Source organism: Pseudophryne corroboree, chromosome 3 (assembly GCF_028390025.1).
Source record: "Pseudophryne corroboree isolate aPseCor3 chromosome 3, aPseCor3.hap2, whole genome shotgun sequence".
NCBI lineage: Eukaryota > Metazoa > Chordata > Amphibia > Anura > Myobatrachidae > Pseudophryne > Pseudophryne corroboree.
In genome coordinates this window covers 270,934,341-271,078,519 of record NC_086446.1, presented here as the reverse complement: position 1 = coordinate 271,078,519, position 144,179 = coordinate 270,934,341, and the positions used below count along the sequence as shown (strand labels likewise).

Here is a 144,179-nt window from a genome sequence, read left to right as displayed (position 1 = left end):
TATGTGGACGTACAACCCCTAAGCTGATATATTGTTAATCAGGGACTGTAGGTTCATCTACAATGTTCCATTTATTTTTACATATATGCATATTAATATATCATGAACTACTCCCCACTGAGTATCAAATCTGAGTATATTAAATGCTGTTCGTTTGAAAGCATTATCATATTAGATCTTGAAATATATACATCGTTACATTGGTTAGATTATTAGACATCCAGAGTACCGGGTCTCCTGTATATACATAGAACTAGACGGAGGCATGATGATGACATGCACCTGTATGTCCACGCTGAGGAGTCGAGTAATAATCACAATAAGACGGAGCCGCTGGAACATGCAGCAACGGACTGAGGATTTGAAAATCTCCAGCCCGTATGATTGATTGGCTATGAAGATTGAAACTGGTTCTCATTGGTCCCCTCTCCTTATAATAGTTGAAGATGAGGCGGGCGCCGGACACTAGAGCCCTGACGAAGCTCTAACATAGAGTGAAATGCGCATAGGGATTAGCCGTGCGCCGCTAGACAGAATCAATGTAATTAGTTAAAATTGTATTCCATTGTATCACCTATCAACCTTATTGTTTAGCTTGTGCATGGTACACTTAGGTGTGTGGAGATATCAGCCAGTACAGTACAGTGCGGTGCCATGTGGTAGCATGCAACACAGATAGCCTTGGTTCTATATATATGCCTGCGGCATCTGACAACAGATATTAGGATTTTATCTACTGTGTACATAGCTATAGGACACTGCAGGCAAATACTAATAGTACAAAGGAGCAGATAACTGTCCACATACTCAGGTGTGTAGGGATATCAGCCAGTACCGTACAGTGCGGTGCCATGTGGTAGCATGTAACACAGATAGCCTTGGTTCTATATATATGCCTGCGGCATCTGACAAAAGAGATTAGGATTTTACCTACTGTGTACACAGCTATAGGACACTACATGCAAATACTGATAGTACAAAGGAGCAGATAACTGTCCACATACTCAGGTGTGTAGGGATATCAGCCAGTACAGCACAGTGCGGTGCCATGTGGTAGCATGTAACACAGATAGCCTTGGTTCTATATATATGCCTGCGGCATCTGACAAAAGATATTAGGATTTTATCTACTGTGTACATAGCTATAGGACACTGCAGGCAAATACTGATAGTACAAAGGAGCAGATAACTGTCCACATACTCAGGTGTGTAGGGATATCAGCCAGTACAGCACAGTGCGGTGCCATGTGGTAGCATGTAACACAGATAGCCTTGGTTCTATATATATGCCTGCGGCATCTGACAAAAGATATTAGGATTTTATCTACTGTGTACATAGCTATAGGACACTGCAGGCAAATACTGATAGTACAAAGGAGCAGATAACTGTCCACATACTTAGGTGTGTAGGGATATCAGCCAGTACAGCACAGTGCAGTGCCATGTGGTAGCATGTAACACAGATAGCTTTGGTTTTATATATATATGCCTGCGGCATCTGACAAAAGAGATTAGGATTTTACCTACTGTGTACACAGCTATAGGACACTACATGCAAATACTGATAGTACAAAGGAGCAGATAACTGTCCACATACTCAGGTGTGTAGGGATATCAGCCAGTACAGCACAGTGCGGTGCCATGTGGTAGCATGTAACACAGATAGCCTTGGTTCTATATATATGCCTGCGGCATCTGACAAAAGATATTAGGATTTTACCTACTGTGTACATAGCTATAGGACACTGCAGGCAAATACTGATAGTACAAAGGAGCAGATAACTGTCCACATACTCAGGTGTGTGGAGATATCAGCCAGTACAGTACAGTGCAGTGCCATGTGGTAGCATGTAACACAGATAGCCTTGGTTCTATATATATGCCTGCGGCATCTGACAAAAGAGATTAGGATTTTACCTACTGTGTACACAGCTATAGGACACTGCAGGCAAATACTGATAGTACAAAGGAGCAGATAACTGTCCACATACTTAGGTGTGTAGGGATATCAGCCAGTACAGTACAGTGCGGTGCCATGTGGTAGCATGTAACACAGATAGCTTTGGTTTTATATATATGCCTGCGGCATCTGACAAAAGAGATTAGGATTTTACCTACTGTGTACACAGCTATAGGACACTACATGCAAATACTGATAGTACAAAGGAGCAGATAACTGTCCACATACTCAGGTGTGTAGGGATATCAGCCAGTACAGCACAGTGCGGTGCCATGTGGTAGCATGTAACACAGATAGCCTTGGTTCTATATATATGCCTGCGGCATCTGACAAAAGATATTAGGATTTTATCTACTGTGTACATAGCTATAGGACACTGCAGGCAAATACTGATAGTACAAAGGAGCAGATAACTGTCCACATACTCAGGTGTGTAGGGATATCAGCCAGTACAGTACAGTGCGGTGCCATGTGGTAGCATGCAACACAGATAGCCTTGGTTCTATATATATGCCTGCGGCATCTGACAAAAGATATTAGGATTTTACCTACTGTGTACACAGCTATAGGACACTACATGCAAATACTGATAGTACAAAGGAGCAGATAACTGTCCACATACTTAGGTGTGTAGGGATATCAGCCAGTACAGCACAGTGCGGTGCCATGTGGTAGCATGTAACACAGATAGCCTTGGTTCTATATATATATGCCTGCGGCATCTGACAAAAGAGATTAGGATTTTACCTACTGTGTACACAGCTATAGGACACTGCAGGCAAATACTGATAGTACAAAGGAGCAGATAACTGTCCACATACTCAGGTGTGTGGAGATATCAGCCAGTACAGCACAGTGCGGTGCCATGTGGTAGCATGTAACACAGATAGCCTTGGTTCTATATATATATGCCTGCGGTATCTGACAAAAGATATTAGGATTTTATCTACTGTGTACATAGCTATAGGACACTGCAGGCAAATACTGATAGTACAAAGGAGCAGATAACTGTCCACATACTTAGGTGTGTAGGGATATCAGCCAGTACAGTACAGTGCCGTGTGGTAGCATGTAACACAGATAGCCTTGGTTCTATATATATGCCTGCGGCATCTGACAAAAGAGATTAGGATTTTACCTACTGTGTACACAGCTATAGGACACTACATGCAAATACTGATAGTACAAAGGAGCAGATAACTGTCCCATATCGTTATTATACTCACGTAACAGCTCTCTAATTACCCCACAGTGTATGTGTATTGTGATTAGATCTAAGCTCTGTTTCTCTGACACAGGTCTGTGACATCTGGTAATAAAAACCAGAATCTCACTGAGTGTGAATTCAGCTACAGGACATTTAATACGAGTACTGTCAGTATAAAGGGGTATAAAACTGCCCTGTGTTATTACTACACTTATGTTATAAGCTTTAAAACTGCCCCATAACCTATATATATGAGGGATGTGGAATGCGACATGGGCATGAGCATAAAATAGATATAATCTGATATCAATTGAATATGAACGCACTATCTCCTGTGAAGGGCATACAATACACGAATACATATATAAATCAAGCAGGGAATAAGAGTAACTGATAATTGTGTATTGTACTACAGGATATCAAGTACGATTACTATCAGTACATAGTTGGACATTAGCTAAATACAGACGTACCACCTTCTATTGGGGTTACATAGCACATAAACACACAACAATTCAAGTAGGGGAATATGAATTGATCCCTCTCCAAATGGTGTGTGTATGATCAACGTGTAGTGCTATTAGCTCAAAAGGCTGTACAGTATAATCAATAAACTTCACATGCAGGCACTGTACATATATATGAATGTTTGGATGTAAGCAAGATCTCTTATGTGTCTCCTGCTCATAATAAGAAATCATTCATAACTATACTCCATTTGGAAAGAGATATTGCAGACCTCCATGGATAAGATAGTATAGTTACAACACAGCAAGATATCTTGCTCAAATTTAGCAACATTTGTATCGAGATTACACTCTGGTACTAGGTGCAACATTTAAAAGTAACCATGATTTCTGGCAGGATGGAAGTACAGAATTAACATCTGCACTGGGAATTTTTGTCCCTATCAAACAATAGAAGGCTCATATACAATCAGGAGCAAATATTGTTTATAATAACACAATAAGGTTGTTACAGATTTATGAAGAATTTTATTATCAATCAGAGATTATTATACTAATAACAAAGAATACATATACAGAGATATATATACATCCCAATTTGTAATTCTTCTTAGGAATACAACAGTGGAATACTATGTGTACATAAAACATTAATAAATGACAGGCGGCACACGGCTTTGATTTTAATCTTCTTTATTATTTGACACTAGGACAAATAAATTCTCTTTTTTTCTTTATTTGTCCATTTTTCTGATCCACGTCAATTATTCTTTATTGTTTTTATATTTCACTTTCACGGCCCAATTTAGGGTCTTAATACTTCATATGGGACATTAATAAAGTTGACATATTCCATATGGGTATTGGTAGGTACTATGAATTAAGTGTTAATATATACATATATATAAAAAAAAAGTATAGAGACACAGATCTAATATCAAGAATCTTTGTTGGTCTTGGGAGAAGAGTGCACCCAGAGAAACTGATCCCCTTTTCCTTACCCTGTCTGTACATGTTTTAGGATCAGTGGGTAGCACCAGTCTATAACTATGTATCTGTATTATATACAGTTACTGAGAGACTATATCCCTGTAACTACTGCCTATTATTAGATTAAGCTGGTGCGGGACTTCTTTGTTTCTTTCGAGTCCTTTCATGTGGCAAGGTTCAGAGGCAGGGGCCGAGGGGTCTCCACCACTTCCAGAGAAGCGTGTGGTAAGTCCCGTAAACCCACACTTGCTGTCTCCCTGGACCAGACCACCGGATCCCCTGCCACTAAGCCTTCCACGTGACGGTTGGCCCCAGCCGCAAGGTGACTTTCAGGTAGGTGCTCGCCTTCAACACTTCGCCCACATGTGGACGGAGTCTTGACGGGATCCTTGGATGAGGGACCTCGTTTCCCATGGATACCAGCTGGAATTTCAAACACTCCCTCCTCTCAGGTTTTTGAAGGCGGGCTTACCAGCAGCAAAAGTTACCTTACAAAAGACTATTCAAAAACTTATGTAGACAAGGGTGGAAGTTCCTGTACTTCCTCTGTTAAGCAACAAGGGTTTTTACTCCAGTCTTTTTGTCGTTCCCAAGCAAGACGGTTCGGTGTGCCCCATCTTGAATCTGAAGTCTCCCAACCCGTATCTGCGGGTGTTCAAATTCAAGATGGAGTCTCTGAGGGCAGTGGTATCTGCTCTGGAGGAGGTGTCTCTGGATGTCAAGGATGCTTACCTACAGATTCCCATGTGGTCCCCTCATCAGGCTTACCTCAGGTTCGCCATCTTGGATGACCATTTCCAGTTTCAGGCCTTACTCTTTGGATTATCCACAGCTCTGAGGGTCTTCACCAAGGTCATGGCGGAGATGATGCTGCAGCTGTGCATGATGGGTGTGAACATAGTCCCCTATTTGGACAATCTCCTAATAAAGGCTGTGTCCAGGGAGCATTTACTGCACTGCATCGATCTGACTACTCGCTTACTCACGGATCATGGGTGGATCCTAAATTTTCAGAAATATCACCTGGAACCGACCCAACGTCTTCAGTTCCTGGGAATGATACTGGATATGGTATCTCAAAAGGTGTTTCTCCCGATGGACAAGGCCTTAACTATCCAGGTTATGGTCTGCTCGGTACTCAGTCCTCGCAAGGTGCATAGGCGTGCGCAGCACATTTTATTAGGGGGTGCACCATCGGAGGGGTGTGTCTAGCACCGCCTTATGGGCGTGTCTAGCACCATCAATTGACGGTCAACGCAATATAAAATATCCACCCTTGTACCAATCCTAATAAAGCAGATACATTGTCAGATGTTGTGGTGAGCACCAAACAAACACCCCTGATGGCACTCACTGCAATTACACTGCTCCTCCTCAGCCTGGTCTGGCTTCCCCTCTCTTTTCCCTGCAAGCTGCAGCAGCTTACTTACTAGTCAGTCACTCACTGACACTGACAGTCGCAGACTAGTACTGCTGCTGCTGGTAAAAACGAGTGACGTGTCAATGCTGCTGCTGACCGCCTGCCAGTATTGAATTTGTCTTCCTAAGAGGAACGCTGGCTGCATGCTGATCCTCATCAGTGGCTGGCATTGGCATAGCATAGAAGGAGAGAGGTGGGCATGTGGCAGGAGGGCGTGCGTGCATGTTTTTGTACATGGAGTTTGAAAGCCGGTGGCAGTGGCACCCTTGATTAACCCAGGCGTCTGGTCAGTAATGCAATCCTGATAGGGTACAGAGCAGAGGGGACAGTAATCAGCCTGCTCGGCAATCGCTGCATCAGGCATGTGAGATCGGGGTGCCAGACATTAGGGGGTGCCTGTGCGCACCAGGAACCCCCCCTGCGCACACCTATGGCAAGGTGTCTATACATCTTTGCATCAAATTACTGAACAAGATGGTGGCTGCTTACGAGACAATCCAAAATGGCAGGTTTCATGCGCGCCCGTTTCAGCTGGATCTGCTGGACAAATGGTCGGGTTCTCACCTGCATATGCATCAGGAAGTGACCCTATCTCTGAAAGCCCGGATTTCTCTTTTATGGTGGCTTAAAATTCCTCACCTACAGAAGTAGAGGGCAGAAGTTTCAATATCCACTCGTAGATTCTACTGACAATGGATGCCAGCCTCTGGGGGTTGGGGAGCGGTGACCCAAGAGGCCCAATTCCAAGGGTTATGGTCAGTTCAGGAATCGGCTTTGCCGACAAACATCCTGGAACTCAGGGCAGTTTACAGTGCTCTTCTACAAGCCTCCCATCTCCTGAAGGGTCAGGCGATCCAGGTTCAATCGGACAACGCCACGGCGGTGGCGTACATAAACCGAAAAGGGGGAACAAGAAGCAGAGCAGTGATGCCGGAGGTGTCAAAAATCCTCCTCTGGGCGGAGGCCAATGCAAGGGCCATCTCAGCCATATTCATTCCAGGAGTGGACAACTGGGAAGCGGACTTCCTCAGCAGGCACGACCTCCATCTGGGGGAATGGAGCCTACATCCCCAGGTGTTTCAACAGTTAATTCACCGGTGGGGCTGTCTGCAGGTAGATCTGATGGCTTCTCATCTCAACAAGAAGCTATGCCGTTACTGTTCCAGAATGAGTGATCCGCAGGCTGTAGCAGTGGACGTGCTGACGACCCCGTGCACGTACCAGTTTGTGTACCTGTTCCCTCCTCTACCGCTGATCCCAAGGGTGCTAAAAAGGCTAAGAAGGGAAAGCATTCTGACAAATCTAATAGCCCCGGATTGGCCTCAATGGGTGTGGTACTCGGATCTCCTAGCCATGGCTCTGGAGGATCCCTGGCTTCTGCCACTCCAAGACGACCTTCTTCAGCAAGGTTTGTTCATCTATCCAGATTTACAGCGGTTACGTTTGATGGCTTAAAAGTTGAGAGGGAGATTCTAGCAAGGGTCTTCCTTCTTGGGTTATTTCCACCATGGTCCAGGCCAGGATTATGGTTACGTCGAAACATTATTATTGTATCTGGAAAAAGTATGTATCCTAGTGTGAAAGTAGGAAGGTTTCTCCCTTGGAATTTAGAAATGGTCGTTTTTTACTTTTCCTGCAAGCAGGAGTGGATATGGGCCTACGATTAGGCTCCATCAAAGTCCAGATTTCGGAGCTCTCTATTTTCTTCCAGAAACAACTTGCCATGTTGCATGAAGTACAGACTTTCATGAAGGGTGTTCTGCATATGCAACCGCCCTTTGTACCTCCCACGGCTCCGTGGGACCTCAATGTGGTTTCTCCAATTGGATTGGTTTGAATCCTTACATAGGGTGGAGTTAAAATTTCTCACCTGGAAGACGGTGATGTTATTGGCTTTGGCATCTGCCAGACGTGTCTCTGAATTAGGGGCCTTATCCTGTAAGAGCCCTTTTTGATTTTTCATGCAGACAGGGCGGAACTTAGGACTTTGCCGAAAGTGGTGTCAGCTTTTCATGTGAATCAACCTATTGTGGTTCCAGTGTTGTCTGACGCTTCCGTTGGTCCTGAATCCTTGGATGTGGTCAGGGCTCTGAAGATTTATGTCAAAAGGACGGCCCGTCATCGGAAATCTGACTCGTTGTTTGTCTTTTATGATGCCTCCAAGATTGGTCGTCCAGCTTCTAAGCAATCTATTGCTCGTTGGCTCCGGTTGACCATTCAACAGGCCTATGGTTTGGTGGCTCTGCCTTTGCCAATGTCTATTTAGGCTCACTCAACTAGGTTGGTGGGCTCTTCAGGGGCAGCTGCCTGGGGTATGTCGGCTGAGCTGTGACTTGGTCTGGTTCGAACACGTTTGTTAAGTTCTATCGGTTCGATACCTTGGCCAAGGATGACCTTCAGTTTGGTCAGGCAGTTTTACAGGGGTCTCAGCACTCTCCCACCCATTTGGGAGCTTTGGGACTTCCCCATGGTACTAAAGTACAAGACCCCAGTATCCGATAGGACGTAAGAGAAAATAGGAATTTGATACCTACCGGTAATTCCTTTTCTCCTACTCCGTAGTGGATACTGGGTGCCCGCCTCGGTGCTTCGTTCCTGCTTACCTGTGTAAGTATTTGGTTGGACCGGCGTTGTGGTCCCGTTATGTTGTTGGGATAGTCGTGCTATCCGGGTTAGGTTGGGGTTGCTACCCTCTGTTCTGGTTAGCGACCTCCTTATGTTCATGGTTGTGTGTTGGCTTTTTGCCTCACCACAGTTGTATTGTTCTTCTCTAATGGTATGTCCGTCTCCTCGGGCACAGTTTTCCTAGACTGAGTCTGGTACGAGGGGCATAGAGGGGAGGAGCCAGCAAACACATACACACACTGAAAGTTTTAAAGTGCCAGGCTCCAGTGGTCCTGATCTATACCCCATGGTACTAAAGTACAAGACCCCAGTATCAACTATGGACTAGGAGAAAAGGAATTACCGGTAGGTATCAAATTCCTATTTTTTCCTTTTAGCCATTTTATCTGCAAGAAGAGTGTCAGAGTTAGGAGGCTTGTCATGCAAGGTTCTATACCTTATCTTTCATAAAGACAGAGTGGTCCTTTGTACTACGCCTTCTTTTCAGATAAAGTTAATTCCAGATTCCATTTAAATCAGGGAATTGTCCTAACAGCATTTTGACTCTCTCCGCTCTTAGATGTGGTGAGAGCATTATGGATTTATGTGGACAGGACTTCTTCTTTTCGCAAGATGGAAGCCCTTTTGGTTCCATTCCATACAAATAAGAGAGGTTGGCCTGCCTCAAAACCATCAGTCGCACAATGGATTATAGCTACCATTTGCCAGGCTTGTTACGGAAGGTGTCCCGGTCTCTGATCAGATTATGTCTCATTCTACCAGGCCAGTCAGTGCCTCCTTGGCGCCACTGCATGGTGCATCAGTGTGCAGAGGTTCACATATTCCCAGCAATTTACAAATGTTATATTTGTGGGTCTAAGAATTCTTTCTTTGGACGAAAACATTTGTGTACAGACTCTGCTGAGCATATACCCTCCCCTAGGTACAGCTCAATAATATCCCCAAGGTACAGCAGTGTCCCCCAATATATATTTAAGAGAAAAGAGGATTTTATTGTACTCATCATGAAATTTGTTTCTCTTGATCCTTTAGTGGGACACTGTGGTTCCTGCTCAATTCTTACTTTTCTTCTCTTATCATGTTAATAATGTGGTTTGTTCTTTCCTGTTTGGTTATACTTTTACGTATCCAAGCCTGGAGAGAAATAAAGTACCAGCCAATCAGCTCCTGTAATTTTAAAGGCTGTATTAGTCTTTGTGAGGGTCGAAACTAAAATACATACAGACAAGATGAGGGGTATATAGGTGAGGAGTTTAGAACTACGGGTTATTGGTTATTCATAGTTGTATGCTACTGATGCCATTTTTGTAGCTGTGGATATGCTAAAATATGTTCGTGAGACCAGTAGCGGATCTTGCCACGGGCAAGCAGGACTTTTGCCCGGGGCGCCCCCTTCCGGAGGGCGCTGCACCAGGGCAAGATCCGCTGCTGCTGTGTGCCCCCCGCTGCCCGCCTGCTGCCGCTGGGAAGGGAAACTAGATGCGTACGCGTCTAGTTTCCCTTCGTGGAGAGGTCCTTTACTGTGCGGTGCGCGATGACGTCATCACGCACCTCACATCATTTCAGTCTGTACAGGGAGCGTAAATGACCACACCCCCTGTACGAAGCCACGCCCCCTAATGCCGCCCGGGGCGCCAGAAGCCCCGGAACCGGCCCTGCGTGAGACATAAAGCAGAGCCATTGCAGCTGTCCACAACTACATACACATACACAGCATTGGCTGCAGATCAAGCAAACATCGACTTCCAGGTTCCATGTAAGCAGCAGTGATAGCGTCTTTAACAACATCTGAATGAGGGCCCATGTCCTGGTGCCAGGGTGGAAAAAAACACATTGCAACACATGGCAGAAGCAAAACCATTGGATCTCTACCATCGATGGCAAAACCATTATCAGGATCTCTACCATTGATGGCAAAAGTGAAACCATCGTCAATCGGTGGATAACCATCAATAGTTGTTATCTATTGATGGACGGTGGCCATACCTAGTCCAGTTGGTTCTACAACTGTTTTAAGGATAACCTTCAGTACTTTAATGATTGTTTTTGAATGTTATAGTGTGCACTGTAGACTGTGGGTGTATTACAGTGCACCCGAAAAGTATTCACAGCGCTTCACTTTTTCCACATTTTGTTATGTTACAGCCTTATTCCAGAATGGAATAAATTCATTGTTTCCTCAAAATTCTACACACAATACCCCATAATGACAATGTGAAAAAAAGTTTTTTTTTTTTATATTTTTGCAAAATTTATTAAAAATAAACAACTAAGAAATCACGTGTACATAAGTATTCACAGCCTTTGCCATGAAGCTCAAAATTGAGCTCAGGTGCATCCTGTTTCCACTGATCATCCTTCAGATGTTCCTACAGCTTCATTGGAGTCCACCTGTGGTACTGTAAATTCAGTTGATTGGACATGATTTGGAAAGGCACACACCTGTCTATATAACATCCCACACTTGACAGTGCATGTCTGAGCACAAACCAAGCATTAAGTCAAAGGAATTGTCTGTAGACCTCCAAGACAGGACTGTCTCGAGGCACAAATCTAGGGAAGGGTACAGAAAAATATCTGCTGCTTTGAAGGTCCCGATGAGCACAGTGGCCTCCATCATCCGTAAATGGAAGAAGTTCGGAACCACCAGTACTCTTCCTAGAGCTGGCTGGCCGTCTAAACTGAGCGATCGGGGAAGAAGGGCCCTAGTCAGGGAGGTGACCAAGAACCCAAAGGTCACTCTGTCAGAGCTACAGCATTCCTTTGTGGAGAGAGGAGAACCTTTCAGAAGGACAACCATCTCTGCTTAAATCCACCAATCAGGCCTGTATGGTAGAATGGGCAGACGGAAACCACTACTTAGTAAAAAGCACAGGGCAGCCCACCTGAAGTTTGCCAAAATGCACCTGAAGGACTCTCAGAGCATGAGAAACAAAATTCTCTGGTCTGATGAGACAAAGATTGAACTCTTTGGTGTGAATGCCAGGCGTCATGTTTGGAGGAAACCAGGCACCGCTCATCACCAGGCCAATACCATCCCTACAGTGAAGCATGGTGGTGGCAGCATCATGCTGTGGGGATATTTTTAAGTGGCAGGAACTGGGAGACTAGTCAGAATAGAGGGAAAGATGAAAGCAGCAATGTACAGATACATAACAGGATGAAGAGAAGAGAAACAGAATTGGATTTTAATGGGTGCACATTTTTTCAATTATTTAGATAAAAAATAACTTTTATTGACCTTTTATCATTAAAATTTATCAGCAATTCACATACTCTTAGCCTCTCTGGCTGGTATACAGTTATTTTTTCTCTAAATAATTTAAAAAATTTGCACCCATTAAAATCCAATTCTTTTTCTCTTCTCTTCATCCTGTTTAGTCTAATGCATACTGGAGGGTTGCACTTGATCTATGGTTTGATGTACTAATAACGGGATATATATGTTTGATTACCCAGAGTCCATCGAATAGATCAGTGGTTCTCAAACTCGGTCCTCAGGACCCCACACAGTGCATGTTTTGCAGGTCACCCAGCAGGTGCACAGGTGTATTAATTACTCACTGACACATTTTAAAAGGTCTGCAGGTGGAGTTAATTATTTCACTTGTGATTCTGTGAGGAGACCTGCAAAACATGCACTGTGTGGGGTCCTGAGGACCGAGTTTCAGAACCTGTGGAATAGATCAATATATATTTTTTCTAACCTATACAATATCTGGTGCGGAAATTCCTCTCCCCCTTTTCCCTCTTTCAAGAATGTACAGAGACATCCTGGATGAAAACCTGCCCCAGAGCGCTCTTGACCTCAGCCTGGGGCGACGGGTTCATCTTTCAGCAGGACAATGACCCTAAGCACACAGCCATGATATCAAATATGTGGCTTCAGGACAACTCTGTGAATGTCCTTGAGTGGCTCAGCCAGAGCCCATGCTTAAATCCGATTTAACATCTCTGGAGAGATCTGAAAATGGCTGTGCACCGACGCTTCCCATCCCTGCTGATGGTGCTTGAGAGGTGCTGCAAAGCGGAATAGGCGAAACTGCCCAAAGATAGGTGTGCCAAGCTTGTGGCATCATATTCAAAAAGATTTGAGGCTGTAATTGCTGCCAAAGGAGCATCAACAAAGTATTGAGCAAAGGCTGCGAATACTTATTGTCAAAGTCGAAAAATATTGTAATGCATATGCCTTGTACTAACCCCATGCACATGCCCGCTGCTCATGCACTCAGTCCGCCGTGCGTGCACATATCCGCAATTTGCGTAGGATCGCTCCGGCGATCATGCGCGTGATATGGGTATTTACGGCGGAGTTTGTGGGCGCCAGTGGCGGAACTAGCAAGCGGTGGGCCCAGGTGCGACAAAATGCTTTGCCCCCCCCCCCCCCCATCCCATCCAAGTCCACCCCCTTACCCCTTGAGAGGATCTGGTGAGGGGGACCTGCTCAGGGCCAGAGAAATGGATACCTAGCAACAGTACCGTAACTAGACATTTTAGCACTGTGTGCAAGAAACGGCATCGGAGCCCCACCCCTACATGCAAAACAGGGGCAGTGCGCGCCGTAGGCGCGCGCAAAAATACATAGTGGCGTGGCTTCGTGGGGAAGGGGTGTGGCCACAAAATAATACCAATTCCTAAAACGGTGCACAGTAGTCTCCATTCTTCAAATTACGCCGCACAGTAGCACCACTACACCAGGTAGAGACCCTTTTACACCTTACAGCGAACAGATTCCTCTTTTTACACATTACGGCAGACAGCGTCCCCTTTTTACCCATTACGGCAGACAGCGTCCCCCTTTTTATACATTACGGCAGACAGCGTTCCCTTTTTACACATAACGGCAGACAGCGTGCCCTTGTTACACATAGCGGCAGACAGCGTGCACTTTTTACACATTACGGCATACAGCGTACACTTTTTACACATAACGGCAGACAGCGTGCCCTTGTTAAACATAGCGGCAGACAGCGTACACTTTTTACACATAACGGCAGACAGCGTCCCCCTTTTTACACATTATGGCAGACAGCGTACACTTTTCACACATTACGGCAGACAGCGTACACTTTTTACACATAACGGCAGACAACGTACACTTTTTACACATAGCGGCAGACAGCGTGCCCTTGTTACACATTACGGCAGACAGCGTGCCCTTGTTACACATTACGGCAGACAGCGTGCCCTTGTTACACATTACGGCAGACAGCGTGCCCTTGTTACACATTACGGCAGACAGCGTGCCCTTGTTACACATTACGGCAGACAGCGTGCCCTTGTTACACATTACGGCAGACAGCGTGCCCTTGTTACACATTACGGCAGACAGCGTGCCCTTGTTACACATTACGGCAGGCAGATTCACCCTTTTTACACGTTGCGGCAGGCAGTCCCCCGTTTTTACACATTGCGGCAGGCAGATTCTCCCTTTTTACACATTACGGCAGGCAGATTCTCCCTTTTTACACATAGCGGCAGGCAGATTCCCCATTTTTACACATTGCGGCAGGCAGTCCCCCATTTTTACACATAGCGGCAGGCAGTCCCAACAAATAAAGAAAGAAAGAGACAGAAAGAAATAAAGAAAGAGAAAGAAAGAAAGAAAGAAAGAAAGAAAGAAAGAAAGAAAGAAAGAAAGAAAGAGAAAGAAAGAAAGTAGAATCATACTTACCCTCTCCGCTGGCTCAGACTCCTCGTGCAGCTTGACGATTCCCGGGCAGTAGACGAGGTGGAGGAGGGAGCCGCAGCAGCGCTGTGTTATTGGTGGAGGCGCTGCTGCTGCTGCCCCCCTGTTTCACTATAGGCTGTTCTCGGAAGACAGCCTATAGTGAAGCAGAGGGGCAGCAGCAGCAGCGCCTCCACCATTAACAAAAGCGCTGCTGCGGCTCCCTCCTTCACCTCCGTCCTCCTCCTTCCCCCGTCCGTGCCGCTGCTCTTCTTCTCTGTGGGCGGCTGTGCGCTGCGGGCAGCTGTTGCCCGCAGCGCACAGCGGCATGTAATGAGTCAGTTTGACTCATTACATGCTTGGGCCCCTGGACAGAGGCGGGCCCCAGTGCAACGCACTGCTTGCCCTGCCTGTAGTTCCGCCTCTGGTGGGCGCGTAGAGGGTAATTAGAACATTACATATTTAACCCAAATAGTGCATTTTGTTCCCATAGTTGCCCTACACCACATCAGCGAGTATTAATAGTTTAAACAGTTCCAGGACTAAGAGATTCGCCTTTGCATGATAGGAAGGGTCAGATAAAGGTTGGAAGGTGATGTCTAGTATCCAGCTGTAGGGTATTTTGAGGGTAACATTCCGGTGTTGGTTAGAGAAAGATCGCATGTTCCAGCGTATAGTTATGTGCAGAAGTAGAATATAGATATTAACTGTATTTACTGTATATTATGTATGCGGCGGGAATCCAGAGGATACCACCCACAAGAGCAGTTGGGGAAAGACATCGCCCACCTTTTCAAATCAACCTATGACCTCTTCTGTTATGAAGAGACACATCTCTGTGTCCAATGGACAATGAGATTACAGTGACCATTGTATTGTGTATGTAAGTTGTGTATAAAAAGACCGTTGTTGCCTGGCCGGTCAGAAGACTCTGAACGCTTTCTATCTGACTAACGGAGGACCGGCCGGGTTGCGCTTGCGAACATTCTCACGTATGTACATTCTCTGTAGCCATTATTCTGTTTAGATTTATCTTGTTAGCCTGTAGTGTATGATTTGTACTGTTTACCTTTTTTGGAATTAATCCACTGTGGCCTTAGAACCCTGTGGTTTCAACTACAAATCTGTGTTGTGTCTTCACTTTCCTGCATGGGTTTTAAAGTGTATTTATCTGTATAAGGTGTATAGGTATTGATAAGGTGTACGCACTGCAGGTACTTTGCACCGTCAGCGCTACTTAAGGTTTAAGATATAACATTGTTGCAGTACTTTGCTGCTAAAGGTTTTAAAGTGTAATCATATCATCGCATTGTATCATTAAAGGTTTAAAGGTTATCAATTGTGTGTGCGTACGCTGTGTGTACTCTGTACACTCAGCGCGGCGTGTGTACGCCAAGTACGTACCACGTGCAGGACTCTGTATGCAAATAGCGTACAAAGTGCGTAGCACGTGTATTCAGTCTAGCGGCCATAGCGGCTCCACGGTAATAGTGTATCTAGAGGTATAGCTTTTCAGTCTAAGATAATATCGACATTATCAATTGGGGGCATCGTCCGGTTCTTCCTCATACCCGCCGCCTAGCAGGTTTTCGCAGACTTTATCTATCAGCAAAGGGCGGAAAGGTATCCCCTGTAAGCCTTCTCTTGGTCGATGGATACACTAGTGCTGATTAGATAAGCGTCTGCCCTGCATGGTTTGAAGGGATGCTGGAGGGACCCGTAAGGTAAGAACGCAAAAGCTATTTTTAAAATCTGCAAATTTCTGTTTTGGCGCCAAATGCGCACGTAACACACGCATACACCTGTATTTTGTACTTTGCATATCTGCTCGCATTATTGCCGTAAGCATTGATTACTAGATTCATTTTGACCTGTACTGAGAAAATTTGTTGCTATTTAGTTAAAATATAGAGTTAATAGTTAAGGAAGTAAGTGTAAGACGCACACGCAGCCTGGCCTAGTTGTAAAGGTTTATACAGTAGAAACTGTGTGTGTGTTAAGTAAGTGATTATAGTTAAATATTGCTTACATTTATAGAAGTGTGGGTTTTGTAGTACTGTGGACGTACGGCCTTTGTACACGTGTCTCGGGCAGCGTGCGGGACTGCATACGCAACGTAAAGGCATACACACGTGGCGTGTTCACGCAACGTGCGTAAAAGTACGACCGCTAAATACAAAATCACACAATAGCATTGTTTTAGTTTAGGCACGAGACGGTAGCACGCGATAATAGCACAAATTGATCAGTTCCCAATATTTAGTTTAAATACCTTCTTTACTGTATCACCTCTGGAACTAAGGCTGTTTTATCTGAATGAAAGTTAATTTTCTGTACAGAAAAAACCAAAGTGTATATGAGTGAACGAGCGTGAGTGTGCAAACAATAAAGGTTTTGTGGACCCAGGGAATTCAGGATCCCGTAGGAGACCACACCAGGTGAGTGGACACTTGGTGGCGTGAGAGTGGCTTGCTCACGTTAACATTGATTAAGGTACAAAGGAGCAAATTAGTATAACAGCAGACCAAGAGGTCAGCGAAGTCAGAAAACCGCTGACAAAGTCAAGCGAAGCTCTGAATACCGCGGCCTAAAAGGTCAGCGAGGTTTTGTGCAGAGAGCGCAGCACAGGGGGTTGGCGTAGTACCCATATAGGCCCGTTCAGATACACTCCGGCTGAGGTTTTGCAGCCTGAAAAACGATTCCATTGGTCGCACGGCGGATAAGTAACAGTTACCTATACGCTGGGCGATTGGACCGCATGTTCGTGGGTGCAATACTTAGCCCACCGCGATACCCTTTTACGAATTTTGCGTAAAATCGCGGGATCATTGACGCTAGGTGTAGTACACGCAACGTGATTTGTGTAACAATTTTTTTGTTTTAAGGGAGTTTTCGCTGGTCACTCAGGAAATCTCCAACGACCAATATTTACTGGTTAGGGTAAGTCACTCCCACACATTTCCAGTAAATAGAGGTTACACAGGGGCCCTAGGTTGGGTACGTACCGGCGCTGACGACAGTGTTTAGGTGTATTGGCCAACGTGGGCGTGAGTGGGTGAGAGCACTCGGAGGACTTTCACCGTTGCCTTATAATTGAGTATTTTGTTTTTTTGTAGGAATTAGCTGAGAAGGCAATACCTGCAAAAGATGGGGGCCAGTTGCTCAAGTAAGGGACGATCAACCAGGGTTCAGGTTGATATTCCGCGGCCCAAGGGGTCGGCGAGGTACATAATGTGTGAGAAATATGGATCACACACAGAGGTTTAATGCAATGAATGAGAAAGTATGACTGCGGAAGATAGGGAACCATTCCCTAAGGTAGGCAGTTTTAATACAGAGGTGTTGCAGAATTTAAGGATTAGGATATGTCTGTTAAAATCCCGAAAAGAAAGGATCAGACACGCAAACTGTTTACATTTATGGCAACGAGAGAGTGATATGCAAAAGGAACTAGCTCATGCAGCCGGTTCCAACCCTAGCAGGAAACTGATTGCAACTGCACCACCACCACCGTATATTACAGGGGAGAAAGTGGCTACAGACAATGGCATACTAATATATGATAAGAGTGAACTTGATAAATGTATTAATGCTAACCCGTGCAAGTTGTATCCCATCTTAAACTTCCCTCAGGACTGCGATCAAGAAGATGAGCCCAGCACGATATCGGCACTCTCTCTAGCAGCCACCATACAAGACACACAAGTGGGCACGGCCCAACCAGTAAGAACAGTAGCAAAGGCCCCTAGCGGAGGGACAGGTGAGGTCGTGTCCACAGGTAAGTATGGTACAGTACATTATGCAGAGACAATTGCACCTCACATTGTAGAAGCAACCCAGAATGATGTAATTGAACTAAATCCTGTCAGGGTGATCGCAGTCCCCAATGGGAAGACTGACGCTCAGGGAATCACTCCCGTCAGGAACATTGCTATGCATTGTCCTTGGTCCCGGACAGAATTGAGGACAATTATGTCTGAATTTCCCGATCCCAGAAAGGATCTAGCCGCATGTCAGAGGTTTATTAGAGAACTAGGTAATGCCACTGAACCCACAAACAAAGATTGGCGGACAGTGCTACGGGCATGTTTGCCCTCCAATACTGACCCTGTGAAATTTATTGCTGATTGTAAATTAGACGCAGAAGTACCTCTCACTGATGAATACACTCAGGAGAATGTACGACAGATCAATCTGCAGTTAGGAGTATATTTCCCTACTGTTGTCAAGTGGAATAAAATCTTTTCCATAAGACAAAAAGAAGGTGAAACTGCTTCTGAATATTTCCATCGAGCACTGCAGGAAATGGCCAGATACACTGGGGTTGAGGACATTAAGGAAAATGTACATCATAGAGAGGTAGCTGTGTCCGTATTAATGGACGGCTTAAAAGAAACGTTGAGAACAAGGGTACAAACCACTCAACCTAACTGGAGAGGTATCTCGGTGGCTGCATTAAGAGAGTCCGCTATCGAGCACGATCGGAACATCATTAAGCACAGGGAGTCACAGGGGGATAAGTTGATGACCGTAAGTATCAAAGCCCTGACAACGAAGCCACATCAGCCAAAACCCCAGACCCCTGATGGTAAGTCGTATGTACCAAAATGTTATAATTGTCAGAGGGAAGGACATTACGCACACAATTGTAATTATAAAAGCAACGTATATCGACCCCCTAGACCAGAACATGACTCACAGCATAACACACGTAATTGGGATCAGTGATCGCACAGGAGGAATTATGAGCCACACGCAGGGGAAACAAGGAGGTACCCACATAGGAGGGAATGGCAGGCCTCTGGAAATTCTCAGCTACCCCCCTCACATATTGTAGCTGCCAGTGCACTGCGGGAGGGTCACAACATACAATAGGGGTTAGGCCACACCTGTAGTTTGCAGCCAGTGAAGTTCATTACTAACCTTGGAAATGAACCCGAGGTTACAGTTGATGTAGCTGGTAGATCACTACCTTTCCTTGTAGATAAAGGGGCGGCCAGGTCAGTGTTAAATTCAACGGTAGGTATGAAAACAACAGGTAAAACAATTTCAGCAATGGGGGTAACAGGAGTAGTGCAACATTACCCTTTAAGTAGACCAGCGGAGATTACGATAGGGCCTTTGCAAACCAAGCACTACTTTTTGCTAGCTGCATCGGCTCCGACTAATCTACTTGGGAGAGATTTATTGTGTAAGATGAGGTGTGTCATATATTGTACTCCTGAGGGTGTCTTCTTAGATATACTCGAGAATCACGTTCAGGAAGTGCAGGATATGTTAGACACCCCACAAAGGTTAATGTCACACTCTGCTGTTATAGACAGGTGTCCATCCAAGGTAGAGGAAATGATCTCCCAGATACCGGAATCCCTCTGGACCAAAGATGGACAAGACACTGGATTGATGGCAAATGTAGCTCCTGTAGTAGTGCAAGTAAAAGATGGTAGGATAGCTCCAAAAATCCCACAGTATCCTCTGAAGCCAGAGGTGGAATTAGGAGTGTACCCAGTCATAGAGCGCTTGCTACAACAGGGCATCCTAGTTAGGACGTCCAGCACTGCCAATAGTCCCATCTTCCCTGTGAAAAAGAGTGGGGGGGGGGGTTACAGGCTAGTGCAGGATCTAAGGGGGATAAACAAGATAGTTGTGAGCCAATTCCCCGTAGTGCCAAATCCAGCTGTCATCCTCATGCAAATTCCCCCTACTGCGAAATTTTTCACTGTCATTGACCTCTGTTCTTTCTTTTCGGTCCCTCTGCACCCTGACAGCCAATATTTGTTTGCATTTACATACAGGGGAGTACAGTACACCTGGACTCCACTACCCCAAGGTTTCATTGACAGCCCAAGTATTTTCTCCCAAGCTTTGCATGACTGTTTACAATCCTTTCAACCTGAGAGCGGATCAGTATTAATACAGTATGTAGATGACTTACTGCTGTGTTCAGATTCACTCGAGTCGTCCTTGAAAGACACGAAACAGCTTCTGTTCACCTTTCCAATACGGGACACACGGTTTCAAAGGATAAGTTACAGTTGTGCCAGACCAAGGTAAAATATTTGGGACATTGCTTGACACAAGGACTGAGACACCTCACCGCTGATAGAATACAGGCGATTCGCAACATGACTCTGCCACAAACCCAGCAACAGATCCGCACTTTCCTTGGAATGTGTGGGTACTGCCGAAACTGGATCCCAGGGTTCTCCATACTGGCTTTACCTTTGCAGGAAATGGTCTCCTCGAACAAACCAGATCGGATCTCTCACACAGATGAGTCCGAACTGGCATTTGAGAGACTTAAACAATGCCTATCACAGGCACCTGCATTAGGCATGCCAGATTATGGGAAACCTTTTGAGTTGTACGGTACGGAAAGTGCTAGGTGTGCGGCAGGTGTCCTAACCCAGAGACATGGTGATGCCAGCAGGCCGGTAGCTTACCACAGTGCACAGTTGGACACCATAGCACGGTCTCTCCCCACATGCTTGCGAAGTGTTGCAGCGATAGCCTTGCTAGTGAGTAAAAGTGAAGATGTAGTGTTGGGACACAACCTGACCATCCATACACCTCATGCAGTATCAGCCTTACTGAACTCTGCCCAAACCAGACATGTCTCATCAGCACGGTTTACAAGGTGGGAATTAGCACTAATGGCCCCTGTAAACATCACCATAAGCAGATGCAGCGCACTAAATCCTGCAACATATCTCCCAGGTGTGCCTGGACAGCCACAAAGGGTGGAGGATGCGAGTGATGGTGAAGGAGGATTTAGTACAGACACTGACACACATGATTGTATGGAATATCTGAACCAAACTTTCACTGCAAGACCCGACATTAGTGACAACCCACTGGAAGGCGTAGATTTTACTTTTTACACTGACGGTAGTTGCCACAGACAGACAGACACGGGAGACTTGTGTACTGGATACGCAGTCGTAGATGACAGGTATCATAGAAGCTGAACCCCTGGGCCCACCGCACTCAGCACAAGTTGCTGAGCTGGTCGCCCTAACCAGAGCGTGTGAATTGGCTAAGGGTAAGTCAGCCAATATATATACAGATTCTAGGTATGCCTTTGGAGTAGTGCATGATTTCGGGGCCCTATGGCGCCTCAGAAATTTCATGACGGCAGCTGGCACACCTGTAGCGCATGCATCCCATATAAAAAGGCTTCTAACAGCGATACAGGAACCTGACAGAGTGGCTGTTATCAAGTGCAAAGCCCACACTTACAGTCAAGACCCAGTGTCACATGGTAACAGCCGGGCAGACGAAGCTGCTAAATCAGCAGCCAGCACCCCCATACAGACAGATATCACACAATTGATGGTATTCAATACCGTCAACACACAAAAATTAAGTGAAATGCAAAATTTGTGTTCTCCACAGGAAAAGGTAGTCTGGAGGTCGAAAGGATATGGCCAGGAGTCCTCAGGACTCTGGACAGATGGACAAGGTAAGCCAGTAGCCCCCAGAGCATATCTTCCAAGCTTAGCTGAGGCGGCACACGGTCTGACTCATCTGGGCAAAGAGGGTATGTGTAAGCTGGTAAGAGCCTACTGGTGTGCGCCAGGATTCTCTTCTCATGCGGGTAAGAGAGCAATGACATGTCTTATCTGCTTAAGGAAGAATATTGGAAAGTCAATACCAACAGAACCATCCGATATCCCGCCAACAGATGGCCCTTTTCAGGTAATACAAATTGATTTCATACAGTTACCACCCTGCAGAAATTTAAAGTATGTGTTAGTTTGTATTGACGTGTTTTCAAATTGGGTAGAAGCGTTCCCCGCTGCCAAAAATACTGCTACGTTCGCTGCAAAGAAAATCGTGCAGGAATTTGTGTGCAGATATGGTATCCCTAGGATAATTGAAAGCGATAGGGGTACCCATTTTACAGGTGAAGTCTTTCAGGTTATGTGCAAATTAATGGGAATTAATAGTAAGCTGCATACTCCGTACCGCCCACAGGCGAGTGTGAAAGTGGAAAGAGTAAACAGCACTATTAAGAACAAGCTGAGCAAAGCGATGGCTGAAACTGGATTGTTATGGCCAGAAGCTTTGCCACTTGTATTGTACAGCATCAGAACCACTCGCAGGTCCCCCCTTAACCTATCACCCTTTGAGATTCTTTTTGGTCGACAACCCCATGTAATGATTGACCCACAGGATGATTTGAAATGCAATAATGAGGTGACTGTAAAATATATGGTTAAAATGAGCCAGCAGTTGAGGAATCAAAACAGCAATCTAAAGCTGGTGATTCCTGACCTACCAAACAGTAATTGTCATGACATTGAACCTGGGGATTATGTAATGATTCAAAATTTTCTACGCTCAGGTTGCCTTATTGACAGATGGGAAGGACCGTACCAAGTCTTACTGACCAGCACGACAGCATTAAAGGTTGCCGAAAGAGAGACTTGGGTCCACTCGTCCCACTGTAAGAAGGTCGCTGACCCAGAGAAAGCCCGTGACAAAGAGCAGAGTGTAGAGGAAATCGTATCACTGGAGTGCCTGTTCCGGGAAGGTTGAGAGGCAGGACTGTTGTCACGGCACCTGAGCACAGAGAACTACAAGACTAGAGGCGGTTGTCGCACCAAAATTTATTTTTCCTTTTATTATTTTCTCCATCTCCCATTACCCTCCTTTCCCTTTCCTTGCTCCTTTTTCTCTCCCCTTAACAAGATGGACTTACCCCAAGAGACTGCATTCCGGGTTTTCCTGTTGACCCTGTTGTTGATCAGAGCAGTCTGTTTCGGTGAGAGTACCAGAGAGGTCGAGAAAGGATCTGGAATGGGTTCTGATGACAAGGACGGATTGATAGAATTCCAAGAGCAACACATCCACCGAGCAAAGGCGAGTATCAGAAAACGATCTGGTAGTCAAGAAACTAGGAGGCACTGTGAAGGGTTATTGGCTGAGGAAAATTGTATTTGTAGAAACTGTGAAAACATAGTTGAGGACGGGTGCATCCAGAGATGTCAGTCCAGCCTTAATATTAACATGGACCGTCATCCATTGAGTGATTATCACTCATTAGTGGGTAAGGTTTTAAACCAAACAGAATGCTGGGTGTGCTCACAAGTACCTCAAGGTCAGAGCAAGTCAGGATTAGTACCGTATCCATTAACAATAGATGAGGTACTTGAATTACGGGGTGGGAGACCGGTGTACAAGAAATTTAATATTTCTAGGCCCCCTAGTTTGAAGCTCCACCAATATCATGTGGATAGATCCTTAGTATGTTTCAACATTTCCAATTCCCGAAAGCCGGGAAATCGGGAAGTGACATGGAATAACCAAACTATGACATTTTCACACAGAGCCGACAGAATGCCCGTAGACTCAGAACTTATACGCCAAATAGCCGATGGTGGAAGGTATTTTCGGTACAGGTATACTCTAGGAAGTAGGACCATGCGGGTTGGAGAAGTATCACCAGGATACTGTGCGCATATCATACAGCCTGATACGTGTACTGAACAGATGAGAGAGTTAGGGATAGGGTTTTTCACTTAGAAGGTTTGCAATATGGTAATGTCATATTCTGTCCCATATGTTCTCCCCGATGATGCATATTTCATATGCGGGAGGAAGGCGTATAAGTGGCTTGCCCCAAACTCAGAGGGATTGTGTTACATTGGAAGAGTGTTGCCAGAAGTTATGACCATAACCCATAATAAGATGAAAGACGTTCACCGCAATGCTCAAGCTCCTTACACTCACACTCACTATGAACACATCGTTAAGAGACACCTTATAGATAGGACAGAGCACGCAGCCTCTGATTTGATCCACGAATCCACCGGGATTCAATTCCTTCTCGCGTTAGACATCACCCGTACCGCCAGAGGAATTATAAATTATAGGCATATCCACGCGCTAGCGAACCTGATAGACAATATCACTGAGATGTATGATGACACCTTCAGGTATACAGGGAGGGAGTTGCAAGCTTACAAAATGGAACTGATCCAGCACAGGATGGTCCTCAATTATATCACAGCAGTGACAGGTGGGTACTGTGTCACCTTAGCAACTCAGTATGGTGTGAAGTGCTGCACGTATATTACAAACAGCACTGATGACCCAACCGAGGTCATAGATCAAAAGATGGACGATATCTTGCAGTTGAAGTGGGAGTTCCGGAGGAGACACAACCTTACCCTTACTGCTGTGAGTAATGAACTGACCGGCTGGGTCTCATGGTTGAACCCACGCAATTGGTTCTCAGGTTTAGGAGAATGGGCTCAAAATGTTATCCTGAGTGTAGGAAAGTTTCTCCTTTGTATCCTGGGAGTTGTCATAATGATTGGTTTGATATTTAGGTGTGTTCGAATTTTAACGCGGCGCAAGCGCGGTACCAAAGTGATGAGTTTGAGGAGCGGGGGCATTGGTACACAAACTGATTTAATTTACGACCCATCAATAGAGACAATGTTGTGATAAAACGTGATTCCACAGTCCGTTTCTTTCACCCGTTTTTCCTCTGTTTTCCCTTAGCAAAAATACACCCATCCAGAAAAGACTTTGATGAACACTCTCAGCAAAAATACACCCATCCAGAAAAGACTTTGATGAACACTCTCAGCAAAAATACACCCATCCGGACAAGACTTTGATCAACACCCAAGAACGATTGTACAAATGTTATGTGATTGTATTGTACATATGTGTCTTATCTTCATCTCTACAACCTTCAGGTAGTGACACACATAGTCGACAGGTGATATCCACATATTAGCATTCACATGTGTTCCCCCTCCATGTATTTTCAACTAAATGTGCACCCCATTTGTTGGAACAAGAAGCCGAAAAGAGCTCGGTAGTGTTTGTTGGCCCACTTACAGACCCTTAATACGGGATGAGAAGGATTTAATGTATACTTCGCAATACCTCGAAGCTTATCTAGAACATATACGGCACGATGATACATGCCCCTCAGACATGGATTTCATACATACATGCTTTTACTATCCCACTAGGTCATACATTTCCCACCTACACCTCTCCTCCTACCATCCAATTATTTTATGGATAATGTATTGTATATTTTTATCCAACCATATGTAGATATTGTATTGTATATTTTTCTGTTTAATGTTTAGATAGTGGCAGTTATTGTTGACTGCCAAAGGGAGGACTGTCAAAGTCGAAAAATATTGTAATGCATATGCCTTGTACTAACCCCATGCACATGCCCGCTGCTCGTGCACTCAGTCCGCCGTGCGTGCACATATCCGCAATTTGCGTAGGATCGCTCCGGCGATCATGCGCGTGATATGGGTATTTATGGCGGAGTTTGTGGGCGCGTAGAGGGTAATTAGAACATTACATATTTAACCCAAATAGTGCATTTTGTTCCCATAGTTCCCCTACACCACATCAGCGGGTATTAATAGTTTAAACAGTTCCAGGACTAAGAGATTCGCCTTTGCATGATAGGAAGGGTCAGATAAAGGTTGGAAGGTGATGTCTAGTATCCAGCTGTAGGGTATTTTGAGGGTAACATTCCGGTGTTGGTTAGAGAAAGATTGCATGTTCCAGCGTATAGTTATGTGCAGAAGTAGAATATAGATATTAACTGTATTTACTGTATATTATGTATGCGGCGGGAATCCAGAGGATACCACCCACAAGAGCAGTTGAGGAAAGACATCGCCCACCTTTTCAAATCAACCTATGACCTCTTCTGTTATGAAGAGACACATCTCTGTGTCCAATGGACAATGAGATTACAGTGACCATTGTATTGTGTATGTAAGTTGTGTATAAAAAGACCGTTGTTGCCTGGCCGGTCAGAAGACTCTGAACGCTTTCTATCTGACTAGTGGAGGACCGGCCGGGTTGCGCTTGCGAACATTCTCACGTATGTACATTCTCTGTAGCCATTATTCTGTTTAGATTTATCTTGTTAGCTTGTAGTGTATGATTTGTACTGTTTACCTTTTTTGGAATTAATCCACTGTGGCCTTAGAACCCTGTGGTTTCAACTACAAATCTGTGTTGTGTCTTCACTTTCCTGCATGGGTTTTAAAGTGTATTTATCTGTATAAGGTGTATAGGTATTGATAAGGTGTACGCACTGCGGGTACTTTGCACCGTCAGCGCTACTTAAGGTTTAAGGTATAACATTGTTGCAGTACTTTGCTGCTAAAGGTTTTAAAGTGTAATCATATCATCGCAATGTATCATTAAAGGTTTAAAGGTTATCAATTGTGTGTGCGTACCACGTGCAGGACTCTGTACGCAAATAGCGTACAAAGTGCGTAGCACGTGTATTCAGTCTAGTGGCCATAGCGGCTCCACGGTAATAGTGTATCTAGAGGTATAGCTTTTCATTCTAAGATAATATCGACATTATCATTATGTACATGTGATTTCTTTGTTTTTTATTTTTAATAAATTTACAAAAATCTCAACAACAAAAAATTCATGTTGTCATTATGGTGTATTGTGTGTAGAGTTTTAAGTGAAAAATTGGATTTATTCCATTTTGGAATAAGGCTGTAACATAACAAAAAGTGGAAATGTGAAGCGCTGTGAATACGTTCCAGATGCACAGTATATTGACCTTTTTGTCAGTTTAGTGGGACCAACTTATACTCACTTTCTCCCGAAAACAGGACACATCCAGTCACAAATGAAGTAAAACATAGGTATTTTTGTCCAGGCAATAACACACTGCCTTTTTAAGCCAACTTCTTGTGTTTATCCACAACAAGTAACAGCAGCTCTCTGTGACACCAATAGAGTTTATCTGCATTTTTGCAAGCAGAATTTAAAAGAGTAATACTATTAAGTGCAAAATCAGGAATACAACAGGAGAAGTGGCTTCACCGAGAGTAGCACAAGTCCTAATTCAGACATGTCCGCAGACCTGATGGTTACATACAACTCCCATGTTAGGTAATCTGTATCTGCAATGACGTTCCCAGTGTCTCCTAAGCCGCAGCATGATTGACATGCTCTGGCTGTTTGGGGGGCAATGATGGGCAGTATTTAAAAAAAAAATGGGGACATATCAGCCCTGTTTTGTAGGTGTGCCAAGGCCAGTGGCTGCTTACCTGGATGCAGCTTGATTGGTTCTGGCAGTGTGAAAACACCAGCCATCCAGAGTAGCCTGAAAACTACTCAGATGGATGATGTTTTTGCACATGATCCGATGCTGTAACTTTGGCCACAGCAGCGGATCACAGAAGCCGCCAGGAGGTGTCTATTTACACAAGACGCCATCTGCAGCATTAGCATATTATTGCACAGCTGCTGCATAAAAAATCGCAGTGGCTGCGCAATAGCGTCCATCTTGAATCAGTCCCACAGTACACAAATGATTCACATTAGAGTAAATGGACAGAGCGTATAAATAATACGTTTGCAAATCACTTGGAACCTTTTAAATGGAAATTAAACAATGCAAATATAACATTTTGTAAAGCCCACTCTAATATATTAGCAGCCTTTCGGTTCCCAAACAGAATAGGAAGCTTGCTTTCATTTTAAATGCCAGTGTTCTGTACAGTGTAATACTGCTATTAGATCGCAATAGCCACAGCAGTTTTATTATATTTGCATAATTATTTCAATAATTGTGTATTTAAGGCGGGTACACACTAGTTGAATCAGGAATTCCGGCTATGAGCGACTATATCGTTGAACAATATAGTGTTCAACGATATAGCGCATACACACTGGGGGTCATTCCGAGTTGTTCGCTCGTTATTTTTTTCTCGCAACGGAGCGATTAGTCGCTAATGCGCATGCGCAATGCCCGCAGTGCGACTGCGCCAAGTAAATTTGCTATGCAGTTAGGTATTTTACTCACGGCATTACGAGGTTTTTTCTTCGTTCTGGTGATCGTAATGTGATTGACAGGAAGTGGGTGTTTCTGGGCGGAAACAGGCCGTTTTATGGGGGTGTGCGAAAAAACGCTACCGTTTCTGGGAAAAACGCGGGAGTGGCTGGAGAAACGGAGGAGTGTCTGGGCGAACGCTGGGTGTATTTGTGACGTCAAACCAGGAACGAAACTGACTGAACTGATCGCAGTTGCCGAGTAAGTCTGGAGCTACTCAGAAACTACTAAGAAGTGTCTATTCGCAATTCTGCTAATCTTTCGTTCGCAATTTTGATAAGCTAAGATTCACTCCCAGTAGGCGGCGGCTTAGCGTGTGCAAAGCTGCTAAAAGCAGCTTGCGAGCGAACAACTCGGAATGACCCCCACTGAACGTTATCGTTCAACGATAATGTTCAGTGACGTCACCGCCGGCAATCCCGGACATGCAGCTCAGCCCGGCATTAGCAGGTTGAGCTGCATGTCAGCTCAGTATTGGTGATCACTGAACGACGTGCTGGAGCGCGCATCGTTCATCGGTCACCAATTTTCACAGTTGTCCTGAAGTCACTTCTTTGATATCTTGGCTGTGTGCTTAGAGTTGTTGCCCTGCTGAAAGATGAACCGTTGCACCAGGGTTGGAGTTCTTGCAAGTCAGTTCCCTCCAGACAGAGCCATTTGTGTCTTTTTGGCACATTTTGTGTTGACACTCCCATATTGTACATTGCTGCATCTACATACCCTCTCCAACCCTGATCCTTTTCCTCCTTGACGCAAAAAGACACACACACACACACACACACACACACACACGCACGCACGCACGCACGCACGCACACACACACACACACACACACCAAACAAAGAGCAACTTGTGCTTGTATCCAACTCTCGGGCTGATTCTGAGTTGGATGCGTGTCTGCGTCTTTTGGCGATCGCCCGCCTGCAACTTTATGTAAATGCCAATATAAAGTCCTTCCCTGGTGTACATCCATGTGTCTAATTGTGTAAGGACTGAGACTCTCATTGTTAGCGTCTGTAAAGCCTGAAATACCAATTGCTGCATCTTTAGATGCACCATCGGTCTCACAATGGAAACTTGCAGCAGCCCTGTGGCAGATGCAGGTTCTCTGAGTATGGCCTCCTATGTAAGCGGTTCATGTATGCAAGCAATATCTTCGACGCGCCCGTTGCTTGGACTATCTTCGTGCATGCGGCGAGACGCATGTGCAGGAGAAAAAAATCCCTCCACTGCGTCCAACATTGGCAGTTCCTGCAACTGAGAATCAGTCCTGAATAAGGTCTATAATGTGTACATGTTGTTAGTTATATAATGTACTAGCTATATTTATACGTTATATGTTTCCTGCTGATAATCTTTTTCTTTGGTTCCTCTTTTCCTCTTGCTTGTGTGCAGCGAGAGAGCTAATGTCGTCGTGCTGTCTGCCAGCCGTAAGGTATGTCTTTCTGCTCGCATCTCCTCCACATCTTGCTAGTAACATTTCTCTGGCCAGAGTTTATCGTACAGAGCTACTGATAAGATTGTTCATGTTGCTTGTGTTTTTATTCTTTAGGACTTAACCTGTTCATACTAGTGTCACTGTTACTGTGAGTCTGTCTCTGTCACGATTTCTCTCTCAGCATCCAGGTTACAGTTTTATTGGTCATATTTTGTATGTCCAAACAAAGGCAAGGATGTAGGCCCTCATTCCGAGTTGATCGCTCGCTAGCTGTTTTTAGCACCCGTGCAAACGCAGAGTCGCCGCCCATGGGGGAGTGTATTTTCACTTTGCAAGAGTGCAAACGCCTGTGCAGCCGAGCTCTGCAAAAACATTTTGTGCAGTTTTAGAGTAGGTCTGAACTCTGAACTCACTCAGCCCTTGTGATCACTTCAGTCTTTTTGGTGCCGGAATTGACGTCACACGCCTGCGTTTTCCTTACCACTGCCACAAAACGGTCAGTTGACACCCATAAACGCCCTCTTCCTGTCAATCACCTTGCGATCGGCTGTGCGTATGGATTCTTCGTTAAATCCACAGCTCAGCAACAATCCGCATTGTACCCGTACGACGCATGTGCGCATTGCGGTGCATACGCATGCACAGTAGAGACCTGATCGCAGCGCAGCGAAAATCGGCAGCGTGCTATTAACTCAGAATGACCCCCGTAATGTGGTGCGAGTTTGTAGTCACATTCCAGCTTACACCTTCTCGCACTTTGAGAAGGCGTGAGTTGTTGCCGAAATTCGCAAATGTAATGCAGTGTAAGTTTTTAGTTAAAAACTCTACCTGCATGTGAGGTCTGGCGAAAATACAGATCTGAAACCTACTGGTTAAATTTGCACCTTGTAATGTGAGTTGCATTACAAGGTGCAAATTTTGACAGAAGTATGCACAGATCAGTGATATCCATGCATGCTTCTAGCTGTAAAAGTAAAGAAAGAGTAAAAAAAAAAAAAGCATAACTAGCCAGGGAGGTGATGCCGCAGCCGGAGGGCACTTTTATGTAGGTCTCTGCGGCTGCAGCATCCCCCCCCCCACCAACTAGTCACCACTGTCTGGGGTTTCCTGGGGGAGTGGGGACCCCTATAATAAAGCCCCCCCCCCATCCAGGCACCCAATGGCCAGGGTGAAGTCTGAGGCTGTCCCAGGCACCTATGTGCGGTGGGTGCCAGTCTGATAGCCGTAAATACTGTAAAAATAAGAAAGAAATATTGTTTTTTGCTGTGGAACTACAGGTCTCAGCAGTCCTCCCCCGCATGTTGGTACTTGGAGAATCACAAGTACTAGCATGCGGGGCATTAAAGGGACCGCTGGAACCTGAAGTTCTGCAACAAAATAAATATAAACACACAGAAACCATGAAAGTAAAATTTTATCAACACACACTTATATACACTTAAAAATACCATGCAGCCAATCACGTCCCCTTGTCCAGTAGAATCCACGGGGTACCTGTAAAAAAAATTTTTTACTCACCTAATATCTGGCATAGAACCCCTACACATTTTAGCAACCAGGACCGTCTCAAAGAGCCCGGGGCTGGTTATGCATATACTCCTTTTACATCTGTAGCACGGGTCGCAGCTGTGTCGCCTGACATGGCTGCGACCCGTGCTACAGCCCCCTTTCCCACAGTGCTCACCAACTCGGCATATTGCCAGGTTGGTGACACTGCTAGTGATGCGGCAGGGGCGGTGCGGGGAGATCACATGATCTCCCAGCGCCGCCCTCCCATACACTGTGAACGGGAGCCGTGTCGCCTCAACGCGGCTCCCGTACACACTACACAGCTTATCGGGTTGAACACGGGTTCAACATCGGCAATCTACCCGGGTAGGATTGCATGTCTTTTTTTTCAAACTCTTTCTTTACCCTTACAGGCAGAAGCATGCACGGATCTCACTGATCTGTGCATGCTTCTGTCAAACTCGCCTACCTGAACCTGTCCTATTTTTAGACTCGTTTTTGGTAATGTTTTGTGTGCGAGTTACAAACTTGTATTGCATTACATTGCCCGAGATCTATCTGTTGTATTAGAAAACATCTGGTTGCAAGTTGTCATGTGCCAGTTTTTAGTAAGGTTAGAAATGTGCACGTTTACTCACATTCACACCCCATTACATTGGTCGAGTTTGCAAAACGTGTGAGTTTAGAGCTAAACTCGCACATTTGTTTGTGCAAACTTGCACTCCATTAGATTTGGCCCAAAAGGTTTATCTTTACAGTAGGCCCAGCTCAGTGTGTCCATCACAGTCAGTCTTCTCCTATAAATTACAGGAAGTCTGTCCTTAGTCTGCTCCATGAACAGTCACTTTCAATATGTCCCTCTATAACAGCTTGTCTCTCATAGTCACACTCAGGCTGACCCTCTCTCTGTCTTAGGTGTTTATTCATGAAGCAGTGAAAAGTGTGGAGTAGTGAGCCAGTGGAGAAGTTGCCCATGGCAACCAATCATCATAGTCAGCTTGGCCTTCTAGGTCACACTGAGGCTGTCCCTTTCAATCACACTCAGGATGTCCCTCTTTGTCATACTCAGACTGTCGCTCTCTGCACCGCAGGCAGTTTGTCCCTTAAGGGGGGTACACACGGAGAGATCCGTGCTTAAAATCTAAGCAATCTTGCTAGATTGCTTAGATTTTAAGCACGGATCTGCCGTGTGTATGCCCTCCAGCGATAGCGATGCGCGGCCCCGCACATCGCTATCGCCGATGCTAGATTGAGCTGCATGCAGGCTCAATCTAGCGGGTCGCTCACTTCACCGTTGTGTGAAGTGAGCGGCCCCCCGTCGGCTTTCCCCCTCGCTCAGCACATCGCGCTGTGCTGAGCGGGGTGAGAGATGTGTGCTGAGCGGTCTGTGTTAAGATCGTTCAGCACACATCTCTCCCGTGAGTACCCCCCTTTACATTCATACTCAGATTGTTCTTCTCTAGTACCATCAGCTTGTCTCTGTCACACTCAAGCTGTCCTTCTCTCCATCACATACAGTTCTTCAAATTCAGACTCAGGTTCTCCTCTCTTTATATCACATCAACTTATCTCTGACTCTTTAGTGATACTCAGGCTGTCCCTCTCCCCATCACAGACAATCTGTCCCTCTAAATAACACTCAGAATGTCCATCTCTCTGTCACAGTTAGCCCTCCTCTCAGTCACAGGGAGCTTGTTTCGCTTTGTCATTTACCCTCCAAGTTCTGCATTTTTTTTGCGGAACTATTTTTGTGAACCTATTACATGTAAATACAGCTCATAAAAAGAGAAGTTCTCACCCAGCCTATTCCCACAAGTGTGTCACTCATGTTCTGCATTTCTCTAATTGCCAACATAGTGCAAGGTTCGGTAGCAGCATTGGAGAGTGACCTTTGAATGGTCTGTATAACAGCAACATCACCTATCATCACAGAGAAGGCAATACTTCTCTGGCACCTGGGATCTACACGCTTATTTCTCCCTTCTCTCTCTCTCTCTCTCTCTCTCTCTCTCCCTCCCTCTCTCTCTCTGTGTCCCATCCTATGTGGTCACTCTTATCCAGATGGGCTGTATAAAGTCGAAACCATCTTCTAATGTGTCAGTCAAGACTGTGGATCCCCCTTTTCAAGCAGAGATTGGTCACTATGTCAAAGACCCCACTTCTACAATTGGAACAGTGAGTACAGTCATTGGTGGAGGGCTTCATTGTTGGGGAACAGTGGTTAACTACACCAAGTCCCTTCTGTATACATGATTGGAGTAGTTATATACAGAGGAATTGTTGATTAATAGACGTGACAGATGTTAAAGGAAGGTGTTATACTTGGCTTCATTCGATAAACAGTGCCATAAAAGGGTCTGTATTGGGTGAAAGGAGACAACAAATGGATATTTACCAAAAGTCCCTTACCTTTAAAATGATGGGGGTTTTTTTTTGTCTCTGTAATAAGAGCACTGCCATGTCTGAGAGGAGTGTACAGAGCACAAATAGACTGTGCAATGTAAACTGACATTTCCAATGGGTTTCTGACTGTGTATGCCATGAGCTACATATTGAATAACTTTTTATCTTTTATCTATTGATCTACACAGTCTACACCATGACGCAATGGTGTGTATATAAGTACAGTATATGTGATGGGTGGGGGGGTGAAGACAGAGCCGGCCTTAGACATAGGCAAACTAGGCAATTACCTAGGGCATTTGATATGCCTAGGGGCATCAGCAGCTTCTGCTGATTAAAATGACATGCGGCATGCCTATATTCTGTGTGCAGCATTTCGTATGCAGATACAGCCACAGTCGCACATAGTATATAGGCATGCTGCATATCATTTTAATCAGCAGAAGCTGCTTGTGCATCCTAGCCACATAGCAATGCAAGTAAGATGCATTTTCATACAAAATAGGCACCCGACGTTAGCAGAGCTGCCAATTGACTCATGCCAGGAACTACATGTGTCATTATGTGTATAAGGGCATTAATAATGTGAAACATATGTGTAAGGGGCACTATGTGTGTCATTATGTGTATAAGGGCACTAATAATGTGCAGCATATGTGTAAGGGACATTATGTGTGTCATTATGTGTATAAGGGCATTAACAATGTGTGGCATATGTTTAAGGGAAATTATGTGTATAAGGGCATTAATAAGGGTTGGCATAATGTGTAAGGCACACTATGTTTATAAGGACATTAATAATGTGTGTCATATGTTTCAGGGGCATTACTGTGTGGTATTATGTGTATAAATGCATTACCAATGTGTGGCATTATGTGCATAAGGTGCTCTACTGTGTGGAGTAATGTATAGAAAGGGCACTACTGTGTGGTCTAATGTGAATAAAGAGCAATATGGTGTGGTGTAATGTGAATAAGAAGCAATACGGTGTGGTGTAATGAGAATAAAGAGCAATATGGTGTGGTGTAATGTGAATAAGGAGCAATTTAGTATGATGTTATGTGAATAAGGGGCACTACTGTGATAAGTAACGTATATAAGGTAAATTGGTACTACTGTGTGATGTAATGTGAATAAGGGACACTATCATATGATAAATTGAATAAAGTTGCACTACTGTGAGGCATAATTTGAATTGGGGGCACTATTGTGTGGCCATGCCCCTTGCCAGCAAAAACACATACCTTTTTGGGCTGTGCACCGAATGTGCGAACTGTTCTTATTTGAATTACAGGGGGTAGGAAAACAATAAAGGACTGCTATGGGTGGGAGGTGATGGTGCTGGGAAAGGGGTGCAGGGTCAGAGGCGGAACTAGCGGTGGTGCTAGGGGGCACCAGCCAAAATCTTGCCTAGGGCATCATATTGGTTAGGGCCGGCTCTGGGTGAAGAGGAGAGAGAAAGAAAGAGTGATAGAGAGAGAAGGAGGGATTGAGAGAAGGGGAGGAGAGAGAGAGAGAGAGAGAGAGAGAGAGAAAGGTAGAGTGTGTGTGTGTGTGTGTGTGTGTGTGTGTGTGTGTGTGTGTGTGTGAGCGAGAGAGAGAGAGAAGGGTACAGTAAATACCCAGATACTAACCTGAGGATGCTGCTCTTCCATGTGTCCACTCCCTTATATACATGCCTAAACCAATGCCTGCCAGGAAGCAGAAAATTCCACGCTGTGTTACTTATGGACTGTGTTACTTATGGCCTGATTAAGGTCCCAACACAATGACACATTTGATGCAAAGTACTGATGTTTAGTACTGTGCGATTGCGCTGGACCCATACTGCGCATGTGCAGTACAGGTTAGTATGGCTGCAGACGCCAAGTGGTTGACAGTCTGCAGCTATTTGAGCGTGGGGAGGTTGTGGCAACGGCCACTGCTTCACAAAATGGAAGCATGTCGATTCCATTTTGTGGGAGTGCTAAGGCCAGGGTCTAAGTCTTCTGAAGAGATTTCCTGGCCTGAGGTGCTGGGTACAGGGATCTGTGTTTAATGTGTGAGGTGCTGTTGAGGGACTGGGTGCAGGGGGCTGTGTGTCAGTGTGTGAGGTGCTGGGTACAGGCAGTGGCATATTTCCCATCAGGCACGAGAGGCACGTGCCTAGGGGTGGCAGTTGGATGCTTATGCTGGTATTGTCAACCCAAAAAGTAACAGTAACTGCAAAATAGTTCAACTGTACTGTACAATATGCCATCTTGAATGGAGTGTAAATGGGTAGCACATGTACATACTGCCCCTGTAAGCTTAGTAAATATGTACTATACATAATTAAAAGTAAAAAAAAGTCACAGTCAATTTAAATAGGATTTTAATGACCTACCCGAAAATCCTTTTCTTGTAGGCCGTAGGGGATACTGGGAATCCATTTTATACCATGGGGTATAGACGGGTCCACTAGGAGCCTTGGGCACTTTAAGAATTTGATAGTGTGCATTGGCTCCTCCCTTTATGCCCCTCCTACCAGACTCAGTCTAGGAAACTGTGCCCGAGGAGACGGACATACTTTGAGAGAAGGATAGATAAGAAAAGTGGTGAGATTACGAACCAGAACACACACAAAACAATAGGAAAGCCATGCAAACCAAACTTGAAACCAGAAACAGCAACAGCTGAACCAACCAGAATACTTAACCAAGTAACAGTGCAGGAAGAACGAAGCACTGGGCGGGCGCCCAGTATCCCCTACGGACTACGAGAAAAGGATTTACCAGTAGGTAATTAAAATCCTGTTTTCTCTTATGTCCTTGGGGATACTTGGAATCCATTTAGTACCATGGAGAAGTACCAAAGCTCCCAAACCGGGTGGGAGAGTGCTGAGGTTCCTGCAGAACTGATTAACCAAATTTAAGGTCCTCAGAGGCCAAAGTATTGAACTTCTAAAACTTTGCAAACATATTCGGACCTGCCCAAGTAGCTGCTCGGCAGAGCTGTAAAGTCGAGACACCCGGGGCAGCCACCCAAGAAGAACCCACCAACCTAGTAGAGTGGGCCTGAACAGATTTTGGAACCGGCAATCCTGCCGTGGAGTAAGCATGCTTTATAGTGAGCCTGATCCAGCGTGCAATCAACTGCTTTGAAGCAGGACACCTTATTTTATTGGGATCATGGAGAACGAACAGCGAGTCGGATTTCCTGTAACTAGCTGTTCTCTTCAATGCCCTCACAACATCCAAAGACTTTGAAGTAGCAGAGGTGTCCGTAACAGCCGGAACCACAATCGGTTGGTTGATGTGAAACCAACTTAGGAAGAAATTGCTGACGAGTTCTGAGTTCAGCTCTGTCCTCATGGAAAATTAAGAAGGGAGTCTTGTGAGACAACACCCCTAGCTCCGACACACGTCTTGCTGAAGCCAAGGCCAACAGTGTGACGGTCTTCCACGTAAGGTACTTTACGTCAACCTCCTGTAACTGTACAAACCAGTCCGATTGGAGGAACTGCAGCACTAAATTGAGATCCCAAGGTGGCGTGGGAGACACAAAGGGAGGCTGGATATGCAGAACACCTTTCAAGAACGTCTGGGCCTCAGGGAGAGAAGCCAATTGTTTCTGAAAGTAAATAGACAAGGCCGAAATCTGGAGTTTAGTGGAGCCTATACGCAGGGCCGGTGCAAGGTAATCTGACACCCTAGGCAAAACTACACACAATAGGTGAAAAAATGTGGAGATGATAGATCTGTGTCTGGATTCAGCACCACCTCACCATGCTGGCACTGTGAGGTGACCTGTGATTGGCCGGCTGGTGGGTTTGTTCCTGTGTACAGTGCAGGTTCTCCCGCAGCTGCTGCCGCTGTGATTGGTTAGTGGATGTGGAAGCATGTAGGAGAGGCAGTAAGTGACAGGGAGAGGCAGTGGGAGATAGAAGCAGAGGGTGATGGGGAGAGGTGCTAATCCCAACATCACATGGAACGAACAGATGGGCATAGTTTAAAAAAAAATAGGGGGTCACTTAGTCCACCCATGTCAATATATATCCTTTCCAGGAAAAATGTTAATACTGCAATTAGCACATGTGGTGCGAAATAGCTTGCTAAAGATAACAATACCAATAAGCACATATAAACTAAACTAGACACATATGCAAAAAATAAAATATTGCAGAGCCCAAAATAGCCAATATTTTACCCAGTAAGTACATAGAAACTAGACACATATGTAAAACCTACTTAAAAAAATAAGAAATCACGATATATGTATGGTAGAGGAGCAAATATGCTGACATGCTACCTCAAATAAGAAAAACCACACCAACATGCACATATAAACTGAACACGTGCCAAAAAAGAATTTGCCAGGCCTCTCTAGCTGTGATGGTACTGCACATCAAGTTGGCTTAGATGTGCCGGGACTAGTAGCCTCATCACAGCTGGACAAGCAGGACCCCAGTAATTATTTACGATTAATGCTAAATCCTAGTGGGCTAAAGGACCTCTGGTCAGTGGGATAGCACTGTTACTATCCATGTCACCATCTATTGCCTTTAGTAACCAGGTGGAGAGCGAAGCAAGCACCGTGCCTGAAGCGTGGTAAGCATACATTTGGGCACCCATGTTCGGACATTGCTACTCCCCCTGTTGCTGCATGTCACATGTGTGTGACATCATGGGTCCTTTAGCCTAGTAGGGTTTAGATAGACCTAACCAATTATTTATCTCTCTCCATGTAGAGTTCTAGGACCATGCTGACAACATAGGTTTACCATGTGAGGCCGCCAGGCTGCTCTGTCAATGAGTGCAGATGCTGCAGGGATCACTTGTGCAGTTGTGACAACCTCCCTTTCTGCGGCCAGGCAGTTGCTTTTCACATGTAGGATTGTCCTGACTCCCGGCAGGCTGGCAGACCACTCGGGACTGCTGGGAAGGGGAGCAGAGGAGGAAGATGAGGTTCCTTGCTCTCTCCCCCCAGCTAAATCTGCCTGATGTGACTGCGGAGTCTGCTCTGTCCTGCGTCTCCCACGGCCTCAGCATAGACGAGGGTGATCACGGACACACTTATCACCGGCAGGGGCAAATGCAGGATTTGTATGCGGGAGGGGGTTTCCGTATAAGTGGGACATATATACCAGTCAAAAGTTTGGACACACTTTCTCATTCAATTGAATGAGAAAGTGTGTCCAAACTTTTGACTGGTATTGTATATATATAGGCAACGGTGATAGGTGGCACTCCAAGACTTAGCTTATGTGAAAAAAAAGGTATTTTATTGGATCTACATTTTGGGGCACGTGACCCCATCATCAGGATCACGTACCCCAAAACATAGATCCAATAAAATGCCTTTCCTTCACATAAGCTAAGTCTTGGAGTGCCACCTATCACCATTGCCTATTGTACTGGAGAAATACCAGAGAAGGGCACGCAAGCCAGTAAATGCACGTGCAATTGCAGATATAGCAGGAGGAATGTCGGTGTTCACACATTGGATGTATATATATATATATATATATATATATATATATTACATACATACATAAACGAGGAACATGAAGAATATAAATGTGGAGATACAGCGGCACTCAGACGTCTTTATCAAAGAAGATTTGAGACAAATTTGTCAGCTCAACGTCCTATGGACTTTTAGCAAGAACATATATTCCAAAACATACCTTATATATCGCCCGCTGTCAGGTTTGTGTTGTGACATCCTCGCCATGCACCTTCGCATGCCACGGCACTTTGCACTGGCTACTTTACGGGGTAACGTCACTTGTTATATATGTTTTTTATAAAGGTCCAAATGAGTGAAACTTTGTGCAGACCGATTGGCCTCTGAAGCACCATCAAATAGGAGCTAGTGAAGGGTGGCGGCCACAAACGGGTTTAGGAGCTGCAGCTCCCAGTCTGACGCTGCTGGATTTTGGGAAGAAACTTCAAAGGAGCAGCGCTGCAGTTGATCAGCACATGCCCGATTACCCCAGACAGTGACTGGCCGACAGACATGAGCCGGTCACTGTTCTCCTGAATGCCGGGAACAGAAAGCATTAGCTCTAAGGTGCTGCATGCTCTTTGTGGCAGCTCTGTTCACAGATGGCTGTGGCGGCCATGCTCTGTAACTGTAGAGAGTGCTTTATCTTCGTCTCAAAAAACCCTGATCCATCAGGGGGGTTTCTGGGTAGTCAGAAACCCCCCTGCGTGCGCCACTAGAGCTGTGTAGCACATTTATAGGTGCATTAGGGGTCATTCTGAGTTGATAGCTCGCTGCAGAGTTTTGCAATGCAGCGATCAGGATACAAAATGGCAAAACTGTGCACGCGCCACAATGCGCACATGCGTCGCACGGGTACAAAGAGCATCGTTACTGTGCAATGGATCTAGTGAAGAATCCATTCGCACAGCCGATCGCAAGGAGATTGACAGGAAGAGGGCGTTTATGGGTGTCAACTGACTTTTTTCTGGGAGTGGTAGGGAAAACGCAGGCGTGTCCGGGCGTTTGCAGGGAGGGTGTCTGACGTCAATTCCGGCACCAAAAAGACTGAAGTGACCGCAGCGGCTGAGTAAGTCCAGAGCTACTCAGAAACTGCACAAAATGTTTTTGCAGAGCTCGGCTGCACAGGCGTTCGCACACTTGCAAAGCAAAAATACTCTCCCCCGTGGCTGGCGACTATGCGTTTGCACGGCTGCTAAAAGTGGCTAGCGAGCGATCAACTCGGAATGACCCCCATTGTACGGAGCACCAAGAGCAGCACATACTTTATACTGTGCAGTGAGAGCCAGCAGCAGCCTGAGTGCACTAAATACAGTAAATAAATAAAAAATCTTCCCCCTCCCCTGAATATGCCTATGAATGTACTATACGTTCTTACTGAGAAAGGGGCGCTTCGCTTGATAGGTGCTCACTGTGCTCTGGTGGCGGAGAGCAGGTTGTCCAGCTCCTTACCCTCCTACGTGCTCTTTCCTCCGCTCCCCTTACCACTCATGCAAGCCCCTGCAGCACCTTCTCTTTACCGAGGGTGGAAAAGGATCTCTCCCCTCCTGGAGGCACCAGCACAGTACCTCAGTGTCCGGAACATGAAGGCTGCTGCGTTAATCCACCGCCTGGCTGCCGGGCTAGCGCTACATTGAAAATGCCAACGCTACTTCTCTTGCAGGTCCGCAGCTGCACCGATTGACAGGAAGACAAATCCTCACCCCTGCGTGAAGGCAGGCGGCTGCTCTATCATTACGCTGGGTATGCACTGAATCGAGCGCCACAATGAGGAGTTCACCGTTGTAGAGATTGATTCAGCACGATGCCGTGATCTATGGAAGCTCCGGCCCTGCCTATCCGTAGGCCCACATCCACTCCCGACTGCAGAAAAAGCAGGAGAAATCCCAGATGAAATTCCAGAATATTGTCTGCTATCACTCCAAGAGACATATTCTTCCATATATGGTGGAAATGTTCAGATGTTACCCCCTTCCTGGCTTGCATCATTGTCGGGATGACCTTGTCAGGAATCACTCTCCTGGCTAGAATCAGCCATTCAACTTCCATGCCGTTAAATGTAGACGCGATAAATCTTGATAGACGAACGGGCCCTGTTGCAGAAGATCCTCGCAAAGAGGTAGAGGCCACAGATCTTCGATCAGCATCTCGAGAAGATCCGCAGACCAGACCCTCCGAGGCCAGTCCGGAGCAATGAGGATTGCTTGAACCTTTTCCCATTTTATTATCTTTAGAATTCTTGGGATCAGAGGAAGTGGAGGAAACACATACACCAGCTGGTAGACCCACAGAGTTGTCAGAACGTCTACCGCCACTGCTTGTGGGTCCCTTGACCTGGAACAGTACCGCTTGTGCTTCTTGTTGAGTCGAGAGGCCATCATGTCGATCTGTGGATATCCCCACCAACATGTCAACCACCGGAACACCTCCTGATGGAGGCCCCACTCCCCTGGGTGCAGGTCGTGTCTGCTGAGGAAGTCTGCTTCCCAATTGTCTACTCCCGGAATGAAGGCCGCCGACAACGTCACAGCGTGTTTTTCCGCCCAGAGGATAATTCTTGACACCTCTGACATTGCTGCTCTGCTTTTTGTACCGCCCTGTCAGTTTATGTACATTACTGCCGTTACATTGTCCAACTGGACCTGAGTGGCCTGATTCTGAAGTAGAGATGAGGCCTGCAGAAGGGCGTTGTAAATTGCCCTGAGTTCTAGGATGTTTATTGGAAGGACGACTTCCTGACTTGACCATCTTCCTTGAAATTGCACCCCTTGGGTGACTGCTCCCCAACCTCTGAGGCTTGCGTCTGTGGTTAGCAGAATCCAATTCTGAATCCCGAACCTCCGACCCTCGACAAGGTGAGACGTCTGTAGCCACCACAGAAGGGAGATACTGGCCCTTGGCAACAGACAGATTCTCTGATGCATGTGAAGATGCGATCTGGGCCATTTGTCCAACAGATCCAGCTGGAAGGGACTTGCATGAAACCTTCCGTACTGAAGCGCCTTGTAAGAGGCCACCATTTTCCCCAGAAGGCGAATGCACAGATGCACAGAGATCCGGGTTGGCTTCAAGACAGCCCGAACCATCGACTGGATTACCATAGCCTTCTCCAAGGGAAGGGACACTCTCTGAGACTCTGTGTCCAGTATCATTCCCAGGAAAGGAAGCCTCTGCGTCGGTTCCAGGTGACATTTTGGTAAGTTCAGAGTCCACCCGTGATCCAGGAGTAGTCTGGTTGAGAGGCCAATGCTGTCCAACAACCGCTCCCTGGACAGTGCCTTTATCAGAAGATCGTCCAGGTACGGAATTATGTTCACTCCCTGTTTGCAGAATAGAAACATCATCTCTGCCATCATATTGGTGAACACTCTCTGTGCCGTGGAGAGACCATATGGCAGGGCCTGGAACTAGTAGTGGCAGTCCTGCAGTGCAAACCGTAGATAAGCCTGATGAGGCAGCCAGAACGGAATGTGAAGGTACGCATCCTTCATATCCAGAGACACAAGGAATTCCCCCTCCTCCAGACCTGAGATCACCACTCTCAGAGACTCCATCTTGAATTTGAACACTCGTAAGTATGGGTTCAGTGACTTGAGGTTCAAAATCGGTCTTACCGAACCATCCGGTTTTCGGTATTACAAACAAGTTGGAATAATGGTGGTCATTCCGACCCGTTCGCATGCAGCGGTTCTTCACTGCGGGGCGAACGGGTCTGGAATGCACATGTGCGGCTTACGCATTGCGCACGCGCGTCGTTGCCCAGCGACAAAGGTCGCCGGGTAACGACGCTAACAGAGAAGATAGCGGTCGTAGCGGCGACCGCAAGAAGATGGACAGCAAGAGGGCGTTCCTGGGCATCAACTTACCGTTTGCTGCCGTTTTCGGGGAGTGGTAAGTAAAACGCAGGTGTGTCCAGGCGAACGGAGGGCGGATGTCTGACGTCAAAGCCAGCCCCATCATCGCTGGATCCGTCGCACAGGGTAAGTATGTCCAGGGCTGGTCTTGTTTTGAGTGAAACTTTTTTAGCATAGTAGGGCTGCACAAGCGAACGCAGCCCTGCTATGCTAAAATACACTCCCCCATAGGCGGAGATTAGTTGATCGCACCGGCAGCAAAATGAGGGCCAAAAACCCCTTGTTTTGCAGATGAGGTGGAACTGGAACAATGACCTGAGTCTGTACCAGTTTTTGAATGGCGTCCTGTAAGGTTATACTTGGCTTTTGTGAAACCGGTAAGCCTGATTTGAAGAATCTGGGAGGTGGGAGCTCCTGAAACTCCAGTCTGTAGCCCTGGGAAATAAGATCTATGACCCAGGGATCCTGGCACGAACCTGTCCAGATGTGACTGAAAATTTTTAGTCGGGCTCCCACCTGCCAGTCCTCCAGGTATCGCGGTCCACCATCATGCTGAGGGCTTTGAGGAAGCAGAGCTTGAGCTCTGTTCCTGTGAACCGGCAGTTGCAGGTTTGCATGGTTTACCTCTAGCGCCTCTGGTGGCTGTAGAAGAACACCTGGCTGGGGGAGCTGCAGAAGGAAGATATGTGGTGATCCATTTATCTAGTTCATCTTCAAACAAGGCCTCTCCTGTGAATGGCAGGCCTTCCATGCCTTTCCTGGAGTCTGCGTCAGCAGTCCACTGGCGTAGCCATAAGCCTCAGCGTGCTGACACTGCCATAGCAGTGGTGCGTGCATTAAGCAAGCCTATTTCTTTTATGGCTTCCACCACAAAATTCGTAGAGTCCTGTATATGTTGCAGGAGTAAAATAATCTTCCCCTGAGGCAAGGTATCTAACCCCTCAAGTAGGTTACCCGACCATTTGGTTAATCCACCCACATGCTATAGTGGGTCTCTGGGCCACCCCAGCAGCTGTATACAAAGATTTGAGTGTAGTCTCAATTCTACAATCAGCCGTGTCTTTTAGGGAGGCTGCTCCCGGGACAGGCAATACAATTTTCCGTGACAGCCTGGATACTCATGCATCCACTATCGGTGGGTTTTCCCATTTTTTTCCTATCCTCAGGAGGAAAAGGAAAAGATTATTTCAACCTTTTAGGGATTTGAAATTCCCTATCAGGATTAGCCCACGGTTCTTCAAACAGGGCAGTTAGTTCCTTTGACACAGGAAAAGTTGCTGAGGATTTATTTTTTATATTAAAATAAGATTCCTCAGTCTCCTCTATCACCTTATCAGGGTCATCTTCTCTGATAGCTTCTATGGGAGCCTCTATTCCCTGTGACAGAGTAGCCTCCTCCACCTCTGAGTCCACCTCCCCCTCCTCCATGTCTGACCCTTCATCATCAGAGTCAGACTGCAGGGTATGGGCCAAAGGACGTTTTTGCGGACAAATGGCCGGGGACTGAGACACTGGTTTGGGTACTGAGTCTCTTTATATAAATGCAGTCATCGATTGTCTGAAGTATTGCGTCTCTTTCTCATTGCGGGACAATTTAGTAGAAATATTGGAAATCATTCCCCTAATGGAGTCCAGCCAAGCTGGCTCTGCCCCGCTAGCCTGGGAAGGTACACTGCACTGAGTACACTGTAGTGAACCCCCTGGAGAAGAGGAACACTGTGCCTTACATGAAACACACTCTTTGTCTGACATACTGTGACAGTGGCAGCACACACACACACACACACACACACACGTTAAATGCACAATTAACCCACAAAGAGCCCTTACAGGGAGACACAGAGATAGTATGGAGCCAGCACACAGCGCCCTTACTGCTGATGCCAAGCTTAGTCGGGTAGCAGACTTCGTACACTAGTAAGCGCTCCCCCCTGCTATGAGCCCCTGCTACCGTTGAGGTAATCTGGAGTCTCTCTGGAGGAGCTGCGTGTCCCTGTCAGTCAGCGTCTGTGTCCACTGCAGAGGGAAAATGGCGCTGGAGAGCTGCAGGATCCGCTCATAGTGAAGTCCCGCCCCTTAAATGGTGCGTGGTCTTCCCGCACTATTTTATACTGGCTGAGGTAATTTTGTGCCTACAATGGAGCCAGCCCCCTTTTAAGTCTGTAATGCCAGTCTAGGTACTGTGTAGGTACTGTAGGTACTGTGTAAACATAACATTCTGAGTTGTTCGCTCGCTAGCTGCTTTTAGCAGCATTGCACACGCTAAGCCGCCGCCCTCTGGGAGTGTATCTTAGCATAGCAGAATTGCGAACGAAAGATTAGCAGAATTGCGAATAGAAATTTCTTAGCAGTTTCTGAGTAGCTCCAGACTTACTCCTACACTGCGATCAGCTCAGCCCGTTTCGTTCCAGGTTTGACGTCATAAACACACCCAGTGTTCGGCCAGCCACTCCCCCGTTTCTCCAGCCACTCCCGCGTTTTTCCCTGAAACGCCTGCGTTTTTCTGCACACTCCCAGAAAACGACCAGTTTCCGCCCAGAAACACCCACTTCCTGTCAATCACACTCCGATCACCAGAACGATGAAAAAACGTAGTTACGCCGTGAGTAAAATACCAAACTTTTGAGCTAATTTACTTGGCGCAGGCGCACTGCGTACATTGCGCATGCGCAGTTTGCGACTAATCGCTCCATAGCGGAAAAAAAAACGAGCGAACAACTCGGAATGACCCCCATAGTGTACTGAGACTTAGTTCGCTCCCTCAGAAGCCGTGCATCTGCACTGTGTACTGAGTCTGGAGACCCAGCCGCTCCATGTGTAAGCTGTGCGTCTCTGTACCCTCATGCCGCCATAATGGGCGGTAACCCGCTAATCGGGACGCCAGCTTAGTATTCACCACTCTTCTATCTTCTGGCTCTGTTAGGGGTGTCGGCGTTCTTGCGGGAATGTACGCTCGCCGTGGTGGGGCTTGCAAATAGTTCCCTCAGGAACTGGTGTCCTGTCAGTGGGGAACGGGACCATTAACCCTTCAACAGGTTGGGCCGCTCCCCCCCCTATGTCCCACAAAGCAGGCAGGCTGGTGCCATCCAGTCCTGCCTGAAAATAACAAACAGATAAAATAAATGCAGAAAACTCTTCAGGAGCTTCCAGCGACGTGACCGGCTCCTCCGTGCACATTTTCTAACCTGAGTCTGGTAGGAGGAGCATAGAGGGAGGATCCAGCGCACACTATCAAATTCTTAAAGTTCCAAGGCTCTTAGTGGATCCGTCCATACCCCATGGTACTAAATGTATTCCCAGTATCCCCAAGGACGTAAAACAGAAGCGTCACTCACCTCTTTTGTACCCGGTGCGGCAGGGTCATGGCTTCATGGAGGGAGCATGGCTTCGCGGAGGGGGGCGTGTCTAAGCGCCCGACTTGCATTTTCGTCACTCCTGGGGTCCAGGAGTTGCGACCTGCCTCCGGACACTGGCATATCTACAGTGCCAGCTCCTACATGGTGACAGGAGCCGGGTTGCTGCACATAATGTTACAGTGCAGCACCCGGCTCCTGTCACTGAGCAGGAGCCGGCACTTTGGTGTCGCCTCCCGGCGGATGAGAACCCGGGTGCAGGCCGCACCCCCCGCACAGACCTTGTGAAGCCACTGACGTAAGAGAAATATAATACAAAAAAACTATCATCAAATGAAGGCTTATAACCAATCAATAAAAATAGTAAAATTGGGCAGGCAGAGGGCAGTCGTTACTGTTGTGCCTAGGGGTACCCTCACCCCTAAATTCACCCCTGGGTACAGGGTGCAGTGTGTGAGGTGTTGGTGCGGGGCTGGGTGCAGAGGGCTGTGTGTAGTGCTGTAACTAGACATTTAGCGCTATGTGCAAAAAACGGTATTACCCCCCCCCGCCCTTATGCAATACAAGGGCAGTGCGCAAAAAAATATACAGAAGAGTGGCTGGAAGGAGTGTGGCCACAAAATAATACCAATTTATAGTACGGTGCACAGTAGTCTCCATTATTCAAATTACACCACACAGTAGCGCCACTACACCATGTAGAGCCCCTTTTACACATTACGGTGGACAGATTCCCCTCTTTACACATTACGGTAGACAGTGTCCCCCTTTTACACATTACAGCAGATAGCGTCCCCCTTTTTACTCATTACGGCTCTCGCTGCGTGTCAGTGTGTGTGGTGCTGGGTACAGTGAGCTGCGTGTCAGTGTGTGAGGTGCTGGGTACAGGGGGCCCCCATTGGCGTTCACAAGCGGTCCACCCACCAAATCAGCTTCCCACGGTCATAACAGTAAAAACACAGTCACCACTGCATAGCCAGCCTCCCTCCCTCCCATCAGATTGCGGCACCGTGGGAAGCTCGGCCCCCTCAGCAAGACCAGTCTAACACGGCCGTGACTAACACGCGTCACGCCGGCACCTAATCACCCGCAGCGGACACAGGCAGGCAGCTACCGCATAGCCAGCCCCCCTCCCGCCAGAGACTCCAGGCCGGCGTCAGTGATTGAGCAGGTAAAGCTGGGCTTAGTGAGAGGAACTTCCCACGGTGCCGTCTGAGGCTGTGGCCGTGCTGCCGCGCTTGGTTTGAGGAACCCTCAAAGCAAGCGCGGCAATGCACCCACCGCCTCAGACGGCACCGCGGGAAGCCCAGCTTTACCTGCTCAATCACGGACTCCGATCCCTGCATTGTGCCACATCGACAGCACTTCCCAGATGCTGTGGCAATCCCCCTGTTGAGCAACTTAGACCCGCTCCCCGATTCACTCACCCGCCGCGAGCAGCGCCATGCACAGGACAGGAGAGGAGAGGCGCTAAAGAGGAGGGGAAAGGATCCACCTCCTCTTTAGATCATTCATCCGGGGCCAGCATCAATCAATCAGATTGGCTAATGAGGAGCGCATCCCCGGGGACCCACCCACTTTGGAAACTTGAGTCCCAGGTCTTCAAAATCGGGTAAAAAACGCGCCATGGCGCGTTTTTGCGATCACTCCGGGTTTAGTTAGTGAATTGGCCAATGCACAGAAGCCTGCAAACCAATAGCCAAGGTATGCCACTTTCATGGAGGTCCTACACTATCACAGAGTTTTAAAACCTGGCTACTGTTTCACACATCATCTGCTGTTGGGTGGAAGCCTCCCGTCGGCTGTGGCGCGGTGCAGTGACGTCATTGCGTATAGCGCAACGCACATACAGTGTCATGTTTCCATGGTGATACGACTCTGCATATGCTGTGGACAATAGGACTGGTTACATATGTATCAATGCACTCAATATACATATTACATTGTGCATTTCCTAATTCTACATGTAACAATTGATAGAAACTGGTACTATCCATATACATACAAGCACTAATGGTAATCAGGTATATTTAAGGTAATACAAATACTTCATATAAATATACAGATGAATTACTAAATTTTGCCAGAGAAATCTGGATTAATATTATAATATTAGGAATCTGACTGAAGAATTTTACAGTTAGAGTTTAAAAACAGATGACAATTAGCTGTGAGGTCATCTACATTACTAATATAAGTCGTGATAATATTAAGAGAAGCAAGATAACGGTACCATATCAATGAGGCCCTTGGGAGTTATAGTGTCTAATTTGTGGATCCATTTGGATTCACATCTAAGCAAAGCACCCCTTCGGTCTCCTCCACGTAGTGTGGAGGTATGTGATCTATCATTCTGTATCTGATAGTGGCCAGAGCATGTTTGGCTGACACGAAATGTCATGCCACCGGCTGATCACTGCTGCCTTTTTGCAAGGCTAGTCTAATGGAGGACCTGTGGGCTGTCATACGTTCTTTGAATTTTCGTGTGGTTTTACCCACATAGGTAAGGCTGCAAGGGCAGAGTATCTGATACACTATATGTGTGATTTCACATGTTAGGTGGTATTTGATATGAAATTTAGTGCCTAGATGCGGGTGGCAGAATGTATTTCCCGTGATCATGTAATTACATGTTACACAGGTGCATTTAAAGCAACCTGTTTTTTGAAAGGATAGGAAACTACTACTGGGAGATTTAGTAAAGCCAGAGATATCTGACTTTACCAAAAGGTCCAACAGGGCATAATATCAGTTTGCTTGAATGGAAAATGTTGGTCAGATTTAATTAAATGCCAGTGTTTTTTTTTGCCACTTGCGTGATCCTGTCTGATGAAGTATTGTACGTTTTGACCCAAGGTAGTTTAACATTGGTAGTCACTTTTTCTTTAGGGAGTAGGAGATTCCCTATCCATTTGGAGAACTTTCTGCTTAGTGGTCAACATATTTTTGAGGCTGTAGCCTCTTTGTACAAAGCGTTTAATTAACTCATCCATTTGTAGTGATGCCTTCAGACTGTCACTGTTGATCCTAAATATTCTCAGCATCTGTGAGTATGGGAGTCCAGCTTTAAGCTTTCTCTGGTGACAGCTGTTCCAATGTAGATAGGAATTTCGATCCGTTTCTTTGGTGTACACTTATATTAGTAATGTAGATGACCTCACAGCTAATTATCATCTGTTTTTAAACTCTATCTGAAAACTTCAAAAATTCTTCAGTCAGATTCCTTATATTATAATATTAATCCAGATTTCTCTGGCAATATTTAGTAATTAATCTGTATTTTTATATGAAGTATTTGTATTACCTTAAATATACCTGATTACCATTAGTGCTTGTATGTATATGGATAGTACCAGTTTCTATCAATTGTTACATGTAGAATTAGGAAATGCACAATGTAATATGTATATTGAGTGCATTGATACATATGTAACCAGTCCTATTGTCCTCAGCATATGCAGAGTCGTATCACCATGGAAACATGACACTGTACGTGCGTCGCGCTATACGCGGTGACGTCACTGCACCGCGCCACAGCCGACGGGAGGCTTCCGCCCAACGGCTCCAACCGGGAGGCGGTCCCCTGCTCCGGCCCGCGCACTGAGCACATTGGTGGGGGTTATAAGGTGAATGATTTTTACTTATGTGTGTATGTCCTGAGGAAAATTTAATAAATTGAAACGTTGATGACAACAGCAAGAAGGGGCTATCGTTTATCACATTTAAAGCGTCCAGAGTGCCGTACATCTACATGCTATATATATATATATACACTGCTCAAAAAAATAAAGGGAACACTTAAACAACACATCCTAGATCTGAATGAATGAAATATTCTTATTAAATACTTTGTTCTTTACATAGTTGAATGTGCTGACAACAAAATCACACAAAAATTATCAATGGAAATCAAATTTATTAACCCATGGAGGTCTGGATTTGGAGTCACACTCAAAATTAAAGTGGAAAAACACACTACAGGCTGATCCAACTGTGATGTAATGTCCTTAAAACAAGTAAAAATGAGGCTCAGTAGTGTGTGTGGCTTCCACGTGCCTGTATGACCTCCCTACAATGCCTGGGCATGCTCCTGATGAGGTGGCGGATGGTTTCCAGCGGGATCTCCTCCCAGACCTAGACTAAAGCATCCGCCAACTACTGGACAGTCTGTGGTGGATGGAGCGAGACATGTTGTCCCAGATGTGCTCAATTGGATTCAGGTCTGGAGAACGGGTGGGCCAGTCCATAGCATCAATGCCTTCGTCTTGCAGGAACTGCTGACACACTCCAGCCACATGAGGTCTAGCATTGTCTTGCATTAGGAGGAACCTAGGGCCAACCGCACCAGCATATGGTCTCACGAGGGGTCTGAGGATCTCATCTCGGTACCTAATGGCAGTCAGGCTACCTCTGGCGAGCACATGGAGGGCTGTGTGGCCCCCCAAATAAATGCCACCCCACACCATTACTGACCCACTGACAAACCGGTCATGCTGGAGGATGTTGCAGGCAACAGAACGTTCTCTTTGGCGTCTCCAGACTCTGTCACGTCTGTCACATGTGCTCAGTGAGAACCTGCTTTCATCTGTGAAGAGCACAGGGCGCCAGTGGCGAATTTGACAATCTTGATGTTCTCTGGCAAATGCCAAACATCCTGCACGGTGTTGGTCTGTAAGCACAACCCCCACCTGTGGACGTCGGGCCCTCATACCACCCTCATGGAGTCTGTTTCTGATCGTTTGAGTAGACACATTTACATTTGTGGCTTGCTGGAGGTCATTTTGCAGGGCTCTGGCAGTGCTCCTCCTGTTCCTCCTTGCACAAAGGCAGAGGTAGCGGTCCTGCTGCTGGGTTGTTGCCCTCCTACGGCTTCCTCCACGTCTCCTGATGTACTGGCCTGTCTCCTGGTAGCGCCTCCATGCTCTGGACACTACGCTGACAGACACAGCAAGCCTTCTCGCTACAGCTCGCATTGATGTGCCATCCTGGATGAGCTGCACTACCTGAGCCACTTGTGTGGGTTGTAGACTCCGTCTCATGCTACCACTAGAGTGAAAGCACCGCCAGCTTTCAAAAGTGACCAAAACATCAGCCAGAAAGCATAGGAGCTGAGAAGTGGTCTGTGGTCACCACCTGCAGAACAACTCCTTTATTGGGGGGGGTGTTGCTAATTGCCTATAATTTCCACCTGTTGTCTATTCCATTTGCACAACAGCATGTGAAATTGATTGTCAATCAGTGTTGCTTCCTAAGTGGACAGTTTGATTTCACGGAAGTGTGATTGACTTGGAGTTACATTGTGTTGTTTAAGTGTTCCCTTTATTTTTTTGAGCAGTATATATATATATATATATATATATATATATATGAGAGAGAGAGAGAGAGAGAGAGAGAGAGAGAGAGAGAAAGAGAGAGAGAAAGAGAGAGAGAGAGAGAAGTATTTGGCCACTGTTAATTATTGAGTTCAGGTGTTTCAGTCAGACCCGTTGCCACAATTGGTGGATTGCTGCAGAGATGGTTGTCCTTCCCGAAGGTTCTCCTCTCTCCACAGAGGAATGGTTTGAAGGTCCCAATGAGCACAGTGGCCTCCATCATCCATAAATGGAAGAAGTTCAGAGCCACCAGGACTCTTCCTAGAGCTGGCTGGCCATCTAAACTGAGCGATCGGTGGAGAAGGGCACTAGTCAGGGAGGTGACCAAGAACCCGATGGTTACTCTGTCAGAGCTACAGCATTCCTCTGTGGAGAGAGGAGAGCCTTCCAGAAGGACAACCATCTCTGCAGCAATCCACCAATCAGGCCCGTATGGTAGGGTGGCCAGACGGAAGCCACTCCTTAGTACAAAGCACATGGCAGCCCGCCTGAAGTTTGCCAAAATACACCTGAAGGACTCTCGGAGCATGAGAAACAAAATTCTCTGGTCTGATGAGACAAAGATTGAACTCTTTGGTGTGAATGCCAGGCGTCATGTTTGGAGGAAACCAGGCACCAGTCATCACCAGGCCTATATCATCCCTACAGTGAAGCATGATGGTGGCAGCATCATGCTTTGAGGATGTTTTTCAGCGGCAGGAACTGAAAGACTAGTCAGGATAGAGGGAAAGATGAATGCAGCAATGTACAGAGACATCCTGGATGAAAACCTGCTCCAGAGCGCTCTTGACCTCAGACTGGTGCGGCGGTTCATCTTTCAGCAGGACAATGTCCCTAAGCACACAACCAAGATATCAAAGGAGTGGGTTTAGGACAACTCTGTGAATGTCCTTGAGTGGCCTAGCCATAGCCCAGACTTGAAACTGATTGAACATCTCTGGAGAGATCTGAAAATGGCTGTGCACCGACGCTTCCCATCCAACCTGATGGAACTTGAATGGGCGAAACTGCCCAAAGATAGGTGTGCCAAGCTTGTGGCATAATATTCAAAAAGACTTGAGGCTGTAATTGCTGCCAAAGGTGCATCAACAAAGTATTGAGCAAAGGCTGTGAATACTTACAGTATGTACATGTGATTTTTTATTTTTTTATTTTTAATACATTTGCAAAAATCTCAAAAAAAGCGTTTTTCACATTGTCATTATGGGGTATTGTGTGGGGGTATTGTGTGTAGAATTTTGAGGGAAAAAATTAATTTATTCCATTTTGGAATAAGGCTGTAACATAACAAATTGTGTGAAGCGCTGTGAATACTTTCTGGGTGCACTGTAATGGAATGGGTTTCTTATGGCTGAGCAGCTGCATGCAAGCCTCACATCAGGGCAATTCTCCGTGATGCATGGGACAGCTACACAAATTTCATATTTCTCCAAAATACCAAGATTTTAGTGGGTCTTAAGTTACAGGGTAAGGCATCGATACTAAGCGATTAAGTTTTCATATAACAACAATTTCTTAACAGACCAGTTTAAAAGGAAAAAAAAATTAAATGCGTGTGATACACTGGACTTTATGTTCACTTTCTGGAGAGTCACCCATCACCAAGTCTAATGCCAAGCGTAGGATGGAGCGGTGTTAAACACACCGACACTGAACTGTGGCACAGTGTAACTGTTCTGTGGGGTGACGAATCACACTTCTATGTTTGGCAATCACATGGGTGGGTCTGGGTTTGGCGGATGCCGGGAGAATGTTACCTGCCTGACTGCATTATGCAAACTGTGAAGTTTGGTGGAGGAGGGATAATGGTATGGGGCTGTTTTTCAGAGTTTGAGCAAGGCCCTTTATCTTCAGTGAATGCAATCTTAATGCTTCAGTATACCAAGACATTTTGGACAATGCTATGCTTCCAACTTTGTGGCAACAGTTAGGGGAAGGCCCTTTTCTATTCCAACATGACTGTGCCCCAGTGCACAAAGCAAAGATTATAAAGACATGGGGGGTAATTCAGACCTGATCGCTCGCTAGAGTTTTTTTGCAGTCCTGCGTTCGCGTAGTCGCTGCCCACAGGGGAGTGTATTTTAGCTGTGCAAGTGTGCGATTGCATGTGCAGCCGAGCTGTACAAACTGATTTTGTGTAGTCTCTGAGAAACCCAGGACTTACTCAACCACTGCGATCACTTCAGCCTATCCAGGACTGGAACTGACGTGAGACACCCCCCCGTAAATGCTTGGGAATGCCTGCGTTTTTCCAGACACTCACTGAAAACGGTCAGTTGACACCCACAAACGCCTTCTACCTGTCAGTCTCCTTGCAATCGCCTGTGCGAATGGATCTGTCGGACAAACACATCGCTGAGCGGCGGTCCAATTTGTACCCGTGCGACGCACCTGCGCATTGCACAGTTTGTACCTGAACGTCCGCTGTGCAAAAGTGCACAGCAGCGATCAGGCCTAAATTACCCTCATGGGGGGTCATTCCGAGTTGTTCGCTCGTTGCCAATTTTCGCAACGGAGCGATTAAGGCAAAAATGCGCATGCGCATGGTTCGCAGTGCGCATGCGGTAAGTATTTTAGCACAAAACTTAGTAGATTTACTCACGTCCGATCGAAGATTTTTCATCGTTGAAGTGATCGTAGTGTGATTGACAGGAAGTGGGTGTTTCTGGGCGGAAACTGGCCGTTTTCTGGGAGTGTGCGGAAAAACGCAGACGTGTCAGGGAAAAACGCGGGAGTGTCTGGAGAAACGGGGGAGTGGCTGGGCAAACGCTGGGCGTGTGTGACGTCAAACCAGGAACGAAACTGACTGAACTGATCGCTATTTGTGAGTAAGTCTCGAGCTACTCAGAAACTGCAAAAAAATTTATATTCGCAATTCTGCTAATTTTTCGTTCGCAATTCTGCTAAGCTAAGATACACTCCCAGAGGGCGGCGGCTAAGCGTGTGCAATGCTGCTAAAAGCAGCTAGCGAGCGAACAACTCGGAATCACCCCCATGGTTCGATGAGTTCAGTGGGGAATACTTGACTGGCCCGCACAGATCCCTGACCTCATCTCCATCGAACGACTTTGGAATAAACTGGAACGGAGATTGCGAGCCAGGCCTTCTTGTCCAACATCAGTGCCTGGCCTCATAAATGTTCTACAGAATGTATGGGCACAAATTCCCACAGAAACACTCCAAAATCTTGTGGAAAGCCTTCCAAGAAGAGTGGAAGCTGTTATAGCTACAAAAGGGGGACCAACACCATAATAAAGTGCATGTATTTCAGTACAATGTAATTGCAGTCCCTGTTGGTGTAATGGTCAAGCGTTTCAGCTCATACTGTGTGAGGTAATGTGAATTTGGCTCACACTGTGTGGGGTAATGTGAATGTGGCTCATACTATGTGGTGTAATGTGAATTTGGCTCACACTGTGTGGGGTAATGTGAATGTGGCTCATACTATGTGGTGTAATGTGAATTTCTGCTCATACTGTATGGCGTAATGTGAATTAGGCTTATACTATGTGTGGTAATGTGAATTAGGCTCATACTATGTGTGGTAATGTGAATTAGGCTCATACTATGTGAGGTAATGTGAATTTTGGCTCATACTGTGTGAGGTAATGTGAATTTCGGCTCATACTGTGTGAGGTAATGTGAATTTCGGCTCATACTGTGTGAGGTAATGTGAATTTCAGCTCATACTGTGTGAGGTAATGTGAATTTTGGCTCATACTGTGTGAGGTAATGTGAATTTCGGCTCATACTGTGTGAGGTAATGTGAATTTCAGCTCATACTGTGTGAGGTAATGTGAATTTTGGCTCATACTGTATGGGGTAATGTGAATTTCGGCTCATACTGTGTGGTGTAATGTAAATTTGGCTCATACTGTGTGGGGTAATGAGAATTTCTGTTCATATTGTGTGGGGTAATGTGAATTTGGCTCATACTGTGTGGGCAGTGCCAGATTAAGGTCCACAAGGGCCTGGAGCTGAAATTGTTGAAGGGCCTATTGTGTGCCACCACAGCGGTGTGACCAGTGCTGTGGTCATGGGAATAGTGATGTGAGGGTGTGTCCTGTGCTGTTGGGGTGTAAAGTCATTCCAGTGGCAAGTGGCCTACAGTATGAATATATGTGCTCCTCTGTCTTTATGTGCCTATGTCTGTATGTGCTCCTCTATGTCCACATGTGCCTATGTCTGTATGTGCTCCTCTATGTCCACATGTGCTTATGTCTGTATGCGTTCCTCTATGTTTGTATGTGCTCCGCTATGTCTGTTTGTGCTCCGCTATGTCTGTATGTGCTCCGCTATGTCCGTATGTGCCTATATCTGTATGTGCCATGTCTATATGTGCCCTCTATCAGTTGGGTACAGGATCCCAAAAGTAAGGATGTTGGCGGTCAGAATACTGACACTTTTGGTAAGTAAAGTAACCCTACCCCTTACCCTTTCCCTAACCCTCCCACAGCCTAACCCTCCCCTCATGCAGCTCAACCCTCCCCTCCAACAGCCTAATTCTAACCTCCCCTCGCACAGCCTGACACTAACCTTCACCCTAGTGCCCAGGGCCGGAGCTTCCACTAGGCAGCTTTAGGCAGCTGCCTAGGGGCGCCGGGACCTGAGGGGGCGGCCTGCTGCAGCTGCCTAAAAAAGGTAGCATAGTCCTACCTTTCACAGCAACTGCAATCCCCCAGAATGCGTATCTTACAGTAGCCGTTACTGCTAAGCTCCCGTATTGCAGCCTCCAGCTCCACCTCCACCCGGCACAGGCAGTAACTTTGACAGCTCCTGGAGTCCTGGCTGGGGGTGACATGGAGCACTGCTCTTCATTCCAGGCTCTTTCACAGACTACTCAGTTCCAACTCTGCATTGCAGCCTGCAGGTAAGGTGGCTGCACAGTGCATTCTCTGCATTGATAAGGAAAGAGAGCGAGAGCAGCGGTGTGGTGAGGGGGTGGTGGTGGGGGGGGGGGGAGATAAGGAGCAGGCATGCACACAGTCTGGGGGGGTGAGCAGCAGCATGCACACAGATTTTGGGGGGATAGAACAGCAGACATTTAACAGAGTAGGGGGGAGGGGTGAGAGCAGCATGCCTTTCATCTGAAGGGTGGGTTGGGGGAAGGGGCAGAAGGGAGAAGTTTTGCCTAGGGTGCCGAGAAACCTTGCACCGGCCCTGCTAGTGCCTAACCCTAACCTCCCCTCCCGCAGCCTAACCCTAACTGCATACTTATATTAGGGAAGAGAGAGAGAGATATGGGGGAGACGGGGCGAGGTCAGAGAGGAGAGAGAAAGGGGAGGGGAGAGAGAGACAGAAAGAGGAGGGAGAGACAGAGAGAATGGGGGGAGAGGTCAGAGAGGAGAGAGGGAGGGTAGAGAGAGACAGAAAGAGGAGGAAGAGACAGAGAGAGAGTGAGAAGTTGTAGACAGAGAGATAGAGCGGGGGAGAAGTGGGAGAAAGAGAGAAAGGGGGGAGAGAATGGAAAGAGAGAAAGTTGGAGAAACAGAGAGAGAGAAGGGGGAATATACAGAGAGAGAGTGGTGGGAGAAAGGTGAGAGGGAGAGGGAGGATATAGAAAAGGGAGAGGAGGGGGAGACAAAGAAAGAAGAGAGGGGGGAGAAAGAGAGAGAGAAGGGGGACACAGAGAGAGAGACAAAGAGAAAGAAGAGGGCAGAGAGAGAACGGAGGAGACAGTGAGAGAGAGGGGAGGGAGAGGAGGGGGGAGATATAGAGAGAGACAGATAGAGGAGTCAGAGATAGAGAGATAGTGAAGGGGGAGAGAGAGCAAGAAGGGGGAGACAGAGAGAGAGGGAGAAGAGGGGGAAAGAGAGAGAGGAGAGAGAGCTAGAGAGAGAGAAAGGGGAGAGACAAGGAGGAAGACACAGAGAGAGAAGGGGGAGAGATCGAGAGGGAGAGGAGAGAGAGAGAGAGAGAGAGTGAGAGAGGAGGAAAAAAGTGGAGGAGAGAGACAAAGGGAGACAGAAAGGGACAGAGAGAGAGAGAAGGGGAGAGAGAGAGAAAGAAGGATGGGGAACACACAGAGGGAAAGAGAGAAGGCGGGAGATAAAAGGGAAGCACAGCGAGAGAAAATGGATAAAGAGTGTGATACTTTGCTCTCTATGTAACAGTGGATATCCTTTGTGGGATGTGCTGCTGGGAGAGTGGCTGCACTACTACAGTCCACTATGGATAGAACATACAAATAAAAAAGGGTGGTTGCTCCCTGCGCACTTCCCTACAGGAAATAATAATACAAATAACATCCAGTGATAGTAAAAAATGGGGGGTATTAATTAATTTACAAAATTGCAGTGTAGATTGCAGATGTTACTATTCACCATAGCGATAGTTAGTATAAGTAATTATAAAAAGGTTAACGACAAAATCTAAACAAAGGGGAAGGGGTGGCCGAAATTCCTAATACCGGTATACACAGGACAAAAACATACATGTACATACAAATACACAACAAGTATCTATTGCACCAAAACGCACTCAATGCGTCTTACTCTTGTGTGCTTACTTCCTGAGGTAAGATATATCCGTTTATCTGGATTGTAAATACAATGAATTCCTCCTGGGTTTCCAGTATGCAGAGGTCCTGTGTACCAATACGCTCGTCTTATACAGACAAAGTTCCGTACTGCGCCCTGTAATGGTGGCAGGCGGATTTGCTGTCCGTGTGCATATACCCCTGTGAGTGGTGTTTGAGTAAGGTGGAAATGAAATCCTTACCTCCTCCGGGGTTTGCTTCAAAAGGGCTGGTTAAGTCACCTGTGTACAGTGGTGGATGTCCGCTCCTGGGGATGGATGCGGTATCTGCCGGCAGACTTCCCTCATAGACCGCCATGTGCGCCTCGCGTTACTGTCAGGGGATCAGTTCGATCGGTAATAAGGAAGTAAGCACAGAAGAGTAAGACGCAATTAGCGCATTTTGGTGCAACAGATACTTGTGTATTTGTACAGTATGTATGTGTATGTTTTTGTCCTGTGTATACCGGTATTAGGAATTTTGGCCACCCCTTTCCCTTTGTTCCGTTTTTATTGTTATCCTTTTTATAATTACTTATACTATCGCTACGTGAATAGTAACATCTGCAATATACATTGCAATACTGTAAATTAATAAATACCCCCCATTTTTTACTATCACTGGATGTTATTTTTAGTATTATTTCCCGTAAGGAAGTGCACAGGGAGCAACCACCATTTTTTACAGCGAGAGAAAATGGTGGAGGACACAGAGAGAGAAGGGGGTGACAGAAAGAGAAGGGTGGGAGACAGAGAGAGAGTGAGAAGGGGGACAGAGAGAGAAGGGTGGGAGACAGAGAGCGAGAAAGGGGAGACACAAAGAGAGCAAGAAGTGGGGAAACACAGAGAGAGAAAGTGGAAGACACAGAGACAGAGAGAGAGAGAAGGTGAAAGACACTGAGGGGTCAATTCAATACTGCGGGGATTGAATAGAGGCAGGAAATAGCTCACGGGGCTATTCAGTTCAGTGTGATGCTAAGTTGGGGAAGGCCGGTTTTCACTGACTAAACATGGTGTTTTGTCGCGAGAACCGGCATTCTCCAACATAAATGCCCGACACAATGCTGCTTCTGCTGCGCTAAGGACAGAAATCAGCATTGCACCTGCACTTTTGTCGGATTTCTTCTCACTCCAGAGGGGTGTAGGAAGAAATCCTGTCGTCGGCTGTCACTGCACGTGGAATTGAATAGGTCCGGGAGCTAAATCCCGATGCTATTCAATCCGCACAGAACTGAATTGACCTCAGAGAAAGAGCTGGTGGGGGGGGGACAGAGAGAGAAGGGAGGGAGAGAGAGAGTGGGCAGAGAGAGAAGGGAGGGAGAGAGAGAGGGGGCAGAGAGAGAAGGGGGAGAGAGAGGAGGGAGACAGAGAGAGAGGGGGCAGAGAGAGAGAGCGAGAAGGGGGGGGGGACAGAGAGAGAGAGAGAAGGGGGGAGACAGAGTGCGAGAAGGGGGAGACAGAGAACGAGAGGAAAGAGAGAGAAGGGGGGAGGCAGAGAGAGATAGAGGTGGGGGGAGACCGAACGAGAGAAGGGGGGAGACAGTGAAAGGGCTGAGACAGCCATCCCCTAAATCCACCCCCAAGAGACCCTCCCCCCCACACGCACACACCTACAGGCGGCACTTCGTACCTTTCTTAGCAGCGGGTCCCTGTCATTAGCAGCAGCAGCAGCGGGTCCCCGTCATTAGCAGCAACAGCAGCAGCGGGTCCCGTCTTTAGCTCCGGCTGGCGCGGGTCCCCATCATTTGGATGTGACGCCAGTAAACCCCTGCAACAGCAGTGTACCGAGGGGAGAGAGTGAGAGGAAGGGAAGGAACTGTAAGTGGAGGGGAGGAGCTGGACCACTTTGGCCAGCGCCGCGGCCGGCCTCCCTCTTGACACTGGATCCGCACAGAGGCTCAGGGAGTGCGCACCACTGCGCTGCACTAGCAAGGAGGTCACGGTGTATGAGTGAACGGTGGGTTGGAGGGGTGAGGGAAGTGAGTGGGCGGGGCTTCCGGCTGCCACTGATGGTAACAAAATTAAAAAAAATAAAACTTCTTGTTACCAAAGTTTTCTAGCACCGTCTGGGCCTATTTTCATGGGGGGCCTGGAGCTGCAGCTCCACCCGCCCCATTGTTAATCCGGCCCTGTGTGTGGGGTAATGTGAATGTGAAAATACAGGACTGTGCAGTGGCACTGTTAGCCTTTCTCTCTATCTATCTATCTATCTATCTATGCAATAGGCGTTAATCCACAACACTCAAACATCTGCAGTGCATGTGGTTTGTGACCACAACATTTAAATACTTAATCATACAAACTCAGCACTCACCTAATTACACTCCAAACTGTAATTCATGTGAATTCAGGGAATGTTATTGCAATAGATGAGAATAGCGCACTCTGGTGTAGTATGTCACGATTTTAGAAGAATGTCACCACGAATGTAAGCACCCTGCGTAATGTAAGTATACCCTTTAAAGTGGTACAAAACCACCTGCAGAATCACATGTATTGCTTAATCCTTATAACAATCCCCAGAGCATAACATCACTCTTCAAAAGTATTCTCCAGTGAATAGGTCATCAGACATGAGAATCTGTTTGTTGATTTCAGTATGTTTTTGTTTTTTAACAATAATATTTATTAATTTTTGGTATCATATAACATAGAGAATACAATCAAACATACATTAATGAGGGGATAATTTAAAGGAGAAAGAGGAGGAAGAAAGGAAAAGAAGAACAGTAGATAACATGAGAGAAGAGAGGGGAATTGCCAGACCTAGCTAATGACAATAAGAAAAAAGGCGGATAGAACCAGCTCTTATTCACTTAGTCAGAGAATACGAAAATGAGTTATCATAGATCTATTCAATAACATTAGCACTGTCTCAAGGATCCTCTACAGGGGAATTCAAAACATTAAAATCAATAGGCGCACTGTAAATAGTGGCAGTGTCGGACTGGGGCATGTAGGGCCCACCGTGAGAATGCAGTGGCAAGGGGCCCATGTTTAGGGGTGTGGCCTGCCACCTCATTGGTTTGACTAACCATTAGAGAGTGCAACGTCTGGTGCCCTTCATAAATATATACAGTAAATTCATCTGCTGCATGCATGATAATGTGCCAGATAATTAAGAGATTAATAACAGCATTGCAGTGTAGAAAATACACCATAGTCCAGTATAAGGTAACATATGTATAATGTATAATTCAAGAGCACAGTCTAGAACCTGATCTTTAGAGCAGGAAGTGGGCCCCCAGGCAGTGGGGCCCACCGGTGGTTTCCCCTGTACCCCTGTGGGCCAGTCCAAGCCTAAATAGTGGAATGCTCCATGCGCTCCCTGAACTCTCCCCACTTAAACCACATCATATGACTAGAAGAGGCAGAGGATGAATAGGCAGTCTCTGCCGTTTCAAATAAATAGTGCCTGTGGACTTTACCCAAAATAACAGTGGTCTTAGGCATTAAAGGAGATTTCCACAGTTGGGCAATGGAAGCCTTGGTGGCTATTAAAATATATCCCATAAGGTACCTGTCTCCCTGGGAGAGTGGCGCTGGAAAAAAGTGAAACAGAGCTGTTAAGGGGTCTGCTGGGACATCGGAACCTAATACTTCACTAAGTATATGAAATATTTCCCTCCAAAGAGGTTGTACAACAGGGCAAGCCCAGAAAACATGGAAAATATCTCCAATCGAGGTGCAATTCCTCCAGCAAACTGGGAAATTGTAGGCCAGATTTTATGTTGCCGCTCCGGAGTGAAATAGGCTCTATGGAGTCGTTTAAAGAACATCTCCGAGTGGTGAACACATTTGGAAACCTTAAAACAAGTTCGAAAAATGACATCCCAGTCCTCATCGGTTAAAACTGGAGAGAAATCCTTCTCCCATTTGACTAGAGGATTTCAGTGTGTTTCTCCTTGCAGCCTGTCACAGCTGGGGGCATGTGATTGCTAAAATAATAATAATAATAATAATAATAATAATAATAATAAAATAATAATAAAATATATATATATATATACACACACGTTAATTATTTAGATGTTTAGTGTTATATAAAAGTACATACAAATACAGTACATGTATGCTAGTTGATTTACAGAAATTAAGTGTAGTATATGTATCACTCTATGAGACGACTGTCTAAAAAAAACTCATCTTAACTACATGGCACCAATATTACTGCTAAGATTTAGGAAGCTATTGCTTACTTCATTTCCGTATAGATAAGCTTCTTGCTTAATTACAAGAACATTTTGCATGTAAACCGGAAGTTCTTCCACTTCTCCATTCTAATCATATTTCCTAATGAACAAGCATATACAGTATGTTGACCTGCATGGCAGATGCAGTCACAAAACTGTCTGAGGTCAAAACATACAGTACAAGTAATTTGGCATTAAACATAGCCTACATGTTTTGGTGCTGTGGCCAAGCAACCAAATCGCGTAAGTAGAGTCATTGTGTGATACTGCCTGTGTAGTATTCCTGCATTTGTGGCCAGGCTTCACCTCAAACTGCTCTGACTTCCTTTGATAGTATAACAGACATAAAAATACTATTCATAATAAAATAAAAGTTTTCCTGAAGACCAAGCATTATGTTTAGTTGTAACAAATTCTCATTGTACCACCAACTATTAGGTCCCACATAGGGGCAATTACAAAAAAAGATGGGGGTAAATTTACTTAACATCAGAATGGCATACCTCCTAACTGTCCCGATTTTCGCGTGACAGTCCCGTTTTTTGGGGACTGTCCCGCGGTCCCACCCACGGGCCGCAGTGTTCCGCGGTGGGGGGGGGGACAGTTGGGAGTCTCTGACTCTCGCTGCCCTGCTTAGCAGAGCAGCGGTGAATAGACACTGTGCGCATGCGCACAGCGTCTATTCACTTGAGTCAGAGGGAGAGGGGACATGCCAGCGGCTCACAGAGCATGCCCCCTCAGTGACGAAAATGGGGCGTGGCTCGCAATCGCGGGTCCTCCCATGAGGCCACGCCCCATTTTCTTAGGCCACACCCCTTTTCGGGAGCGCGCGCGACTTCGCCGCGCGTGTGTCCCTCTGTCAGCGAAGAAAAAGTTGGGAGGTATGGAATGGCATCAAAATGGCATTAAAAGGAGAGGTATTAATCATGGCAGACTTTAATATTCCTAATGTAAACTGGGAGGTGTCTGTTGCTAGTTCCACTAGAACAGCGGTGGCCAACCTGTGGCTCTTGAGCCTCATGCGGCTCTTTCTTTATTCAAATGTGGCTCCCGACACTCGAAGTCACGTGACCATAACAGATCCGGAAACTGCTGCACTCCAGCTAGACAGTCAGCAGCACTACGGGGACTGAGAACTGAGAGAGCCAGGTACTAGAGGTGAGACACCCACTGGCAAACAGAGGACATATAAGGGGCTGCTGCAATGTGGCACAAAGTGTGTTTTTTTTTTGGGGGGGGGGGGGGGGAGCTGTAGTGACACATGAGGGTCCTGGCAGGAGTGACACAGGAGAGTGCTAGCAGGAGTGACACATGAGGTAGCTGGCTGGAGTGACACAGCAGGGTGCTGGCTGGAGTGACACATAGGGGAGCTGAAGTGTATTATGTTTCTCTGGCTTTTTCAATATATTTTATGTGGATCTTTCTTAATTATTTTATGTGGAAGTGGCTTATTAAATGTATTTTATGTTGGATCTGGCTTTAAAAATTTAATTTATGTTGGATCTGAGTTTAAAAATCTATTTTATGTGGATTAGTTTTTTTAAATGTATTTTATACCAGAGGCATGGCCTAGCAGGCACAAGGCCACACCCCATTTTTGCATGTGCGCCTGCAGCTCAATGTCGGCTCTTTGACGTGCCTGACAAAATTTTTGGCTCTTTGTTTCTGACTTGTTGCACCTCTGCACTAGAAGTAGGGACATTTTGAATTCCTTGCAAGGAGCATCACTAAACCAATTGACGAGGGAGCCCACTCGGAAAGACGCAATATTAGACTTAATACTTACAAATTGAGACAAAATAGCTGACGTAAAAGTGTGTAAAACCTGGGATCCAGTGATCTTCAAGCAGTATAGTTCATTATAAAGACAGAGACTGACTCATCCCATACAAAACCAAAGATGTTAGATTTTAGGAAGGCTGACTTTGTAGGGATGGGAAAATGTGTAAGCGATTCTTTGGCAGAGTGGAGGAACTTGGAAGCAGTGCCAGATTAAACTCCAAATGGGCCTGGAGCTGACATTTATGAAGGGCCTATTGTGTGCATTGTGTGCAGTGAGGGTGGACTAAATAGGGTGTGCGGTCTGTGCCATGGGTGTGGCTATCTCCATAGAGGTCATAGCTAGTGCCTACCTTCAACCACTTAATAGTGGAGCAGAGCAACAGTGACCACCATATGATACAGAGAGCATCGCAGTGACTGCCATATGACACAGAGAGTTGTATCAACATGCAAAGTAGGTGGGAAGGGGAGCAATGATGGGAAAAAACAGAACAGATGTGGAAAGATTAGAAAAGATGGGGGGAAATACAGAGCAAATGGGGAAAGGGGAGCAGAGATGGGGCAAAACAGAGCATACAGGGAACTGAGGGCTCCTGGGACATACTTACTGACACAGATACTTACTGGTGTAGACACCACTTACTAACACAGACACCTCTCACCGACACAAACACACTGACACAGACCCTATTATGGACACACACACTCTTACTGACACAAACATTTGACACATACACCACTTACTGACAGATACCCCTTACTGACACAGATAACACTTATTGGCACATACATACCTAATGACAGATACCACTTACTGACACAGAAACATCTTACTGACAGATACCCCTTACTGATAAAGAGTCCACTTACTGATACAAACACACTTATAGACACACCTTACTGACACAGACACACCTTACTGATACAAACACATTTACTGATGGATACCCATTACTGACAGATACCACTTAATAAAGCAGACACTGTTTACGGTCATAGATTACACTTACTGACACACACACAATTTATTAGCACACACATACTTACTGACAGACAGCCATTACTGACACAAACACATACAAATTTACTGACACAGACACCACTAACTTTCAGAAGCCACCTACTGACTCACAAATACATACAACACATATAAACTTACTGACACAGGCACCATTCCAATGGGATGAGGAGACCCTGGGGCCTTGCCCCCCCCCCCCCCCCAAAAAAAAAAAAAAAACAGCCCCCCCTCCCCTCTTAGTCTGTATATGTATTAGTGTGACTCCTCCCCTCCTAGTCTGTACTGTGTGTGCATTATTGTACACCCCCTCCTCCTAGTCTTTATGTACATATTGTGTGCTGACTCCCCCTTCCCTATAATTTGTAGTCTGCATCCCTGCCATTGGTGTTTATCTGCTTTCCTCATGGCAGCTCAGCTCCTCCTCTGGTCTCACCATCTGGCATCCAGGAATGTAGGACAAATGGATACTGAGGTGCACTCTTCACTCTTCATGCAGCCAAGTATAGCTAAAAAATGGTGTAATGTGCTACGCTCTATTGTATAATGCAGCTCAATAAACAGAAGGCAATAAAAAGTGAAAGGATTGAGTGATAAATGTGTGAGGTAATGCTGGGGCTTGTAGTGAGGGAAAGGGTGGGAGGAAGCACTATCAAGCGCCTGGACAGCTGACATCACCTGGCAGCTACCGCAGAGGTCCTGGAGCTCTCCCGTACAGACACCACCAATGGGAAGATAGGGTATGACAGGGACAGCGAACTTGAACTGTATTAGCCCAGGTGGGCATGCAATTAACTTTTGCTCCGTTTTAACATCGACCTCCCACTGCTAAAATATTTCTAAAAAAGAAGATGTATACATTTGTTTACTCGTTTTATTTATTTTGTTTTCATTTTTATTTTATTTATTACCATTTGCTTTTAACCTCTTCTCAGCTTTACCTAACCCCTCTTGTTTCCAATGCCCTTTCCCGCACTACAAGCCCCAGCATTACCTCACACATTTAGCATTCAATCCACTCAGCCAAGAATAGCTGCTGTCCCGGGGCTTCATTGTGCGGCCATTGTGGTTGCCCATGCGGCATACCTCCCAACTTTACAGCTCCCTAAAGAGGGACATAAGCGTGCGCTCCCGAAAAAGGGTGTGGCCTAAGAAAAGGGGCGTTGCTACGTGGAGGACCCGCGAACGCAAGCCACGCCCCGTTTTCGGCACTGAGGGGGCATGCCCAGCACTCTGTGAGCCGCTGGCATGCCCCCTCTCCCTCTGACTCCAGTGAATAGACGCTGTGCGCATGTGCTCAGCGTCTATTCACCGCTGCTCTGCTAAGCTGGGCAGCGAGACACAGAGACTCCCAACTGCCCCCCCCCCACCGCGGGACACTGCGGCCCGCGGGTGGGACAGCGGGACAGTCCCCAAAAAACGGGACTGTCCCGCGAAAATCGGGTCAGTTGGGAGGTATGATGCGGTGCTTGAGCCACAGCAGGAAAGGGGAGGAGCTGAAAGAGATGCCCCTCCTCCCCCTCCGGCCGGCCTGTCCTCATCACTTAGCAGCACTCTCTGGAGGAAAGGAGCTGGAAGCAGATGGGAGTGCTGCTCCTCCCCCTTCCCTTGTGTCACTCAGCACAGCAGCACGACAAATAGGCTGGGGGAGGAGGCGCTCAGCAGGAGAGATGCAATCAGCTCCTCCTCCAACTCCGGCCAGGACAGCGGGAGTCGGACTTCAATGGGTGAGTGACTGGGGCACTCTCTGGCAGTGGCAGCGCGGCAGGTGCAGCGCTGGCTGCGGCATACAATGAGTCAGTGTGACTCATTGTAATGCTAGCAGCTATGGGTTCCTTCACTGTGGCTCATACTTTCCTACTTTTGAAAAAGCATTTCAGTGAGATTGTGAAAGTAACAACTAAAAGCGCGGTCACTTACTGCTATACCAGAGCAGAGCCGGCCCTAATCAATATGATGCCCTAGGCAAGATTTTGGCTGGTGCCCCCTAGCACCACCGCTGGTTCCGCCTCTGACCTTGCACCTCTTTCCCAGCACCATCACCCTTCACCCATAGCAGTCCTTATTTTGGTGTTTGTACCCCCTATAGTTTAAATAGGAACAGTTCGCACATTTGGCGCACAGCCCAAAAAGGGGTGTTTTTGCTGGCAAGGGGCATGACCATACAATAGTAACCCCAATTACGCCACACAGTACTGCAACTTCATTCACATTTGATCATGCAATAGTGTCCATAATTCATATTACATCCCACAGTAGTATCACTTTACCTTATAAACGTTACTCCTCACAGTAGAGCCCCTTATTCACATTACATCACACTGAATTGCTCCTTATTCACATTACACCACACCCTATTGCTCTTTATTCACATTAGACGACACAGTAGTGCCCTTTCTACACGAAATGCCACATAGTAGAGCACCTTATACACATAATGCCACACATTAGTAATGAATTTATACACAATTCCACACAGTAATGCCCCTTACACATGAGACACATTAATGTCCTTATAAACATAATGCGCCTTACACATTATGACAACCTTTATTAATGCCCTTTTACACATAATGTCCCTTACACATAAGCCGCACATTATTAATACCCTTATACACATAATGACACACAAAGTGCCCCCCTACACATTTGCTGCACATTATTAGTGCCCCTATACACATAATGACACACATACAGTAGTACCCTGTTACACATATGCCACACATTATTAATGCCCTTATACACATGACACGCATAGTGCCCCTTACACATGTTGCACATTATTAATGCATTTTACATGACACACATAATGCTCCTTACACATATTCCAAACACTACTGCACAACCAACCCACTCACATGCACACAGCACTCACACTGCCACTAACACTGTGACCTCTGCCTCTGCTTGGATACAGATGTGTCCTCACAAATCTTGCATCAATGCTAACGTCGGGCACCTTTTTTTAAATGAAAATGCATCTTATTTGCATTGCTATGTGGCTAGGATGCACAAGCAGCTTCTGCTGATTAAACTGATATGCAGCATGCCTATATACTGTGTGAGACTGTGGCTGTATCTGCATATGAAATGCTACATACAGAATATAGGCATGCCGCATATCATTTTAATCAGCAGAAGCTGCTGATGCCCCTAGGCATATCAAATGCCCTAGGCAATTGCCTAGTTTGCCTATGCCTATGGCCGGCTCTGTACCAGAGAGGCGGTCATGAAAATGACTTACATCCAAATGTAAATGAGCCATAACGTTAGTAAGATCTACTTGTTGAAGAAAAGACACTGATATTTTGCAGGATTTGTTCGTGTATTGTGTTTTACAAGAGGTTTTATATACTGTAAGTGGCCACGAGAAACCTTATTTAAAATTAATGTAGCCAACTAGCCATAGGAATCATTGTGCCTTATAACCAATGCAGGGAAATGGCGCTGATTATCCCATTTGAATATATATAACTCTGATTTCTCCCACGCCCCCAAGAATGTAACAGCTACATAATGGGGGTAAGGTGTAATCAGGGAGAGTGCTGGTCTATTCAGGGAGTCAGGGAGATTGCTGCTATTTCAGGGAGTCTCCTGCAGAATGAGGGAGGGTAGGCAACAATGCTGTGGCTGTGGGTCTATTTTCAATGGGGGGCCTGGAGCTGCAGCTCCATCTGCCCCATTGTTAATCCGACCATGCTTGGACGAAGTGCAGGAGAGGTGGGAAACATTAAAAAGTGCCATATTAAAGGCAACAGAGCTTTGTATCAAAAGTGTTAAGAAAAAAAACACAAGGAAAAGGAAGCCAGTGTGGTCTGCAACAGAAGTAGCAAGTATTGTGAAAGAAAGAAAGATGGTGTTTAGGAAATATAAGCAGACACAAAATAATGAAGAGAAAGAGATATATCTTGTTAGACAGAAGGAGACTAAGAAGGTAATCAGATGTGCAAAGGCACAAGCTGAGTAGAAAATGGCCCAGTCAGTGGGTAAAGGAGACAAAAGTTTTTTTAGTTATATAAGCGAAAGGAGAAAAACAAAAAGCGAATAATAAGACAAAAAACAGAGACTGGGAATTTTGTTGAGAAAGACAATGTAATAGCAGGTCATCTTAATAATAATTTTTGCTCAGTATTCACTACCAAAAGAGAGGGGAAGGGGCCACAGTTAAGTTGCAGGGATATTCAGAAAAATAAAACAAGTACATTTACAGAGGAGAAGGTCCTAACATCCTAACAGAACTCTCAAAGCTGAAAGTGGATAAATAAATGAGGCCAGATGGGATACATCCAAGGATACTAAAAGAGCTTAATTAGGTGCTGGTTGCACCATTAACTGAATTATTCAACCAGTCACTAGTTACTGGAGTAATTCCAGAGAACTGGAAAGGAGCTAATGTAGTCCCACTGCACAAAAGTGGAATCAAGGAAGAGGTAAGCAACTACAGACCAGTAAGCCTTACATCAGTAGTAGGGAAATTGATGGAAACGCTCTTAAAATAAAGAGTTGTAGATTATCTCAAATCCAGTAATTTACAGGATTCCAAAGAGCATGGATTCACTGTGGCAAGATCATGTCAAACAAACCTTATTGACCTTTTTGACTGACTAAAGTAATAGATTAAGGTGGGGCCATAGATATAGCTTATCTAGACTTTAGTAAGGCTTTTGACACTGTCCCACATCACAGACTACTAAATAAACTCGAAAGCATGGGATTGGAGACTAAAGGCCCATATACACTGGGCGATTTTGAGCTGAAAGCAGCTCACTTATGGTGTGTTGAGCTGCTTTCAGCTCAAAGCCGCCCAGCGGTGCGAACAAGCGATGAGTGCTGAGCGCTGATGCGCGCTCCCGCTTCATCGCTGGCAGCCGCCATTCATCTACTAGTATTACCAGTAGATGAACAGCGGGGTGAGCGGCTTTCCATAGCGTCCTGCTATGGAAAGCCGCTCACCCCCGCTGACATCACTGGGCAGCGGGGAAAAGCGCTCAGTGTGTATGCACTGAGCGCTTTTCAGCCCAGCGATATCACGATCATCGCTGTTCATACACGCTGGGCATAAACGCCCAGTGTGTATGGACCTTAAGATGGTTGAATGGATAAAATCTGGGTTGCAGGATAGAAAACAGAGAGTTGTAGTAAATGGAGTGCATTCACAGAAGGGAAATGTTACCAGCGGAGTACCCCAGGGATCTGTACCTGGGCCAGTGCTTTTTAATATCTTTATTGGTGACATTGCAAATGGCATTAAAGGGAAAGTATTTTTTTTTGCAGATGACACAAAGATATGCAACAGGGTAGACACACCAGAGGGATAAAATAAATGATTGATGATCTAGGTAGGCTAGAGGAATAGTCAAGAGCGTGGTCAAGAGCAATTACAGTTTCATGCAAAAAGAATGCAAAAATATGCACTTCAGTCTCAAAAATCCAAAAGGTAAATATAGTATTAATGGCACTTTTCTAGAACTACTTAGGAGGAAAGGGAGGAAGGCTAGTCAGATGTTTGGTTGCATAGGGGGGTAGTCAATTAGTGCCGTTTTTATACGCAATTTCCGCCCATTTGTAGGTCAAATTTACATTCGACCTATTCAAAGACTGTTCTGCTTTTTTGACTTATGGAAAAATCCGCCAGGGTGAAAACCACGTGGATCTACAAATTCACCAATGATCCACGTGTTTTGTCGAATTCGCGGGCGTTTCGAACAGGTTTTTGTTCCGTTTTCACCCATGCCAATTTAAAAAAAAAAGCATGGCGAAAACTGAGCAAAAACCTGTTGAAGATGCCCACTATTGAATACCCAACAGTCGAATTAGTGCCAGTTTTGTGACTGTCGGAAAGCTCTGCACTAACTGAATATCCCCCATAGGGAGAGGAATCAGCAGTAGAAAGAAAGAAGTAATAATGCCACTGTATAGGTCATTGATACGGCCTCATCTAGAATACTACGTTTAATTCTGGAGGCCATATCTTCAACAGGATATTAATACATTAGAGACTGTACAAACAAGGGCAACTAAAATGGTGCATGGACTACATCACAAAACATACCCAGAAAGACTAAGAAATCTCAATATGTATAGTTTGGAACAGAGAAGGGAAAGGGGGGACATGATAGAAACTTTCAAATATATCAAGGGTTTTAACAAAGCCCAGGAGGGAAATATTCTTAAAATGAAGAGAAATATTAGAACACGAGGACATGCAGTGAAACTGGAGGACAGTAGGTTCAGGGGAAACTTGAGGAAAATGACTTCACAGAAATGGTAGTGGACAAGTGGAATAGCCTCCAAGCAGAGGTGGTAGAGGCTAAGGGGGATATCCAATTACCGGTGAATTAACATCTTTCGGACTTTTTTACGATGTTGTGCCAATTTTTGTTTACAGGCTATCCAATATGGATCGCCGTACAAAAAAAAAAGCTGACCTTCTGAAAACACACAGGTTCAGTGAAACCTTTGTGTTTTCGGTAGAAACAGCCTTGTTTTCACATTAAAACGGGGCTGTTTCTGGGGATTTGGGTAAGCCTGCCCAAGAGCTGGAAACTGGGACAGCCCCACAACCCGAATCCCCCATCTTTCCCTGCCCCCGGTCACATGGGGAAGCGGTCATGTGACCGGAGGGATCCGGAACTGCAGCGCTGAATCAGGAGCTCTCAGGAGCCAGCACCCGGTGCAGCATCAGGTAGCCCCCGATAACTCCTCGCTTGTGCCGGCTTATCGGGGCTAATAGGATAGCCCCCCGGCGGGACATTTAGCCTTGGTAAATTACCACAGCAACTTGGATATCCCCCTATGACAGTAGAGCAATTTATACATTCATGGGATAGACATAAGGATATCCTTACAAAGAAATAAGGATAAAGTAAGGTTTGAGGTAAAAATATGGTAAAAAAATGGGCAGACTAGATGGGCCAAGTGGTTCTTATCTGCCGTCACATTTTATGTTTCTATGTTTATCAGATTTAGGAGTTCTGGCTGATTCATGGAGGGTTTGTTATCCGCTGATTTAAGGCAAAGGCAAACTTCAGATCACAACAGAACATCGGTTCAGAATCAGTGTTTTTTTAGCTAGATGAATAGAAACCCCAGATTTACTCTGTAAGGGGTTTAGAGCTGGCGGCAAACCCGCCCAATAATACACCTACCTCTTGCAGGTGATTTGCTTTGAGGCACTACACTGTGATCCATGCAGGCTCAGGGGTGTATCTTCCTATTGGCCAGGATGGCACTCGCCAGGGGCGCCAGCCGAGGAGGGGCGCCGTCCAGAGTTGCCACCCGCGGGCAGTAAGTAGATTCACTTTTAGAGGCAGCAGCTATCCCTCCAACTCCGTGTAGTTCCTCACCAGCGGGGATGCCCAGTAATGATCACGGTATGCAGCATCATCGGCTGCTGGGGGGTGTAGTTTATGTAGAGTTTCTTGTCTGTATTGTGGCACGGTGCTGGACACCGGCGCCATTTACAGTGGCTGCTGCTGCTGCATTCTTTGATCATTGATGGGCATCCCTGCTGTTGAGGAACTACACCGGGGTGGGGGGATAGCTGTTGACTCTAAAAGTGAATCTACCTAAAAGTACTGCCTTTAATAGTAAAATCAACATGGGGGCATACGTGTGTCTGGCACTGTGGGGCATGTGTATCTGGCATTGTGGGGGCCTATTTGTATCTTGCACAAAATTGTGAGGCCACGCCCACTTTCCCAGGAGCGTGCACGATTTCCCATATATATATATATATATATATATATATATATGCGCACTACTGTGTAGCATAATGTATATAAGGGGTACTACTGTGTTGCATAAAGTGAATAATGTACATTACTGTGCTGTGTAATGTGAGTAAGGTACACTACTGTGGTGTAATTTGAATTGGGGTACTATTGAGTGGCCACGCACCTTGTTGGGCACACGTGCCTTCCCTATTTTGAATATGGGGGGGAGGGCACCAGTCCTTTACTTTGCCAGGGGTGCTCGGCAGTCTTTGTTTGTAAAAGTTTTAAAAGTATAAATATTAAAAAGAGTGGTGTGGTGTCCTGCCCCAGATCATTAACCAGCACCGGGCCCCTGAGCCTAGGCTGAATTGAATAGCTAGTTGTTTAATAACCAGTAGTAGGCTGAGCCAGCCAGGACAGCTGAGAATATAGCAAGGAGACACACAGTATGGGACCATCTGCCATAGCGGCAACCAGCCCCAACCTGATCTGCCCATTGCTGAAATACCTAGGAAACCCTAAAAGTAAGCATACAATGTGTTTATATCATTTTTCTTACTGCGCTAGCGTATTTATAATGGGTGTAGTGTGCGCGGTGCACACGGGCCCCTGATGCTAGGAGACACACACTGCACGCTGCACCCACTGAGTGACTTAAAGCCACTGCTGAAGAAGACACCAGAAAATGCCATTTATGTGCATGCACAATAGAGAAATCACCTGGAAAATGGAGTCAGCATCATTTCCTTAGAGATATGCACATGCTCAGTAGGCTCTGGCACAGTGTCAGAGCCCTCGCGTGGATGCTGGGGAGGCCCGCATGGAAATTGTGCATGAGCCCACTGTTCGGATAAAACACATCTGCTTACCCACATTTTTTGACAGTATCTGTCAAACTGACCACAGAGACCTGCCCTCTTTTGAAGTGTAGTTTGTAATTATATTTGAAAGCTTACAGTAATACATGTACTGGTTGCTGAAAAACAAGATTATCTAAGAATCATTTACAAACCGCAGAATATGCAGATTCTCTGTGCATTTTATTTTGTGCTAGGGTTCCTGTCTGTCTTAAATAAATAGACACTAACATTACCCCATTATTAAACTAAATAGCCCTGTTATCAAATAAACTGCCCTCCATGACCCAGGGCTGGAACTAGGGCGGGGTGCGTGGTGCCACTGCCCTTCAGCCTAGTAGAGAACCGCCCAGAGCATCCTTAGTTCCATGTGCTTAGTTGCTTCCTGGTCCCAGAAGCCAGCATATGATGGAGTTTTGCTCTGCTACTGCCCTGCATGACCCCATCAATAATGTATTGTGCAGTTAAATGATTAGCCCTCACCTTTAAAGTAATATCCTACATCCCCGAGCCACACTACCCTCCACCCACACTTAGGGTCAGACTGGCCCACAGGGTACAGGGGAAACACCCAGAGGGCTCCACTGCCTGGGGGCCCATCCTCTTCCTATAGGCGTCAGGTCCCAGACTGTGTACTTGAATTTTACATTATACATACAACACCCAGAGGGCTCCACTGCCTGGGGGCCCATCCTCTTCCTCTAGGGATCAGGTTCCAGACTGTGTACTTGAATTTTACATCATACATACAGTACGTTACCTTATACGGGTGGTCTTCTGTATGCCGAATGTCGGGATCCCGGCGCACAGTATACCGGCGCCGGAATCCCGACACTCGGCATACCGACAACTATTCTCCCTCGTGGGGGTCCACGACCCCCCTGGAGGGAGAATAAAATAGTGTGGCGCGCGTAGCGCGCCACCGTGCACGCAGCGTGGCGAGCGCAGCATGGCGAGCGCAGCGTGGCTCCTTTGCGTTCGCCACGCTGTCGGTATGCCGGCGGTCGGGCTCCCGGCGCCGGTATGCTGGTCGCCGGGAGCCCGAGCGCCGGCATACCGTACGACACCCACCTTATACAGCACAGGACTATGCTGTATTTCCCACAGTGCATTGCTGTTAGTAATCCGTTACAGTATCATGCATGCACTAGCAGTATTTACTATATATATATATATATATTTATATATCCTGATGAAAATGCTGTTGGATTGATGTATGCATTGAGCCACTGCACTTCATATTGCTATTCTGACTGATGTTCTTTATGCATGGAGTGCCGCTTCCTGTGGGTGATGTATTACTATTTTAAGCAGGCAACCAGTTAAGTATTATTTTTATGGGATGTGCCAGACCGTTGGGAAATATATATATATATATATATATATATATATATATATATACAGAAAAAGTCAAACTGTCGGCACTCCAGGCGGATAAAGAAAAAGGCTGACACGTAGTGTACTAGTCAACGTTTCAGAGGCTGTGACCTCTTTTATCAAGACATGTCTTGATAAAAGAGGTCACAGCCTCTGAAACGTTGACTAGTACACTACGTGTCAGCCTTTTTCTTTATCCGCCTGGAGTGCCGACAGTTTGACTTTTTCTGCATATTACACCTACCAGTGTTTGTATGGCACCCGGCAAAGCTGCAGCAATTTGATGAGAGAGTGCCAGTCGTTTGTTCTGGATTATATATATATATATATATATATATATATATACAAATAGAAAATTCAGCACTCACCATAGCAAGCTCACTTGTCCTCACAACATCAATAAATAAATGATGGGGGTTTAGTTAGTGAATTGGCCAATGCACGGAAGCCTGCAAACCGCTCGCCAAGGTACCCCACTTTCATGCAGGTCCTACACTATCACAAAGCCTTAAAAATTAAAACCTGGCACCTGTATCACACATAATATAACTGCAAGGTGGGGTACCTTGATGAGCGGTTTGCAGGCTTCTGTGCATTGGCCAATTCACTAACTAAACCCCCATCATTTATTTATTGATGTTGTGAGGACAAGTGAGCTTGCTATGGTGAGTGCTGAATTTTCTATTTGTATGTATTAGGGTAGGTGGCCATGGGCTGCATGCAACCCACCCTATGAGTGGTGAGTGCAGACACTGCACCCCGCCTCTGGGGTGGCGAGTGCTGTGGTTTTCTATATTTGTTTGTATATATATATATATATATATATATATATATATATATATACGGGGTGATTCAAAAGTCGCAGTATACACTCTTGTTTCAAAAACTGTGAAGGAAATGGGAAATCTGACTTAGCCACCGCGGGGGTGCCGCGGGTGGGGGAGGGACAGGTGCGATGGGTGGTGGAGGGGCGGGTGGAGGGGTGCTGCGGGTGAGGGAGGGGGTCCAGAGCCACCATGGGTGGTGGAGGGGGTGTGTGCGGGTGCTGCGGATGGGTCCCGGAGGTATTGCGAGTGGGGGAGTGGCGGGTAATGCTTCTTCTGCTTCTTCTCCTAGAAGCAGCTAAGCTGCTGTCCTCCCTTTGGCAATGACTCTCTTAGAGACTCGCACAGCATCCAATCACTATTGTTAGCTATGGTGTCCCAAGGTGCAGCATTAAAGGAAAGAAGAAGAACTCAATAAACTACAGCTTCCAGCAGGCCTTAGCGCCGGAATGCTTCGGCGCTAAGGGCTGCTTGGGGCTTTCGTTTATTTAGTGCGTCTACTTCCCTGTAATGCGGTGCGTTGGGACACCGGTGCTAACAATAGTGACTGGCTGGCAGAGCTGACTGAATCGCTGATTCAATGTAAAAGGTGAGAGTGCTGTGCAGTGTCAGTGTCACTGCACACCCACTGCACTGCACAGTCACCTTTTACATTGATTCAGCGTCCAGACATTACCCTCTGCGATATCATCCACTCTATCCGTTACATTAGCCATCTCGGGGCTTCCAGGCCGGCAGCCCAAGTGTTGTGTTGCGGAGTCAGGGCCTCTGGGGATCTGGGCGTGGCTGTGGTGGGGAGGCACTTCTGTGACATCACGCGCAGAGGAGGCTCCGGGGCTCAGAGAGTATACGGTGCAGGGAGGGCTATGAAAGCCATCCAGCTGAGCCGCTTTCATACACGTCTATGCCGGTGGCCGCAGCAGCTTTTGTTCCACCTGCGCCGCGGTTAGGGAGTGGGGATTGTTGATGCCGGAGGGGCAGGCGGACTGGCAGCAGGACATAGAGTGTCATTCCGACCTGATCATAGCTGTGCTAAATTTAGCACAGCTACGATCACTTACACTGACATGCAGGGGGACGCCCAGAACAGGAATAGTCTGCCCCGCATGTCAGTCCGGCTCCCCCCCACACACACACACACACAAGTACAAAAGCATCGCACAGCGGCGATGCATTTGTACTTGAAGAGTAACTCCCACCAAGCGCAGCTCCTGCGGCTGGCCGGGAGTTACTCGTCAGTGTCTTGGTCACAACGGCTGCGTTGGCCGGACCGTGCCCACAAAACGGCGGCCAAGCGCTGCTGTGCCCCCCCACCCGCCCAGCGACCACCTCTGCCTGTCAATCAGGCAGAGGCGATCGCTAGGCAACGACAGCCGTCAGCTGTCAGCCATGCACTGGCGTACTGCAGTGCTGGCGCATGCGCAGTTCTAACCCGACCGCTGCGCTGCAATGAACTGAAGCGAGTGATCAGGTGATAGGACGCTGCAGTAAAGGTTAATTTCTCTAACGTCCTAGTGGATGCTGGGGACTCCGTAAGGACCATGGGGAATAGACGGGCTCCGCAGGAGACTGGTCACTCTAAGAAAGATTTAGTACTACTGGTGTGCACTGGCTCCTCCCTCTATGCCCCTCCTCCAGACCTCAGTTAGAATCTGTGCCCGGACAGAGCTGGGTGCATTTTAGTGAGCTCTCCTGAGCTTGCTAATAAGAAAGTATTTTAGTTAGGTTTTTTATTTTCAGAGAGCTTCTGCTGGCAACAGACTCTCTGCTACGTGGGACTGAGGGGAGAGAAGCAAACCTACTAACTGCGGCTAGGTTGCGCTTCTTAGGCTACTGGACACCATTAGCTCCAGAGGGATCGAACACAGGAACTTAACCTTGGTCGTCCGTTCCCGGCGCCGCGCCGCCGTCCCCCTCGCAGAGCCAGAAGACAGAAGCCGGCGGGTTGAAGCAAGAAGACGTCAAAATCGGCGGCAGAAGACTCCTGTCTTCATATGAGGTAGCGCACAGCACTGCAGCTGTGCGCCATTGCGCCCACACTAACCCACACACTCCGGTCACTGTAGGGTGCAGGGCGCAGGGGGGGGCGCCCTGGGCAGCAATTAAGTACCTCCTGGCAAAAAGCAGCATATATACAGCTGGGCACTGTAATATGCATGAGCCCCCGCCATTATTTTTACACAAAATCGCGGGACAGAAGCCCGCGCTGAGGGGGCGGGGCTTCTTCCTCAGCACTCACCAGTGCCATTTTCTCTCCACAGCTCCGCTGAGAGGAAGCTCCCCAGGCTCTCCCCTGCAGACTCACGGTAGAAAGAGGGTAAAAAGAGAGGGGGGGCACATAAATTTAGCGCATTAATCATATATACAGCAGCTACCGGGTAAACACTAAGTTACTGTGTGATTCCTGGGTCATATAGCGCTGGGGTGTGTGCTGGCATACTCTCTCTCTGTCTCTCCAAAAGGCCTTGTGGGGAGCATCCCCTGTGTGTGTGGTGTGTCGGTACGCTTGTGTCGACATGTTTGACGAGGAGGGCTATGTGGAGGCAGAGCAGGTGCAGATGAATGACGTGTCTCCGCCGACGGCGCCGACACCTGATTGGATGGATATGTGGAAGGTGTTAAATGATAATGTAAACTCCTTGCATAAAAGGTTGGATAAAGTTGAAACCTTGGGACAGTCGGGGTCTCAGCCCATGCCTGATCCTACAGCGCAGAGGCCGTCAGGGTCTCAGAAGCGCCCACTATCCCAAATTGTTGACACAGATATCGACACGGATTCTGACTCCAGTGTCGATGGCGATGATGCAAAATTGCAGCCTAAAATGGCTAAAGCCATCCGCTACATGATTATAGCAATGAAGGATGTATTGCACATATCAGAGGTAAACCCTGTCCCTGACAAGAGGGTTTACATGTTTGGGGAGAAAAAGCAAGAGGTGACTTTTCCACCTTCACATGAGTTAAATGAGTTATGTGAAAAAGCGTGGGATTCCCCCGATAGGAAAGTGCTGATTTCCAAAAGGTTACTTATGGCGTACCCTTTCCCGCCAACGGACAGGATGCGCTGAGAATCCTCCCCTAGGGTAGACAAAGCTCTGACACGCTTATCTAAGAAGGTGGCCCTGCCGTCACAGGATACGGCCTCCCTAAAGGATCCTGCGGATAGGAAGCAGGAAAGTATCCTGAAGTCTGTTTATACACATTCAGGTACTCTACTGAGGCCGGCAATTGAGTCGGCCTGGATGTGTAGTGCTGTAGCAGCATGGACAGATATCTGTCTGAGGAACTGGATACCTTGGACAAGGATACTATTTTACTGACCCTGGGGCATATAAAAGACGCTGTCCTATATATAGGGATGCCCAGAGGGACATTTGCCTACTGGGCTCTAGAATTAATGCAATGTCAATTTCTGCCAGAAGGGTCCTGTGGACTCGGCAATGGACAGGTGATGCCGACTCCAAAAAGCACATGGAGGTTTTACCTTACAAGGGGTGAGGAATTGTTTGGGGACGGTCTCTCAGACCTAGTTTCCACAGCTACGGCTGGGAAGTCAAATTTTTGCCATATATTCCCTCACAGCCTAAGAAAGCACCGTATTACCAAATGCAGTCCTTTCGGTCACAAAAAAGCAAGAAAGTCAGAGGTGTATCCTTTCTTGCCAGAGGCAGGGGTAGAGCAAAGAAGCTGCACCATACAGCTAGTTCCCAGGAACAGAAGTCCTCCCAGGCTTCCACTAAATCCACCGCATGACGCTGGGGCTCCACAGGTGGAGCCAGGAGCGGTGGGGGCGCGTCTCCGAAATTTCAGCCACCAGTGGGTTCGCTCACAGGTGGATCCCTGGGCTATACAGATTGTGTCTCAGGGATACAAGCTGGAATTCGAAGTGATGCCCCCTCACCGTTACCTCAAATCGGCCCTGCCAGCTTCCCCCATGGAAAGGGAGGTAGTGTTAGCGGCAGTTCACAAGTTATATCTCCAGCAGGTGGTGGTAAAGGTTCCCCTCCTTCAACAGGGAAGGGGATACTATTCCACAATGTTTGTGGTACCGAAACCGGACGGTTCGGTCAGACCCATATTGAATTTAAAGTCCCTGAACATTTATCTGAAAAGATTCAAGTTCAAAATGGAATCGCTCAGAGCGGTCATTGCAAGCCTGGAAGAGGGGGATTTTATGGTGTCTCTGGACATCAAGGATGCTTACTTGCATGTCCCCATTTATCCACCTCATCAGGAGTACCTCAGATTTGTGGTACAGGACTGTCATTACCAATTCCAGACGTTGCCGTTTGGGCTCTCCATGGCACCGAGAATATTTACCAAGGTAATGGCGGAAATGATGGTGCTCCTGAGAAAGCAAGGAGTCACATTTATCCCATACTTGGACGATCTCCTCATAAAGGCGAGGTCCAGAGAGCAGTTGCTGATCAGCGTAGCACACTCTCAGGAAGTGTTGCATCAGCACGGCTGGATTCTGAATATCCCAAAGTCGCAGCTGATTCCTACGACGCATCTGCCCTTTCTGGGCATGATTCTGGACACAGACCAGAAGAAGGTGTTTCTCCCGGCGGAGAAGGCTCAGGAGCTCGTGACTCTAGTCAGAGACCTCTTAAAACCGAAACAGGTGTCGGTGCATCACTGCACGCGAGTCCTGGGAAAGATGGTGGCATCATACGAAGCCATTCCCTTCGGCAGGTTCCATGCGAGGATCTTTCAGTGGGATCTGTTGGACAAGTGGTCCGGTTCGCATCTTCAGATGCATCGGCTGATCACCCTGTCCCCCAGGGCCAGGGTGTCTCTTCTGTGGTGGCTGCAGAGTGCTCACCTTCTCGAGGGCCGCAGGTTCGGCATACAGGACTGGGTCCTGGTGGTGACCACGGATGCGAGCCTCCGAGGATGGGGGGCAGTCACTCAGGGAAGACACTTCCAAGGGCTGTGGTCAAGTCAGGAGGCTTGTCTGCACATCAATATCCTGGAACTAAGGGCCATATACAACGCCCTGAGTCAAGCGGAGCCTCTGCTTCGCAACCAACCGGTGCTGATTCAGTCAGACAACATCACCGCAGTGGCTCATGTAAACCGCCAGGGCGGCACAAGAAGCAGGGTGGCGATGGCGGAAGCCACCAGGATTCTTCGTTGGGTGGAGAATCACGTGTAAGCACTGTCAGCAGTGTTCATTCCGGGAGTGGACAACTGGGAAGCAGACTTCCTCAGCAGGCACGACCTCCACCTGGGAGAGTCTGGACTTCATCAAGAAGTCTTCACGCAGATTGCAAATCGATGGGAACTGCCACAGGTGGACATGATGGCGTCCCGCCTCAAAAAAAAGCTAAAAAGGTATTGCGCCAGGTCAAGGGACCCTCAGGCGATCGCTGTGGACGCACTAGTGACACAGTGGGTGTTCCAGTCGGTCTATGTATTTCCTCCTCTTCCTCTCATACCCAAGGTGCTGAGAATCGTAAGGAAAAGAGGAGTGAGAACAATACTCATTGTTCCGGATTGGCCAAGAAGGACTTGGTACCCGGAACTGCAAGAAATGCTCACAGAGGACCCATGGCCTCTGCCTCTCAGACAGGACCTGTTGCAACAGGGGCTCTGTCTGTTCCAAGACTTACCGCGGCTGCGTTTGACGGCATGGCGGTTGAACGCCAGATCCTAGCGGAAAAAGGCATTCCTGATGAAGTTATTCCTACGCTAATAAAGGCTAGGAAGGACGTGACAGCAAAACACTATCACCGTATATGGCGAAAATATGTTGCCTGGTGTGAGGCCAGGAAGGCCCCTACAGAGGAATTCCAGCTGGGCCGGTTCCTGCACTTCCTACAGTCTGGAGTGACTATGGGCTTGAAGTTGGGGTCCATAAAGGTCCAGATTTCAGTCCTATCCATTTTCTTTCAAAAAGAACTGGCTTCTCTTCCTGAGGTTCAGACGTTTGTTAAGGGAGTGCTGCATATTTAGCCCCCTTTTGTGCCACCAGTGGCACCTTGGGATCTCAACGTGGTGTTGGGTTTCCTGAAATCCCACTGGTTTGAGCCACTTAAGACCGTGGAGCTAAAGTATCTCACGTGGAAGGTGGTCATGCTATTGGCCTTAGCTTCGGCTAGGCGTGTGTCAGAATTGGCGGCTTTGTCATGTAAAAGCCCCTATCTGGTTTTCCATGTGGACAGGGCAGAATTGCGGACTTGTCCACAATTTCTGCCGAAGGTGGTGTCATCTTTTCATTTGAACCAACCTATTGTGGTGCCTACGGCTACTCGTGACTTGGAGGATTCCAAGTTGCTGGATGTAGTCAGGGCTTTGAAGATTTATGTGGCCAAAACGGCTGGAGTCAGGAAAACTGACTCGCTGTTTATCCTGTATGCATCCAACAAGCTGGGTGCTCCTGCTTCAAAGCAAACTATTGCTCGCTGGATCTGTAACACGATTCAGCAGGCTCATTCTGCGGCTGGATTGCCGCATCCAAAATCGATAAAAGCCCATTCCACAAGGAAATTTGGCTCTTCTTGGGCGGCTGCCCGAGGGGTCTCGGCATTACAGCTTTGCCGAGCAGCTACTTGGTCGGGTTCAAACACCTTTGCAAAATTCTACAAGTTTGATACCCTGGCTGAGGAGGACCTTGTGTTTGCCCATTCGGTGCTGCAGAGTCATCCGCACTCTCCCGCCCGTTTGGGAGCTTTGGTATAATCCCCATGGTCCTTACAGAGTCCCCAGCATCCACTAGGACGTTAGAGAAAATAAGATTTTACTCACCGGTAAATCTATTTCTCGTAGTCCGTAGTGGATGCTGGGCGCCCGTCCCAAGTGCAGACTTTCTGCAATACGTGTATATAGTTGTTGCTTAATAAAGGGTTATGTTATGTTATGTTGGCATCCGTGGTTGATGCTTTGTTGTTGTTCATACTGTTAACTGGGTATGTTATCACAAGTTATACGGTGTGATTGGTGTGGCTGGTATGAGTCTTACCCTGGATTCCAAAATCCTTTCCTTGTAATGTCAGCTCTTCCAGGCACAGTTTCCTTAACTGAGGTCTGGAGGAGGGGCATAGAGGGAGGAGCCAGTGCACACCAGTAGTACTAAATCTTTCTTAGAGTGCCCAGTCTCCTGCGGAGCCCGTCTATTCCCCATGGTCCTTACGGAGTCCCCAGCATCCACTACGGACTACGAGAAATAGATTTACCGGTGAGTAAAATCTTATTTTTTTTTCCCTATCTACAGCACAGAGAGTTGCTGCAGATGCAGTGGCATACCCTCCAGCTGTACCTTTTTGGCAGATACAGTACCTTTTAGTATGGTCTGTACTGATTTTTGGCTCTCCAAACTTCCATTGAAAGTATAGTAAAAGGGGAGTGGCCACGCCACTATACCCGTGGCCACGCCCCCTTTTAGGATTTCTCACGATTTTTATGTGTAAATTGTCGGAGGGTATGTTGCTGCAGATGCAGTGGGCCTATTTTGGGGTGTGGAGCTGGAGCTGCAGCTCCATCAGTCCCATTGTTAATCCTGCTCTGGGAACACACAGCAGGCAAAGGGCAGAGCCTCCCATTGGATGTAACCTGTGTGGGAGGGCATTTCTCGCCCAATCAGCTGTGGACTGGGTGTGATAGACCTGCTGCTAACCTAATGAGAGCTCCTAGCCACTCCCAGCATTATCCACACAGTCACAGAGTGACAGATCTGGGCAATTATATGTGTGATATATATATATTTATATATATGGACCAAGCCCATGCACTCTCTAATGGTTAGGCAAACCAATGTGGTGGTTGGCCACACCTCTAAACATGGGGCCCAGTCTCTGCATTCCCCCCGGTGGGCCCTTCATACACCAGTCCAACACTGCCCACACTATCTCCCCCCCCCCACACACACACACACACTACTCCCCCCCCCCCCACACACACACACACACACACACACATACACACACACATACACACACACACCCCCACCAAATTATTCTCTTGGTCTACCTTTGTTTCTTCTCTCCCAGTCCCCCAGCCGTTCATCCACTCACCTACAACAGCAACAAAGTGTGTGAAATTTGTATACGGGAAGTACAGAAAATGCAGCATGTGGCATCACATAGCAGTATAATATGACACAAAGGGCTATATTTAAGAAGCAGCAGCTTTTGTAAGTTCCCACTTCTCAGCAGGTAGGAGTTGAAACTGTAAATCGGCACTCAGTCAGTGTAACTGTAAACCCGGCGTGCTTTACACTGAATGTGAGTGCTGCTTTAAATGTTCAACCTGCAGAGAAGCTGCAGTGTAATTGTTGAAAACATACCTTCAATCACATTAGACAGAGCCTGGCCAAATCACTCATCGGGGAAGGTAGCTTGGGTAGTCGTCAGTGACGTCACAACAGGGGTACGGGAGGTGCGGCCCGCATCTGGGTGTAACCCGCCAAGGGGTGTCACCAAAGTGTCGGCTCCTGCTCAGTGCCAGGAGCCAGGTGCTGCACTGTAACATGTGCAGTGCCCAGCTTCTGTCACCACAAAGAAGCCGGCACTGCAGTCTCCGGGGTCAGCCAGCACCTCCCGTACCCCCGTAGTGATGGAAATGTGGTTCGGAAAGCATAGTCATGCTCCAGTGCAATAAAGCCACGCCCCTTATGATGACACTCTACGAAGCCATGTCCCCTTTTGATGGCGACCCGTGAAGTCATGCCCCCTTTTTATACAAGCTGCACCAGGCGTTACACATGTAAGTGACGCGTATGGTGGTGGACCCTCACTTTTAGGAGAGTATCGCAGTACCAATGTCCAGTACTTTGTTGTTTCACCCTTGCTAATATTAAGACGCTGTCCACTCTCATTATGTGGGCAGACTGCAGCAGTGGCAGATTAAATTACTCTTGGTCCTTTCTGAAAGCTAAGAATGGGCAATGAGTGACTCCTCACCTAGTTCACACTTCTTAATATGAGAATCAGAATCTATATAATGAAATTACTAAGTGCAATAAAATTACCAGGTAGCTTGAATCTATCCACAGGACTCCAGATGTTTTCAATGAGTTTCTATTCAAGGATCACAACTTACAATGTGAACACCTTTTCCCAGTGCTCTCCACTCAATATCCCCACCCGTCCATTCATTCCAAGCTCACTGTATTATCCCCAGCACTCCATGGGGGATATTCAATTGTTTGAAAAGTCAGTTGGGTGTCTGTTTTTTTCTGTCTATTAGATAGGATAAACAGACAGCCAACTGACTTTTCAAACATTTGAATTCCCCCCATGACTTCCAGCCCACCTTAATATTCACCACCAATCTCAGCCCACTGCACCACTCTATCGCTGCCCCCCCCCATCCTACTATAAAGTTTCCGCCGCTCATTTCCCAGCTGAATGCTATGTTCCCACAGTAATTTCCTCACCCATCCATACCTTTCCTGTCCACTGTAATATACACAACCCTCGCTCCACTGCTCCCATCCCTCTTTAAACTTGCCACTTTTGCCATTACAAATATATCAGCACCCCTCCCAGCCCACTAATTTCCAAATTCATTAACATTCACTGTAAAAAAACAAAAACACACGACTGCAATCCTACTGTTATAGTTTAACCTAATCTCCATCCCTCACATCACAATGTAATGTCACCAACCCTTCCAGCCCAGTATAATGTCCACACCTTACAGCAGTATCACATCATCAGTTCACAATTTGCATCAAGGGTTGAGAACCCGCAAGTTGTCCAAATCCAAACAGGCGCATACACATATATTCGGTGGCTATCCTGGGATTCAGTTTCTATCAACATGCACTTACTTTTTTTTGCCCATGTTTGCACCCCCCCTCCTTGGAGTCGTAAGTCGTAAATGCTGCCGAGCCCCCAGGGCAAAAAGTGTCACATTGAGAATTGGCATGCATGCACATGTAAAAATAAAAAAGTTGTGGGGCAAAAAAGACAAACTTGTGTGTACGTCCAGGTCTGCATAGTGCTCAGCATAGTACATAGTGCTGTACTTTGAAGAGATTGTGATCCTGACAAGTACTATATAATGACATGAAACAGTAGGTAAGGATGACCCTGCCCAAACAATCATACATTCTAAGAGGTGGGCGAAACACTTTATATATAAGGTGGAAGAAAACAATTGGTGATGTTGGTATCTATGCATGCTCATGGATATAGACACTGGACTAATTCTAGGCACCTGGTAGTTGATAATAACAGGCAGAGCGCCATATCCCAGCAGTTGCCAATTAGAGACACAGTGCTAATTACTGCTTCTGCATAGTTGGTGAATGCGGACACTGGGCCTAATTCACATGCGGTCGAAAAGCGGCTATTGTACACAAATCAGTCAATGTTTTCTTACTGTGCATGCATCTGAGCCACAGTGTGCACGCATAGTGATTGAATTGTGATGGCAGTCGCAATTAGGGATTAGTCGCAAAGTGAGTGACAGGTAGACAGCGTTTGGAGGTGGGAATGTACAGTGGTCAGATAAAAGCAGGCGTGTCAAGGCCGTTCAGAAGACGTTTTCTGGGAATAGATAAATTAGCAGTTATGATCTTACTCGCTACTGGAGGTCCCTCTGCGTCCCAGGAGAGCAGCGCCTGCGCATCTTCAGAGGCACTCAGAATCTGTGTGACGACCCAACTTGCCATGATGGTACCTATGTTTCTGCATTTGTATGCCGTTGGATGGATATGATGCGACAGCAGTAGGCGTCCCTGTGCTCAGGTTAGCTTCTGACCATATTAGCATATAGTCGCAATTGTGAAAGCCAAAAGATAGCAACAGCAATCGCAAGAACAACCACATCTGAATTAGGCCCACTGTGCTAACTTCTGGCAGCACCAATAATATTGTGTAATGTAGAAAGGACAGTTGAGAAATCTTCATAGCAGCATCACTGAAACCTACAAGCTGTATGAGATTTTTAATTGCATCATAAATATTGCTATGTGTGACAAGGTATTATTCTGCAACAAGAAAAATCCACAAATTGCAGTATCAAACATACCTCCCATGGAAGTAGAGTCGGCCATAGGCATAGGCAAACTAGGCAATTGCCTATGGCATTTGATATGCCAAGGGGCATCATCAGCTTCTGCTGATTAAAATGATATGCGGCATGCCTATATTCTGTGTGTAGCATTTCATATGCAGATACAGCCACAGTCTCACACAGTATATAGGCATGCTGCATATCATTTTAATCAGCAGAAGCTGCTTGTGCATCCTAGCCACATAGCAATGCAAATAAGATGCATTTTCATTAAAAAAGGTGCCAGATGTTAGCATTGATGCAAGATTTGTGAGGACACATCTGTATCCAAGCAGAGGCAGAGGTCACAGTGTTAGTGGAAGTGTGAGTGCTGTGTGCATGTGAGTGGGTTGGTTGTACAGTAGTGTTCGGAATATGTGTAAGGAGCATTATGTGTGTCATGTAAAAATGCTTTAATAATGTGCAACATATGTGTAAGGGGCACTATGTGTGTCATTATGTGTATAAGGGCATTAATAATGTGCGGCATATGTGTAACAGGGTACTACTGTCTGTGTGTCATTATGTGTATAGGGGCACTAATAATGTGCAGCAAATGTGTAGGGGGCACTATGTGTGTCATTATGTGTATAAGGGCATTAATAATGTGCTGCATATGTGTAAGGGACATTATGTGTAAAAGGGCATTAATAAAGGTTGTCATAATGTGTAAGGTGCATTATGTTTATAAGGACATTAATGTGTCTCATATGTGTAAGGGGCATTACTGTGTGGAATTGTGTATAAATGCATTACTAATGTGTGGCATTATGTGTATAAGGTGCTCTACTATGTGGCGTTGCATATAGAAAGGGCACTACTGTGTTGTCTAATGTGAATAAAGAGCAATAGGGTGTGGTGTAATGTGAATAAGGAGCAATTCAGTGTGATGTAATGTGAATAAGGGGCTCTACTGTGAGGCGTAACGTTTATAAGGTAAAGTGATACTACTGTGGGATGTAATATGAATTATGGACACTATCGCAAGATAAAATGTGATTAAAGTTGCAGCACTGTGTGGCGTAAGTGGAATTGGGGTTACTATTGTGTGGCCATGCCCCTTCCCAGCAAGAAGATGCCCCTTTTTGGGCTGTGTGTCAAATGTGCGAACTGTTCCTATTTAAAATATAGGGGGTACAAGGACTGCTATGGGTGAGGGTGATGGTGCTGGGAAAGAGGTGCAAGGTCAGAGGCAGAACCAGCGGTGGTGCTAGGGGGCACCAGCCAAAATCTTGCCTAGGGCATCATATTGGTTAGGGCCGGCTCTGCATGGAAGAGTCTCCATTTACAGTATTGCAGCACCAGGCGATGGTCCAACCAATGTATTAATGACTCCAGCTATGTATTTAAAGAGTCTAAACTCTTCTACTGTCTTAAGTAAGGTACACACTGTACAATACTCAGGTCTGATTAAAGCACAGTGTGTACACAGCACTTTGGGCTGACAATTGTTTTATAAGCAGTTGGATCTACTCCCGATATCTGAACTTCATGAGCCGATAAAATGCTACACATGCATAATCATCTGACATAGGACTTTATTCAGCTTCACTTGCAGTTTTGCTAATTTAACAAAACTGCAACTGCTTGCAATCGCATGCTGGGGGCCACCCAGCACAGGGCAAGGTCATCCAACATGCTAAAGGCCACATCGCAGACCCCACAAAACAAGGGAAGCTCTCTGCCTGCAGAGCCTGGCTGCGAAGGCAGGCTCAGTGTGGCCATCTTTCCCGTCACACGCGCCTGCCCTGAAAACGGGCCGGACTTGCCCCTGTTTTTGCCATCCCGCCCCCACAATGCCGCGTCACCACTCCCGATTCGCCCCGTAGATGCCTGTGCCTGTCAGTCAGGCAGAGGTGTTCGTATCACTGAGATGCGATCACATCTCCTGGGCAGTGCAATACTCTAATTGCTCTAATACTTTACTAATTTTCAACACATTTTTAACCAGAAAATATACAATGTTAATACAATAGCCAAGGATTCCTGACAAATGTTTAAATGAAAGAGAAGCTAGGAAAATGAATAGTTACAATCAATCATCTAAAATGTTCTTAAGTAATAAATCATTTAAATTAATGAATGAATTAATTAATTAATACAATGTTAATAGCTAAGGATTTCAGACAAGGGTTGCAATGAAAGAGAAGCAAAAACAACAAACTCCAAATAAGCATATCCCTAGCTTTAATTTTCAGAATAAAAAATAATTTTAATTAACTAATCAATCAATCAATCAATCAATCAATCATCTTCAATTTTCTTAATCAATCATTTAAATTAATCAATCCCAAGGCCAGGGTCCTATGTTTGTGGAATGTTCTCCTTTTGACTGTTCCCCTGTGTCACAGTACAAAATCATACTGGTTGGTTAATTGGCTACAGACAAAATTAACCCACAAGTTGTGTGTGTGGTAGGGAATTTAGACTATAAGCTCTACTCGGACAGGGAATGATTACAAATTCTACATTAAAATGATTACAAATGGACAGCATAATATTAATGGCACTATATAAATAAATAAATAAATAAATAAATAACAGTCTATATATTAATGTGATATGACATGTCCCATCTCTGTCATGCACAGTGGGAACAGCTGCCACTTTAGAGATGGGACAGACTAGGGTAAAAAAATACCCTACTGCACCACCAATGAGGGATAAGTATAGAATCACAGGAAATATATATATATATATATATATATACACAGCAGAAGGGAGAGCACTCCCGGTGAAATAAATGATAGTCCCGGTGCCCGCGGTAGGAGTTTTCGGCTGAAAATCCAATATACATACACAGGTAGTCCGCAGCACACGGTCAATAACCAGGGCAAATACAGCAGTATATCTGCTGTATTTGCCCTGGTTATTGACCGTGTGCTGCGGACTACCTGTGTATGTATATATATATATATATATATATATTTATTTATATTGCTAAACTCTAAATATGTAAGTTTTCATTAATCACCAAAAATTCGCCCTATAAGCCCACATGGCAGACTTTTTATCTTAGGTATTAACATAATAACTTGTCCATGTACTTAGTGTTCTTTCTTAATGCCATTACATATAATCCTCAGTGAGCTCTAAAAGGTTCAAGTGGTGCCAATTTGTGCGATTTAGTTCTACTTTAAGTTTTATCACAGTCTTTCTGGACATTTAGATTGTGAGTTGCGATGTTCAATTATTGTTTACTATAATTACGCATCTACATTGTGTATCTGCAGTTAAATATTTTCTGCCTCTTAAACATGATATGCCCCTGTAACAGATTATCTAACATTGGCTAACATTCAATTAATTTTGTCCTACAATTAATTTAAATTCAGTAATGTATTTTATGGTTTATGTGTAGCTATGGTAACCAGGGCCGTCTTAACAGCAGTGTGGGCCCCTGGGCACAGCAATGCACTGGGGCCCTTACCCATCCTCCAGCGGTAGGGGTGGTGGGTGCTATAACCCTGCTATTAGCGGCAACTTTGATGTTACGTGGGCGATAGGGGGTGTTCTATCTTCCACTCAGCATGTAGGACCTGGAGCAGTAATTTCTGCTAATTACTCCTTTACTGCACAGATGGTGGGAAATGGGGTGGGAAGGAGAACACTAAACTGTAGAAGGGGGCATTGGGCTGAATGAAGGGGCCTCAGTACATGACTTCCAGGGTGGTATGGGGTGTTTAATATAGGTAGGGAAGGGGTCGGTAGTGGAGTGGGCTTAATAGTCTTCATTTTCTGGTGAGAGGGCAGGTTGATTGACTGCAGATACAGTATCTCAAATTCCTGGAAAAAGATTTCTTAGCTTTGAATGGGATAAAAAAATTAAAGAGTCTCACCTTTCAGGAGGTACTGGGGACTTGGGGATCAGAGTTCAGGAGCCAGAGCAATCTACCAATGAATATATAAAACTGCATACCAGGTGTGTGGAGCTGGAGCAGGGACCAGCTGCTGGAAGGCTGATATCTCTGGTTCTGGGCATAGTAGAGACAAGCTGCCAATGTCCACCGAAAGTGGAGACTCCCATCTTTTGGCGTATCCCCTCAGAAAAACTGTAAGTCAGACAGAGCCAGAGAGATCTGGCTGGGAAGAGCAATTAATAGGCTCAGATGGGGACCACTGCTTTGAAGTCAGATATCACCGGTTCCCTAGGGCCGATTTTCAAAAATCTGGTACCCCTGGAAAGAGGGGACCCTCAGCTATCAGCCTAGGGCCCTTATACTCCTGGGGCCCTTGGGCAAGTGCCCATTGAGCCCATATGAAAAGACGGCCCTGATGGTAACTATAGTGGCAGTCTATTTGGGATATCTATTCCTGTGGATTTGAGGAACACAGGCTTCTTGATGATATTTGAAAGGTGGATCATTCTCTTAAAAAGATGATTATTAATATACACGTTAAAACTATTTTATTTATTAAACTATTTTATTAAAAATAAACTAAACCCAATTTTTGTTTTCATCATTGGAATTAAAATTTAATAAATTAGTTGTATAATTCAATTTTAATTCCAATGAAAAAAAAGTTTAGTTTATTTTTAATAAAATAGTTTTAATGTGAAGGATTCACCTTACAAACATAATATAATCAATTGACCTGTTTTATATATTAATTTGTAATACGCGTATGGTGCTAATTTATTTACCAATAAACCATTTGAGAGAATATAATAAACTCCACTGATGTGAATGACTAAATATTTACTTAATATTGACTTGAGGGTGCTATAAAATAGTATTATTCCAATGGGAATCATATTGAATTCATACTTCATACTTTATTTATCAAAGGGTTTAGTTATGGTTTTAAACCTAATGTTTTCTATGAAACATAATATTAATTTTATTTATTTATTTGTTTTTATTTGATATAAATTCATATTTTATGTGCATCTATTTTTATACACCATTTTAAAATTATTTTATTTGTAGTTTTTTCATTGACACATTTTGATGGTATCATTAAGAAATTATGGTGTAAGCAGATTCACATAGGGGCTTCTATCTATTCTCATCTGCCTTTTTGACTCTGGTTTAATGAGGGTATCACACAATTTCCTGTTTGGTTCATCCACATTTTGAGGGTAATATATAACATTTGCTATGCTACTCTATATTATTTTTGTAATATGTTTCTGTTTCTTTTGCATATGCTATGAGATATAAAGGGTGTGCAGTAAGTTTCCGTATGCACAAAAAGTTTTACAAACGAAGTGAACATTACATTTTTTTCAAAGTATTTGCCAGTGTAGTCTATGCAAAGTTTCATGAACTCAACAAAGTTGGTGAAGCAGCTGGACCAGTTCAGAGCAGGTATATTTTCTACATGCTGGATGAAGGTCTTCACTACAGTTTCCAGTGACTCAAAATCCCACACATCTTGCGCTTGATTTGAAGTGGCAGGGGACCTGGTCTGGACTGTATGGTGGATGACCAAGCTTCTGGATACATTCATGGGCCAGAACATCTACCACTTTCCTGGATTTGTGGGCAGGTGCATTTTCATGATGGAGAAAGGCACAATGAACGTTAGTTCTTGGACAGCGCCTGAAAATGACTTCCAGCACTAGCGGCAGGCATTGGTTGGCATACCAGTCCCTAGTGACAGTGCACTGCTGCACGAGTGGTACGGTATCTACATGACCAGTCTTGACCACAAAAACAGCCAGCATCTGCTTGGCCATGCAGGGCTCATGTCGAAACTTCTGTGGCGGCGCACCGCTGACTGAGGTTCACTGGGCCAACTGTTGTTTGGTCTCTGATACGAAACTGTAGATCCAGGATTCATCACCACCTATAATCTACCAGAGTTTGAGTGACCGCACTCAAACCTAGCCAGCATGTTGTGGCACCAAGTCGCTTAGCCTCCTTCTGCTCTCGAGTCAGCTGATGGGAAATTCAGCGTGCAGAAACCTTGTCGGGCCAAGCTTTTTGTGGAGTATCAAGCAGATGGATCTCAATGAGATGCCTATGTCCTTTGCTAACTGGGTCACGGTCACCCTGGTTCCCACCTAAACTATGGCATGCACAGCAGCAGCGCTGTTCTTGAAGATGACGAACACCAGTGACATGCGGTGAGGTAAAATGACTGGGGAGTGAGGCAAAATGACTAGTATCAGAGCCGGATTTACACACACATATATGAACCCTATGGTTCATTTGGGCATCATACAAAGGTGCAGCAGTATATATTGTTGTAAATTTGGTGAGTTTTGATCAGATCTGTGACGACTAGGTAGGCAGGTAAGGCACTGCCTCACCTGTCATAGACCAGTACACTCTTGAGTTTTGACTATAAAAATCATTATAATAATACAAAGAAGATATAATCTCTTCTTTGTATTTTTCGGATTATTTTTTGTAGTCAAAACTCTGGAGTATACTGGAGTGTGAGGGGAGAGGCTCTGCCTCATCTGACCGCACGTCACTGGTGGACACAGGTCAGCTGCAGTGCTCCTCATCTTCCAGGGTCCATCTCCTTTGCCAAAATTCTGCAAACCACTCAAACACAGCAGGTCAGAATGATGCTTCCTCCAAACTCTCCTGCTGTCACAAACCACTCTTGCAGTCATAGAAGATCATGGTTCTCCTGTGGCCTCTGATCTCCAACAAGGAAGTGAACATGCTGACTTCTGCGGTGTGCAGTGCAGCTTATATATACGGTTCTTTGCCATGACATTTCACAAGAACTTTAGTCAGAGATTACAGTTCACAACCAGACAGTCAGATTGTGTCTAGTCTACCTACGCACAGCACATCCAGAAAATTATTGCACACCATTCATATTACATACACCCATTAATTACACCATGAAAAATGTTGAACCGTTCTGATGCTGGGACTTTATGTGACCGCTATATCTTGTTTATTTTTGTGTAATTCTGGTTTATGGTTAGAGTCTTGAAGTGTCTCTAACCTACACAATTGGCAGCTATAGATATTACCTTAGGAATACTATTTATTTTGCTTTTGTTTCTACTTTCACAGTTATTGGTTTTGGTCACAAAAAATGACTCTACATTGTGTGAAACATGCACCTTATGAATTGTACATGTTTTTTATACCCTCAATATATTTCTATGTCAGCATTATTATTGGACAGTCTGTTTTGATGTGCTTTTTAAGTTTTTGTTGCTTTGTCTATAACTTAGAAAATTAATATTATGAACGTTTTGTTTTTTAGAATAAACCAAGAGAGAATCCAGGTGGGGGTGGTAAGTATCTGTGACTTTGTGTTTATCAGTTTCCATAAATCCCAGGACATTTTTCCATATGTGTGGAGCAGGCAGTGACGGGGATGGGGTCAAAACCGACAGTGGGGATCCCTACAGTCAGAAGACCGACAGTAGGATCCCAACGGACAGAATCGAGACACATACTGGAGGTAAGTACCGGTGTTGGGGTTAGGGTTAGCCACTAGGGGGAGAGTTAGGCTGCAGGGGTGGGGAAGGGGAGGGTTTGGCTGCAGGGGGAGGAGGTCAGGCTTAGGCTGTGGGATGGGTGGGTCAGGATAAGGGGTAGAGTGAAATACTTACCCAGAAGCCATCAGGGTTCCACTATCTTCTGACTGTTGGGATGCCGACTGGACGGAATTTCATACCCAATCCCATTGACGTAATCTGAGATGCATGTTGGGAAACTATAAAAACATGGTGTGTTTATGGGATTCTGTTGATGCTGGAGGACTTGTTCTAACTGTTGTGTTTGCCCACAGGAGATGATACCTCAGTCCTGGTGGCTTTATATGATTATGATGGTGTACACCCTGAAGATCTGTCTTTTAGAAAAGGAGACTATTTCCATTTAATTTTGGAGTAAGTTACAAAGTAAAATTTAGATTTATATCCCTGTGACAAGTATCGTCATCATTCAACATACAGGGGGTGATTTATCAAACCTTGAAGAGATATACATTTGTGAGAGATTAAATACCAACCAATCAGCAGCTGTTATTTTTCAAACACAGTCTATAACATGGCAGTTAGGAGCTGATTGGTTGGTACATTACCTATCTCCATTTTATCTCTCACCAGGCTTTGATAAGTATCCCCCTAAGTGAGTCATTACACAAAACTTCTTATTCCTAAGTGGGGTTGGTTTCATTTCACATTATTTTGATTTGTATTTATTAATATGAGGAGGAGAAGCTGTACTGTTTGGCCCATAACATACAGCTGAAATTTCACTACATATTTATTAAAAATTAAAATATTGCTTCCACACTACACGACAAACAGCAATAGATCCTACCACATGTGTAGGACAGTGTACAAAGCTGGCTTATGTGACAACACCCCATTACCACCCGATTACGTCCCTTTAGCCACAATGATGATTGTAGATGGCGTGCTTTCAGCTATGGAGCATGCACAGTGTTAAAACATACGAGATCCATCCATAAAATGGATTGGTGTTCAATTCTACATCAGCCACTAATGGTGATAGAGCAGTGCCCTCTGGTGGCCATGTTCTCAATGAAAACTACTAATAAATACAGTATTTGCTGGCGTATAAGACTACTTTTTTGCCCTGAAAAACATGCCTCCAAGTGGGGGGGTCGTCTTATACGCCGGGTGCACTTCAGTTGGGATAGTCATAGCTGCCATAGTGGCCTTCCGATACTCGCCCGGTGCCCATAGTGGCCTCTCGATGCCCGCCCACCTCATTCTACTCACCATCCAGTATCGCACGATATCCAGTGCGGCCGCGGCGGGTCACTAGTACCAATTACAGGGAGATGCAGGGACTGGCCGGAGGCGCTGCAGTCGCGTTGTGGCCGTACAATGGTGACAATGACAGGTACTGTAATGGCACTAATACTAATACTAATGGCACTCATGTGAAACCGGTAACACTAAATGCACACAGGGGTATACTTTTATACATTTTACAACTTTCTCCTCGCCCCATCCCCGCTTCTTATGCATACCTTGATAAATACTCCCTATCCAAATCTCTTATCAGGTCATAATATACAGTATGTCACAAATCTGATGTTCTTTTACGTTTTATTTGGTGTGTGGAAGGGGGTAGTCTTATACGGCGAGTATATAACAAACTCTATATTTTGAGTGGAAATGTTGGGGGTCGTCTTATACGCCCAGTCGTCTTATACGCCGGCAAATACGGTAACTGCCAAATTAACCATCCCTCTGATATAGTGGGACCCTTGCTTTACATAAAAAGATGATTTCTGCTAAATTTTGTACATACTATTATCAAGTACATATAGCTTTAATATAGTGTCCCTTTAAAGACCAATAAACCTAAAAATAAGTTTATCCCATTTGGAATTCATCCTGTACCATTCACATTTATATGTAAAGGCTCCCATACCGAAGACAGATTAATGGTATCTGTTCCCTTACGAATAACAGTCTAATATAAAATGTCCTTAGTTTCAGCATTTACTCTTAACTTTTCTTATAGATATTTGTACATTATGTATTTTATATGTGTAAAGACTCCAGTGGTCACTTATACCCCTATCAGACTAGCATAAATTTCCCGGGTTATTGCATGTGAGCGCGCATCAACCCGGGATTTTGCTTCATCTGAAAGTGTCCTAAAGGAATATCCCCGGTCGAGCATCCTGGCATTTCATCCAGGTCACAACCTGGATTGAAGTCGGAATCGACACGGGATGCAGTGCGGTGTGAACTGTAAGCCAGGTCAAGGCGACCCAGCACCTATTCTCTGCATAGGAGGAGGCGGCGCTTGGAGATGATCATCTCCAAGCACTGCTTCCTGTAGTGTCAGCGGTGACGTCACCAACCCAGCAATATGCTGGAACGGCCCACAAGTCTGAAAAGGGGTATCAAGCCAAGAAAAGCACCCATATACAAATTCCTGGGTGCAGCCTGGCTCAGCTAATCTGAAAGGGGTATAATTGCCATTTACCCACTAATTGTAAGGATTTTGCTAATAATTATTGTATTTTCCTTCAAATTCCACAGAAATGAGCTTGTTAGTAGAATAATTCCTCTCTTTCTCCTCTGCAACAGATCAGGAGAGTGGTGGAAAGCACGCTTGATTAATACAGGAGAAGAAGGCTATATTCCAAGTAATTATGTGGGACGAGTTAATTCTCTGGAGTCTGAGGAGTGAGTTTCTCTTATTTCACCTTTGCTCCTCTGCCTGTCCCTCAGTACCTGCCTAATTCATTAGATCAGATGTGACATCTCAAGTATGTGTGATCATTTGATAATGTAACAACCAATGGGATATGTATTGAGACGCCCACTGGAGCCTTAGCAGCTGCCGCAACTGCGTACACAATCGTAGCATTGATGCAGATCTGGGAAACCATGGGGGTAATTCAGACTGGATCGCTGCAGTCTGAAGCCCTTTGTGGAGTGCGCCAGCATCTCAGGGCTGTGATCGCCTCTGCCTGATTGACAGGCAGAGGCGGTCGCGGGGCGGGAGGGGACGTTCCAACGGCGTTAGACCGTGTTAACCGTTGACCGGTGGTGAGCCAATGGCGTTAACCGTTTCGGGGGTGGGCCACAGTGGCGGGCCGCGGTGGCTGCGTGACTTTACACGCAGCCACTGCGACCCGGGGCGCCATGTGATGCTTTTGCACCCTTGCGGAGGGGGTAGGGCCTGACATGCAGGGCGGACTAGTCCTGTGCATGTCAGAGTAACTAATCGTAGCAACCCCCCGCATGTCAGAGTAACTACGATCAGATCTGAATTACCCCCATTGTTTCCCTGAGTGAATGTATGGTCACTCAGAATGTCCGCCACAATTGAGACAATGGATTCCTATGTACTGGTCACAAACGTGTTTTTGCCGCCACAAAACGAACGCTCTCTGTTAGTCATTTGTGAATGAATCCTCACTGCAAACGTAATTGCAGATCAATCACTCTGCAAGACATTGCGGCAGTGATGCATGCGCAGTTTACGAATAATCGTTCAATTTTTCATCGACATAGCGTACAACTGTGGCTAAACACAAACAAAGTCAAAGATCAAGCACAACTGAACTTAGGGTGAGAAAAAGCCATGACCGCTGCATCGTAGCACTTCTTATACAAATTCAGACTCATCTGCACACAGATATACAAATGTTGCACAGCAAATTGATCAGTGTAACCCAGCACAGTAATAGTTTTGTAGCTTCTAGTAGTTTTATTTATGTGAATAGAAAGCACATTCAAGCCACAAAGATGCTCGGCAGAGGGTAGATGTATGATACTGGCACAGATGGTACCTGTATAGCTCTTCCTGCTTCACCTCTTTACTGAGGCAACGCAGGAAGCACTAGCGATGAGATGTATGAACATCTCATGTTCCGGAGTGGGGGAGTGAACCCCCCTCCCCCCACCCCCCCTCCCTTCTCCGGTGATCCCTGCCAGACTCGCCAGAGTGCATCAACCTACTGCTGATATGCCTCCTTCCCGGCCGGCTCCACTGGGCATGCGCAATATCTCACAAGCCTCGCAAGATCTCACGTGCAGCTGGCAGCCACTACAGGTGGCAGTGACTGGGGCAACAACACCTGCAGCTGTCGAAACTGATAGCTGCGGGTGTTTGAACAGTCAGTGCCATTGATCAATCATACATTACCCAGCACATTGGCATGCCTATAAAGATAGCAGCATCGATAATGACAGCCCCTGTCATTTCGCACACACCGGCACAATGATACATGGAGGACAAATGGTATAACTGCACATAATCCCCCATAACGGCAGATAATACATCTACCCCCTAGCATGCCAAGAGTGTCTGTTTTGCATAAACTGAAGCCAGTGTATGAGAACACGTCTGTAGTAGATATAGCCTTTATTGTCTTGCAAGTGCCCATAGGATTAGCATATTAGTGTATTTTAATGTACAGTATTTACAGTATGTATTTATTCATTTGTTTAGTTCTTTATTTTTACTACAGTGCTGATCTGGCAGCTGTTGGTGTCAGACATAATCTTTTCTTAGCTATGGATGGGGGACCTGTTTACTACCAGAGAAAATTGCTCATGTACCCTTTCCATCTTTGTGCCTCCTCCATATTGGCTCTTAATCCTTCCCCAGAGAAACTAAGGGGGAGATTTATAAAATCTTGGAGACAGATAAAGCATACCTCCCAACTGTCCCGTTTTGTGGGCACTGTCCCACCCAAATGTTATACAGCATATGCCAAGGCACCTCTTAGAGGGTATTTATGTTGAGTGGCGTAAAAGTAACTGTGTACAGGTGTACAGCCTTGAGTTCAGGAGATCACCGAAGCCAATGCCAATTTTTTTTTTTTTTTTTAACTGTTCTATTACAATGACAAGTAGAATATGATTGGTTGCTATGAGTTAAGTTTTTTTTGGTAAACAATTACCTGTGCGCTATTTTTCAGAATTGTCACATATACAGTAAGCCTGGAAATTAGATCAATGCAACTGCTCATACAGTGAAGAACTATTAATAAATTAATAAAACATTTCCTTTTTTTATTGTTAACATTGACGATTCCTGTATATGCCTGATTATTTTTCCTTTGACAGATGGTATTTTAAAGGGGTTGGTAGGAAGGAAGCTGAGCGGCAGCTGCTGTCCCCTGAGAATCAAACTGGAGCCTTCATGATACGGGACAGTGAGACTATGAAAGGTGATTGAGCTTGTATATGGCTGGAATGTGACAATATTACTATTTCTGAACTTGTACATTTTAGAACCAAGTGTTTCTATTTTCAGTGAAATATGCAGGTATGTGTGTGTATGAGGAGGGGGGGGGGAGGTTGTGGCGGTGGTGGTGGGGGGGGGCAGTATGAAACTCAATTTTGGATTTCAATGTTGGGCAATAGCGAAGTACACTAGACTAGCTTCAGTATAGAAGGATAGGACCAAACTAGTGCTCCATCTTTATAAGTCTAACAGATAAGATGAGTCTTTCCAAGAGGTATTGTCTGTATACTATGACTACAATCCCTACAAGTAGATGACTTACATTCTCTACCATTGTTTTTCAGGCTCCTTCTCACTTTCAGTTAGAGACTTCAACGCTCAGACTGGAAACATGGTGAAACATTACAAGATTCGTACTCTGGATGATGGTGGTTTCTTTGTATCCCCTCGGAAAACATTCAAAACACTTCACGAACTGGTCAGCTACTACCAAAGTGAGTCCCAAACTGTTGGTTGTGTGTTCATGCTTTATACACAGCCTAACTTCGCAGCCTCTGCGGGATGATGTTATTTAACATTAGAAGAGCTATATAAACCATTCAGCCTAATATTCATTTTGTGTCTCTTTCAGTTTTCTCCAGCTCCCAGCTGAAATTATTTTAGCAACTATTTCCTTAGCGTCTTAGTGTATTGCAGCTGAGACAGCCAGTCTGAGTACAGTAAGGCAGAGGTTGGGACCTGACAACTGCCCTGTGGTTGCAAGAAGTCTTAGCTGGAAGTCAGAGATAAACACTGCTGATTGGTCAAATCAAGTATATTTAAATAACATCTTTTTTAGAAAACATATTTGAACTACAAGCTTAACAGATGGTGAACAGTTGTTTTTTTTCCTTTCGAAATAATGGGACTAACCTGTTGGTGGGTTCCATATTTGCTTGAGGAAGACCATTGTGTAGAGTGAGTTAAGTACCAATGTCTGATGGCTCTATAGGCCAGTACTGATGTAAAGACAACTTGAAGCCTTGTATCAGCAGTGCGATCATTTCTGTACACAGATAACATGGATGGACTGTGTCAGTATCTCACCACCGCCTGTAAGACTGCCCGTCCAGAGAAACCATGGGAGAAGGATGCCTGGGAGGTCCCGCGAGAATCACTGACCTTGGAAAAGAAGCTAGGAGCTGGGCAGTTTGGAGATGTTTGGCTGGGTAAAGTGGTAGCTTTCTTATTGATATCAAACCCAATAAATAAAACTACATATTTGAATAAAACAAACATAACAATTCTACCCCTAGTATAGTGTGTTTGTACCCTACAAAGTGAGTATGATTATCCCAATGACATTCCACCTGCATAAGGTACTTCAGCTAAACTGATGACAGCTACCACTGCTTGTTCTTATGTGACGCCTGAGAGGCCATCCTAGAGGCCACCCACGTTTAAACATTATTAGAATACAAAACATATAACTATGCATTCACTGTAGTGATATCGCTTACGATTGTGTGTCCTCTCTCTTAGAGGAGAGATGCTTGTGTTGTGGAGAAAGAGGATTTCATCAAAACTAGTTTTATTTTTATTAGAAGTTTTCTTATGAATTTTTACACTTATCTCCATTGAAGCTCTATTTCCTTCCATAACCAGCCCCCAAGCTCATCTACGACCACCAAGTCACAAGTGGTCTTTTTTAGACAATCATTTCCCACCATTACTGTTTGTCCTCCCTTACATTTGTTAACCGTCACTTCCTCCCCTATGTCACACACTAGTCCCCAGTTGTGTAATCAAGTCCTTTACCTTCCCAACCCACCATTGTGTCATGAAGCTGGTAAGTCACACTCTTTGCTCCTGCCTTTCCCCAGCAACATACAATGGGCACACACAAGTAGCTGTGAAGACAATGAAACCAGGAACTATGTCACCTGAGGCCTTTCTTGAAGAGGCAAACCTGATGAAGACATTACAGCACGAACGTCTGGTACGTCTGCATGCCGTGGTGACCCGGGAAGAGCCCATATATATCATTACGGAATACATGCAGAAGGGAAGTCTGCTAGACTATCTTAAGAGCCAGGAAGGGAGCTCTCTGCCGTTGCATCAGCTCATTGACTTTTCCGCTCAGGTGAGGTGCTTGGGATTATACGGAGCTCATCTCCTCCAGACAAGTGTATCTTATGGTGCTTCTCTCTGCACACCCAACAGATTGCTGAAGGAATGTCGTTTATTGAGCAGAAAAATTATATCCACCGTGACTTGCGAGCTGCAAACTGCCTAGTGTCCGGGACATCGGTGTGTAAGATCGCAGACTTTGGGTTAGCTCGACTGATTGAGGACTGTGAGTACACAGCCAGAGAAGGTGAGTACAGGAGCCACATAACTAAGGGGTAAAATGTTTAAAAATATACTGACTATGCCAACTTGTCAGTATATCATTGGATTAAGCTGTACAAAAAAAAATAAGTCTTCAAACAAATGACCAGTTTAAAATAGCGAAATGTTTTCCTATAAACACACATGACTGCAGGTGAATTGGGTTTGCGTTTGACGTTACAGTCAGAGCCGGCCCTAACCAATATGATGCCCTAGGCAATATTTTGGCTGGTGCCCCCTAGCAACGCCGCTAGTTCTGCAGGAGATGCCTGGCATGAGTCAGCTGGCAGCTCTGCTAACATCGGGCGCCTTTTGTTTATGAAAATGCATCTTATTTGCATTACTATGTGGCTAGGATGCACAAGCAACTTCTGCTGATTAAAATGATATGCAGCATGCCTATATTCTGTGTGCGACTGCGGCTATATCTGCATATGAATTGCTACATTACAGTGATTTCCAGGACTACACTGCAACATAGCATTTCGTATGCAGATACAGCCGCAGTCACACACAGAATATAGGCATGCTGCATATCATTTTAATCAGCAGAAGCTGCTGGTGCCCCTAAGCATACCAAATGCCCTAGGCATTTGCCTAGTTTGCCTATGCCTAAGGCCGGCTCTGGTTACAGTAGTAGAGCAATCAAAGCTGATATCCAATTAGTTACTATGGGTTACTTTAGTAAATAATCTCCTATGAGTACACAGGGCTAGATTTATCAAAGCATGGAGAGAAAGGGGTCTATGTACTAAGCCTTGGAGAGAGATAAAGTGGACGGAGATAAAGTACCAGCCAACCAACTCCTAACTGTCAATTTTCAAACACAGCCTGTGACATGGCAGTAAGGAGCTGATTGGCTGGTTCTCCATCCACTTCATCTCTTTCCAAGGTTTAGTACATAGACCCTAAAGTACCACCAGTCAACTCCTAACTGCCATGTTACAGGTTGTGTTTGAAAAATGACACGTAGGAGCTGGTTGTTTGGTACTTTATCTCTCTCCAAGGCTTAGTACAGAGACCCCTGATTTAACAAAAAAGTCAGGAGCTGATTGATTGGTACTTTCTCTCTCCACTTTATTTCTCTTCAAGCTTTGATAAATCTAGCCCACAGTGAGTATAATGGAGTGAAAGCACCTGTTAGACAGAGCTATATGGGCAACAAATCACCTGTGTTAGGCTTCCTTGTGTCGATTGGTGCCAAACAGACATTGGTGGTCATTCCGAGTTGGTCGATCGTTGCAGTTTTTCGCAACGGAGCGATTAGGTAGAAAATGCGCATGCGCATGGTACGCAGCGCACATGCGCTTAGTTATTTAACACAAAACTTAGTAGATTTACACAGGCTCGAGCGACGTTTTTTCATCGCTCGAGTGATCGCAGAGTGATTGACAGGAAGTGGGTGTTTCTGGGCGGCAACATGGCGTTTTCAGGGAGTGTGCTAAAAAACGCAGGCGTGCCAGATAAAAACGCAGGAGTGGCTGGAGAAACGGGGGAGTGGCTGGCCGAACGCAGGGCGTGTTTGTGACGTCAAACCAGGAACTAAACGGACCGAGCTGATCGCAATATAGGAGTAGGTCTGGAGCTACTCAGAAACTGCAAGGAATTATTTAGTAGCAGTTCTGCTAATCTTTCGTTCGCACTTCTGCTAAGCTAAGATACACTCCCAGAGGGCGGCGGCCTAGCGTGTGCAATGCTGCTAAAAGCAGCTAGCGAGCGAACAACTCGGAATGAGGGCCCTTGGCAATTGCGAGATGTTGTTTAAATAATGGAAGTTGTGTTTTGTTTAAATGTAGATTGCAGTTACCTTGGTCAGGGGCAAACACAATATTTCCTAAGAGGGGTTTCCAAATGTTTGATTTTAGAGCGATTGTTGCCAGCCTAACATGTAACAAGCTATAATCTACCCCAAACAAAGTGCAGTTTATGTAGCAGTACTACTTCGACATATGCAGGATCAATGATCACGGTAAGCCACTTACAGATTCTCTCTCTGGTGCGATTATTGAGCACTCAGATCCACAGACACACATAAAGCAGACTTGGTAGTAAAATCTGCTGCAACTGGGCATGTGCAGCAGCTTCATTTAGCCCTTTATACTACATGTAGTGTCCACTGGCCAGGCTGTTGGAAAGGGGGGTTTCTGGGCAACTGTTAACCCCCCTGTATTTGCCTATGTCAGTATTACTCATCTAGAAGACATAGACACACACGTCAGTGGGAGACATTAATTTTGCCAGCTGTCAGAAACCGGCTACAAGATACCGAGACCCAGTGAAATACTGACGGTCGGAATCCCACCCGCTGGCCTGAATTCCCACTCAGGTGGCGGTCCACGCCACCACCTGAGGGGGAATATAACCCTGGTCCTGAAGCATGGCGAACGCAGCGAGCCCGCAAGGGGACACGCTGCGCTCTCTGCCGGTATTCCTGCTGTAAGGATCCTGGCATCGGTCTCCTGAATGCTGGGATCCCAACAGCCCGGGATATCATACTGAATCCACGTCAGTCACTCCATCCTTGCAAAATAATGACCAGTGATGAGTAAACAATTGATGACTATCAGTACACTTTATCTGCTTACCAGGAGCCAAGTTCCCTGTAAAGTGGACAGCACCTGAGGCTGCTAACTACAATTCCTTCACCATAAAATCTGACGTCTGGTCTTTTGGCATCCTCCTGACAGAAATTTGCACTTATGGGAGGATCCCATATCCAGGTGAGCGCACCATCCTTATACAGTACATTGGAGTCATTACTACTAGATTTGTCTTATAATGTGAAGTTAGAAGTGGTTTTGTTATTAGAATATGGAGTTTTATATATTTATACCCAAAATAATTTCCCTCCACTTTGTGTCACACCAGGTTTTTGTCATTCCCCCCTAACTGTCTCTCGTCATTGTTACAAGAATCCCAGTAAAATCAGTTATTGTAAAATGTTAAAATGTATCTTCTATTAAAGACAGTTACAGCAGCTTCCACGTCTCAGACGCCTTAGATTTAGCATCCCTGACTACAAGTGTGATCAGAGGGACCAGCGGTGGCTGAGGACAGCAAGTACACACACCATAGTGGAAATAACAGGAGATAGCTTTCCTAAATCACTGGGGATGCTCCCATTGATGGTATCTGGTTGATAGATAGACAGTGTCTAGTTAGACAGTCAGTAGATAGACACCATATGTTAGACAGACATTATGTCGACCGGGTCAAAAAGTCGACAGGGTCAAAGGGTCAACATGAAAATGGTCGACATAGAAAAGATAGACAAATGTGTTTTTTTTAATTTAACATGTCTTTGGACTATTTCATACCTTCTCTATCCATGTCGGCATAGAGTTGGTTATAAACCTTGTGGCGAGCGAAGCGAGCCCCGCAAGGGGATGCCTTTCTACAATTGGGGGTCCCAGATGACAAAACTATCCACACAAACCACAAAAAATGCAAAAAACATGGTGTCTACCTTTTTTATGTCAACCATTTTCATGTCGACCTTTTGACCCTGTCGACCTAATGTCTGTCTAACATATGGTGTCTATCTATTGACTGTCTAACCCCCCCCCCCCCCATTGATTACCCTTCCCATATGACTGACAGATGGCACGCATATATACACATGATAAGTGGCAGTGGCAGCAACAATACTGAGGGTGCTCAGTTACCCCCAGCACTCATAAAGTGTTAGTGTTTAATCACTGAGTTATAGCAGAAAACTAGTTTACAACATCCTGTATGTACACAACCAGAGCCTGAAAGCCCTACACAAGATACTGGTGTGGGCCCCATTTGCTTGTAAAAGGAGACACAAAACAAAAACAAATAAGAGTAATGAAAGCCCCTAAATTGATTTGACTGGCTACATAGCCACCAGTCAGCACAGACTCTGTCCTGTTATACCTCTTTGTTTTTAAAGCCCAGAAAAGGAACCATTACTCGTACTATTGGGGGCAATTAGTTGCTAACACCAGATGTCCTGGGCAACAGACTTTAGTTGTCTACAATACTAGCTGGCGGGGGGAGATTTATTTATTTTTTGCACTGTTTTCTCCTATAAAATGCAGCTCTCATTCATTAATTTGCTAGGAAGCAGGGATATTATTGTGACAATGAGGACCCATGGCTTAGGGCTTGATATGAGTATTGTACCGTTAGTATGAGCAAACAGAATTGTACAACACTTGCCAGGAGTGATATAACTATTTGATATAATAAAGTTGCAACAACTCTCCTCTCTTCCAGGTATGTCTAATTTGGAAGTGATCACTGCCCTGGATCGTGGTTACCGCATGCCCTGCCCAGCAAACTGCCCACAGGAGTTGTACACCATTATGCTGCAGTGCTGGCAACAAAACCCAGAGCAACGTCCAACCTTTGAATATCTGCAAGGCATCCTGGAAGATTTCTTCACTGCCACCGAGAGCCAGTACCAGCAGCAGCCATGATCAGTGCCCGACCACTCTCATATGCCAGGAGCAACTGAATCTTGCCAGTTCATGGAATAACCACAACCACCGCAGTACGACACTGCACCCGGCTATAAGGATCATGGTGGATGGAAGATTATTTGCTGATCTTTATCCACATGTGATAGGAATACATTATATGTTTCAGTAACGTTATACGGAGCTATCACTGAATTGCTAGATTATGGGGTAAATCTGTTTTTATTTGAAATGTTCATATTTTTCCTTAACGTTATACTGTGTATAGTAGGTATCGGTATTGCTGTGCAGTGTATGTTGCTGATCTGCTCCTTCTTCCTATCATGACAGCTGGGTACAGATTATAGACTGAATTTTGGACATATTTTGCTATGTTTAAACACCTTATTTATCTCATGCATATTAATCTGCGGTATTATGCAGCCTTTGTGTATATGCAATACTGGCGTTACTTCCTGCTTATGCTGCGGGTGTAGGATTGTTGTTGGTAATTGGTTTATTTGTGGAGGGAAAGGGAGAATTTGTGATAAAGAGGGAATGGAGAGGGAGCTTATGTGACCAGGCATAAGATAAGTGCACATGGGTAAGTGACAAGTGTAATATTCCTGTGTAATTTAGGGTGGGATTCTTTATCAAAGCTGAGGCAGAACTGGGTACTAGATTGGTGGGTGGGGGTGCCTGCACATGGCAGGAGAGGACTGTGGGGAAGATTGGGCACTGCTCTTTCTGTGCATCTAAAGGACCCATGAGTTCTAATGGCGGCCTGAGCTGTAGACTCTGAAAGTTCATATTACAGACTTCACATATTTCAGATCCTCACTTTTTATTTGCGGCAACGTGCCTAGTTGTCTGACACGCTTATTGCTATGTGAATATCCACATAATATCCACATAGTCCTTTGGAAATGTCCCCATAAAAGAGGGGATATTTCTACATTTTCAAGCTTGTGCATCCATATAAAAAATGCATGTATAGATGCAGCAAATATAACCTTACTGAGTGTAAGGCCAACACATATCACTCTTCACTCTCAGGAGACATATCAGGTTTGCACGCAGACACACTAAAAAGAGAGTCACACCAAACATCCAACTTCCTGTCACATAAGTCGCCCATAACTTTATTGTGACACACTTAAACATATATATACTTAAACTAGCTTAGCACTAAGAAATAACGACACGGAGACTAGCTGCTAGATTTAAAAGGTCAACAGGTATTTATTGTTTGATGACCTAATTTTAACTATGTAATGGAGGATGGCAAAGAAAGACGCTACCAACTTACCAGCATTAGTTAACTAGAATAATACCAAATGACCTAGGAGGGGACTTACCACCGCCTCCTAACAACATAACCCGCTTTGTGTAGGACTCACCACCCTTTACTCTAACAGAGCAATGGACGAAACCGACCGGGAATGTCCGTAGTCCACCCGCAGGGGGAGGACACCCTCGCCGTCTTACCAAAAGGGAGCTATCTATCGCCCACCTGGGCAACCCAAAAAGTTTCTGGAAGAATTTTCTGCATGGCTCCCTCACTTTCTTTCCTCTGACATCTCCACCATCATTATGGGTGATTTCAATCTCTCTATTGACAGTCCACAATCTCCCCATGCCTCTAAACTACTCTCTCTAACCTCCTTTCTTAGCCTCTCCCAATGGACTGACTCCCCTACTCATCAGGAGGGCCACTGCCTTGATCTTGTATTCACCAGACTATGCTCTGTTTCTGAACTCACTAACACTCCTTTCCCTCTCTCAGATCACAACCTTATCACATGCATGCTCTCCTCCATTACTTCAAACTCAATGTCCATAAAGTCTACAAGGACACCTCTTACCCGCAGAAATATTAACGCTATTAATTTTCAACAACTATCTACCTCTCTGCAACCACTGCTTTCACCAATTTCTACATTCACCTCTCCAGAGACCGCTGTGTCACACCTTAACCAAACTCTAGTAACAGCACTTGATGAAGTGGCTCCAGCTACCCATCACACTCCACGTAGACTTAGATGTCAACCGTGGCACTCTAAATACACTAGACACTTACAAAAACTCTCACGAAAACTGATGTGAATGGCCAATTCTCTGTAAAGCGCTGCGGAATATGTGTGCGCTATATAAATAACTGGTAATAAATAAATAAATAAATACCCCACAATCACCACTTATGCAAGCTTTTGACTGTTGGTTGGTAGCGACTTTCCGCCCATCTGGCTGTCAAAGCCAACTACGATTATGAAATAGAAGCCAAAATAGCAAACCAAAAATCAAAGTGAAAAAATTGCAGGGTGGGTGGGATAGGCTTCCAAAATGGCAAATAGAAAGATGGCCCCCAGGACCTGCCTATAAGTACTGCTCCTACAATCTCCCTAATAGGCAGGCAAGAGCACCTGATCACTAAGCTAGCACTGCCCTGTCTTTAACACATTAGTCACAAAAACCAGGTCGCTTATGTGGCTTCAGGCTTAGGCAGCCCTCAGCCTGCTTTTTACATCCATTCTTTTTAATAAAATGATGCTATGTTTATCCTCTTTTCTACCCTAAATAATCAGTAATGAAGAGGATTGTGTCATTATTATTATTATTTTTTTTTAGTATCGTCTTTTTAGGCAGAGTGCATCTAGAACTGTGTTTCCCCACCTGGGTACTCTGTGCCTTTCAAAGAGAAGCCTTCAATTCAACTGTTTACACTGCCAGTTCAACCTTTTGCTTCTCCACAAACCAGGCCATCTTGCTTTGTAAGCCTATGCTGGTTGGTGTAAATCTAGGCACATGGCACCACAAAAGTGGAGTTTATACTGTGCCTTCACTATTTTGTGCTTTATAAATAAGGTCCTGTGATACACTGGAGACTCTGAATTACCCTGTGTACACTGGTGACTGTGAACTAGCATTATATACTCTGAGCTGCATAAATAGAACTAGCATATGTACTCTGATCTGGCATATTAGTATTGGCTATTCACATTGGAGCATTGGATACATGGAGGAAGCACAGTGTGCACACTGCAGCCTCTTAACCAGCACTGAGCACCAAATGCCATCAGTGGGATCAGAATGTGATCCCGCCGCACGAGATACCGATTGTCAGTATACCGACACCGGTATACCAGGCGACAGATTGCCGGCAGGGAGGCGAGCACAATGAAGCCACTTGTGGGCCAGATTCTATTCTCCCTCTATGGGTGTCATGGACACCCATAGAGCGGGGAGGGGAATCACCTAACTCACCGGTATTCTGGCGACGGTATCGTGACCCTGTCGGGATCCCGGCGGCGGTATTAAGACAGCCCGGGATCCCGACGAGCAGTATGCTAACCGCATAGCGCATACCCTTAAGCAGCACTGCATGCATTTGAGGCTCTGATCCAGCACTGTGCACCTTGGAGACTTCACACCAGCACTTTTGAGACTGAGCCATAATTGTAATCATTAACTACAACACAGTACTGCATACATTGGAGCCCTTTAACCAATATTGTGTGGAGTCTCTGACCAGCACCGTGTACACTGGAGACTCTGAGACAGCACTGTGTATGTTGTAGTCTGTAAGCACTGTGTAGGCTAAAGGTTCTGCACAGGACCTGCAGAACTCCAGCACACTGATTTCATTTTAAGCCTGTGAACCTTGTAAAGCTTTTATATATATTTATAGAAACATGTATTTGATAAACATGATAAATAAATCAAATAATGAGCACAATCGTGTAAATGATGGTTCTTACAAAGGCATATAAATGTGTTCCCATTCTCTTCATCAGATTCTGCAGTGTAAATGTACTAAAGCTTCTAAAAATGAAAAGTGGTGATGTTGCCAAGAGCAACCAATCACATTCTGTCTATCATTTAGTTATTACATCCTAGAAAATGATAGACAGAATCTGATTGGTTGCTATGGACAAGATCACCACTTTTAATTTTTAGACATTATAGTAAATTTACATCTAAACAAAGTACTGAATGGTGTTTCACTTTAAGCCCAGATTTATCAAGCCTTGGAGAATGATAAATTGCACGGTGATAAAGTACCAACCAACCAGCTCCTAACTTCCATGTTGCAGACAGAGGGGCAAATGTATTAACCTGGAGAAGGAATAAAAAAAATGAGATTTATGGTAAGAACTTACCGGTGTTAAATCTCTTTCTGCGAGGTACACTGGGCTCCACAGGGAATGACATTAGGGTGTAAAGTAGGATCTTGATCCGAGGCACCAACAGGATCAAAGCTTTGACCTTCTTCCTAGAATGCATAGCGCCGCCTCCTCTATAACCCCGCCTCCGTGCACAGGAACTCAGTTTTTGTTAATCAGTCCAATGCAGTAGCAGGCAAAAGAGATGACAACTGTTAGTAGCCACATACACCACATTCTCACGACAGGAGTAAGTGTCAGCGGCTAATGCCATACCAACCCAAAGAAGCTAAGTGTGTCAGAGTGGGCACCCTGTGGAGCCCAGTGTACCTCGCAGAAAGAGATTTAACAACAGTAAGTTCTTACCATAAATCTCGTTTTCTGCTGCGGGGTACACTGGGCTCCACAGGGAATAACATTGGGGATGTCCTAAAGCAGTTCCTTATGGGAGGGGACGCACTGTAGCGGGCACAAGAACCTGGCGTCCAAAGGAAGCATCCTGTGAGGCGGATGTATCGAAGGCATAGAACCATATGAACGTGTTCACTGAGGACCACGTAGCCGCCTTGCACAATTGTTCAAGAGTCGCACCACGGCGGACCGCCCAAGAAGGTCCCACAGACCGAGTAGAATGGGCCTTTATAGTAACAGGAGCTGGACGACCAGCCTGTACATAAGCACGTGCAATCACCATTCTAATCTATCTGGCCAAGGTATGCTTGTGAGCAGGCCAGCCACGTTTGTGAAAACCAAACAGCACAAAGAGAGAATCAGACTTCCTGCTAGGAGCTGTCCTCTTCACATAGATACGGAGAGCCCGTACCACATCCAAAGACCGCTCTTCGGAAGACAACTCAGTAGAGGCAAAGGCTGGAACCACAATCTCCTGATTAAGATGGAAAGAAGACACCACCTTAGGTAGGTACCCGGGACGTGTTCTAAGAACCGCCCGGTCACGGTGAAAAATCAGATATGGAGACTTACAGGACAAAGCACCCACATCCGACACAGGTCTGGCAGAGGCAATAGCCATCAGAAACAACACCTTAAGAGAAAGCCACTTAAGGTCTGCCAATTCAAGGGGCTCAAACGGAGACCCTTGCAACACCTCCAGAACCACCGACAAGTCCCAATGAGCCACAAGCGGGACGTAAGGAGGTTGAATCCGCAACACACCCTGAGTAAATGTATGAACATCAGCTAAAGTTGCAATTTTTCTCTGGAACCAACCCGACAAGGCAGAAATATGAGCCTTGATGGAGGCCAGACGAAGGCCCAAGTCCAGGTCTTGTTGTAGAAAGGCCAAAAGTTTGGCTGTACTAAACTTGTAAGCGTCATGATTGTTTGATGCGCACCAAGCAAAGTAAGAATTCCAAACCCTATAATAAATCCGAGCAGAAGTCGGTTTCCGGGTTTTCAACATGGCTTGAATGACCGCCTCAGAAAATCCTTTGGCCCTTAAGACGGAAGCTTCAAGAGCCACGCCGTCAAAGCCAATTGGGCTAAATCCTGATATACATAGGGGCCCTGAACGAGGGAGATCTGGGCGCTCCGGAAATAGAAGGGGACACTCTATCGAGAGACCCTGAAGGTCTGAGAACCAATGCCATCTGGGCCACGCTGGAGCGATCAGAAGTAGGATTCCTCCTTCTTGCTTGAACTTATTTATTACTCTGGGCAGGAGTGACAACGGAGGTGATAATGTCGGTATTATCTTAGACCGCAAAGCTATACCCCTCTGTACTCTATTACCGTTGAGCCGCTATGGCCGCTAGACTACGTGCACGTGCTACGCACTTTGTACGCTATTCGCGTACAGAGTCCTGCACGTGGTACGCACTTGGCGTACGCACGCCGCGCTGAGTGTAAGGAATACACACAGCGAGCGCACACACAATGGATAACCTTTAAACCTTGTTAATGATACAATGTAATGATATGCTTATACTCTAAACCTTTGGCAGCAATGTACTGTAACGATGTTAATACCTTTAAACCTTAAGTAGCGCTGGCGATACAAAGTATCCGTAGTGCATACACCTTAACAATGCTTATACACCTTAAACAGGTTAATCTACTTTAAAGCCCAGGCAGGAAAGTGAAAACACAACACCGATTGTAGTTTAAACCACAGGGTTCTAAGGCCTCCGTGGATTGATTCCAAAAAGGTAAAACAATACAAGTTATACACTACAGACTAACAAGTAAATCTAAACAGAATAATGGCTACAGAGAATGTACGTACGTGAGAATATTCGCAGGCGCAACCCGAACTCGGTCCTCCGCTCGTCATGCAGATAGCGTTTAGAGTCATCCGACCGGCCAGGCAACAATGGTCCTTATATACACAACATGCATACACAATACAATGGTCACTGTAATCTCATTGTTCATTGGACACAGAGATATGTCTCCACATTACAGCAAAGGTCATAGGTGGATTTGAAAAGGTGGGCGATGTCTCTTCCAACTGCTCTTGTGGGTGGTATCCTCTGGATTCCTGCCGCATGTGTAATTTACAGTAAATACAGTTAATGTTCATAATCTACTTTTGTACATAACTATACGCAGGAGCAAGCGATCTTTCTCTAACTAACACCGGAATGTTACCCTCAAAATACCCTACAGCTGGATACTAGACATCACCTTCCAACCTTTATCTGACCCTTCCTATCATGCAAAGGTGTATCTCTCTGTCCAGGAACAGTTTAAACTAATAATACTCGCTGTCATGGTCAAGGGAAACTATATCTACAAAATGCACTATTTGGGTTAGATATGCTATGTTCTAATAACACGCTACACGCTCACAAACTCTGCCGTAAATACCCATATCATGCGCACGATCGCCAGAGCGATTCTTACGCAACTTGCGGATATGTGCACGTACGGCGGACTGAGTGCACGAGCAGCGGGCATGTGCATGGGGTTAGTACAAGACATATGCATTATGATATTTTTAGACTTTGACAGTCCACCCTTTGGCAGTCAACAATAACTGCCACTATCTAAACATTAAACAGAAAAATTTACACTACAATACCTATAAATGATTGGGTGGTAGGAGGAGAGGAGTAGGTGGGAAATGTATGGCCTAGTGGGATAGTAAAAGCATGTATGTATGAAATCCATGTCTGAGGGGCATGTATCATCGTGCCGTACATGTTCTAGATAAGCTTCGAGGTATTGCGAAGTATACATTAAATCCTTCTTATCCCGTATTAAGGGTCTGTAAGTGGGCCAACAAACACTACCGAGCTCTTTTTCGGCTTCTTGTTCCAACAAATGGGGTGCACATTTAGTTGATGATACATGGGAAAAAAAACAAAAACATGTGAATGCTAATATATGTTTCTCTGACGTCCTAGTGGATGCTGGGGACTCCGTAAGGACCATGGGGAATAGCGGATCCGCAGGAGACTGGGCACAGCTAAGAAAGATTTAGGACTACCTGGTGTGCACTGGCTCCTCCCACTATGACCCTCCTCCAGACTTCAGTTAGAATCCTGTGCCCGGCTGAGCTGGATGCACACTAGGGGCTCTCCTGAGCTCCTAGAGAGAAAGTATATTTTAGGTTTTTTATTTTACAGTGAGATCTGCTGGCAACAGACTCACTGCAGCGAGGGACTAAGGGGAGAAGAAGCGAATCTACCTAACTGGTGGTAGCTTGGGCTTCTTAGGCTACTGGACACCATTAGCTCCAGAGGGATCGACCGCATGGAACAGGCCATTGGTGTTCGGTCCCGGAGCCGCGCCGCCGGCCCCCTTACAGAGCCAGAAGCAAGAAGAATCCGGAAAATCGGCGGCAGAAGACATCAGTCTTCACCAAGGTAGCGCACAGCACTGCAGCTGTGCGCCATTGCTCCTCATACACACTTCACACTCCGGTCACTGAGGGTGCAGGGCGCTGGGGGGGGGGGGCGCCCTGAGAAGCAATAAATACACCTTGGCTGGCAAATATATCACAATATGTAGCCCCAGAGGCTATATATGTGATAAATACCCCTGCCAGAATCCATAAAAAAGCGGGAGAAAAGTCCGCCGAAAAAGGGGCGGAGCTATCTCCCTCGGCACACTGGCGCCATTTCTCCCTCACAGCTCTGCTTGAAGGAAGCTCCCTGGCTCTCCCCTGCAGTCTACACTACAGAAAAGGGTAAAAAAGAGAGGGGGGGGGGCACTAAATTTAGGCGCAATATACATATAGCAGCTATAAGGGGATATAATTTAGTTAATCCCTGATTTATATAGTGCTCTGGTGTGTGCTGGCATACTCTCTCTCTGTCTCCCCAAAGGGCTTTGTGGGGTCCTGTCTTCTGTCAGAGCATTCCCTGTGTGTGTGCGGTGTGTCGGTACGGCTGTGTCGACATGTTTGATGAGGAGACTTATGTGGAGGAGGAGCAGGTGCCTATAAATGAGTTGTCACCCCCTGCGGGGCAGAGTGGATGGACTTGTGGAAGGAATTACGCGAAAGTGTCGACTCCTTACATAAAAAATTTGACGACATGCCAAATGCGGGGCAGCCGGCTTCTCAGCCCGTGCCTGCCCAGACGTCTCAAAAGTCATCAGGGGCTCTAAAACGTCCGCTACCTCAGATGGCAGACACAGATGTCGACACGGATACTGATACCAGTGTCGACGACGAAGAGACTAATGTAATGTCCAATAGGGCCACTCGTTATATGATTGAGGCAATGAAAAATGTTTTACACATTTCTGAGGTGACCCCAGGTACCACAAAAAAGGGTATTATGTTTGGGGAGAAAAAACTACCAGTAGTTTTTCCCCCTTCTGAAGAATTTAATGAAGTGTGTGAACTAGCGTGGGCTTCCCCCGATAAAAAATTTGTAATTTCAAAAAAATTACTAATGGCGTACCCTTTCCCGCCAGAGGATAGGTCACGTTGGGAAACACCCCCTAGGGTGGATAAAGCACTTACGCGCTTATCAAAAAAGGTGGCACTGCCGTCCCAGGATACGGCCGCCCTAAAGGAACCTGCTGACAGAAAGCAGGAGGCTCTCCAGAAAGCTATATATACACACACTGGTATTATACTGAGACCAGCTATTGCCTCAGCATGGATGTGCAGTGCTGCAGCTGCATGGTCAGACTCCCTGTCAGAAAACATTGACACCCTAGACAGGGACACTATATTGCTAAACGTAGAGCATATTAAAGACGCTGTCTTTTACATAAGAGATGCACAGAGGGATATTTGCCGGCTGGCATCAAAAATAAGTGCACTGTCCATTTGTGCCAGGAGAGGGTTATGGACCCGGCAGTGGACAGGTGATGCAGATTCTAAAAGGCACATGGAAGTTTTGCCTTATAAGGGTGAAGAGTTGTTCGGGGATGGTCTTTCAGACTTAGTGTCCACCGCAACAGCTGGGAAGTCAGCATTTTTGCCACATGTCCCCTCACAACCAAAGAGAGCACCGTATTATCAGGTGCAGTCCTTTCGCCCCCAAAAGAGCAGACGGGGTAGAGGCGCGTCCTTTCTGCCCAGAGGCAGAGGTAGGGGAAAAAAGCTGCACATACAGCCACTTCCCAGGAACAAAAGTCCTCCTCCGCTTCTTCTGCTAAGTCCGCCGCATGACGCTGGGGCTCAGCAGGCGGAGCCAGGTACGGTGGGGGGCCGTCTCAAAAACTTCAGCAATCAGTGGGCTCGCTCACAGGTAGATCCCTGGATCCTTCAAGTGGTATCTCAGGGGTACAGGCTGGAATTCGAGACACCCCCCCCCCCCCCGCCGTTTCCTCAAATCTGCCTTACCAACGACTCCTTCAGAAAGGGAGGCTGTGTTAGAGGCAATTCACAAGCTGTATTCCCAGCAGGTGATAGTCAAGGTGCCCCTACTTCAACAAGGACGGGGTTACTATTCCACAATGTTTGTGGTACCGAAACCGGACGGTTCGGTGAGACCCATTTTAAATTTGAAATCCTTGAACACATATTTAAGAAAATTCAAGTTCAAGGGCGGTTATTGCAAGCCTGGAAGAGGGAGATTACATGGTATCTCTGGACATCAAGGATGCTTACCTGCATGTCCCCATTTACCATCCTCACCAGGAGTACCTCAGATTTGTGGTACAGGATTGTCATTACCAATTCCAGACGTTGCCGTTCGGCCTGTCCACGGCACCGAGGGTATTTACCAAGGTAATGGCCGAAATGATGATACTCCTTCGGAAAAAGGGAGTTTTAATTATCCCATACTTGGACGATCTCCTGATAAGGGCGAGGTCCAGAGAGCAGTTGTTGGTCGGCGTAGCATTATCTCAGGAGGTGCTACACCAGCACGGTTGGATTCTGAATATTCCAAAGTCTCAGCTGGTTCCGGCGACACGTCTACTGTTCCTGGGGATGATTCTGGACACAGTCCAGAAAAAAGTGTTTCTCCCAGAGGAGAAAGCCAAGGAGCTGTCATCTCTAGTCAGAGGCCTCCTGAAACCAAAACAGGTGTCGGTGCATCATTGCACGCGAGTCCTGGGAAAGATGGTAGCTTCCTATGAAGCGATTCCATTCGGCAGGTTCCATGCCAGAACCTTTCAGTGGGACCTGTTGGACCAATGGTCCGGATCGCATCTTCAAATGCATCGGTTGATAACCCTGTCTCCAAGGACCAGGGTGTCTCTGCTGTGGTGGCTGCAGAGTGCTCATCTCAGAGAGGGCCGCAGATTCGGCATACAGGACTGGGTCCTGGTGACCACGGATGCCAGCCTTCGGGGCTGGGGTGAAGTCACACGGGGAAGAAACTTCCAAGGACTTTGGTCAAGTCAGGAGACTTCCCTACACATAAATGTTCTGGAACTGAGGGCCATTTACAATGCCCTAAGTCAAGCAAAGCCCCTGCTTCAAAACCAGCCGGTTCTGATCCAGTCAGACAACATCACGGCAGTCGCCCATGTAAATCGACAAGGCGGCACAAGAAGCAGGACGGCGATGGCAGAAGCCACAAGGATTCTCCGATGGGCGGAAAATCACGTGTTAGCACTGTCAGCAGTGTTCATTCCGGGAGTGGACAACTGGGAAGCAGACTTCCTCAGCAGGCACGACCTCCACCCGGGAGAGTGGGGACTTCATCCAGAAGTCTTCCAACTGATTGTAAACCGTTGGGAAAAGCCACAGGTGGACATGATGGCGTCCCGCTTAAACAAAAAGCTAGAAAAATATTGCGCCAGGTCAAGAGACCCTCAGGCGATAGCTGTGGACGCTCTAGTGACACCGTGGGTGTACCGGTCGGTTTATGTGTTCCCTCCTCTTCCTCTCATACCCAAAGTACTGAGGATAATAAAGAAAAGAGGAGTAAGAACTATTCTCATTGTTCCAGCTTGGCCAAGAAGGCCTTGGTACCCGGAACTTCAAGAATTAATCTCAGAGGACCCATGGCCTCTGCCGCTCAGACAGGACCTGCTGCTGCAGGGGCCCTGTCTGTTCCAAGACTTACCGCGGCTGCGTTTAACGGCATGGCGGTTGAACACCGGATCCTAAAAGAAAAGGGTATTCCGGAGGAAGTCATTCCTACGCTTATTAAAGCTAGAAAAGATGTAACCGTACAACATTATCACCGCATATGGCGAAAATATGTTGCGTGGTGTGAGGCCAGGAAGGCCCCAACGGAGGAATTCCAGCTAGGTCGATTTCTGCACTTCCTACAGTCAGGGGTGACTATGGGCCTAAAACTGGGTTCCATTAAGGTCCAGATTTCGGCTCTGTCGATTTTCTTCCAAAAAGAACTGGCTTCACTGCCTGAAGTTCAGACATTTGTCAAGGGAGTGCTGCATATTCAGCCTCCTTTTGTGCCTCCAGTGGCACCGTGGGACCTCAACGTGGTGTTGGGTTTCCTAAAGTCACATTGGTTTGAGCCACTCAAAACCGTGGATTTAAAATATCTCACGTGGAAAGTGGTCATGCTTTTGGCTTTGGCTTCGGCAAGGCGTGTGTCAGAATTGGCGGCTTTGTCATGTAAAAGCCCCTATTTGATTTTCCATATGGATAGGGCAGAATTGAGGACTCGTCCCCAGTTTCTTCCTAAGGTGGTATCAGCTTTTCACTTGAACCAACCTATCGTGGTGCCTGCGGCTACTAGGGACTTAGAGGATTCCAAGTTACTGGACGTAGTCAGGGCCCTGAAAATTTATGTTTCCAGGACGGCTGGAGTCAGGAAGACTGACTCGCTATTTATCCTGTATGCACCAAACAAGATGGGTGCTCCTGCTTCAAAGCAGACTATTGCTCGCTGGATTTGTAGCACAATTCAGCTTGCGCATACTGTGGCTGGCCTGCCGCAGCCTAAATCTGTAAAAGCCCATTCCACGAGGAAAGTGGGCTCTTCTTGGGCGGCTGCCCGAGGGGTCTCGGCTTTACAACTTTGCCGAGCTGCTACTTGGTCAGGGGCAAACACGTTTGCAAAATTCTACAAATTTGATACCCTGGCTGAGGAGGACCTTGAGTTCTCTCATTCGGTGCTGCAGAGTCATCCGCACTCTCCCGCCCGTTTGGGAGCTTTGGAGGAGGGTCATAGTGGGAGGAGCCAGTGCACACCAGGTAGTCCTAAATCTTTCTTAGCTGTGCCCAGTCTCCTGCGGAGCCGCTATTCCCCATGGTCCTTACGGAGTCCCCAGCATCCACTACGGACTACGAGAAATAGATTTACCGGTGAGTAAAATCTTATTATCTATATCACCTGTCGACTATGTGTGTCACTACCTGAAGGTTGTAGAGATGAAGATAAGAAACATATCACAAATACATTCACATAATATGTGCAATCATCCTTGGGTGTTGGTTGAAGTCTTGTCCGGATGGGTGTATCCTTGCTGTGGGTGGTAATCAAAGTCTTTCAAGTGTCCATAAAAAGTTTTTGAAAGTCTTTAAAGTGTCTATCAAAGTCTTTAGAATGTCCATCAAAGTCTGTAGAAATGTCCATCAAAATCTTCTTCCGAATGGATGTATTTTTGCTTGGGAGAAAAACAAAGGAGAAACGGGTGAAAGAAACGGACCGTGGAATCACGTTTTATCACAACATTGTCTCAATTGATGGGTCATAAATTAAACCAGTTTGTGTAACAATGCCCCCGCTCCTCAAACTCATCACATTGGTTCTGCGCTTGCACTGCATTAAAATCCGAACACATCTAAATATCAAACCAATCATTATGACAACTCCCAGGATACAAAGGAGAAACTTTCCTAAATTCACGATAACATTTTGAGCCCATTCTCCTAAACCTGAGAACCAATTGCGTGGGTTCAACCATGAGACCCAGCCAGTCAGTTCATTACTCACAGCAGTAAGGGTAAGGTTGTGTCTCCTTCGGAACTCCCATTTCAATTGCAAGATATCGTCCATCTTTTGATCTATGACCTCGGTGGGGTCATCAGTGCTGTTTGTAATATACGTGCAGCACTTCACACCATACTGAGTTGCTAGGGTGACACAGTACCCGCCTGTCACCGCTGTGATGTAATTGAGAACCATCCTGTGCTGGATCAGTTCCGTTTTGTAAGCTTGCAATTCCCTCCCAGTATACCTGAAGGTGTCATCATACATCTCGGTGATATTATCTATCAGGTTCGCTAGCGCATGAATATACCTAAAATTTATAATTCCTCTGGCGGTATGGGTGATATCTAATGCGAGTAGGAATTGAATCCCGGTGGATTCGTGGATCAAATAAGAGGCTGCGTGCTCTGTCCTATCTATAAGGTGTCTCTTAACGATGTGTTCATAATGAGTGTGAGTGTAAGGAGTTTGAGCAGTGCGGTGAACGTCTTTCATCTTATTATGGGTTATGGTCATTACTTCTGGCAACACTCTTCCAATGTAACACAATCCCTCTGAGTTTGGGGCAAGCCACTTATACGCCTTCCTCCCACATATGAAATATGCATCATCGGGGAGAACATATGGGACAGAATATGACATTACCATATTGCAAACCTTCCAAGTGAAAAATCCTACCCCTAACTCTCTCATCTGTTCACTACACGTATCAGGCTGTATGATATGCGCACAGTACCCTGGAGATACTTCTCCAACCCGCATGGTCCTACTTCCTAGAGTATACCTGTACCGAAAATACCTCCCACCGTCGGCTATTTGGCATATAAGTTCTGAGTCTACGGGCATTCTATCGGCTCTGTGTGAAAATGCCATAGTTTGGTTATTCCATGTCACTTCCCAATTTCCCGGCTTTCGGGAATTGGAAATGTTGAAACATACTAAGGACCTATCCACATGATATTGGTGGAGCTTCAAACTAGGGGGCCTAGAAATATTAAATTTCTTGTCCACCGGTCTCCCACCCCTTAATTCAGGTACCTCATCTATTGTTAAGGTATACGGTACTAGTCCTGACTTGCTCTGACCTTGAGGTACTTGTGAGCACACCCAGCATTCTGTTTGGTTTAAAACCTTACCCACTAATGAGTGATAGTCACTCAATGGATGACGGTCCATGTTGATATTAAGGCTGGACTGACATCTCTGGATGCACCCGTCCTCAACTATGTTTTCACAGTTTCAACAAATACAATTTTCCTCAGCCAACAACCCTTCACAGTGCCTCCTAGTTTCATGACTACCAGATCGTTTTCTGATACTCGCCTTTGCTCGGTGAATGTGTTGCTCTTGGAATTCTATCAATCCGTCCTTGCCATCAGAACCCATTCCAGATCCTTTCTCGACCTCTCTGGTACTCTCACCGAAACAGACTGCTCTGGTCAACAACAGGGTCAACAGGAAAACCCGGAATGCAGTCTCTTGGGGTAAGTCCATCTTGCTAAGGGGAGAGAAAAAGGAGCAAGGAAGGGGGGGAAAGGAGGGTTATGGGAGATGGAGAAAATAATAAAAAGGAAAAAGAAGTTTTGGTGCGACAACCGCCTCTGGTCTTGTAGTTCTCTGTGCTCAGGTGCCGTGACAACAGTCCTGCCTCTCAACCTTCCCGGAACAGGCACTCTAGTGATACGATTGCCTCCACACTCTGCTCTTTGTCACGGGCTTTCTCTGGGTCAGCGACCTTCTTACAGTGGGACGAGTGGACCCAAGTCTCTCTCTCGGCAACCTTCAATGCTGTCGTGCTGGTCAGTAAGACTTGGTACGGTCCTTCCCACCGGTCAATAAGGCAACCTGAGCGTAGAAAATGTCGAATCATTACATAATCATGACAATTACTGTCTGGCAGGTCAGGAATCACCAGCTTTAGATTGCTGTTTTGATTCCTCAACTGCTTGCTCATCTTAACCAGATATTTCACAGTCACTTCATTATTGCATTTCAAATCATCCTGGGGGTCAATCATTACATGGGGTTGTCGACCAAAAAGAATCTCAAAGGGTGATAGGTTAAGGGGGGACCTGGGAATGGTTCTGATGCTGTACAGTACAAGTGGCAAAGCTTCTGGCCACAACAATCCAGTTTCAGCCATCACCTTGCTCAACTTGTTCTTAATAGTGCTGTTTACTCTTTCCACTTTCGCACTCGCCTGTGGGCGGTACGGAGTATGCAGCTTACTATTAATTCCCATTAATTTACACATAACCTGAAAGACTTCACCTGTAAAATGAGTACCCCTATCACTTTCAATTATCCTAGGGATACCATATCTGCACACAAATTCCTGCACGATCTTCTTTGCAGTGAACGTAGCAGTATTTGTGGCAGCGGGTAATGCTTCTACCCAATTTGAAAACACATCAATACAAACCAACACATACTTTAACTTTCTGCAGGGTGGCAATTGTATGAAATCAATTTGTATTACCTGAAAAGGGCCGTCTGTTGGCGGGATATGGGATGGTTCTGTTGGTATTGACTTTCCAATATTCTTCCTCAAGCAGTTAAGACATGTCATTGCCCTTTTACCCGCATGAGAAGAGAATCCTGGCGCACACCAGTAGGCTCTTACCAACTTGCACATACCCTCTTTGCCCAGATGAGTCAGACCATGTGCCGCTTCAGCTAAACTTGGAAGGTATGCTCTGGGAGCTACTGGCTTACCCTGTCCATCTGTCCAGAGTCCTGAGGACTCCTGGCCATACCCTTTTGACCTCCAGACTGCCTTTTCCTGTGGAGAACACAAATTTTGCATTTCACTTAATTTTTGTGTGTTGACGGTATTGAATACCATCAGTTGTGTGATGTCTGTCTGTATGGGGATGCTGGCTGCTGATTTAGCCGTTTCGTCTGCCCGGCTGTTACCAAGTGACACTGGGTCTTGGATGTAAGTGTGGGCTTTGCACTTGATAACAGCCACTCTGTCAGGTTCCTGTATCGCTGCTAGAAGTCTTTTGATGTGGGTCGCATGCGCCACGGGTGTGCCAGCTGACGTCATGAAATTTCTGAGGCGCCATAGGGCCCCGAAATCATGCACTACTCCAAAGGCATACCTAGAATCTGTGTAGATATTGGCTGATTTACCCTTAGCCAATTCACACGCTCTGGTTAGGGCGACCAGCTCAGCAACTTGTGCTGAGTGAGGTGGGCCCAGGGGTTCCGCTTCTATGGCACCTTTGTCATCTACGACTGCGTATCTAGTACACAAGTCTCCCGGGGCCGTCTGTCTGTGGCAACTACCGTCAGTGTAAAAATAAAATCTACGCCTTCCAGTGGGTTGTCACTAATGTCGGGCCTTGCAGTGAAAGTTTGGTTCAAATATTCCATACAATCATGTGTGTCAGTGTCTATACTAAATCCTCCTTCACCATCACTCTCATCCCCCACCCTTTGTGCCTGTCCAGGCACACCTGGGAGATACGTTGCAGGATTTAGTGCGCTGCATCTCCTTATGGTGATGTTTACAGGGGCCATTAGCGCTAATTCCCACCTTGTAAACCGTGCTGATGAGACGTGTCTTGTTTGGGCAGAATTCAGTAAGGCTGACACTGCATGAGGTGTATGGATGGTCAGGATGTGTCCTAACACTACATCTTCGCTTTTATTCACTAGCAATGTTATCGCTGCAACACTTTGCAAGCATGTGGGGAGAGACCGTGCTACGGTGTCCAATTGTGCACTGTAGTAAGCTACCGGCCTGCTGGCATCACCATGTCTCTGGGTTAAAACACCTGCCGCACACCCAGCACTCTCCGTACCGTACAATTCAAAGGGTTTCCCATAATCTGGCATACCTAATGCAGGTGCCTGTGATAGGCACTGTTTGAGTCTCTCAAATGCCAGTTCGGACTCATCTGTGTGCGAAATCCGATCTGGTTTGTTTGACGAGACCATCTTTTGCACAGGTAAGGCTAGTATGGAGAACCCTGGGATCCAGTTTCGGCAGTACCCACACATTCCTAGGAAGGTGCGGATCTGTTGCTGGGTTTGTGGCAGAGTCATGTCGCGAATCGCCTGTATTCTATCAGCGGTGAGGTGTCTCAGTCCTTGTGTTAAGCAATGTCCCAAGTATTTCACTTTGGTCTGGCACAACTGCAACTTATCCTTTGAAACCTTGTGTCCCGTATTAGAAAGGTGAAACAGAAGCTGTTTCGTGTCTTTCAAGGACGATTCGAGTGAATCGGAACACAGCAGTAAGTCATCTACATACTGTATTAATACTGATCCGCTCTCAGGTTGAAAGGATTGTAAACAGTCATGCAAAGCCTGGGAGAAAATACTTGGGCTGTCAATGAAACCTTGGGGTAAGTGAGTCCAGGTGTACTGTACTCCTCTGTATGTGAATGCAAACAAGTATTGGCTGTCAGGGTGCAGAGGGACCGAAAAGAAAGCGGAGCAGAGGTCAATGACAGTGAAAAACTTCGCAGTAGGAGGAATTTGCATAAGGATGACAGCTGGATTTGGCACTACGGGGAATTGGCTCTCAACTATTTTGTTTATCCCCCTTAGATCCTGCACTAGCCTGTAACCCCTCCCCCCACTCTTTTTCACAGGGAAGATGGGACTATTGGCAGTGCTGGACGTCCTAACTAGGATGCCCTGTTGCAGCAAGCGCTCTATGACTGGGTACACTCCTAATTCCACCTCTGGCTTCAGAGGATACTGTGGGATTTTTGGAGCTATCCTACCATCTTTTACTTGCACCACTACAGGAGCTACATTTGCCATCAATCCAGTGTCTTGTCCATCTTTGGTCCAGAGTGACTCCGGTATCTGGGAGATCATTTCCTCTACCTTGGATGGACACCTGTCTATAACAGCAGAGTGTGACATTAACCTTTGTGGAGTGTCTAACATATCCTGCACTTCCTGAACGTGATTCTCAGGTATATCTAAGAAAACACCCTCAGGAGTACAATATATGACACACCCCATTTTACACAGTAAATCTCTCCCAAGTAGATTAGTCGGAGCCGATGCAGCTAGCAAAAAGGAGTGCTTGGTCTGCAAAGGCCCTATCGTAATCTCTGCTGGTTTACTTAAAGGGTAGTGTTGCACTATTCCTGTTACTCCCATTGCTGAAATTGTTTTACCCGTGGTCTTCATATCTACCATTGAATTTAACACTGACTTGGCCGCCCCTGTATCTACAAGGAAAGGTAGTGATCTACCAGCTACATCAATTGTGACCTCAGGTTCACTTCCAAGGCTCGCAATTAATTTCACTGGCTGCAGACTACAGGTGTGGCCCCACCCCTATTGTGTGTGGTGACCCTCCCGCAGCGCGCTGGCAGCTACAATATGTGAGGGGGGTAACTGAGAATTTTCAGAGACCTGCCAGTCTCTCTTTGGTGGATACCTCTTTGTTTCCCCTGCATGCGGTTCATAACTTCTCCTCTGCGGTCCCTGATCCCAATTTTCGTGTGTTGTATTGTGGGTCATGTTCTGGTCTAGGGGGTCGATATATCTTATGTGTGCTTTTAGATCTGCAATTCCGTGCAATATGTCCTTCCTTATGGCAGTTATAACATTTTACTACATACGACTTACCATCAGGGGTCTGGGGTTTCAGCTGATGTGGCCTCGTTGTAAGGGCCTGTATACTTACTGTCATCAGCTTATCCCCCTGTGACTCCCTGTGTTTAATGATGTTCCGATCGTGCTCAATAGCGGACTCTCTTAAGGCAGCCACTGAGATACCTCTCCAGTTAGGTTGAGTGGTTTGTACCCTGGTTCTCAATGTTTCCTTTAAGCCGTCATTAATACGGACACCGCTACCTCCCTATGATGCACATTTTCCTTAATGTCTGCGACCCCAGTATATCTAGCCATTTCCTGCAGTGCTCGATGGAAATAGTCAGAAGCAGTTTCACCTTCTTTTTGTCTAATGGAGAAGATTTTATTCCACTTGACAACAGTTGGGAAATATACTCCTAACTGCAGATTGATCTGTTTTACGTTCTCCTGATTGTATTAATCAGTGAGAGGTACCTCTGCATCTAATTTACAGTCAGCAATGAATTTCACAGGGTCAATATTAGAGGGCAAGCATGCCCGTAGCACTGTCCGCCAATCTTTGTTATTGGGTTCGGTGGCGTTACCTAGTTCTCTAATAAACCTCTGACATGCGGCTAAATCTTTCCTGGGATCGGGAAATTCAGACATAATTGTCCTTAATTCTGTCCGGGACCAGGGGCAATGCATAGCAATGTTCCTGACGGGAGTGATTCCCAGAGCGTCAGTCTTCCCATTGGGGACTGCGATCACCCTGACAGGATTCAGTTCAATTATATCATTCTGGATTGCTTCTACAATGTGAGGTGCAATTGACTCTGCATAATGTACTGTACCGTACTTACCTGTAGACACGACCTCACCTGTCCCTCCGCTAGGGGCCTTTGCTACTGCTCTTACTGGTTGGGCCGTGCCCACTTGGGTATCTTGTATGGTGGCTGCTAGAGAGAGTGCCGATATCGTGGTGGGCTCATCTTCTTGGTTGCAGTCCTGAGGGAAGTTTAAGATGGGATACAACTTGCACGGGTTAGTATTAATACATTTATTAAGTTCACTCTTATCATATATTAGTACGCCATTCTCTGTAGCCACTTTCTCTCCTGTAATGTACGGTGGTGGTGGTGCAGTTGCTATCAGTTTCCTGCTAGGGTTGGAACCAGCTGCTTGAGCTAATCCCCGTTGTATATCACCCTCCTGTTGCCATAAATGTAAACAATCATAATGTCTAATCCTTTGTTTTCTGGATTTTATTAGACATATCCTTCTCCTTAAATTTTGCAACACCTCAGGACTAAAACTGCCTACCCTAGGGAACGGTTCCCTATCTTCCACAGTCATACATTCCCATTCATTGCATAAAACCTCTGTGTGAGATCCATATTTCTCACACATTATGTACCTCGCTGACCCTTTAGGCCGCGGAATTTCAACCTGAACCCTGGTTGATCGTCCCTTACTTGAGCAACTGGCCCCCATATTTGCAGGTATTACTCTCTCGGCTAATCCTACAAAAACCAAAATACTCAATATAATGCAACGCTGAAAGTTCAACGAGTGCTCTCACCCACTCTCGCCCACGTTGGCCAATACACCTACACACTGTCCGCAGTGCTGGTCGTACCCAACCTAGGGCCCTGCGTAACCTCTATTTACTGAGAGTGTGTGGGAGTGACTTACCCTTCCCAGTAAATATCAGTCATTGGAGATTTCCTGAGTGACCAGCGAAACTCCCTTAAAATACAAAAACTGTTACACAAATCACGTTGCGTGTACAATTAGCGTCTATGATCCCGCGATTTTACGCAAATGGCGTAATGGGTATCAAGTTGAACTATTGCACACACTAACGCGCGGTACAATCGCACGGCGTATAAGTAACTGTTACTTATCCGCTATACGACCAATGGAATCATTTTTCAGGCTGCGAAACCTCAGCCGGAGCGTATCTGAACGGGCCTATATGGGTACTACGCAAACCCCCGGGGCTGCGCTCTCACCGCTGACCTTTCTCAGGCCACAGTATTCAGAGCTTCTCTTGACTTAGTCAGCGGATTTCTGACTTCGCTGACCTCTTGGTCTGCTGTTATACTAATTGCTCCTTTATACCTTAAACAATGTTAACGTGAGAAAGCCACTCCCACGCCACCAAGTGTCCACTCACCTGATGTGGTCTCCTACGGGATCCCGAATTCTGGGTTCACAAAACCTTTATTTGCACACTCACGCTTGTTCACTCATATACACTTTGATTTTTCTGTACAGAAAATTAACTTTCATTCAGATAAAACAGCCTAGTCCCAGAGGTAACACAATAAGAGAAGGTTCTTTTAAACTAAATATTGGAAACTGAACAAATTTGTGCTATTATCGCGTGGCTACCGTATCGCCTAAACTGAAACAATGCTATTGTGTGATTTGTATTTAGTGGGCGTACCTGTACGCACGTTGCATAAACACGCCACGTGTACGCCTTTACGTTGCATACGCAGTCCCGGACGTTGTCCGAGACACGTGTACAAAGGCCGTACGTCCGCAGTACTACAGATCCCACACTTCTATAAATGTAAGCGATATTTAACTATAATCACTTACTTAACGCTACACACAGTTTCCACTGTATCAACCTTTACAACTAGGCCAGGCTGCGTGTGCGTCTTACACTTACTCCCTTAAATATTAACTTTATATGTTAACTAAATAGCAACAAATTTTCCAGTACAGGTCAAAATAAACCTACTAATCACTGATTATGGCAACGGTGTGAGCAGATATGCAAAGTACAAAATACAGGTGTGTGCGTGTGATGCGTTGCGTGCGCAATTGGCGCCAAAACAGAAATTTACAAATTTTAAAAAGAAAAATAGCTTTTGCGTTCTTACCTTACGGGTCCCTCCAGCATCCCTTCAAACCATGCAGGGCAGACGCTTATCTAATCAGCACTTATTATATCCCCTGACCAAGAGAAGGCTACAGGGGATACTCCGCCCTTTGCTGATAGATAAAGTCTGCGAAAACTCTGCTAGGCTGCGGGTATGAGAAGGAACCGGACGAACACCCAATTGATAATGTCGGTATTATCCTAGACCGCAAAGCTATACCCCTTTGTACTCTATTACCGTTGAGCCGCTATGGCCGCTAGACTACGTGCACGTGCCACGCACTTTGTACGCTATTTGCGTACAGAGTCCTGCACGTGGTACGCACTTGGCATACGCACGCTGCGCTGAGTGTACGGAATACACACAGCGAGCGCACACACAATGGATAACCTTTAAACCTTGTTAATGATACAATGTAATGATATGCTTATACTCTAAACCTTTGGCAGCAATGTACTGTAACAATGTTAATACCTTTAAACCTTAAGTAGCGCTGGCGATACAAAGTATCCGTAGTGCATACACCTTAACAATGCTTATACACCTTAAACAGGTTACTCTACTTTAAAGCCCAGGCAGGAAAGTGAAAACACAACACCGATTGTAGTTTAAACCACAGGGTTCTAAGGCCTCCGTGGATTGATTCCAAAAAGGTAAAACAATACAAGTTATACACTACAGACTAACAAGTAAATCTAAACAGAATAATGGCTACAGTGAATGTACGTACGTGAGAATATTCGCAGGCGCAACCCGAACTTGGTCCTCCGCTCGTCATGCAGATAGCGTTTAGAGTCATCCAACCGGCCAGGCAACAATGGTCCTTATATACACAACATGCATACACAATACAATGGTCACTGTAATCTCATTGTTCATTGGACACAGAGATATGTCTCCACATTACAGCAAAGGTCATAGGTAGATTTGAAAAGGTGGGCGATGTCTCTTCCAAATCCTCTGGATTCCCGCCGCATGTGTAATTTACAGTAAATACAGTTAATGTTCATAATCTACTTTTGTACATAACTATACGCAGGAGCAAGCGATCTTTCTCTAACTAACACCGGAATGTTACCCTCAAAATACCCTACAGCTGGATACTAAACATCACCTTCCAACCTTTATCTGACCCTTCCTATCATGCAAAGGCGAATCTCTCTGTCCAGGAACAGTTTAAACTAATAATACTCGCTGTCATGGTCAAGGGAAACTATATCTACAAAATGCACTATTTGGGTTAGATATGCTATGTTCTAATAACATGCTACATGCTCACAAACTCCGCCGTAAATACCCATATCATGCGCACGATCGCCAGAGCGATTCTTACGCAACTTGCGGATATGTGCACGTACGGCAGACTGAGTGCACGAGCAGCGGGCATGTGCATGGGGTTAGTACAAGACATATGCATTATGATATTTTTCGACTTTGACAGAGGGAACAAGTATGGCAGCCGAAAGTTCCATGGAATTGCCAGTGCGTCCACGTATGCTGCTTGAGGATCCCTTGTCCTTGCTCCGAAGACCGGAACCTTGTGATTGTGTCGAGATGCCATCAGGTCCACATCTGGAAGGCCCCACTTGTTCACGAGGAGTTGAAACACTTCTGGAAGGAGGCTCCACTCTCCGGCGTGTACGTCCTGATGACTGAGAAAGTCCGCTTCCCAGTTTAGGACCCCCGGAATGAACACTGCCGATATGGCTGGCAGATGGCGTTCTGCCCACTGAAGAATCCGTGATACTTCCCTCAATGCCATGCGGCTTTGAGTGCCACCTTGATGATTGATGTACGCCACCGTGGTGGCGTTGTCCGACTGTACTTGAACAGGTCTGTTCTGTATTAAATGCTGGGCCAAGTTCAATGAGTTGAACACCACCTGCAATTCCAGAATGTATATCAGGAGGAGAGACTCCTCCTTGGTCCACCGACCCTGAAGGGAGTGTTGCTCCAACACCGTGCCCCAACCTCTCAGACTGGCATCCGTCGTCAGAAGGACCCAGTTGGAGATCCAGAAGGGACAACCCCTGCTCAATCGTTGGTCCTGAAGCCACCAGCTCAGTGACAGATGGACTTCCGGAGATAAGGAGATCATTTGAGACCTGATCCGGTGAGGCAGGCCATCCCACTTGGCAGGAATCAGCTTCTCACAATGAGTGTACTCCACCATGTCGAAAGCCGAGACCATGAGACCTAGCACTTGCATTGCCGAATGTATCGACACTTGCGGATGTGATAGGAAGCATGGAATCCTGTCCTGAAGCTTCAGGACTTTCTCCTGAGACAAGAACAACTGCTGGTTGTGAGTGTCCAATAACGCCCCCAGGTGCACCATGCTCTGAGCAGGGACCAGGGAAGATTTCTTCCAGTTGATGAGCCACCCGTTGGCTTGCAGAAACTGGATAGTCAGATCCAGATGGGGTAGGAGAATATCTGGGGAATTTGCCAGGATCAACAAGTCGTCCAGGTACGGTAGGATCCTGACCCCTTGACGGCGGAGTACAGCTGTCATTACCGCCATGACCTTTGTGAAGACTCGCGGAACCGTGGTCAAACCATAAGGTAATGCCCAAAATTGATCATGGAGGTTGCCCACCGCAAACCTCAGGTACTGCTGATGCGACTCTGCAATGGGAATATGCAGGTAAGCATCCTGTATGTCCAGGGAGACCATATATTCCCCTGGTTCCATGGCCAGAACAATAGAGCGAAGAGTTTCCATACGAAACTTGGAGACCCTCACAAATTTGTTCCAGGACTTGAGGTTGAGAATGGGCCGGGAGGACCCATTTGGTTTTGGGACTAGGAACAGCGGTGATTAGTACCCCTTGCCTCTCTGAGCCAGAGGCACCTGTACTACCACTCCTGTGTCCAGGAGAGACTGTACCACCGAATTAAGAGTTTTTGCCTTCACCTGATCCGAAGGGACGTCTGTCAGGCAAAATCGATGAGGGGGGCGATTCTTGAAGGGTACAGCGTAACCTCGAGTGACGACTTCCCGTACCCAGGCATCGGAAGTGGTCCTCAACCACTCCTGGGTATACCCTAGAAGTTGGCCCCCCACCCTGGGAACCCCCAGGAGGAGGCCCGCCCCATCATGCAGCAGGCTTGTCAGTTTTGGAAGCAGGCTGACGGGCAGCCCAGGCCCTTTTCTGTTTGGAAGTGCGAACCTGTTTCGGGTACGCCTGACCTTTTGCTTTCCCTGAAGGACGAAAGGAGCGAAATGGAGTACTCTTAGCCTTCGGCACCGAAGGAGCAGTACTAGGTAGACATGCTGTTTTAGCAGAACCTACGTCAGCCACTATCTTGTTGAGGTCTTCTCCGAAAAGAATGTCTCCCTTAAAAGGGAGTACCTCCAGGGTATTCTTAGAGTCCATATCCACAGACCAGGACCGTAACCAGAGAATCCGGCGAGCCAAAATGGACTTAGTAGAAGCCTTGGCCGCCAGAATACTGGCATCAGAAGCCATCTCCTTAATGTAATGAGACGCTGTGACAATATATGACAAGCATTGTCTAGCATGATCAGAATCGTTGGACAGCAACTCCGCCTCCAGCTCCTGAGCCCACGCTTCCACAGCTTCTGCAGTCCATGTCGCTGCAATGGTGGGAATATGCGCAGCATCGGTTAGGGTGTAAATTGCCTTTAAACAACCCTCCACACGCTTATCCGTCTGTTCTTTCATAAACGTGACGGTAGTTACCAGCAGAGCTGAGGATACCACCAGCCACCTGCGAATCCACTGGCGGGGGTGTTTCCCAATTTTTGCTTAGCTCCGCAGCGAGGGGGTAGCGAGCCAGCTTCTTCTTGTGAGGCATGAACTTCTTTCCTGGATTTCCCCAGGACTCCTGACGTATGTCAACTAAATGGTCAGAGTGAGGTAAAACTTGTTTAACCACTTTCTGACGTTTAAACCTGTCCAGTTTCTTAGGGGCAGCATCAGGCTCTGGGTCATCATCAACTTGAAGAATGAGCCTGATAGCCTCCAACAAGTCAGGAACATCCACCTGTGAAACAGCTTCCCTATCAGAAGCATCGGGATCAGAATCTGTGGGGTCAGTATAAACGCCATCCTCATCAGACGAGGTGTTTGGGACGTCGGTGGATTGTGAGGAAGTAATTGCCCGCTTAGAGGACCCCTTGGTCTTATACGGGCGAGGGTTAGACTTCTGAGTAGTCAGTGATCGGTTCAATTGCTGTAACTGATTGGACAGTTAATCTGCCCACGGCTGGTTAACCGCGGGGACCATAAGTGGTTGTACCGGCACAAGAGGTCCCATAGGGGGCCTTAGTCTAGTTACCAGCGTATTCAATAGCGTGGAGAAGGTAGCCCAAGATGGGTCATATTGAACCCCCGTTGCTACAGTTCCACTGGGGGGTAAGGAACCTCCAGAACCTGAACCCTCAGCTGCTATGTTATCCTCAAATGTGTCTGCAGCGTCAACACCACGTAATGTGGGATCAGCCCCAGCACCGTTGCCCTTTGTAGCTGACATAATCAAAAGCTCAATGCAAGGCAACACAGTACAATGGGGGTAATTCTGAGATGATCGCAGCAGGAATTTTGTCAGCAGTTGGGCAAAACCATGTGCACTGCAGGGGGGGCAGATATAACATGTGCAGAGAGAGTTAGATTTGGGTGGGGTGTGTTCAATCTGCAATCTAAATTGCAGTGTAATAATAAAGCAGCCAGTATTTGCCCTGCACAGAAACAAAACAACCCACCCAAATCTAACTCTCTCTGCACATGTTATATCTGCCTCCCCTGCAGTGCACATGGGTTTGCCCAACTGCTAACAAAATTCCTGCTACGATCAACTCAGAATTACCCCCAATATCAGCAGCACAATACCTGACAAGAACCCCCTGTGCAGTGTATTTCAGCACAAACAGGGAATTCTAGAGGTATATGGTGACTAGAAATCACAGAGAAAAATACACACTGAGTATATCCTGTGAACTACCTATATTAATGATAAACCTGACGCACTTAGGGGGTCATTCCGATTTGATCATAGCTGTGCTAAATTTAGCACAGCTACGAACATGAACTCAGACATGCGGGGGGATGCCCAGCACAGGGCTAGTCCGCCCCGCATGTCAGTGCCGGCCCCTCTCGCAGAAGTGCAAAGGCATCGCACAGCGGTGATGCCTTTGCACTTCAAGAGTAGCTCCCGACCAGCGCAACTTTAGCGTGCTGGCCGGTAGCCCTCATCGCTCCCTGGCCCGCAGAGGCTGCGTGTGACGTCACGCAGCCGCTGCAAGGCACTCTCCGCACAGTCCGGACATGCCTGCGTTGGCCGGACCGCGCCCACGAAATGGCGGCCAAACACCGCCGTTTTGCCCCCTCCCGCCCATCGACCACCTCTGCCTGTCAATCAGGCAGGGGCGATCGTAGCGCATCGGCGGGCGGACATGCGCCGGCGCATGCGCAGTTCTGACCCGATTGCTATGCTGCGAAAAACTGCAGCGTGCGATCGGGTCAGAATGACCCCCTTAGCTCTCTCAGGTTATAGAATATAGGGATAGCAATCTGAGTGAGATACACGAAATGCACTGGACTAGCAATACATAGCAGTACTAAGTATAGCTATACACTTAATAGATATAACAATGCACAGTAAAGACTGGATGTATATCACAGGGTACTTGTACTAAATAACCCTGACTAAACGCACTTTTTCTTTACTAACACTGTCAGCAGACATGTAGAATACTTAAGTGTCCTGTAAAATGCACAGCGCTGACATGCAGGCGGCTTTACAGAGGAGGATTTGCCCAAACAGTCCCAGGATCAGCTCTGCTTGTCCTAATGGCGCCCAAACGCTGACAGGGAGTGAGGGAGAGAGAGAGATGCAGCTCCAGGGCGGAACATTTACTCTAAATGGCGCCCTGGGGCTGGGGGAGGGGCTACATGTCAAAGCCTTATCCCCCTGCTGGACTTCACCACCGGGTACTGGGGGCTTAAATAAACGGTTTTATGAAAGAAAACTGACCTGTGCCCATGCCCTGGTGGTCTGATGGGGTACCTGTACTGCCACAGTGTCCATGCCAGCGTGCGCGGCCTGCCTCCCACCGGCCGCGCTGGATCGCGATTTACAGCGGGTCCCACCGGGGGGACCCACTTACCTCCTCCCTGAGTGCGGCCATGCGATGCAGGAGAGCAGCGGTGGTGTGTGTGTCTAACAGGAAAAAAAACGGAGCCTCCGCTGTAGGTACTGGCAACCAGGGCGCGGGAGTGTACAGCGCCGCTGGGGGAGGTGATGGAGCTGCAGCAGGAGATGTCTGACTGACATCCAGCACTTACAGTGCCTCTCCTGCAGCCCTTGAAGTCTTCATTTTTATTTAAAAATCTTTTTCCTAGTGCTGCTGGAGCAGCCCCCCTGTTGTATGCCTGCTTACTGCATGGCACCAACTACAAAACTGAGTTCCTGTGCACGGAGGCGGGGTTATAGAGGAGGCAGCGCTGTGCATTCTGGGAAGAAGGTCAAAGCTTTGAGCCTGTTGGTGCTTCGGATCAAGATCCCACTCTACACCCCAATGTCATTCCCTGTGGAGCCCAGTGTACCCAGCAGCAGAAAAAAAGTGATAAAGCAGTGATAAGCGCAAGGTGATAACGCACCAGCCAATCATTATGGATTTGAAAAATGACAGTTAAGAGCTGACTGACTGGTGTGTTATCACCGTGCAATTTATCACTCTCCAAGGCTTGATAGATCTGGGCCTAAATCTGCCATGGAGCCCAATGTCTGCACAAATTTGCTTTCTGTTACAGGTTAGTGCATTCAGATCTGTACTCATTTCTGTATTCCTTTCCTTTACTCTGGCAGTTGTAGGACTGTAAAGAAATGAGGGACTAGGATGTCCACATTGTTATGCGTTTTATGGATTTAACGTCATCAAACTACACTGTTGTTATAGTATAGTATCTGTTACCCTTTTATATTACTGTGCGATTCACCCCCTTCTTTCACTTTGATTTCATTAATGAAAGTACAGCAGCTTTTGGCTTCCTTTATTAATATGTCAGATATAGGACCTGATTCAGAGCCTGACAGATCTTTGTGCATGAATGTACTGTAAATAGTGCGTTTTACAGCAGAGACCAATTTACACATTTTTGCTTATTTTCTGAGTCGGATATTTGCTGGATCTGTCTTTCCGTTAAATCGGATGGGATCGGAGGGGGGGCGGAGAGGAATTTCCCGGTGGGCCCCACTTGTCACAAGAGCTTTGTCCCTTTCTGTGCTGGGGAAGAGCTTAGCATCTGCAATCGTACTGGGGAGGGGGAGCTGAGATCTGGCCGGGCTGGCTTTTAACAACGGTACCAGCCAATGGGGAGAGTAGGGCCCTAATGGAAAAACTCTGTGCAGCTGCAGCGCTACACATATCCCTACAGCTGGTCGGAAGTGCTATAACGCCCTAGTTGCCTAGCAAGGACCGGGACCCGACGAACAGTGGTAGGTCACCTTTCCTGGTGTATGAAATAGTAAAATCTTGCCCTTCTCACAAGTAATTATTTCCTCCTTTCATTTTTTTTTTTTTTTTATCATTTACTTCCTTATTCTGAAAAACCCTGAATATTCCCACAATCGATGGGGAAGTAAAAAAATTAGAGATGAGCGGGTTCGGTTCCTCGGAAACCGAACCCCCCCGAACTTCACCCATTTTACACGGGTCCGAGGCATACTCGGATTCTCCCGTATGGCTCGGTTAACCCGAGCGCGCCCGAACGTCATCATCCCGCTGTCGGATTCTCGCAAGATTCGGATTCTATATAAGGAGCCGCGCGTCGCCGCCATTTTTCACTGTGCATTGGAAATGATAGTGAGAGGACGTGGTTGGCGTCCTCTCACTTTGTTTCAGGGGGCTGCATATCTTTATTCTGGGGACCAGCAGTATTATAGGAGGAGTACAGTGCAGAGTTTTGCTGACCAGTGACCACCAGTATTATACGTTGTCTGCCTGAAAAACGCTCCATATCTGTGCTCAGTGTGCTGCATATATCTGTGCTCACACTGCTTTATTGTGGGGACTGGGGACCAGCAGTATTATATAGGAGGAGTACAGTGCAGAGTTTTGCTGACCAGTGACCACGAGTATATACGTTGTCTGCCTGAAAAACGCTCCATATCTGTGCTCAGTGTGCTGCATATATCTGTGCTCAGTGCTCACACTGCTTTATTGTGGGTACTGGGGACCACCAGTATATTATATAGGAGGAGTATAGTGCAGAGTTTTGCTGACCAGTGACCACCAGTATACGTTGTCTGCCTGAAAAACGCTCCATATCTGTGTTCAGTGTGCTGCATATATCTGTGCTCACACTGCTTTATTGTGGGTAATGGGGACCACCAGTATATTATATAGGAGGAGTACAGTGCAGAGTTTTGCTGACCAGTGACCACCAGTATTATACGTTGTCTGCCTGAAAAACGCTCCATATCTGTGCTCAGTGTGCTGCATATATCTGTGCTCACACTGCTTTATTGTGGGTACTGGGGACCACCAGTATATTATATAGGAGGAGTACAGTGCAGAGTTTTGCTGACCAGTGACCACCAGTATTATACGTTGTCTGCCTGAAAAACGCTCCATATCTGTGCTCAGTGTGCTGCATATATCTGTGCTCACACTGCTTTATTGTGGGGACTGGGGACCAGCAGTATTATATAGGAGGAGTACAGTGCAGAGTTTTGCTGACCAGTGACCACCAGTATTATACGTTGTCTGCCTGAAAAACGCTCCATATCTGTGCTCAGTGTGCTGCATATATCTGTGCTCACACTGCTTTATTATGGGGACTGGGGACCAGCAGTATTATATAGGAGGAGTACAGTGCAGAGTTTTGCTGACCAGTGACCACCAGTATTATACGTTGTCTGCCTGAAAAACGCTCCATATCTGTGCTCAGTGTGCTGCATATATCTGTGCTCACACTGCTTTATTGTGGGTACTGGGGACCACCAGTATATTATATAGGAGGAGTACAGTGCAGAGTTTTGCTGACCAGTGACCACCAGTATACGTTGTCTGCCTGAAAAACGCTCCATATCTGTGCTGAGTGTGCTGCATATATCTGTGCTCACACTGCTTTATTGTGGGTAGTGGGGACCACCAGTATATTATATAGGAGGAGTACAGTGCAGAGTTTTGCTGACCAGTGACCACCAGTATTATACGTTGTCTGCCTGAAAAACGCTCCATGTCTGTGCTCAGTGTGCTGCATATATCTGTGCTTACACTGCTTTATTGTGGGTAGTAGGGACCACCAGTATATTATATAGGAGGAGTACAGTGCAGAGTTTTGCTGACCAGTGACCACCAGTATTATACGTTGTCTGCCTGAAAAACGCTCCATATCTGTGCTCAGTGTGCTGCATATATCTGTGCTCACACTGCTTTATTGTGGGTACTGGGGACCACCAGTATATTATATAGGAGGAGTACAGTGCAGAGTTTTGCTGACCAGTGACCACCAGTATTATACGTTGTCTGCCTGAAAAACGCTCCATATCTGTGCTCAGTGTGCTGCATATATCTGTGCTCACACTGCTTTATTGTGGGTACTGGGGACCACCAGTATATTATATAGGAGGAGTACAGTGCAGAGTTTTGCTGACCAGTGACCACCAGTATTATACGTTGTCTGCCTGAAAAACGCTCCATATCTGTGCTCAGTGTGCTGCATATATCTGTGCTCACACTGCTTTATTGTGGGTACTGGGGACCACCAGTATATTATATAGGAGGAGTACAGTGCAGAGTTTTGCTGACCAGTGACCACCAGTATTATACGTTGTCTGCCTGAAAAACGCTCCATATCTGTGCTCAGTGTGCTGCATATATCTGTGCTCACACTGCTTTATTGTGGGGACTGGGGACCAGCAGTATTATATAGGAGGAGTACAGTGCAGAGTTTTGCTGACCAGTGACCACCAGTATTATACGTTGTCTGCCTGAAAAACGCTCCATATCTGTGCTCAGTGTGCTGCATATATCTGTGCTCACACTGCTTTATTGTGGGTACTGGGGACCACCAGTATATTATATAGGAGGAGTACAGTGCAGAGTTTTGCTGACCAGTGACCACCAGTATTATACGTTGTCTGCCTGAAAAACGCTCCATATCTGTGCTCAGTGTGCTGCATATATCTGTGCTCACACTGCTTTATTGTGGGGACTGGGGACCACCAGTATATTATATAGGAGGAGTACAGTGCAGAGTTTTGCTGACCAGTGACCACCAGTATTATACGTTCTCTGCCTGAAAAACGCTCCATATCTGTGCTGCATTGTAGTATATAGTAGGAGTACAGTGCATAATTTTGCTGACCACCAGTATATAATATATAGGAGTACGGTACAGAAGGCCACTGCTCTACCTACCTCTGTGTCGTCAAGTACACTATCCATCCATACCTGTGGTGCATTTCAGTTTTGCACAGTTTGCTGACCACCAGTATATAATATATAGCAGTACGGTACAGTAGGCCACTGCTCTACCTACCTCTGTGTCGTCAAGTATACTATCCATCCATACCTGTGGTGCATTTCAGTTTTGCACAGTTTGCTGACCACCAGTATATAATATATAGCAGTACGGTACAGTAGGCCACTGCTCTACCTACCTCTGTGTCGTCAAGTATACTATCCATCCATACCTGTGGTGCATTTCAGTTGTGCGCAGTATATATAATAGTAGGCCATTGCTATTGATACTGGCATATAATTCCACACATTAAAATATGGAGAACAAAAATGTGGAGGGTAAAATAGGGAAAGATCAAGATCCACTTCCACCTCGTGCTGAAGCTGCTGCCACTAGTCATGGCCGAGACGATGAAATGCCATCAACGTCGTCTGCCAAGGCCGATGCCCAATGTCATAGTAGAGAGCATGTAAAATCCAAAAAACAAAAGTTCAGTAAAATGACCCAAAAATCAAAATTAAAAGCGTCTGAGGAGAAGCGTAAACTTGCCAATATGCCATTTACGACATGGAGTGGCAAGGAACGGCTGAGGCCCTGGCCTATGTTCATGGCTAGTGGTTCAGCTTCACATGAGGATGGAAGCAATCATCCTCTCGCTAGAAAAATGAAAAGACTTAAGCTGGCAAAAGCACAGCAAAGAACTGTGCGTTCTTCTAAATCACAAATCCCCAAGGAGAGTCCAATTGTGTCGGCTGCGATGCCTGACCTTCCCAACACTGGACGGGAAGAGGTGGCGCCTTCCACCATTTGCACGCCCCCTGCAAGTGCTGGAAGGAGCACCCGCAGTCCAGTTCCTGATAGTCAAATTGAAGATGTCACTGTTGAAGTACACCAGGATGAGGATATGGGTGTTGCTGGCGCTGAGGAGGAAATTGACAAGGAGGATTCTGATGGTGAGGTGGTTTGTTTAAGTCAGGCACCCGGGGAGACACCTGTTGTTCGTGGGACGAATATGGCCATTGACATGCCTGGTCAAATTACAAAAAAAATCACCACTTCAGTGTGGAATTATTTTAACACAAATGCGGACAACAGGGGGTATATTTACAAAGATTCGTGTTTTTGCCGTTTTGAAGGGTGTTTGAACTCGAATGGTATCGGGTGCATTTTACTGCAACTTTTTGAATCCTGATACGATCATTCACTAAGCTGCCGACTTTTCCCAATTCGTTTTTTCCGATGTCGATGTGATTCGTAATGTTAGGCAGTGTTTTACGGGAGTGATGAGTAAAACACTGCCTGACAAAACACAAGTAATCCCGGACGGATCTGTGAGATCTGTGCAGGGCTTCATTGTGTACCTTAAAAAGGTGTTTAAAGTCGTTAAAAATCCGAAAAAAATTGCGTGGGATCCCCCCTCCTAAGCACAACCAGCCTCTGGCTTTTCGAGCCGGTCCTGGTTGACAAAATATGGGCAAAAAAATGACAGGGGTTCCCCCATATTTCCTCAACCAGCACCGGGCTCTGCGCCTGGTCCTGGTTCCAAAAATACGGGTGACAAAAAGCGTAGGGGTCCCCCGTATTTTTGAAACCAGCACTGGGCTCCACTAGCCACGTACATAATGCCACAGCCGGGGGACACTTTTATACTGGTCCCTGATATAGGACCTGATTCAGAGCCTGATAGATCTTTGTGCATGAATGTACTGTAAATAGTGCGTTTTACAGCAGAGACCAATTTACACATTTTTGCTTATTTTCTGAGTCGGATGGATATTTGCTGGATCTGTCTTTCCGTTAAATCGGATGGGATCGGAGGGAGGAAGGGGCGGAGCGGAGAGGAATTTCCCGGTGGGCCCCACTTGTCACAAGAGCTTTGTCCCTTTCTGTGCTGGGGAAGAGCTTAGCATCTGCAATCGTACTAGGGAGGGGGGAGCTGAGATCTGGCCGGGCTGGCTTTTAACAACGGTACCAGCCAATGGGAAGAGTAGGGCCCTAATGGAAAAACTCTGTGCAGCTGCAGCGCTGCACATATCCCTACAGCGTCCCGATTACCCAGCAACCACAGTCCCCGCCGCCCTGAGTCCTGGTTGCTTAGGATCCAGCGGGGAACGCTGGTCGGAAGTGCTATGACGCCCTACCGTATGGCTCGGTTAACCCGAGCGCGCCTGAACGTCATCATCCCGCTGTCGGATTCTCGCAAGATTCGGATTCTATATAAGGAGCCGCGCGTCGCCGCCATTTTTCACTCGTGCATTGGAAATGATAGTTAGAGGACGTGGCTGGCGTCCTCTCACTTTGTTTCAGGGGGCTGCATATCTTTATTCTGGGGACCAGCAGTATTATAGGAGGAGTACAGTGCAGAGTTTTGCTGACCAGTGACCACCAGTATTATACGTTGTCTGCCTGAAAAACGCTCCATATCTGTGCTCAGTGTGCTGCATATATCTGTGCTCACACTGCTTTATTGTGGGGACTGGGGACCAGCAGTATTATATAGGAGGAGTACAGTGCAGAGTTTTGCTGACCAGTGACCACCAGTATTATACGTTGTCTGCCTGAAAAACGCTCCATATCTGTGCTCAGTGTGCTGCATATATCTGTGCTCACACTGCTTTATTGTGGGTACTGGGGACCACCAGTATATTATATAGGAGGAGTACAGTGCAGAGTTTTGCTGACCAGTGACCACCAGTATACGTTGTCTGCCTGAAAAACGCTCCATATCTGTGCTCAGTGTGCTGCATATATCTGTGCTCACACTGCTTTATTGTGGGTAATGGGGACCACCAGTATATTATATAGGAGGAGTACAGTGCAGAGTTTTGCTGACCAGTGACCACCAGTATTATACGTTGTCTGCCTGAAAAACGCTCCATATCTGTGCTCAGTGTGCTGCATATATCTGTGCTCACACTGCTTTATTGTGGGTACTGGGGACCACCAGTATATTATATAGGAGGAGTACAGTGCAGAGTTTTGCTGACCAGTGACCACCAGTATTATACGTTGTCTGCCTGAAAAACGCTCCATATCTGTGCTCAGTGTGCTGCATATATCTGTGCTCACACTGCTTTATTGTGGGGACTGGGGACCACCAGTATTATATAGGAGGAGTACAGTGCAGAGTTTTGCTGACCAGTGACCACCAGTATTATACGTTGTCTGCCTGAAAAACGCTCCATATCTGTGCTCAGTGTGCTGCATATATCTGTGCTCACACTGCTTTATTGTGGGTACTGGGGACCACCAGTATATTATATAGGAGGAGTACAGTGCAGAGTTTTGCTGACCAGTGACCACCAGTATTATACGTTGTCTGCCTGAAAAACGCTCCATATCTGTGCTCAGTGTGCTGCATATATCTGTGCTCACACTGCTTTATTGTGGGTACTGGGGACCACCAGTATATTATATAGGAGGAGTACAGTGCAGAGTTTTGCTGACCAGTGACCACCAGTATTATACGTTGTCTGCCTGAAAAACGCTCCATATCTGTGCTCAGTGTGCTGCATATATCTGTGCTCACACTGCTTTATTGTGGGTACTGGGGACCACCAGTATATTATATAGGAGGAGTACAGTGCAGAGTTTTGCTGACCAGTGACCACCAGTATTATACGTTGTCTGCCTGAAAAACGCTCCATATCTGTGCTCAGTGTGCTGCATATATCTGTGCTCACACTGCTTTATTGTGGGGACTGGGGACCAGCAGTATTATATAGGAGGAGTACAGTGCAGAGTTTTGCTGACCAGTGACCACCAGTATTATACGTTGTCTGCCTGAAAAACGCTCCATATCTGTGCTCAGTGTGCTGCATATATCTGTGCTCACACTGCTTTATTGTGGGTACTGGGGACCACCAGTATATTATATAGGAGGAGTACAGTGCAGAGTTTTGCTGACCAGTGACCACCAGTATTATACGTTGTCTGCCTGAAAAACGCTCCATATCTGTGCTCAGTGTGCTGCATATATCTGTGCTCACACTGCTTTATTGTGGGGACTGGGGACCACCAGTATATTATATAGGAGGAGTACAGTGCAGAGTTTTGCTGACCAGTGACCACCAGTATTATACGTTGTCTGCCTGAAAAACGCTCCATATCTGTGCTGCATTGTAGTATATAGTAGGAGTACAGTGCATAATTTTGCTGACCACCAGTATATAATATATAGGAGTACGGTACAGAAGGCCACTGCTCTACCTACCTCTGTGTCGTCAAGTATACTATCCATCCATACCTGTGGTGCATTTCAGTTTTGCACAGTTTGCTGACCACCAGTATATAATATATAGCAGTACGGTACAGTAGGCCACTGCTCTACCTACCTCTGTGTCGTCAAGTATACTATCCATCCATACCTGTGGTGCATTTCAGTTTTGCACAGTTTGCTGACCACCAGTATATAATATATAGCAGTACGGTACAGTAGGCCACTGCTCTACCTACCTCTGTGTCGTCAAGTATACTATCCATCCATACCTGTGGTGCATTTCAGTTGTGCGCAGTATATATAATAGTAGGCCATTGCTATTGATACTGGCATATAATTCCACACATTAAAATATGGAGAACAAAAATGTGGAGGGTAAAATAGGGAAAGATCAAGATCCACTTCCACCTCGTGCTGAAGCTGCTGCCACTAGTCATGGCCGAGACGATGAAATGCCATCAACGTCGTCTGCCAAGGCCGATGCCCAATGTCATAGTAGAGAGCATGTAAAATCCAAAAAACAAAAGTTCAGTAAAATGACCCAAAAATCAAAATTAAAAGCGTCTGAGGAGAAGCGTAAACTTGCCAATATGCCATTTACGACATGGAGTGGCAAGGAACGGCTGAGGCCCTGGCCTATGTTCATGGCTAGTGGTTCAGCTTCACATGAGGATGGAAGCAATCATCCTCTCGCTAGAAAAATGAAAAGACTTAAGCTGGCAAAAGCACAGCAAAGAACTGTGCGTTCTTCTAAATCACAAATCCCCAAGGAGAGTCCAATTGTGTCGGCTGCGATGCCTGACCTTCCCAACACTGGACGGGAAGAGGTGGCGCCTTCCACCATTTGCACGCCCCCTGCAAGTGCTGGAAGGAGCACCCGCAGTCCAGTTCCTGATAGTCAAATTGAAGATGTCACTGTTGAAGTACACCAGGATGAGGATATGGGTGTTGCTGGCGCTGAGGAGGAAATTGACAAGGAGGATTCTGATGGTGAGGTGGTTTGTCAGGCACCCGGGGAGACACCTGTTGTTCGTGGGACGAATATGGCCATTGACATGCCTGGTCAAATTACAAAAAAAATCACCACTTCAGTGTGGAATTATTTTAACACAAATGCGGACAACAGGGGGTATATTTACAAAGATTCGTGTTTTTGCCGTTTTGAAGGGTGTTTGAACTCGAATGGTATCGGGTGCATTTTACTGCAACTTTTTGAATCCTGATACGATCATTCACTAAGCTGCCGACTTTTCCCAATTCATTTTTTCCGATGTCGATGTGATTCGTAATGTTAGGCAGTGTTTTACGGGAGTGATGAGTAAAACACTGCCTGACAAAACACAAGTAA

At 46.1% G+C, this 144,179-nt stretch overlaps 1 protein-coding gene across 1 annotated transcript; it reads left to right on the top strand.

Moving 5' to 3' along the window:
* The first annotated feature begins 32,975 nt into the window (after nucleotides 1-32,975).
* On the top strand, nucleotides 32,976-110,024 carry HCK (HCK proto-oncogene, Src family tyrosine kinase). Its single transcript, XM_063959086.1, has 11 exons — nucleotides 32,976-33,321; nucleotides 94,060-94,090; nucleotides 94,591-94,690; nucleotides 96,881-96,979; nucleotides 99,374-99,477; nucleotides 99,839-99,988; nucleotides 100,550-100,702; nucleotides 101,357-101,616; nucleotides 101,697-101,850; nucleotides 104,453-104,584; nucleotides 106,107-110,024. The coding sequence occupies exons 1-11, from the start codon at nucleotides 33,208-33,210 to the stop codon at nucleotides 106,307-106,309; spliced, it is 1,500 nt and encodes a 499-aa protein (XP_063815156.1). The 5' UTR covers nucleotides 32,976-33,207; the 3' UTR covers nucleotides 106,310-110,024.
* Nucleotides 110,025-144,179: the final 34,155 nt, after the last annotated feature.

Excerpts from the sequence above, each read along its gene's own strand:
- HCK (XM_063959086.1), top strand. The coding sequence starts at position 33,208 with ATGGGCTGTATAAAGTCGAAACCATCTTCTAATGTGTCAGTCAAGACT. Across the intron at positions 94,091-94,590 it reads AGAGAATCCAGGTGGGGGTG|GAGATGATACCTCAGTCCTG; the intron begins GTAAGTATCTGT and ends GTTTGCCCACAG. Across the intron at positions 104,585-106,106 it reads TGGGAGGATCCCATATCCAG|GTATGTCTAATTTGGAAGTG; the intron begins GTGAGCGCACCA and ends CCTCTCTTCCAG.